The sequence below is a fragment of the Apodemus sylvaticus genome, chromosome 20 (assembly GCF_947179515.1).
Source record: "Apodemus sylvaticus chromosome 20, mApoSyl1.1, whole genome shotgun sequence".
Lineage (NCBI taxonomy): Eukaryota > Metazoa > Chordata > Mammalia > Rodentia > Muridae > Apodemus > Apodemus sylvaticus.
The window spans coordinates 2,129,774-2,265,352 of NC_067491.1; the positions used below are offsets into that span (position 1 = coordinate 2,129,774).

The following is a 135,579-nucleotide window of genomic DNA, read 5'->3' on the forward strand; positions in this document are numbered from 1 at the left end:
AGGTTCACGCCAAGTTCCTAGACGAATTCCAGGATTGGGCCTGTCGCGGTCTCGTCACTATGGAAACCCGGCCCGCCCTGCGCAGGCGCTCAGCCTGAGGACCCTAAAGCTTTCCAGCTGCCTACAGGTTATAACCTACCCCAGGTTGCCAAAGAGACATCCCGGCCCCCACGAAGGCCCCGTCCCACCCAGGTTACCAAGATGAGTCTCGTCCTCCGCGTAGCCCCTCCGCTCGCTGGTCCCCCCCCATCTCTGACTTGACTTCTCCTGCATCCATGTCTGACTTCACCTCCTAAAGTCGTCGTCAAGGCGACCCGCCTTCGCTCTGTCCCAGAACTTCCGCACTCTTCAAGCGTGACTCCGCCCCCCATCGCCTCTAGGCCCCGCCCACACCAGAGAGGTCACGCCCCCAAGATGCTCTGCAGTCTTGACCTCACCGCCCATCCCGGTTACTAAGGAGACTAGGTTCCGCCGCCTCGCCCCCAGGCTCCGCCCCACACACTCGAGTCTCTGGCTTCCGGCAATGCTTACTTTGTCCTAGTGCGGCCACCGTTCTCCCCAAGACAGCCCCCAGCAGCGCGTTGCCCGCGTTCCTCCGCGAGCCCCACGCCTGCCGTGCGTGCCGTGCGTGCCATGCGTGAGCGTGCGCGGGCGCGTCGGCCGGCGAGGGAGCAGCAAACGGCCGGCGGCAGGCGCCGCGCGGGGGGCGGGCGGCGCGGAGGCGGCGGTGGCCATGGCCGAGGCGTCGCCGCAGCCGGGACGGTACTTCTGCCACTGCTGCTCGGTGGAGATCGTGCCGCGCCTGCCGGTGAGACCCGGACGGGAGGGCAGTGGAGCTGTGCGCGCGAGGCTGGCTAGAGGGAAAATTGAGACCCGGCGGGGTGCGAGCGGCGTGGCGGGCAGGTCCGAGAACCTGGGGCGGCGGCGGGGTCGCTCGGGGAGGGGTTGGGGGGACGCGGCGTTGGTCGGACCCGGTGGGGATCGGGAGCTGAGCTCCGCGCTGGGGACGGCCGCCGAGCGCGTGGCCAGGACGCGGATGCGCGCAGCGCGGCCTCGAGCGCCGCCCCGGGCCTCGGTGCTGCGCCCACAGGAGCTGCGAATCCGATGGCGAAGCTTGAGGGTCTGGGCAGGTCGTACCTGCAGCTACCTGCTTGTTACAGGCCTTGTGCTAAGGCTTCACTGTGGCTTTGACCGCTTGCAACCCCAGGGGCTCCACCTGGGTGTCTCCTGGTCTCCTGCTTCTTCCTTGAAGCATTGGACATGCATATCCTGAGGACCCTGCCTGGGTGTCCTGCCTGCATCTTCTCCACTTCAAGGTGGTTTTGGCCAGGTGCATGCCAGGGATCCTGCAAGTTTCTTGAGAGTGACTTTGACTAGCCTGGTATCCCCAGACCTCCTCCTTTTCCCAGATCGCTTTGGCCAGCCCAATACCTGACGGGCAGCTCTTAGGATCCCAGAACAGAATCCTCCCACCTTCCAGGCATCCCATGTTTCATACCCAGGTTTAAGGCGCAATCTTGGAAAGGTTCATCTCTCTGGACTGGCCTCCCACCGTGGCCTTTCCAGGCCATGCATGAAGCCTGCTCCTGCCTGCTCTGCCAGGTGGAAGACTGGGTGTGTCCTTTAAGAAGTGGTAGCTAGTCTGATGGAAGCCACACTGCGGAAAAAGGTGGCAGAGTGATATCTGAATCCGTCAGAGTCTGTCAGTGACAGGATGGGTGAGGAGAGGTTACTTCTGGTCTCTGCACACTCCCCCCAGATGGTGACACTGTGACATTCTTCAGGGCGATTAACTCCAAGAATTAGTTAAAAGGTGTGGTGGCACACACCTTTTATTTCAGAACTCGGGAGGCAGAGGCAGGCCCATGTCTGAGTTTGAGTCCAGCCAGGAACCCTGTCTAGGTAGTGAGTGGGGGCAGCTTGGAGAGAGCGGAATCTGGGGTGCCAGGTGAACCTGGAACGTGGGGTCTCTTTCTTATTTCTACTTCTGTTTCCTGTGCCTCAGCCTTGTCTCCCCAGATCTGCCTTGACCCCCTTTCCCATCATATCAGGGATTACCCTGGACCTGGGACTGTGCTGCCTCTTGGAACCATTGTGAGCTCTGGGAACTGGTCTCTGTGGGGAGATGGCCTGACCCACGTGTGCACCTAGCTGTCACCAGGTTCTGGCCCTGACCTCTCAACTGCCACTGTGCCTGGCAGGAGCCCCTGGAAGGCCCAGTGACCCACATGGTCTTTGTTGTGACGCAGTTTGTATAGGCCAGCCACTCAGGGAGTGACAGGTGTTTAAACAGCATGGGGGATGTTTTGTTTTGTTTCTCCAGACAGGGTTTCTCTGCGTCTTGGAACTCACTGTAGACCAGGCTGGCCTTGAACTCACAGAGATCTGCTTGCCTCTGCCTCCCAAGTGCTGAGATTAAAGGTGTGCTCTACCACCACCTGGCCAGCTCGTGTGGGTAGAGGAGCAGGGGCAGGTCTGTGCGTTCAGTGAGACTTGGCACAGCCCACAATCCAGAACAGGCCACCCTGTGCGGTTGTAGTGACAGCTGCTACTCAGACACCTAAGGTCATTGCCAGAGACACCCACTTCCGGGGGCATCTCCCACAGGCCCTGTGCTACCCTCTTGCTCTTGAGGTGTAGGATCAGAAGGTCTCAGCACAGGGCTGCTTGTCAGCTGGAGCCCTGAGGGAGCACACCCGCAGTGCTCCAGCTGCCCATGCTGCTGCTCACCCAGACAAGCGAGCAGCTCTAGTGTGGTGGCTCTCAGCTCTGTGACAACCGAACACAGTCCTGTGGTGACCCCCTCCGTAGTTACTGACTGCTACACCGTAACTGTGGTTATGCTTCTGTTATAAATTGTAATGTAAATGTATCTTGCTGGCAGACCATCTGATGTGGGGCCCCTGTGAAAGACCCTTCATCCTGAGAGGGGTTGTGACCCACGGACTGTGAACAGCTGTTCTAATAGGTAGCTTGTGTCAGGCAGTGGCAGAGCATCAAGGTGTTGGGAAGATGGCTTGTCTGGGAATGTGTCAGCAGATGAGTCGGCGAGAGGTGTGGGCCCTGCGAGCCTGGACTTGATCCTCTCTCTGCTGGTGTGTCTGTTGGTGGAGGCCATGTGACATACAGGTGTAGACTGGGGCATCGCTGCAGGGGACTGCAGCCTGGCTCGCTCCTCGGGTTACCAATCACGGGTCCAGGGAAGCAGGTAAGGGCCACCGGTGCCTGCTGCTGGTGTGAGCACAGTGCCTGGCATGGGCTTGAGCACACGGGCGGGGACCTGGCCTGGCCCTGGGCAGAGGCCCCTGCGGACAGGGTCCAGGCCTTCATAGTGGAAGGGTTCAGCCTTCCTACGGAGACCAGAGGGCAAGGCCATGTGCCGCACAAGGTGCTGCACGGACTGGCGACACAGGTAGTGGCTGGCTTCTGGGGATGTGTCACACACACATGAGCAAGGATGACGGTTTTACACTAGGAGCCTTGGGCAGGGAGCTGGGTCTGTGGCTTCCCATGTCTCACACGCCATCAGTTCCAGAAGCTGCTAGTCCCTTGCAGACTCGGTCCTGGGAATGAGTCCTCCAGCCCCCTCAGCCCCCTGCCTGTCCTGTAAGCACTCAGAACGGCCCTCCAGTGTGTGTTACAGGGTCAGCTGAGTGTAGGGCGCCCTGTGTCCGTGATGTCGTACCGTCTCAGGTCTGAGATTGTAGGGGTGGGAGTGAGGGGTCTTCTCTGGAAGATGTCACTGGGCCCATCGAGATAGCTGCTCCCGGAAGCAGAGTCACTCTTGTAGTGGCCTTTGCTGGTGACCCTTGGCATTGATGCAGGGAGTGCGAGCAGTAGACAGACATTCGGCAGCTGACACAAGCTGACCCCAGCCATGTCCTGGGGTCATGTGAAGCCAGTGAAGGGCTGGGTGTGGGGTTGAGGCACAGTATGCCCAGCCATTGATGTCTTCCTGTGCCAGAGACGGTGGTTCTGGCCTGACCAGCCCCACCTATGGTGGGACCACCCAGTTCTCCTGAGGCCGGCCCTGGGCCTGCTTGCTGCCTCAGGCCAACTCAATCACTCTAGCCTTGCCCTGGTGACTAGTGACCTGCCCCTTGCCCTGTTCACGGCAGCCAGCTGTGGAGGTGTGCCTGCAGGCCTCAGTCAGATTATCCTGTGGGCTGCCCTCCCTGCCTGCTCTATGGCTTACAGGCTGCCTTTGGTGGGAGCAGGGCAGAGTGTGGCATGTGCTGTGTGTGGCCTGGGGGTCAGGCCCACAGCCACTCTTGGTTTAGGATCCATTGTGTCGATAAGAGGCCGGTGGTCACGGCTGCTTGTCTGCACCATTGCCTTAATACTCGACATTGGTGGTCTTGTGGGAAGCATGCTCTGCTCTTGCTGGGACTTCCTGTGTGTGGTGGTGTCCCCAGAGGTGACTCATCCCCTGAGGCTGTGGGCTCTGCCCCAGAAGCACACATGTGGCAGGTGATTGGTCTCAGGAAGGTAGTGCCTGGGTTTTAGGCTTTTCCTCTTGCTGTCCCTACCTGGGTTCCTTCCTAGTTGTCCATGACCTACCATTGTGTGTCTAAAGAAGGGACTGCAGGTCCTGTCATTGGGGGATGCACGCTAGGTCTTGTCTAAGTCTGGATTGGGAAGTCACTGGAACAACCCAGGTTATGGGAGGAGGCCATCCCTGTCCGCGCTGCCCTGGGGCCTTAGGCCCCGACTACACAGAAGTGCCACGCGTGACCTGGAACAGGTGGCCAGCCTGACCCTGCCATCCTTACCCCCATAGGATTACATCTGCCCACGGTGCGAGTCTGGCTTTATCGAGGAGCTCCCAGAAGAGACCAGGTAGGGCTGGGGCTGGGGCTGCACTCACTGTCCTGAGGGCCCGGGAGGGGCATCAGCAGCAGTCGACAGGCTCTGTCTTCCTGTGCAGGAACACAGAAAATGGCTCAGCCCCCTCCACAGCCCCTACTGACCAGAACCGGCAGCCATTTGAGGTGAGTCAGGGTCCCTGGTCCCAGGCCCACCCTCCTGGCCTGGCCTGCAGGTGGGTGGTGGTCTTACTGGTTCCACGTCCTCTTCCGTCTGTGGGATGCTTAAGGACTCTGCCTTTACTATCTGGGACTGGCAGGCTCACTGCATCCTCTCCACAGAATGTGGACCAGCACCTGTTCACGCTGCCACAGGGATACAGCCAGTTTGCTTTTGGCATCTTCGACGATAGCTTTGAGATTCCCACGTTCCCTCCTGGGGCCCAGGCCGATGATGGCAGGGACCCCGAGAGCCGACGGGAGAGAGAGCACCCGTCTCGGCATCGGTACGGGGCCCGGCAACCCCGGGCCCGCCTCACTGCCCGGCGGGCCACTGGCCGGCATGAAGGCGTCCCCACGCTGGAAGGGTAAGTGGCCTGCGGTAGCTGGTGAGGGCTTCACTACCACGGTGGGACACACAGACATGGAGGCAAGCACACTCTACTGACCCTGAGTCTCCGTGCTCCCCTGGCTGCCCATGGGAGCCATCTGGCCACCTCTCCCGGGAAGCCTGGGTCACCCACAGGAACTGACAGTAACACTCCCAATTCCGAGTGCAAGTGGGATAGCCTAGGCTCTGCACCCTAGGAATCCCTGTGAAACAAACAGTTGCATCACCCAGGGGCCTCCTCCCATCGGTAGGAGAGCACATGCCAGGATCCCAGCACCAGGGTGGTGGGGACAAAGGTCATTGCCAGTCGAAGCTGGCTTGGTCTGGGTAGGGGGTTGGAGGCCCTCGTGACACTGTCTCCCCCACAGGATCATCCAGCAGCTTGTGAACGGTATTATATCTCCGGCCGCTGTACCTAGCCTGGGCCTTGGTCCCTGGTGAGTAGGGAACGGGTGCCCGGCCCCCCCTGCCCTGCGCCCCCTGACCCGGCCTCTCCCCTCAGGGGCGTCCTGCACTCGAACCCAATGGACTACGCCTGGGGGGCCAACGGCCTGGACGCCATCATCACGCAGGTACAGATGGCCCCTCAGCATCTGTCGGGGGCCAAGAGGCCATCCTAGTGAGGCAGAGCGGTGCTCTGTTCTCTGGTGTGAGACAGCACTGGGCAGAGCTGTACACCTCAAGCATCCCTGAAGTAATGGCCTGGGCTTGCTGGTTTGCAACTCTGCGGAGCTGGGCAGGTGGAGACTCCCCAGCCCGCCCACCCCACCCCATTGGGAACCGTGCCCTCCCACCTCAGGGTGCTCTCCCTTCTTGTCTTTCAGCTCCTCAATCAGTTTGAGAACACAGGCCCCCCACCTGCAGACAAGGAGAAGATTCAGGCTCTGCCCACAGTCCCGGTCACAGAGGAGCACGTGGGTATGCTCACCGTGGTGGGTGGACAGGCCCGGGCCCCCCCTTCGGCTTGCCTCTCACTGACCCGCCTGCCCGCCCGCCCGCCCGCTGCCTCTGCAGGCTCAGGGCTGGAGTGCCCCGTGTGCAAAGAAGACTACGCGCTGGGCGAGAGCGTGCGGCAGCTGCCCTGTAACCACCTGTTCCACGACAGCTGCATTGTGCCCTGGCTAGAGCAGGTGACTGTCCCTCAGCCTGCGTGCGTGGGTCTGCAGCTCTGGCGCAGACGTCCTGCATGCATGCCAAGCTCCATCTGACCCTGAGCCTGACAGACACAACTCCCACCCTACCCTAACCCGCCTGGCTGCCCATCAGAAACTCAACTGAGAACCTAACGCTGGCCACAACTCCCGAGCGAGCGGAGCGTCCTCCCCTAGCTGTGCTCCTGCTCACCTTTCCGAACCTGTCTCTGGCCTTGCCCTCGACCACACCCGAAGCCTAAGGCTGACCTCATCCACTCTGCCCTGGCTTCTCTCTGACCCTGCCCTTGCTAATGTGCCCACCCCCTGCTACCCTGAGCAGCTGCCATGCAGCCATCTTACTCGGGTCCTCAGCCCCAACCACGCTGACCGAACCGCAATCACGGTGGACTGTAATCCAAGCTCTGCCCCTGAGCCAGACTGCCCTGACCCTTGCTTGACCCTCACCCTGACTCAGAACCTAATTGTATCCTTGGCCTGCTCTCTGCCCCTAACTCTCCCTATCTCCTCTCAAGCATGACAGCTGCCCGGTCTGCCGTAAGAGCCTCACGGGACAGAACACAGCCACCAACCCCCCGGGCCTGACCGGGGTGGGTTTCTCCTCGTCCTCCTCGTCCTCCTCCTCCAGCTCACCCAGCAATGAGAACGCCACAAGCAACTCCTGAGTCCCACCTGGCCATCCCCCCGGGGTTTGGTCATCCTACCCACCCCAGGTGCCCCAGCACCGCCCGCCATGGCCGTGGACTAGAGGTGCTGCCCATGGCGGCCGGCAGCACCTGGCGGGCCCCAGGCTGCGGGCAGGCTCGGACTTGGCCGTGGCCGCTCCTGTTTGGAGGTGTGCACGTGGGTCCCAAGTCCCCACAGGCGCCTTCAGTCCGTCTTTAACCTCACCCTCCAAATGTTCAACGGCAGAAGGGTTTTTATGATTTTAAATTATTACTGCTTTGAAATAAATGGACGTTGGAGCCACGTGCGGCCGTGCATGATCTGTGGAGAGTCAGCAGAACTGTCGCCAGGCCCAGCCCGCACACGCCCTGGGAGGCCGGGCCAGCACCCAGCCAGCGCCGGCCTCGGGACCACGAGGGTGACCAGCAGACCCAGGAACAAACTGCTCCAGCAGACTTTTTTTTTTTTAAGGGAAATGTGTGTTATCTGGAAAGCTATTTAAAATACACCTACTCAAAAAAGCAGAGCCCATGGCTTAGCGTCTTCCTTCAGCCAGGGTGTCCATGACTGCATGGTGGGCGGTGCACAGGGTGGGTGTGCGCTTCCGCAGAGACCTGGTGGAACCCCGCCCCCTGCACCTGTTGGTGCTCGGGTGGGAAGCTGCCTGGTCCGAGCCCTGCAGGTGGGTGAGCAGCCCATGGGCCTGTGGTCTCATACCACGCACTGGTCTCTGGTCGGAGTAATGGACTTGTAACACATCTGAGAGCGAGCACGCCGACACACGCTACGCCAAAACTACTGTGGCTGAGCAAGTCCCAACCCTCCTCTCCCAAGCTTACACGGAGAAGACCCAGAACTCCCAAGGCCCAAAGCGGTCACTGCTTCCGGCGATGCTGTGACCTGCCCATCCTGTCCTCACGTTTAGGACGTGAAGAGCCTACACGATCACGTTACCTCAGCCCCGCGCCGGAGCTGTTGTCATCTTCCGCTCTGTCAGTCTGGGGCACAAGTCCTGGCTTTGCAGGTCTGAGGCACTCAAAAGTGGCCTGCCAGCCGCCTCCCACCCTGACAGCCTGCAGCAGAAAGGACGCGGCCCACAGGCGCTCTGCAGACTGCCAGTCCCCGGAGATGCTGGACATAGCCTTGGCCTTCCCAACGAGGACCAGAGCACCCATTCTGAAAACTCTGAGCACAGTGTCCTGCCACTGACAGCCATGCACACCGAGGCTCGGAACATTTATTTTTGATGGCCACCTGACACTGGTCTCCTCACGCTGTGACGTGTGAGATCAGACTGCCCCTCCCAGTGACTCCAGGGAACTCAGGCATTGAACACACAGTGTCCAGAGGCCTCACATCAGCCTGGGATGGTGGTGCAGGAGGCAGAGACAGGCAGATCTCTCGAGTTCCAGGCCAGCATAGTCTACATAGTGAATTCCATGACATGACAGCAGGGTTATGTAGAGACCTTGTCTCAAAAAAACAAATTGTTTTTTTTTTTTTTTGTGAATGGGTGCAGGGTATATGCACATGCAGTGCCTGCAGAGAACAGGGAGTCAGACCCTCTGCAGGGGCGGGGAGGGGAGGGGAGGTACGGTGGTTATGAGCGGCCTGCTGTGGGAGAACTAAACTCAGGCCCCTTGGAAGAACGAGAGTGCCCTTAACCCCAGTCCCATACTCTGGCCACATGGGCTAATAGGTCTGTGTTCCCACTGACCCGGGTCCCGCCCTCTGCGACATGTCCACCCTCCCTGGTCCACCCCGTCTACTTTCCTCATCTACCTGGTACGTCCCCACCTCCAAGCCTCTCCGTGCTGTGCCCAGAGTGTTCTCACCTCCAAACTAGGCGGATGGAAGCCTCCAGTTCTGGGTATCCCCTGAGCACTGCCCTCACTCGCAGGGGCCCTGCTATGGCTCCACACCTGGCAGCCGGTGGGCACCCAGCTTGTGACATAAAGACCTGTGAGGGCCCAGGGTCTCTGGCCTGGCCCTTTGCCGCCGCTCAGCTCCAGATCTTCCAGGCCCCGTGCACTGCCCATGCCTCCTGAACCACCGGCCGGCCCTTCAGGACGATACGAGGACTGGCAGGAAGTGTGTGGACAGCTGGTGCCGTTGCGTCCGTCTGCCTTGCCTGGGAATGCCCTGGCTGTCAAGCGCCAAGAACATGGGTCGGCCGTGGTGCCTCCAACGCCGCGAGGCGTACGTGTTGTAGCCGTTCTCCTCGATGCGCTCCCGGAACCTACAGTCCACAGAGTAGACCCGCTGCAGGGCGGGTGCGTGAGCCTGGCTATCGGCACCGTTGGCTGTTACCACCCAGCAGCTGCCCACGGCTGCGCACTCACCGACCCATAGAGGTGACCCCTGCGATTCATGGCCACATAGAAGCCTGAGTACACGGCTTTGATCACCACGGTGCCCACACGGACAGAACGGATCTCAACGATACCTGAGTGGGGACAGGAGTGGATGGTCAGGGAGCAGCCGCACTGGGCTTTCCCTTCCCATAACCACTGCGTCTCCAGCCCCAGCTGGCATGGGCCCTGGAGACTGAGGGACAGGCTGGGGAGCCAGGCCTGGGTTAAGCACTGGTGTGTGCCCTCTGCTTCTGCCTGGGCGCTAACTACGGAGCGTACACCACCCTGGGGGCTGGGTGCCCACTGTACCTACTTCCAGAAGGGAAACTGAGGCCCAGGATTGGAAGAGCCAGCTTTGGACTTCATCTGTCTGTTCAACCCTCTGTGACCATCCCCGGGAAGCCCTAGCTGGCTCTGAGTCTCAGCTTTCCTCCAGGAAAGGTGTTCAGGGGAGGGTTGAATCCCACCGCAGGCCTCTAGGCCCTTGACGTCCCCGTCAGCCACACCATCCTTCCACTACACCTCCCTGCTCTGAAAGGAGTGCGTTTGCTTCACCCAGGGGAGGCGGTGACACCGGGCCATCTTGGTTCAGAGCATGATGCATGCTCTTGGCCACCACACTGGGATTACCAAGAGAAGGAGGGAAGAGCCCCTTCCACCCAGAACCTGTCCCCTGTCACCCCTATCCCTATCTAGGAGGGATCTAAGGCTCAGACATACTGAAGGGCCAGGTCACTCAGCTGGGCCTCTTCCTCAGCCCGGGGCCACCCCACCTGCCTGTGCTTCCAGGATGGACCTGCCCAGCCAGTCCCCTGTCATAGCCCTCGTCCTGTGTGGCCTAATGAGGGCTTTGGAACCCAGATGAAAGCCACTGGGATGGGCAGTGCCCTGTCACCTGCCCAGGACTGAGCTCAAACCCTCCCAGGAACTCCGCCACAGTTTAGCACCAGAGAAGCTTGCTGTGGCCTCCCCTTCACCCCCAGCTTCCTCCTCATGGTGGCCTCTCCTTTCGCCCCATTGGTGCCAGAACCACTTATGGCAGGCCTCTGTATGCAAAGCAGGACTTCCGCCCTTCCTGGTGGATTAGCAGGACCTTGAGATCAGGGCACCCCCCCTCTTACCTCAATAAGGATGTCTGGGAGCAGAGGGAACCCCAATTCAGGCAGGTCGCCATCCCAGGAGAAGGAATCGCCCTTCATTAGTTTGCCCTGTAAGGAGGCCCCTGAGCCCACCCAGGAGCCCAGACAAGTGTGCCCATCTCTCCCTGCCGCCCCAGCACTCACTGTCTTGGCCGTGCCGCCAACGCGTCCCCTGCACCCGACCACCAGGGTCTACACGAAGGAAAAAGTGGGTGGAGGAGAAGAGGCGGCGCCAGCGCACGTCGCCCTCCAGATGCGGGTACCCGCCCGGGGCGCCCGGTGCCCGCGCCAGCAGCAGCCAGGCCAGGCCCAGCCAGAGTCGGCGGCGCATCCCGACCTGTGCCCGGCGGCGCGCGGTGCTCCAGCTGCAGGGGCGGGGGCGGGGCAAGGGCTGCTGCCGTCCAATGGGCGCGTGGGGGCGGGGCCCTGTTTGTCCCTGAGCCAGCGGCTGTCACCCCGGGTACAGGTGCAGGGCTGGAGAGAGATACAGAGGAGAGGCAGAAGAACGAGATTGCAGAGGATCGATGACTGAAGACAGAGAGCCAGAGATGGGGAGACCAGAACCAGAAGACAGAGTAAATAGAGAAGGAACAGAGGTGGAAGAAAAACAGACCCGAGACAGACTGAGACCAGAGAGACAGAAGAAAGGGAAAACAAAGAAACAGACACAAAAGACAAAGATAGGAGACAGAGATGGACAGACAGACAGGCGGCAATGAGGTATGCTAGATTTCAAAAGGTGTCAATTGTAGTGACAATTTTGGAATTTTGGTTTCTTTTAAAAACACAGAAAGCCAGGCGGTGGTGGCACATGCCTTTAATCCCAGCACTTGGGAGGCAGAGGCAGGTAGATTTCCGAGTTCAAGGCCAACCTGGTCTACAGAGTAAGTTCCAGGACAGCCAGGGCTACACAGAGAAACCCTATCTTGAAAAACCAGCTAAATAATAAATAAATAAATAATAAATAAATAAATAAATAAATAAATAAATAAATAAATAAATAAAAGCTAGAGTCTGAATAGGTTGATGGTCGGTTGTTTATGGGAGTTTGCTTGCAGTTTGTTAGAAGGTGTGGTCAGCCGGGCAGTGGTGGCGCACGCCTTTAATGCCAGCGCTGGGGAGGCAGAGGCAGGCAGATTTGTAAAGTTGAGGCCAGCCTGGTCTATAGACTAAGTTCCAGGACATCCAGGGCTACACAGAGAAACCCTGTCTCGGAGGAAAAGAAGAAGAAGAAGGAGAAGGAGAAGGAGAAGGAGAAGGAGAAGGAGAAGGAGAAGGAGGAGGAGGAGGAGGAGGAGGAGGAGGAGAAGAAGAAGAAGAAGAAGAAGAAGAAGAAGAAGAAGAAGAAGTAGTTGTGGTCAAAGAAGAAACAAGAAGAAAGAAATTAGATTCAAGGATCTCTCCTCCCCCCCCCTCCTTCTCTCTTATCTAGTGGGGGGGGAGCCTGGGGGAGTCATAAGGGGTGGGGGGGAAACCCACAAAATAGCAAAGGCAGGCTACTCGTGGTACCTCAACACGGGGCTCGGAAGTTAAGGATAAAAATGGGACATTTGATTTCCATTGAGGAAATGGCAGGAGATGAAGGAATGGATTTTTTTTCCAAGACACCGGCAAAAATTTATTCGTGCTGTTACTACTGAAATATCTCCTGATTTGCTCCCAGAAGGGATTTTCTGTTTTTTTCCTTGTACTCTTCACATGTTCTGTTTCCAAAAAAAAGGGGGGAGGGGGGTGGAAGAACAGCTGAGCAGTTGGAAAAATTGCAGGTGGAAATGGAGAAGCCCGAAAAACAGCAGCAGCAACAACAACAAAAATGGCTGAAACAGAAAAACAAAAGGGGTCGCTCTACTCTGTTTCCTGAAAGAGTTGCAGAGTCTGCAGGTGCAACTGGAGAAGGTGAGGGTGGAGATGGAGGTGCTTGGGAAGTGAGGAGAAAAGAAAAAAAGAGAGGAGGGAAGAAGAACAGCAAGGCTCAGTGTGGGTGACAGAAAGAGAGTGGGCAGGCTTTTCCTGCAGGCGAAGAGGGGAAAAACTTCTCCAGAGGAAGGTCAGGTCAGAGAAAACACTGGGAAAGCAGGGACACAGGTTGACGGAACAGCCCATTTGGAAAGATAGGGTTAATCTGGAACGATTTGCCAGAGTTAGGGAAGGGGTGGGGCAGTCTGGGGTTAGGAGACCACCATCAAGTTTCCCAGTACATATACAGCATAAGTCTGCTAATGGTGGGACAAGGTGGCGAGACGAGATAGCACGGGATCCTATAGAAACGATAGATCCAAGGCCTTTTAAAGATGCCGTGATCTCATAGGGGATGCATTTGCCTTACTAAATAACTAAATTCCTAATAACTGGGTTACTCAAAATAGAATTCTTCCGCTAGGCGGTGGCGGCGCACGCCTGTAATCCCAGCACTCTGGGAGGCAGAGGCAGGAGGATTTCTGAGTTCAAGGCCAGTCTGGTCTACAGAGTGAGTTCCAGGACAGCCAGGGCTACACAGAGAAACCCTGTCTCGAAAAACCAAATCCAGAAAACAAAAAAACAAAAAAAAACAAAAAAAAACAAAAAAAAAACAAAAAAAAAAGAATTCTTCCCAAGACTGGAAGAGATTGGCGACAGCTGTACTTGAGGCTGGTCTGAAGTTGCAGTGGTTACGGTGCTGGAGGGGAGACCTGTGACTACTGACCAGTGGACTAGAGTGAGGGGAATGATCACAGTAAAAGACCAGTCGCTGGGTCTCTGTTGAAGGGCGGTGCTCTGACAGACAGGGGCAGATTCAGTCTAGCGATGCTATGAGAGAACAATGCCGCTTAGGCTCTGTAAGAGCTTGGGACAACGTCGAGGAGCTTGGGGAAAAGTCGCTTACAACGATTATACGAGGCTCTGGAGAAGCCTTCTCTGATTGTTACAAAGATCGGTCTCAACTATGCATCAGAGCCTGACTCGAGGCAGGGCTGATAGAGACCGTGGAGTCTGAAAACGTGAGCACAGAATGTAAAAGCTATTAGACCGTTAAAGGCGCCAGCAGCCCCTACAGACAGAGGATAAGGGATCCAGCAGGAGCCGGTTGTAATGTGTGCCACGCTAAGACAATAGATCAAGCTGTAGCTACAGGTCTCCAATATCAAAATGCTTGGTGCTTCAGTGACAGGAAATACAGTCATTTGCAAAAAGACTGTGACCAAACAGCTAAAGGCGTCAGATCTCAAAAGGCCCAGTGCTTTTATTGTGGGAAATATTGTCATTTGTAACAAAATTGTGAACAGGGCACCTCTGAGGACAATGATTTTTCTAAATATAAACCAGAAAGAAGGTCCAGGCTTCCAGGGTGTGTGCAGGGTGTTTGTTACAGCCTTGGGGGGGAGGGCTAGGTTGAGTCCCTGCAGCAAAAAGCATGAGCTGTTTCAACCGAGGGGTGACATGCACACTGAAAAACCGGTCACTTGCAGCTGGAGGTTTACGGCCTGCTGCAGCGGCCACTCAACTCTAGACTTAGCCACAGGTAAACATGTGACTTTATCCCCAGAAACTCAGTGTTACGGTCAACCTGGCCAGCCGGGTGGAGCGTGCACAGAACAGCGTGACTTCTTCATCTTGGGGACTCTAAGGTTTCCCCCGGGGAGGGGCTCTGCTACGGAAGAACAGTCGGGGAAGAGTGGGGTGGACAGTGGGCACAGTGACCAATACGAGAACCTGTGTTTGGGCAGGAAGGGCAGACATATGTCACCACAGGGTTATGGGGCACTGAGGACATGGGGATAGCGTCTGCGCCGCAGAACTGGGGCAGTGTGTCCACCCAGACACCTGTTTCTCATTGCAGACACACCCATCCCCAGGAGACACCCACGGCAGCCATGGGCACCTGCCCAGCAGCCTGTGGCTCTGAGGCTGGGCACAACAATCTTCAGATGCAGTCTGGAGTCACTGGTGCCTGGGGAACATTGATGTCAGTCCCCTCTCCCTGGCCCCAGGTGACACCTTTAAATAGGGTGAGGTTTGCCGGCAAGTTTACCTTTTGGGGAGCCCTCTGGAAAGACAACTAGTCTTTCAGGACACCAGGATTCCTTCCTGGTGGCTCAGTAGATCCTGTCTCTTCCTGTGCCTGGGCAGGTCACAGAAGGGGGTGGTGCCCAGGGTAAGAAAGTCCCCATGCCTGGGTCCATCTGGAGCTCACAGCACACACATAGCACAGGCCCTGCGGCTCTTCCTGGCCATCCATCCACACCGCGTGCTTCCTCTGTGAGGAAGGCTGACAAGGGGACGCCTGTCCGGAGGGGTGCTGAGGAAGTCTAGGCAGGGTGCTGGGAGATAATGTGGCGTATAGCACCCAGTGCCACCCGGCCACTTTTGTCCCATGGCCAGAACTCAAAGTTCCTCTTCTAGGATGAACCCCTTGTAGCCCTGGCCATGCCCCTGGCCATCTTTGGATTCCCTGTAATGAGATGCCAGGGCGCACACCTGGGAGGTGTCTGAGTTGGTTTAATTTAATAACAGCTCATTGAAATATAATTTACATACCACATAAATCACTCATTTAGTGTATAAACTCGGTTATTAGTGCATAAGCATTGGGCAACTCTTGTCGGTCAAACTCCAGAATGTTCCATCATCCCAAAGGAAGCTCCGTCCCCATGAGCAGTCACCTTCCCTTCTTACCAGCTCCCAGCGCCCTCCAGTCCACACTATGCCTCTGGATTCTCCTGTCCCAGGCATTTCCAGTCATGGAGACGCCCACTGGATGTCTGTTGGGGCTGGTTCTCTCACTGAGCACCATGTCCTTAAGGGCATGCATGTGGGAGTCTCACTCCTGTTCATGGCTGAGTAATATTCCAAAATAGGGATAGACCATACTATGTACCTGTCATGCAGGTGTGTGGAAACTGGGCTGTCTCCACCTTCTGGGTGCTGTTGTTATTTTAAGTTTTGGTGTGGATGTGGGTTTTCATTTCTTCCGGGCTCATACATCGGAGGGGGAAATTGCTGGGTCACGTGGTGACTCTGTTCAGAGCTTCTGCTTCAGACTCCTGAATGCTGGGATGGCTAAGCAAGGCTCTTCTTAGTTTTGGATTGAGCTCAAAGAGAGACGTCAGAAGATCATCTGCTGGACTGTCTACTACTATACGGGGCCTGAGGATGGAACTCAGGTCTTTTTTTTTTTTTTTTTTTTTTGGTTTTTGGTTTTTGTTTTTTCAAGACAGGGTTTCTCTGTGTAGCCCTGGCTGTCGTGGAACTCACTCTGTAGACCAGGCTGGCCTGGAACTCAGAAATCCTCCAGCCTCTGCCTCCCAAGTGCTGGGATTAAAGGCGTGCGTTACCACCGCCCGGCGGAACTCAGGTCTTAAGTCTCGGTGACAAGCACCTTTAGTTGCTCTTGCTGGCTGGCCCGATTTTTTTTTTTTTAATCTACAGCAAGGCCTCACTCTATAGACTAGCTTAAGCTGGCCTGGACTCAGCATCCTGAGTACTGGTCTGGCATGACGGGCGTGAGCCTACACTACTCTTGGCAAGAAACTAGTAGGGATCTTTTTTGCTGGGTACTAAGAATCGAACCCAGGCCTTTGCACCTGCTAGGCTCTACCCCTGAACCACGCCCCCAGCTGCCTCATTGTGGCTTGCTAGGTAGAGCTCTAAGCCCCTGACACTCCGCAGCTCCTCCTCGAGGGGTGGGATGGGGGTGGGGTCTAGGTGGGGATCCTAGGGGTGGGATCCACACTCACCACGCCCCCACCCCCTTACTGGGGGGGAGTCTAGGCAGGGGTTCTACCTATGAGCCCTGCCCGCAGACCTGTTTCTAGTGTCTGTATTGACACAGGGTCTCAAGCAGTAGAGGTTTTCCCCTACTCTCCATCCTCCTGAATATGTGAGACCACAACCATCGACCAGGCCAGGCGTCAAAATTCTTTGTTTCATAAGGAAACCTGACCTCACCTTCAGAACAGTTGTAACCCCGCTCTCTATTGACAAGGTGACTATAATTGACTATTGATTATAGTCGAAAAAGAGTGGGACGACCTATCACAGGCTGGGAGCTGAGGTAAACACAAAGGACTGCGGCTATGACTCAGGGATGAAGCCTCTGCCTGGAATTCTCCAGCGAGGAGCTGGGGCGTGGTCAGGGTGGAGCTCCGCCTAGAATCCCCCCAGTGAGGAGCTGGGGCGTGGTCAGGGTGGAGCTCCGCCTAGAATCCCCCCAGTGAGGAGCTGGGGCGTGGTCAGGGTGGAGCTCCGCCTAGAATCCCCCAGTGAGGAGCTGGGGCGTGGCCAGGGTGGAGCTCCGCCTAGAATCCCCCAGTGAGGAGCTGGGGCGTGGTCAGGGTGGAGCTCCGCCTAGAATCCCCCAGTGAGGAGCTGGGGCGTGGTCAGGGTGGAGCTCCGCCTAGAATCCCCCAGTGAGGAGCTGGGGCGTGGCCAGGGGAAACAGACTTGTCTAGGATCTTTAGACTGAGACTCAGCAAAGTATGGAGACCCTTACTGTGGAAAGTCTGGTGCTCCCGCAAATCACAGCGGAACCTGAATAAATTCACGGGGAAGAACTCGAGTCCCTGATTCTCCTGGCCCACAGACACGTGAGCTGTTTGTCTTGGGGTCACAGGTCCTGCTGCTTCATCCCCGGGGGAAGTCAGGGTTGAGGTCACTCTGCCTCGGGTACCTGGGGAATGATCTGAGCTGGCTGCAGAGGGCAGTGCCCGGGGGCTGAAATCATTCCCAGCCGGTGACATCAGTAGGCCCCGCCTGCTTGGGCGGCTTGAGCTGTGTAATGGAGGGGCCACGGGTCTGGTCCTCGGCAAGAGTGAAGGTGGCAGCTCCAGTTGAATCAGAGGAAGTCCCATGAGCCCTGCCCTGGAGGCTTCTCCGGAACCTAGGCAATTCTTCTCATGCCCCAGGGCCTTTGCACAGGCTGGCATTTCTCCCCGCCTCTGTCCCTGTTGTCACCCGAGTCCCCGGGGCTGTCCTCCCTGCGCCCCACGGGGGCACGATCTGACTGTCTACACCTAAGCACACCACCCGACAGCATGCCTCTGTCTGGCTCACGCTTCTTGCCCTGTTCCTGTCTGCCTGTCCCGTGGAGGCCAGCATGACTGGAACCATGAATTGAGCTGTAGCTCGGATTTTCCACGGATGTTTAAGGAGGCGGGGCTTCCCACTTCTTTCTAACACGCCCTGTGCGCTTGGACCACTTGTTAGCGCACTCTGAACCTTCACAGTTGAAGTGTAAACACTGAGAACAGGAATTAACCACCTCGCTCGCTCTCAGTCCTCCCCTCTCCTCCTTCTTCCCTGTCCATATCTTCCCCTCCCTCCCTCTCCTCCCCCTCTCTGTCTCTGTCTCTCTCTCTCTTTTTGGTTTTTTGGATTTGTTTTTTTAAGACAGGGTTTTTCTGTCTCTCTCTTAATGATTTATTTATTTATTTATTTTGTTTGTTTGTTTGTGTGTTTGTTTTTCAAGACAGGGATTACAGCCTTATGCCACGACTGCCCGGCTTTTTCTTTCTTTATTTATATTTCTTTATTTCTTTATATTTTATGTGCATACGTAGTTTGTCTGCATATATGTTTCTGTGAAGGTGTTGGATCTCCTAGAACTGGAGTCACAGTTCTGAGCTGCTGTGTGGGTGCTGGGAATTGACGAGGTCCTCTGGAAGCACAGCTCCAAAGCGACTTTAGATATTTATTTAGTTATTTATTTTAGTTTTTTCTCCCTGGTTGACCAGGCTGGCCTTTAACTCGGAGACCTCACCTCCCAAATGCTGGGATTAAAGGATGTGTGCTACCACACCCAGCTCTGAGTGTGTGTGTGTGTGTGTGTCTGCCTGCCTGCCGGCCTGATTGAGACAAGGTTTTATGTGCATTTTATGTGCTTGCATTTGAATCCTCCTGCCTTCACCTCCAAAGGGTTGGGATTATCCACAGCTGGGATAAATCCACAGCTCTCACTGACGTGCTCCGGACAGTAGAAGCCCTAGGACTGAGAAAATCAGCCATTTCTGGTGGCCCAGGCCCTGTCATCTCAGGAGGGTACTGTCTAGGCTACAGAATTAGCCTGGAAATTTTAGTGAGATTCTGTCTCAAATATTAAATGCTGGGGCATGAGAGTGCGTATCTGTCATCCCAGCACCTCCTGAGTTAGGAGGCAGGAGGAACAGGAATTCACTGTTGTCTTTGGCTGTATAAGAAATTTGAAACCAGCCAGGCAGTGGTGGTGCAGGCCTCTAATTCCAGAACTGGGTGGGAGAGTAGGATATCTACTGAGTCCGAGAGCATCCCGTTCTAGCAAGTTCCAGGACAATCATGGTTACATAGTGAGACTTTGTGCCAAAAATGTGCATATAATACATAATATATACACATATATAAACAAATAAAATAAAGCAGAAACCACGCAATCAAAGAACAAAAAAATTGGGCTGGAGAGATGGCTCAGTGGTTAAGAGTGCAGACTGCTCTTCTGAAAGAACTAAGTTCAAATCCCATAACCACATGGTGGTTGACAATCATCCGTAACGAGATCTGACGCCCTCTTCTGGAGTGTCTGAAGACAGCTACAGTGTACTTACTTACATACAATAAATAAATAAATCTTATTTATTTATTTAAAATAAATAAATCTTTAAAAAAATTCTAAAAACCAGAGAGGGAACTTAGATATGGAAAGAGCGAATCAGAAGAGTATTTATGCGCATGCTCTCTTGCCACGCTGCCCGCTTCGTCTTGGGAGTTGTAGTTCTCTTTTGGCTCCTCTCTTGAGGCCGACCCTATGCGCGGTTCCGGCAATCGCAGAACTACAACTCCCTACAGGCGGTGCGTGCGCGTGCGCGTGCGCGCTGCGGGCGGCAGGCGGCATGTCGGCGCTCCGGTGGACCCGAGGCGCAGCGGGACTTGGCCGGGTTCTGCGCTCCCCTGGACCCCACCGCCCGGCTTCGGAGGAAGGTAAACGAGTGTCGGACCCAGGACTGTAATCTTCCCTTCCTTGGGATCCCGATTACCTCCAACCTTTGTTCTTTGACCTATGGAGGAGTTTCTGAGAACCCGTTTAGCTGGGCACTAGTTGACAACATCTCTCGAGGTTATTCCGCAGGACGCTTTGACTTTGGATTGTTGCTCGCTTTTGCAGCCCCCTGACCCACTGTTGGCGACCTACGGATTTTGACAGTGACCTTTAGCTACTTTTAGGAGTTCTTGCTGGATCCTGCCCCACGACTCTTGTCGCTTTGGCCTGCTCTGTCCTTCAACTTGGTCTTTTTCTGGGTCTTGATTTACTTGGGGGCGGGGCGTGTTATTTTTTTGAGCCTTGGTGTTTCCATGTGGCTCATGCTGGATGCTGCATTTGAACTCCTGCCCTACTGCTTCAACCTCCGGAGTGCTGGGATCCCAGACCTGTATGTGCTACCATGCCCGGCTGTCCTTGTCTTTTGATGCCGTTTCTTTCTGGGCATGATGTAAGTGTGAGGCAGGACCTCACACTAGCTTAACCTAGAACTCCCTTTGTAGCCCAGGCTGGAATCCAGCTGGAGACCCTCCTACCTCAGCCTCTAAAGTCCCGGGATAATACATGTGCACGCCCCTGTGCCACTTGATAGATAAGGAGACTTGTGTATTCTTATTCTTCGTATCTCTTTCCAGGGATTCTCGGTGGCCTCTGCAGTTCACGAAGGAGCTCTGCGGCCAGTCCCCGTGAGCGAGATGTCCAGAGGGAGTGGGGCCATGCTGAACTGCTGGAAGGTCAGTTGGTGTCCTACACCCTTCTACACAGTGAGGCCTTGAGCAAGTGGGCTCTGTGCTGTACCGACCACTCCAGGGCAGTCTGTAAGATGTGCTTGAGGGTCCACTGAGCAGGCAGTGTCGTCTGACTGTCCTGCCTGTGCTTCCGTGGGTCCTCCTGGGCTGGTTCTGGGAGCTGCTGTAATTCCATCCTCCAAGTTCCAGATTCCCAAGTGGGACTCTCACTGCCGGGAAGACAATTGAGGCCCCAATTTATACCAGAACAGGTATCTGAGATGCATTGTTGGAATGGTCTCTGCTGAGGTAGGGAAGTTTCCACTTATAGTCCTGCAGAGTCAAGGTGCAGTTGGAATCCAGTCTGCCTGCCTGCCTGCCTACCTGTCTTTCTTTCTTTCCTTTCTCCCTTTTCCTCTCTCTTTTCTTTTTTTGGTTTTTTCAAGACAGGGTTTCTCTGTGTAGCCCTGGCTGTCCTGGAACTCACTCTGTAGACCAGGCTGGCCTTGAACTCAGAAATCTGCCTGCCTCTGCCTTCTAAGTGCTGGGATTACAGGTGTGCACCACCACCGCCCGGCCCTTTCTTTTTTTTCCTTGTTTCTTCGAGACAGGGTTTCTCTGTGTAGGTAGTCCTGGCTGCTTTGTAGACCAGGCTGGCTTTGAACTCAGGTCTGCTCCTGGAATGCTGGGATTTGAGCTGTGTATGACTGTTGACTTTGGAACCCAATTTTAATTGTTATGCTACCAAGTCTAGTAGGCAGGACATCCCAGCCACCATCCAGATTTCCCTCCTGATCCTATGTCAGGTCTGCACGGCAGCTGCAGAAGGTGGACACAGAGGTGGAGACAGAGGTGGAGACAGAGGTGGAGACAGGTCTAACTGTGGCTCCTCTCTGCCCTCAGCGGCCACGGGTTCTTGACTCACGCTCCAGGGTGACTTAGGCTGGAATCTGTCGGGCTTCTACAGACTTAGTGCATGTTTCCTCTCAGGAAGCTTCTTTCTGTCATGAACAGAAGCCAGTGCTTTGTGGTCCGTGGAGCTTATAGGAGCCATGTGACTCTTCTACTCCTGACCACCCATTTCTGCCCCAGGGCCTTTGTACCTTCTTGTCTCTAGGGTCCCTTCAGGAAGAAGTCAGTGACCCTGCCTGCCACCTGTTTGCTTTGCAGGTGGCCTCACACAGATGTGTCCTCTGCCTCTGATGTGACGCTGGGTACCACGAGATGCTCACTGAGGCGGGGTCTCCCCCAGAACTCCGATCCTCTTGCATCCACCGCACTCCTCCCAACTTTCCTTTTGTACCAATGGGAGCCAGGCCCCTGCCTCACACTGACCTCGGGCCAGGGACTGGAGTTCTGGGAGGGAAAGACAAACAGCTGGGTCTTGGCAGCACCTGAGTTGTGTCTTTGTGGGTTAGCCTGCCCTGTTTCCGCCCTCACTGCTAACCATGGCCGTGTGCATGCCATGGTCCTGGCCAGGCTTTGGCCTTTTTATATGCAAGCTTTGTTGCTTCCACAAGCTACGTAGCAGGGCCTGTGTGGAACTCAGGGCACTGAGCCAGGGGTGTTTGCAGTCTCCACAGAGCTGTATCCAGCATTCGCCTGTATCGAACAGCAGGTGGCTACATGTCAGGTTGCTACACGTCGGCCGAGCCTGCGTGTGCCAAAGCCCTGAGGTTGGAGTCCTTAAGGCTGGCAGAATAAAGGAGGCAGAAGCAGGCCAGCCCAGCGGGCAGGAGGTGATGGGAGGGGCAGCAGGCAGAGCCAGAGCGCGGTGACCGCCAGGAGAAGGCTTTTGGGATGGCCCCGGGGTCGACTCAGCCGGAGTGCTCAGTGCCCCTCTCTGCTCTTTGCAGTGCTGGAGGCGCGGGTGCGGCAGCTCCGGGCGGAGGGCACGCCTGCGGTGCGGGTGAAGGTGAAGGAGGCGCAGGCGGACCGGCCTTCCCAGGGCCGCAGCAGCCGCTGGGCGCAGAAGCTGGAGGCTGAGAAAAAGGTGATGCAGAGGCGCCAAAAGGAAGCCAACTATCAGAGGCAATCCCACTCGCCGGAGTTCTGGACCCTTCGCAAGGAGCCCAAGATCTGGAGCCGGAAGCTGGCCGGCTGCCTGCAGCACGGCCGGAAGGGGGCGCCCGAGAGCTCGGAAGAACAGCTGGCCAGGGTCCTTCAGGCTGCAATGGCGAAGCTCAGCTCCCGGGAGGCAGGGACCCTGTCCAGGACCAAAGCCAAGGCGGTGGAGACGCAGACCCTGGTCCTCCAGCAGAAGTTTCAGACTTTCTTTGAGTGCTGTGTTTGCACCGGCCAAGTGCCGCTCGCTCACCACGTGCTGGTCACCCACCACAACAATCGAGACAAGCAGCGAGTGCTCACCCTGGACATGTACAACACCGTGATGCTTGGCTGGGCCCGTGAGGTGAGGACAGCTCGGGCTCTGCCCTCCGCTGGGTACATTCTGTGAGGTTTTCAGGGAGAAAACACTCTTTCCCTAAAAACAGACAGACAAGCAAAACAAAACAAGACAACCTGAAGACCCAGGCATGGCAGCTCACGCCTTTAATCCCAGCGCTCGGGATGCAGAGGCAGGTGGATCTCTGTGAGTTAGAGGCCAGCCTGGTCAACAAACACATTAAAACTCTGCTACTCCCTAAAATGGAGGAAGAGCTTGGGGAGGCCTGCGTGTAGTTATATGCAGGACTTCTGAGTCTCCCAGCAGGGCCGTCCCTGCTGTCCTAGTGGCTGCTAAACCTTGCAGGACACATTGCACACTCCAGGATGGGGGAGCTTGGTTTTTTGTCTGTGTATCCCTTTGGTGGAAACTTGGGGTGCTGTGAGAGGTGTGCGCCCTCAGTTTCTTCCCTAGCTTCTTAGCAGGGTAGGAGGATGTCAGTGCAGGAGTTCAAAGAGAGAAAGATGAATTGGAAACAAGGACAGAACGGGACAGCAGACAGGAGGCAGGGCTGCGAGTTCAAGGCCAGCCTGACCTACTTAGTGATTTTCAGGCCAGCAGGGACTACACAGTGAAACATTGTCTCAACCAACACAAACGGAGCCAGCTGTCAAACACACAAGTGCTGAAGCTGTAACCTGCGGTAGTGCCCGGCCTGCCAGAGGCAAGGCGCTAGGGCAATCCCCAGTGACGCACTGCTGTCACCCACTGCCAGAGCCCCTCCCAAGTCACTGATGGTTTTAGGGGACACATTGTTCCAGGTCCAGGTGTTGTCCTTGACCCTTACCCGCACCCGACCTTGTCCCCAGGGCTCCTTCAGAGAGCTGGTCTATGTGTTTATCATGCTGAAGGACGCTGGCCTCTCCCCAGACCTGTGCTCCTACGCAGCCGCACTCCAGTGCATGGGACGCAGGGACCAGGACATTCACACCATCCAGAGGTGGGTCAGGACTGTGCTGGGACCGCCCCCCTCCCCCAGTGCTGAGTCCATGCCCCGCTCCTGCCCCCCAGGCACACCCCCAGTGCTGAGTCCATGCCACACCCTCTGCCCCCCAGGCACACCCCCCAGTGCTGAGTCCATGCCCCGCCCCCCAGGCACACCCCCCAGTGCTGAGTCCATGCCCCGCCCCCCAGGCACACCCCCAGTGCTGAGCCCATGCCCCGCCCCCCAGGCACACTCCCAGTGCTGAGTCCATGCCCCGCCCCCTGTACTGTCTCAGGTGTCTGAAGCAGATGACTGAAGAAGGCTTCCAGCCCCAGCTGCTCTTCACCGACCTGGTCCTGGAAGAGGACGACCGGGCCGCGCTCCTGAGAGCAGTGGTCAAGGCTGAGCCCACCTTCCGTCCACCGCCACGGGTCCCGAACCCAGTCAACACGTCCGTGCTGCTCAAGGACGTCTATAGCAAGGTGAGTCCAGGCAGGAGGCCGTACCACCCGCTCCGTTCCTTCCTTGCGTAGGGAAGGCTGAACCGCGGGCATCTGGGTCATTAACTGCTGTGCCCTCAAGGTCCCTTCGCACTGTGGTGCGTGTTGGGGGCTCAGTCGCATTCCAGAGTGGGCGGGGCCTCCTGCGTGTCCATCACCTGTTCAGGAGCACTGGGGCTGCTTGTACGGGTGTCTGTGCTACTCTCAGTGCTCTAGGTTTTTACTCTGAGTGGACACATGTTTGGCAGGGGACTTCTTGACAGGGTGTGGTGGTCTGTCTCTGTGCCCAGCAGGAGGGCCCCGTGTCCTACCCAAAGCTGCACCTGCCCCTGGACACCCTCCAGGACCTGTTCCACCAGCAGCTGCATGTGGAGCTGAGCTCCAGCGTCTGTGTCCAGTCGGTGGACAAGGCCCCAGTGATGACCAAGGAGGTCATTGAGGCGGTAAGGGGCCCATCCTGAGGCCGCCCTGCCGGTCATAGCCAGTAGGGGTTGGAGCCGTGACACACACACACACACACACACACACACACACACACACACACGGGAGGTCTCGGCAGGGGGCTTTGAGCTCAGGCGGTGACAGCTGCCTCCCACAGCGGAAGACCCTGAAGGCCCTGCGGGCGCAGTGGGAGGTGGAGCTGCTGCGTGCGCTGCGGGAGACCAAGGCCACGATGGGCCGCCAGGCCTACGACGGCCAGCCCACCCTCTACCCGTTCCTGTGCCTGCTCAGCGAAGGGGAGTTTGTGAGCATCCTGATGCAGGTGGGCCGGGTCTGGGGGCGCGGGGCGTGGGCATGGGGCAGGCAGTGTGTTCAGGCGTCACAGCTTGGCTCCTTGTGCCCGCCGCCGCAGGTTCTGCAGGTGCTGCCCGCGCAGGGCGAGCCCCTTATCCAGGTGGCCCAGAACCTGGGCCTCCGCGTGTTAAATCGGCATCTGGTGAAACAGAAGCAGGTCACCAACCATGTGCAGAAGCTGGGGCAGCGGTACGCACGGTACCTCCGGCTCCTGGCTTCCGACACCCAGGTACTGTGGGCTGGACTTCCGGTGACTGGGAGGCTCCCTTGGAGACACCCCTCCCTGTTTTGTTCACTTCACCCCACTTGCTCCAGGCTCCAGCACGTCCCTCCCCATCGCACCCCTCGGGCACCCCCTCCCCAGCTACATCAGTCCATTGGAGCCTCAGTTCGCCCCCCTGGGGAATGCGGGCAGCCCCAGCTCTCCTGACCTGCTCCCCTTACAGGCGGCCCCCTGCCTTCCTCGGGAGTACTGGGACTCGCTGGGCCCTCTGGAGGCGCCCCCGCAGCAGCCCTGGGCCGTGGCCCAGGTGCTTCAGCTGGGCAAGCAACTGGCCGAGCTGCTGGTGCAGGCGGTGCAGATGCCGCGCAGCCTGGCGGCCCGGCCCGGCGCTCAGCACTCCATCCCGGTGCTCTACCACGTCTACTCCTTCCGAAGCTACCGCCAGGTGAGACTCCACAGGGCCGTCCCGGCCGGGCCCCTCTAATGAGGACCAGTGCGGGCCTCAAGGACACAGGCAGCCGCCCGTGCCGTTCTGTGGGCCTCTGCCATCCCCGTCTGTGTTCCTGTTCTCCCTGCGCAGTCGCAGAGAGGCGCTGGCACCCGGCCGCTCACCGTCGTGTCTGCTTCTCTGCAGGTGGGCATCCTCAAGCCCCACCCTGCCTTCACGCAGCTCCTAGAGACGGCAGCAGAGCCCACGCTGACCTTCGAGACCACGGAAGTGCCCATGCTGTGCCCGCCGCTGCCCTGGACCTCGCTGCACTCCGGTGCCTACTTGCTGAGCTCCACCAAACTAATGCGTGCCACGGAGGGCACCACCCAGCACCAGCGCCTCCTGGAGCACTGCGCTCCCGCCCAGCTGCACGGTGCCCTGGATGCGCTCACGCAGTTGGGGAACTGCGCCTGGCGTGTAAACGGGCGCCTGCTGGACTTGGTGCTGCACATCTTCAGGGACAAGGGCTGTATGCGCCTGGGCGTGCCTCCGCCGCGCTCTGAAGCGCCCCGGCCGGCCCAGCACCAGCTGCCGCCCGGCTGCACACCCGTGCACAAGTCTGAGCTGCGGAAGGAGCTGGCGCGCTGCCTCAAGGTGGCCCGGGAGATGCACAGTCTGCGCAGCGAGGCCCTGTATCGCCTGTCGCTGGCACAGCACCTGCGCCACCGTGTCTTCTGGTTGCCGCACAACATGGACTTCCGCGGCCGCACCTACCCCTGCCCGCCGCACTTCAACCACCTGGGCAGTGACTTGGCGCGTGCGCTCTTGGAGTTCGCGGAGGGCCGGCCGCTGGGGCCACACGGCCTGGACTGGCTTAAGATCCACCTGATCAACCTGACTGGCCTCAAGAAGCGCGAGTCGCTGCGCATGCGCCTGGCCTTCGCGGACGAGGTCATGGAGGAGATCTTGGACTCTGCTGATAACCCCTTGACGGTACGAGTCCCGAGCGCCTCCCTCCCTCCCGCTGGCAGCCCCGCTCTCTGGATCTCTCGTCCTGTCCTTCTCTGTCCCTGCCAGCCTGCCGTCCACTCAGGCTCGGGCCGCCTCCTCACACGCTGCCCGCAGCCTTCCCTCCCACCGTGTCCCCTCTCAGTGCCACTGTCACCCAGCGGCCTCCTCATCCCCCACGTCACACGTGCTTGCCTGGTGTCCCTGTGTCCTCCCGAGCTGCCCAGGCCGGCCCATGCTCACTGAGCCCCGCGGATCCTCCCCTCCAAAGGGCCGGAAGTGGTGGATGGACTCTGATGAGCCCTGGCAGACGCTGGCCTGCTGCATGGAGGTGGCACAAGCAGTCCGCTCCCCAGACCCCGCGGCCTACGTTTCCCACCTGCCGGTTCACCAGGTGGGCGCGCAAGCGGACCGCCCGTGGGCTGGACTGGGACCGCCCTGTGGGACTAGTCTCCTGACGGCGAGGCTTTGTGTATGAGGTTGGGAGGCCAGGCGGTGACATAGGTTCCCGGGGGACCTGTGTGTGGCCTCGGCTCACGGGCACCCCCCTGTGGTCAGGACGGTTCCTGCAATGGCTTACAGCATTACGCCGCCCTGGGCCGAGACAGTGTGGGTGCCGCCTCGGTCAACCTGAAGCCCTCGGATCTGCCCCAAGATGTGTACAGGGAAGTGGCGACACAGGTGCGTGCCGGGGAACCGTCCTGTCCCCACTCGGGGCTGCGTCTCTACAAGCGCCTGGACGGGGTCCCTAGTGGGGAGGGAGGGGACCTGACGGCTTCCCGGCCCCCAATCCATGCAGGTGGAGGAGTTCCGCCAGCAGGACGCCGAGCAGGGCGTGCAGGTGGCTCAGGTGCTGGAGGGCTTCATCAGCCGCAAGGTGGTGAAGCAGACGGTGATGACGGTGGTCTATGGCGTCACGCGCTACGGCGGGCGCCTGCAGATAGAGAAGCGCCTGCGTGAGCTCAGCGACTTCCCCCAGGTGCGCAGCCTGTGCAGGGACCGAGTGTGGCTCCCTGCAGCACAGGGACCCGAGCCTGGTTCCTCTGAACATCTCTAGTCCTATAAAGCCTGGGTTCTGGCTGTGCGGCCAGGAGGGGCAACCTTCCTGCCCTGCCCAGCTGTCGTCCCTATGTCGCCATGTCCCCTCAGGAGTTCGTCTGGGAAGCCTCCCACTACCTCGTGCGCCAGGTCTTCAAAAGTCTACAGGAGATGTTCTCCAGCACCCGAGCCATTCAGGTGCGTCCCGCAGCCCTCTCCCAACTCGGGGTCCTCCACCCCGCAGTTCGCCCGTCCAACCCGGGTACTGTCGCACCCACAGCACTGGCTGACCGAGAGCGCCCACCTCATCGCTCACGCGGGCTGGCCTGTGGAGTGGGTGACGCCCCTGGGTATCCCCGTCATACAGCCATATCACCGCGAGTCCAAGGTCCAGGTACTCGGCAAGTGCCCTCCCCTCCTCCCCCATCTCCCCTCCTCCCTGCCCAGGCCGGGACTCACCTCTGCCCCAACCCCGGCCTGCAGATAAAAGGAGGCATCCAGAGCATCACCCTCACCAGCTCGGTGGATGAGAACCAGTGAGTGCCGCGCTGCGGGCGGGGACGGGCGAGGATGGAGGGGTGGGCAGGAAGGGCTCGGGGCCGAGCGGGTCCCAGCCTAGAACTTCCGGGTCCGCAGGAAGCCCAACACTCTGAAGCAGAAAAATGGCTTCCCACCCAACTTCATCCACTCCCTGGACTCCTCCCACATGATGCTGACGGCCCTTCATTGCTACAGGTGGGTCCCAGGCTGCGGCGTGGGCGGTGGGGCGGGCGCGCAGGCACTGCTACAGGAGAACGCTGGGGCAGCGAAGGGCCTCGGCTTTGTTTTGTGGGCACTCACTCGTCTGGAATATTTAGCTGCCTGAGGCGTGCCAGCCTTGTCTTGCTTTCTGGGGACAAGGTCAAGTATCAGGTGGACACTTACCACAAGGGGCAGGACAGGATGGAGGTTCTGGTGGGGCTGCGGGGGTCCTTGGCACACAGCTGCCAGTGGACCGAGCTGGGATTCAGACAGGGGCCCCCTCCCTCCACCGCTCCACCGCCGGCCGCTGGTGAGGGACTGTAAGCTATCTTCTTGAACATCTACTGCCTAGAGCAACGGGGAACCAGAGGTGTCCGGGGAACCCTGGCAGGGTGCCCAGTGCTAGGGCAGACAGACAGGGCGTCTGTCAGGAGATTCAGGGCAGGAGCTGAGCCAGCGGCTACCTCACCTGGGGTTTCCCTGCCCAGGAAGGGTCTGACTTTCGTCTCTGTGCACGACTGCTTCTGGACGCACGCCGCTGACATCGCCGTGATGAACAAGGTGTGTCCGAGCCCCACCCCCAGGGGGGCCCCACAAGTAGAAGACGGGGGGGGGGGGGACCTTGATCCCAGGAATTTGTGCCCTGGCTGACTCAGAGCCTGCAACCCCTCAGGTATGCCGCGAACAGTTCGTGCGCCTGCACAGCCAGCCCATCCTGGAAGACCTGGCTACGTTCCTGAGGAAGCGCTTCTGCTCCGTCTCCAGGTGAGCCACCCCTCTTCTTGTGGCCCGGTGCCCTGCCTGCCACCTGCTGCCCCACTGATGTCTACCCTGACTTGTTTGCAGCACCAAGTCCCTAAAGCCCTCAGAGCGCGCCCTGGTCACCAAGCTGCAAGAGACGCTACAGTCCTTGCCAGAGACAGGTAAGGGTTTTACAAGCGGCAGGCGCTCTGGCGCTCGCGGGCGGGCGGGCGGGCGAGCCTGTGGCCGAGCCTGACTCTGCACTCTTTTGGCTTCACAGGCACCTTCGAGCTGGGCCAGGTGATAAGATCCACCTACTTTTTCAGCTGACCCACGCCGTGCTGTCCCTCAACCTATGCATAATGTAAATAAATGAAAGTCTGTGTCTACCTGTACCAGCCGCCACTTTCTGGCGACGCGCAAAGCCACCAAAGCAATGAGACGCTGCGCTGGGCGCCAATGCTGTCGTTTATTGCGCGGAATGGGGTTGTGGGTTAATGGGGCGTGGGGGCCACTGCTGCCTCGGCTCGTCAGTACATTCATGGCGACGGCGGGGACCCAGCCTCACCCCCACGCCGGCTTGGCCGTGAAGCCCGCCCCTGGGTGCCCGAGGGAGGTCACCACGGAAGCATGGGCAGGGGCGGGCTGGTTATTGCGTGAGCTTGCCAGGGGCAGCGGGAAGCCGGCGGGCCGAGTATTGCACTTGATCCATTTCTTCCTTGACGGCCACCGCACATGCGGGGCACAGCCAGGTCCTCGGCCAGGGCCGCCCCGTCCCCGTCCCAGGTTGGGGCTGAGGCACCGAGGTGATCGCACCCCTCGCTCTCCCGTGCGGCCGCCGCTGGGGCAGGGGCGATGGGGGTGGGCGCAGGGCGATGGGGGGGACAGCCGGGCGCAGGGCCGCCCACCTCCTAAGCTACCTACGTCCCTCTATGGCTTCTGCACGGGCACGGGCGGGCGGCGCGAGGCATGGCTTTGGTGTGGATGACTGCCCCGCCCGGCCCGCGGGGCGGCGCTCAAGGGTCACAAGTTGGAAGAGAGGCGCGAGCGCGCAGAGTCCAGTGGGTCGAGGCCACTGGCAGTGCCCGGCGAGGCTGAGTCCCTGCGGTCCGGACTGGGCGCGGCGGTCCGGGCGGTGGGTGCGGGTCCCAGGCGCGGCGTGGAGCTGCTGGCCGGGCGCGCAGAGGCCGCGGGACTGGGCGCGGGCGCGCCGTGGGGCAGCGAGGGCTGCGAGGCGGACAGTGGGCGCGAGGCGCGGCTCAGGCGACGTGCGGGCAATGCGGGCCCCACACGCGTTGCCGGAGAGCCAGGCACCCCGTAGGGTGAGGTCCGCGGTGCCCGAGGGCTCGAGGGTGCAGCAGGGGGACTTGCTGCCGGTGGCCCTGGCGAGGCTGCAGGAGGCAGTGGCCCTGGGGGCGCGCGGCGCACGAGGCGTGGGGAGCCTAGCGCCAGGGGCCCCACGAGCGGGCGGGCCACCTGCGGGCAGAAGCTCATGGCCACAGCCTGCTGCAGGGTGGCGATGGCCGACGTGACCTGCGGTGGTGGCGGTGGTGGGAAGAGCCCCACACGCTGGCCAAGCTCTGCCTGCTGCACCATCTCACGGTCGTATTTGACAATCTCCTGGATGATGGCATTCTCCTGGTTGTTAAACACACCCGAGCTGAGATCATGCTGGACCTTGTGCAGCAAGATGGAGTTCTTCTTGCCTGCGGGGAAGGGGGTTAGGGAGACCGTCAGCGCTAGCCCAGCGCCTGTCTACCTAGTAAGCACTGGTGCAGCACCTACTGTGTACAGGCAGCTCACACTGCGTGCAGCAGGCCCGTTCTCGTGCCTGCTGTATACACTGTATACATCTGTAAGTGGAGCCCCTGCCCTGTGCAGGAATATGCCCTCCGACCCAACCTGCCCCACTGGATTTGAGCCAGAGTCTTCACATCTGCTCTCTCCGTCCTGTCATTAGCAAGGCCCCCCACTCCCTGCCCCACAGGCCTCACACAGGCCTCCCGTCTCCTTTCAGACGTTACCCCATAAACCTAGACTAGTCCACGCCCTGGTCTATTGAGCCTGAGCTGTTCTCACCAGGCCCCGGGATCCGGCCCTCCTCACCTCTGCCCTCCAGACCTTCCTTCTCACCCCAGGCTATGCATGCCGCGCTCACTCCGAGAAGACACCTCCCCCTGTGTCCTCTGGACACACGCTATGCCACGCCTCCAGCCCGCCTGCCATCCCTCTGGGACAGCCCGGCCGCAGCTCACCAATGCGGTCCAGGCGGTCAATGGCCACCGTCTCAAAGGCACGCCGCATCATGGGGTACTCCTCCAGCACCTCGTTGAAATTGTCCACACTCAGTGAGTAGAGGCGACAGTAGGTGTCGGCCCGCACACTAGCCGTGCGCCGGCCCCTCGTGAGCAGGCAGATTTCTGAAAATAAGGGTGAGGCCTCAGCAGCCAAATCAAACCACCGCCTGCCCAGCAGGCGCTCAAAGCTCACCCTCCCGGGACCTCCTCCCCACCCTCATCCCGGCCACCGCCCTGTCCCATTCAGATCTCAGCCTCGCCGCAGGACGCTCACCCCCAAAATAGGAGCCGTCCGACAGCTTCATCTCCTTGTTACCCTTGGTGAGCACGCTCACCACGCCGTGCTGGATGAAGTACATCTTCTTCCCGATGGTCCCCTCTCGGATGATGTAATCCCCAGGCTGGAAGACCTCAAACTTGAGCTTTGTCAGCATGGCTGTGACGAAGTTGGGGTCTGCGTTGGCAAACAGTGGCATGGAAGCCACCAGCTTCCGGCAGTTGAAGTTCACAATCTCCTGTGGGGGAAGGGAGGAGGCTAAGCGCCCGGCTTGCTCAGTCAGCCTCACTCCTCTGGGCTGCTCGGTGCCCCGGCCCCTGTCTAACTTCTGGAGGCAGGAGATGAGCTTAAGGAATACAGGAAGGTCCCTTCGTCCCCATGCCACCATAGGGTGAGTGACACTGGACTGGAGAAAGCCGTTATAGCTAAAGAGAAAGTGACAGGACCACAAAGAAATACTCCCATGCAAAACTCATCAGCAGGAGGATCAGGCGTTCAAGGTCACCCTCACCACCTATACAGTGACAGTCTAGGACATCCTGAGCTACATGAGCTCCTGTCTCATCACAAAACACTTCTAAAGAGAAAGAAGGCCGCTCTGCACACTTCCTCGGGCTCCGGGGTATCCTTTCTCTCTTTGCTACATTTACCCAAAGTCATTCCCAGCTGCCATGCATCCTGCTTGTGTTTTCTGAACAGCTGCATCTAGTCAAGGTCACCGCCAAGAGCACAGGCAAAACCCAACAGGAAACCTGTGGAGAATGTGGCCAGCCTCCCTGACTCACTACAGGGCTGTGAGCTCAGGCCCTCCCAAGGAGGAGGGAGTGGTAAGGATGGACACACCAAAAAATCATCATCCAAGCCGGGCCAGGGGGCTGAGAGGCTGAGGCAGGAGAGCTGCCATGATTCTGAGGTCACCCTGTACTGTAGTGTGAAATTTGTCTCAAAAATGGGAAAGAATGGTTGGAGAGAGGGTTCCTCTTCCAGAGGAACTGGTTTCACTTCCCAGCAGCTGCACGGCTGATTTCAGCTGGAGTCTGCCAACTCCAATCCCAGGGAATCCGATGCCCTCTTCTGGCCGCTGCTGGCACTGCATGCACGTCGGGCACAGACAAACAGGCAAAAAATTTGAAATTGTTTTAAAAAGAAATGTTTCCTTTGGGCTGGTGATAAAGTTACAGAGTTGGAGAGGTATGCCTCTCCTACAAACCTGTGTACTTCATGTATTGAAGGCCCGTGGGCTATGTTCTCTACAGAGGGACATCGAATTCTTGAGTATCTCCAAGGCCATTAACCAAAGGCTGCCAACTGGGATGTCCCCACACAGCCCTGGGCCCCAAGCCCTGAGCCCCCAAGGCCCTGCACAGGTGCCTGGGCCCATGGCCTGGGACCGAGACACCACGCCCTGGGCTTGAGCCCACCTGTGCCCCACTCAGCCCTGAGCACCAGCCACACCTCCTCGGCAAGACTGGGGCCAAGGGGGAGCCCCAGAACCTGTGAATGGGACTGTGGTTGGAAACGAATTACACAGATGCACTTTGTGAGGCACGCAAGCATCCTCAAGGCATGTTAAAAAGCCAACACACACACACACACATATGCATACACATACATATGTATACACATGCACACATGTGCACACGCATGCACGCACACACACATGCATATACGTGCATGCACATACACATGCATGCACATACACATACACATGTATACACACGCACACACATGCACATATGCATGTACACACAGGTATATACATGCACACGCACATGCACACACACGCACACATGTGCATGCACACACATATACAGACATACATGCACACACACACACGCATGCACACATACAAACATGCACACACATGTACACACACACACACAAACACACACGTCAAGTGAAATCTTAAAGGGAGGCTGGAAAGACAATTCAGTAGAGCTTTGGCTGTTCATCCAGAGGATCTAAGTTCAATTCCCCGCACCCACATAGGGGTTCACAACAGTCTGTGACTCCAGATTCGGGGGGGGGGGGGATGTCCAATATTCTCTTCTGGCCTATACAGGTACCATGTTCATGTATGGTACACAGACACACATGCACGCAAAGCATCCACACACATGAAATCAGTAAGGGCCCTCTCCAAGGGTCTTCTTGGGGGGAGCATGGCCGCACAGATGTGTGTCTCGTGACCTGCACTCAGGAGACTGCAGCCTCACGTCGGAAGCTGGCAGGGGAGCAGGTGACAGCCAGGGAGACACGCCCTGGAGCACCCACAGCTGGGTTAGACCCGTGGGCCAGACCTCATGCCATGGGTCCCACACGCCCCACCCGCTTGTCCACAGACCCTGCTGCAGTTGCCTGTGCAGCATGCCGGGGTGGGGCTGAGACTCCCCGGTCCTGTGGCCACCTCACCTCACGCAGTGGCCCGTTGAGTTCCCCAAGGATGCTGTCTTCGTCAAACATCTTCCCCTGGTACCGGTGCTCATAGTAATCGTGGATCTTCTGGCGGAAGTCAGCGGGCAGTTTGTGGAAGGACATGTACTGCTCTACTTGCTTGTACTGCAGGGGGAGGAATGGATCAGGGTTCAGCCCAGAGACGGGCCCCGCCCGATGCCACCCCGCCCGGGGACACACTCCTCTGCACGGCCTGGCCCAGAAAGACGCCAAGCCCCGCCACGCTAAGGACAAATGGTATGCTTTGTTTTGAGACATGGTTTCATGTAGCCCTGGCTGGCTTCAAATTAGCCAAGGATAGCCTTAAACTTCTGATCTTGCCTCTCTGCCTCTCAGGTGCTGGATGACAGACATGTGCCACCACAAAAGGTTTGTGATGCTAGACTGAAATCCGGGTCTTCAATCCCAGCACTTGGGAGGCAGAGGCAGGCGGATTTCTGAGTTTGAGGCCAGCCTGGTCTACAGAGTGAGTTCCAGGACAGCCAGGGCTACACAGAGAAACCCTGTCTCAAAAAAAAAAAAAAAAATCCAGGTCTTCATGGCCAGCACTGCAGTCACTCAGCCCCCAGCACTGCAGTCACTCAGCCCCCAGCACTGCAGTCACTCAGCTCCCAGCACTGCAGTCACTCAGCCCCCAGCACTGCAGCCACTCAGCCCCCAGCACTGCAGTCACTCACTCAGCCCCCAGCACTGCAGTCACTCAGCCCCCAGCACTGCAGTCACTCAGTCCCCAGCACTGCAGCCACTCAGCCCCCAGCACTGCAGTCACTCAGCCCCTAGCACTGCAGCCACTCAGCCCCCAGCACTGCAGTCACTCAGCCCCCAGCACTGCAGTCACTCAGCCCCCAGCACTGCAGCCACTCAGCCCCCAGCACTGCAGTCACTCAGCCCCCAGCACTGCAGTCACTCAGTCCCCAGCACTGCAGTCACTCAGCCCCCAGCACTGTAGCCACTCAGCCCCCTCCCCAGTCCTCATGTTTTGTTTTATTGGGTGTGGTAGGGTCTCACTCTAGCTCAGGCTGACCTGGTATTGGAACTCAGCTTTCCAAGTGCCTGACACACCATGCCCAGCTGACAGAACATATTTATGTTTAAACCTGAGTCTAGGTTAGATAAAGCCGTGCACACCTTGAACCCCATCACTAAACAGGAGCATTGGGAGTTCAAGGTCAGCCTCTGTTGTAGAATGAGTTAGAGGCCATTCTAGGCTATGCAATACCACGTCTATTAAAACGTGTATCATGAGTCAGGCTGAGGCGGCGCACGCCTTTAATCCCAGCACTCAGGAGGCAGAGGCAGGTGGATCTTTCTGAGTTCAAAGACAGCCTGGTTTACAGAGTGTGTTCCAGGACAGCCAGGGCTACACAGAGAAACCCTGTCTTGAAAAGAAAAAGTGTCTTCTGTGAGCGCCTTGGGTGTCCGGCTCATGTTTCTGAGACTCGGCTATATTTAGTGCCAGCATCACTGTGTACATTGACTTTCATCCACAGCCCTGCCCCTGGGACCTGGGGACCGACACCGAGCCAGCCCCTCCCCATCCCATCGGGGCGTGGGTGCCAGGCGGTCCCCAGCACAGTACCCCAGGGCTGCCCCAGCCCCAGCTGCCCTTATCTCAGCGGACCCCGTGACGGCGGGTGGGTGGCAGCACCAGCTCATGTTTGGGTGAGACGGAGGCTTCCGGACGGGGGCCTGGCGCAGAGCCCGGCTGACCGGGCTGGCACTGATGGGGGCGGGGAACTGAGCCCCGCTGCAGAGAGCCAGGGGCAGGCGCCGAAGCCAAGGTTCCTGCCCTTTCGGCTGCCGCGTGGCCCGGAGCAGCTGCCTTTGTCCCGAGTCCCGAGGATGGACTCCTTGTGCCGAAGACAATGGAAATGGCTGCCAGCTCTGCCCTCTCCAGAGGGTCACCCTGCCTCCCAACCACCCCACGACACTGACGCCCGAGAACACTCAGAGCTGCACCCCAGACACTGCCCACAGGTTCCTCCCCTCCTGGGTCCTCCCTTTGACTCCGTCCCGAGCTCTCACGGGAGCCCTCAGAGCCAGGGGCCGCCTCCCCCTCTGACCTTCTCCTGGTACTGTCGCCGTGACGAGTCGAGCGACTGGATGAGCGCCGTGGCGTGCCCGATGAACATGGCGTAGCAGGTGGCGCCGACGATCATGCTGAGCATGGTGAGCCAGATGTCCGTCATGCTCTCGGGCGCCTGGCGGCCGTAGCCGATGCACAGCATGTGGCTCATGGCCTTGAAGAGCGCGAACGAGTAGAGCTCGCTCCACGAGTGGTTCTGCAACGTCAACCGAGATGGTGGGGGGCCGAGGGGTCCCTTGAACCTACCTGCCCGCCCTCCCGCGAGCGAGCACCTGACGGGGGTTAGCGCCCCACCCCATAGTTAGAAGTACCCAAGACCCAAGGCGGCCTCCTGCAAAGGGCACGGGCATTCAGAGGAGGGCAACATCAGGGACGAGCGTGACGCCACCACCCGGAGGGCAGCATTCTGGCCAAGGCAGCGTCGAGGTCAAGAGTGTCCGTTCCAGAGTCCTGGGACACTGGAATAACACCCAAAGGGCAGAGCGGGAGGCCCATCCCTAGACGTCCTCACTTGACCCAGTCAGGAGGGGGATGGGGCACTGGGCCCATGCAGGAAATGGAACCGCTTGTGCGGGCAGTGACTGGACAATGGGCTCCTCAGCCGGGGCAGCTGTGCCAGGCTCCTGGGAAGGGCGCTTTGTGGGTTCTCCCTACCCCGCTTCTGACTCCATTGATGCCTTCCTGCTGTGTCTTGACTGGCACACACCACGTTTCAGTTTGTCCCTGGCCTGGGCGGTGACTCTCCGTGCAGACTGACCCCCACGCTCTCACAGTCCTGACCTCAGGGATGCTAGGCAGGTGCTCGTCCCTGAGCATGTCTTTGCCCCTATTGGGGGACTCTAGTCAGGGACTCTACACCTGAGTCTTGGCCCTGCTCTTTATGGGGGATTCTAGGCAGGGGCCTCATCTCTGACCACGCCCCCAGCCCCTCACTGGGGCAGAGGCTCTATAGCCTCTTTAATTAATTGTCTGTCTTATAGACAAGGGGACAAACAGGTACTTGGAGTTGTTACTGCTTCGGGCTTGTGGAAACAACTGTAACATTTGAAGGTTGTTTTATCTCAAATGTATTTGTATAAAGACAGAAAGGGAAGCTGGTGTGGAGGTGTGCACTTGCCGTCCCAGCACTCTGGAGATGGAGGCAAGATGATCGTGAGTTCAAGGTCATCCTCAGCTACCAAGTGAATGTGAGGCCAGCCTGGGCTACATATGAGGACTACAAACATGAGAGTGACTAACGACGAGATGGCAGAAGACCTGAGTCAGGTTCCCAGAACTCACAGGGTCGTTCACAGCCACCCGGAACTCCGGCTTCAGGGGACCTGATGCCCTCTTGTGGCCTCTGAGGGCACTGCACTCATGTGCACATACCCACACGGACACACATTTAAAAATGACAGCAAATAAACCTAATATGAAATCTTTTAAACACACAAAGGGGGCTGGAGAGAAAGCTCAGTGCTTGTTGCTGTCGGAGAAGACCCCAGTTCAGTTCTCAGCACCCCACATCTATCACTCTAATTCCAGGGGATCGGGCCTCCTGACCACCATGGTGCACACACAAACAAACACATGCGAAAATGAAATAAGTCTAAAATAAAACTTCTTTCTTTCCTTCCTTCCTTTCTTTTTTTCTTCCTCTTCCTCTTTTCCTCCTCTTCTTTCTTCTTCTTTTGGTTTGGTTTTTCAAGACAAGATTTCTTTGTGTAGCCCTGGCTGCCCTGCAACTAGCTCTGTAAACCAGGCTGGCCTAAAATGCAGAGATCTGCCTGCCTCTACTTCCCGAATGCTGGACTTAAAGGCGTATACCACCATGCCCAGGTTTAAAATAAAAAATTTTAAAGTAAAACATTTTGATAGTAATAAGATTGCTGAGTATTATATCTGTGAGCATGGAAAAGTAGCTGCCGAGCTGCCCCAGAAGGCCCGGGGTATGCTGGCCGAGCTGCCCCAGAAGGCCCGGGGTATGCTGGCCGGGCTGCCCCAGAAGGCCCGGGGTATGCTGGCCGGGCTGCCCCAGAAGGCCCGGGGTATGCTGGCCGGGCTGCCCCAGAAGGCCCGGGGTATGCTGGCCGGGCTGCCCCAGAAGGCCCGGGGTATGGTGGCCGGGCTGCCCCAGAAGGCCCGGGGTATGCTGGCAGGCATCGGATACCAAGGCATGTGGACTGAAGGACACCAAGGGGCACTGGCAAATATTGGGCACGGGGCAAGTGCTCACAAGGCGCACTGCCTCTGGGGGTGACTAGGGGGCGCTCGTGGGTCTTTGCGGCCCTTAGAGCCCCTTAGGCAGCACAAGCAGCTACAGGGCACAAGGGCGGATGGGAGCTGCGCTACCCCTGGAGGCCTGCAGGGGGCGCGTGCGAGCGTGCGCTCTGCCAGGGAGCACTCACCACCATGTTGTTGATGGACACCCAGCAGTCGCTGGGGAAGTCTTGCAGCATGGGCACCAGGAACTGCAGGCAGCCGTCCCAGTGGCAGAGCAGTAGCATCATGCTGATCAGGTTACAGATGCGCATCACTGCACTTGCCAGGTCGTAGGTCATGTGGAAAATCTGAGAGGGTGTGTGACCATGAGAGTCCCAGGCCCTCCCCAGCCTCTATCCCAGATCCCAACCGGGCCTGCTGAGTCCTGTGCCCCTGTCTCCAAGGTTAGGGGATGTCTCTGTGACCTTCCTGGATACTTCTGTGTCACCCGTGACCCGTCCGAACGACCTTCCCCATCCTGCCCAAGTCCTGTCCCCACATGCCAGCCCCTCTAAGTTCCTCCCAATGGTTACAGAAGCAGTCAGATTCAGGGATGAGACCCCCCCAAACCCCATAGGAAGAAGTCTGGTAACACTTGGTGAGATTGTCTAAAGGTCTCCCCAAATTCGAGGTTGTTTGTTTTTTCGAGACAGGGTTTCTCTGTGTAGCCCTGGCTGTCCTGGAACTCACTCAGGCTGGCCTTGAACTCAGAAATCTGCCTGCCTCTGCCTGCCAAGTGCTGGGATTACGGGCGTGCGCCACCCCCACCACCACCCCGTATTCCAGTTTAGTTCCTGATGGAGGCCTTAGCCCTGGCTCCTCTCATGGTCCTCAGCCTTGGCCACACCCACAGCCCTAAGCCCCGCCTTGACAGGATCCGCATCCTTGTGGGCCCCACACCAGGGCGCTGTCCCTGTCCCAGCGTCAGCTTTTCTCCCTGTAACTTTGACCCAGCTCCCCCGCAAAGCCCTAGACCTACAGCTCCAGACTGTTTCTTGTGAGGAAGCCCCACGCCCAGAGCTGTGGTGTCCGAGTCTCTCGCGGGCACTCCAAGTCAAAGCTCTGCTCCTAAAGCCATGGCCACACCCACACCGAGGCCCCACCCTCCGATCATTGGCTCCTCCCACAGGATAACTTTGGTCCTACCCAAGCATGAGGTTTCGCGCCCATACCCAAGGCCTCATCTCCAGTCTCCAACATCTCGTGACCATGCTCCTGCCCTGTCCACAGTCAAGGCCCCGCCAACACCCCAAGCCTGGCATTCTCGGACTCTACACCTCTGGTGGCCCTGGCTTCAATTATAGCCCTGATCCTGCCCCATGTAAGGTACCCACGACCACACTGCTGGGGCTCCGCCCACGCTGGGCCCTCTCCCCGCCCCCTCACCTCCTCCCACTGGTGGATGTATCGGATGAGCCGAGACAGCCGCAGCAGCCGCAGCAGACTGAGAATCTTGGTGAAGCGCACGATGCGCAGTGCGCGCGCCGTCTTGTAGACCTCGGAGTCGATCCCCTTTTCCACGATGAGGAAGATGTAGTCCACTGGGATGGAGGACACGAAGTCTACCACGAACCACGTCCGCAGGTACTTTTTCTTTATCTTCTCGGGGTCCAGTATGATCTCCGTGTTGTCCTCAATAACAATGCCGGTGCGGAAGTTTAGCACCAGGTCCATGAGGAAGAAAGTGTCCGAGACCACGTTGAAGACGATCCAGGGCGCCGTGGTCTCGTCCTTGAAGAAGGTGATGCCCACGGGGATGATGATGAGGTTCCCCACCATGAACAACAGCATGGTGAAGTCCCAGTAGAACCTGCAGAGGGCAGGAGACTCAGAGCTCTTGGCTTTGCCATCAGCCGGGCCCTCTTCCTCGCCCCAGGGTGGGTTCTCTATGGGACCCCCTACCTAAGGTGATCTCTTTCTGGGGTCCCAACCCTAAGGTAGGTCTCCAGTACCCCTATGCAGGATGGTCTCTCTGAGACCTCAACCCAAGGTGGTCTCTCTCTCTCTGGGACCCCAGCCCTAAGGGGTCTCTTTCTGGGGCCCCAACCCTAAGGGGTCTTCAGCCTCTGAGACCCCAGATTTTGCTACATGACAAGGACAAGACTTCCTTAAAGCAGCCTCCTGACCCCAGGCAGCCAGGGTCGCTCTCTGACCCACTGCGACCTTGCCTTGAAGGAATTTCCAGACCGCAGAGAAGGCTCAAAATAGACCAAACACTTCACATGACCAAAGAGGGACAGTGTGCCTGGCACACAAGTCTGGCTTTCAGAAAGGATGAAGGGCCTGGGAGATGCGAGGTGGCACCTGCTGGGCACCAGGGGGAGGCTGAGAGCCGGGTGCGGGTACCGGGTCTGGGGTCTGGCTTCTGCCAGCCACGAGCTACAGGGCTCACACCATGGTGAGGCCGCAGCTGGTCACCTCGAGAAACACTTTGGAGAACTAGGTATGATGGAAACAGATGTCATCCCAGCACTTGAGAGGAGGAGGAGGAGGCAGATAGCTCTCTGTGAGTTCAAGGCCAGCCTGGTCTACAGGGAGAATTCCAGGACAGCCAGTGAGAGAGACCCTGTCTCAAATCAAGCAAACAAAGAAAACTGGAGAGGTGTCTCTGCACACCTACACGGTATCAGCCCCCCTTATGTCTCTTGAGATCTGTCACCATGCCCCTGAAATCTGGGGCTTCCCACAGGCACAGGGCCCACTGTTTCTAGAGCATGAAACCTGGGGCACTGGCCGGAACCAGCTCAAAGGAGTGACGTGTCTGCAGCCGGCGCCCCAACGCCTGCCTGTGAGCTGGCTCCTTCTGCTGGCCTGCGCTTCACGGGCACAGTTATAAACACCGTGCCCAGCAGGCAACCAGCACTTCAGAGAACTGAGCTCAAGGAAACAGTCCAAAGAAGAGAGAAAAAAAAATTAAAAAGTGATTTGTACTGGGGAGTTTACAGCAGCTCAGACGGAGAGCCAACGGCTGGCAGCACCCAGTGCCTCTTAGCACAGCTTTGTGCTGGCACCTGCCACACACGAGTGACCGTGGGCAGGCCCTCTGTCTTCAGCCTATACGGGGTGAAGCCCTTTAGTGGGAAGACGCTGGGAATCTATCGCTGTGCAATGCCCCACTCTCGGTGGGGACGAGACCTCCAGAGCTCAGGATAACATCACCTAACCTCGGGAGCAAAATCAAATAACAGATTTAAAGTTTGTGTTTTCTTTTTCAATTATGGATGTGTTTGTTATGTCTGGGAGGTCCTACGCATGTGCAAGGAGTCAGAAGAGGGGGGTCTGATTTCCCCAGGAGCCGGAGGTACAGGAGGGTGGGAGCCAGCTCACCGAGGAGAAAGCTAACCCCACTTCTCTTTGGCAGCATCTCGGCCTCTCCCAGGCTAAATGACCACTTAAGGCCTGGGCATGGATCGAGACAGCGTCAGTGCCTCAGACTGTGACGAGAGGTCCTGTTTGTCAACAGGCCCTCCGAACGGCCGTCTCCAGAATCCGCCGTGGAGTCGAGGCCAACCTTTTCCTGTCTGGACTGAGGACGCCCTCCTTCTCGGTGGAGAAAGAGCCATTGAGCAAAACAATCAAGAAAGAGAAACCAGAGCCGGGTGGTGGCGGCGCACGCCAGTAATCCCAGCACTCGGGAGGCAGACGCAGGCAGATCTCTGAGTTCAAGGCCAGCCTGGTCTACAGAGTGAGTTCCAGGGCAGCCAGGGCTACACAGAGAAACCCTGTCTCGAAAAACCAAAAAAAAAAAAAAAAAAAGAAAGAAAGAAAGAAAGAAAGAAAGAAAGAAAGAAAGAAAGAAAGAAAGAAAGAAAGAAAGAAAAGAAAGAAAAAGAAGGAGCAACCAGGACTGGAGAGATGGCTCAGTGGCTAAGAGCACCAGCTGCTCTTCCAAAGGTCCTGAGTTCAAATCCCAGCAACCACACGGTGGCTCACAACCATCTGTAATGGGATCGGACACCGTCTTCTGGTGTGTCTGAAGACAGCTACAGTGTACTCACATATAATGAATAAATAAATCTTAAAAAAAAAAAAAAAGAAAGAGCAAGCAAAGGTCAACAGAGACTAGAAACCGCCATTGGTGGAGACAGCAGCCACCTATGGCGGTAGGGAGCTAGAAATTATTAAGGGGGATCTAGAAACCACTGGGGGACCTAGAAACCACTGGGGGTGGGGCTTTCAATGGCGATGGGAAGGAGGCTTAGAAAGGATCTGAGAGACCTAGAATCAACTGAAGACCTCCAGCAGGCCTCTCTTTCTAGGCCGCAGCCTTCCCTGAGCTTCTCTTCCCTTCCTGGGGTAGTCGGGGCCAGGCAGACTTCCCACTGAGGCCCTGGACTTGCCCAGAGGGAAGTGGAGCCCAGGACTCAGCCTGGCCTGTTCTCTGCCCACAGCCACCCTGTCGGGGAACCTCCCTTAGTGGCAAGTTTGAGGTGAGCACAGGCTATGTGAGGCATCCTTAGCTACATAGTGAGTTCGAGGCCAACATAGGCTACCTGCGCCTCTGTCTCAAACACAACAAATAAATTCCCCAATAAACAACAATGAGTCCTGATGACTGCCTAATTCTGTGAGGTCTCTCGGCACCATGCTGTGGACCCAGCTCAGGGGTCAGAGGGCAGATTCGCTGGGAGACAAGAGAAGAAATCTCCCTTGCTGACTCTCAGTCTGAGCCCCCTCCCACCCGTAGGTGGGTTCTGGATAGCTCTCACCAAAAGAACCTTGCTCCCGTTCAGCTGTGCGGCTGTTGTCAGCTCTGAGGCCCACGGATAACACAGAAAATGGCCCCACCATTCTTAGCTGGACTCCTCTGGGATGGGTCACAGCCCCCCCCCCAACTCAGAGCAGCTGGGACCCTAGGAGCCAACAGTTGAACTCTCAAAGCCACAGTCAGGCCTCGACAGACCGACAAGGGCAGCCGCATCTTCCAAGCAGATCCGAGATGTGGCCCAAAGCCTTCTGGGGTCAAGGCCGGGTGGATTAGAGGCCGGAGGTCAGAGGTTACAGGCCAGGCTCAGACAGAGGACCAGGGCCTGAGCCCACTGAGTCCTCACAGCAGGTGTCAGCGTTAGGGTTGCAAACCCTGGTGTGAAGACAACTGCTGTCCCAGGTGCAGACCTGTGTAAAGGTTCACTGTACACCAAGCACCAGGGACATGCAGTGACCAGGAAATGCAGATGGCCACACACGTACTGCCCCCAGTGCCCAACTCCTATGGGAGTTGGTTGAGGACAAAATGTCCATCACGTGGGGTGGGGTTTGTGCTGGACGGCGGGGTGAGGGAGACGGGCCTGGGTGCAGTGTTCGCGGACGCTGCTTGGAGGAGGTGGTATTCAAGAGCTGATGGTGTCGGGGAGAGGCGGGGCATCTGACACTGTACTTGAGTGTACATCGAAGGCAGAATAGTCCAGGCCAAGGAAAGGGGTCCCACGGGAAACCCTGAAGTGATGGCCTTGGGGTGCAGGTCCTAAGAAATGGGGGGCTCTGCCCATCCTGCTCTCAAGCCCTCCCCAGAGACTGCTTTCATGGCGTTGAGAGCCTCAGGTCCCAACACTCCCACCGGAGAAGCAGATGCATGCCCAAAGTCCACATTCTCCCTGATAATGTGATTTATTCTAGGGCCTTGATATAGGGCACATTTACATGCAGGACCCAATATCCTGACCTCACACTGACCCCTGGCCAGATATCGAGTGGGGGTGGAGGAGGAGGCGGCAGGCTCAGGACCAGCATGCACAGGTCTGGGCTGGGTCTGTCGGCTCCTGAGGCCGTTAGGTTCTCTCCTCTCTCTTCCCCGGAGATCACTGCTTCCCAGGACACTTTCCCCCAACAACCCTCAAACCTGCTTCTGCATGAAGGCCTATAGAACCTTCTCAGGACCAGGGCTGATGCTCAGAAGAAGCAGGGAAAACTGGGTGAGGCGGTGACTGTCTGTGATCCTAGCACTTGGGAGGATGAAGCAGGAGGATTGTCTTAAGTGGGAGAGGTCAGCCTGGGCTACAGAATGAGGTCCCAAGTTGGGACGTCAGCGGGTAGCACACTCCCCTAACAGGGGCAAAAGCTGGGTCACGATCCCAGCATCACAGAAACCGCGCTTGGTGGGTCATTCCTGTTGCCCTAGCACTCAGGAGGATCAGGAGTCCAAGGCCCTCAACCCCCACTATAGTGAGTTTAGGACAAACCTGAGTTTGGAGACCCACGATCACCCCCCATTTTTTAAAGGAAAAATAAAAACAACTTGGGAACAATGAGATATCTGACTGAATAAAAATGTCCGCTAGTGAACCCGACGACTCCTAGGACCCAGGAGGTAGGGGAGAGCTGACTCTGTGCCCTGAGACATAGACGCTGTGGTGCCCCCAGACACAACCCGTAAACGGAATAAAGACTGAAATGCTGATCATTCTTAGCTGTCTGAGCACCACTGGAACAGAGTTCTAACAATCAAGCAAGAGGGTAGGAGATCCTTCCAGACACATCAGACACCTGTCCCTGTCCCCCACACCACAACCTCCTCGAATCCTGAGAAGTTGAGGCAGAGAGCCTAAAGCGCTCCCCAGGCCCCCTGAGTCCTAGGGGACCGACCTTAGGACAGAATTCTGCTAAGAACCTGGCTCCTCTAGGTCCCTGCGGACTGCATGCTGCAGGCAACCGATCCCCAAGGGCCCTGACATCCCACAGCCCTGCCTCCCTTGGTGCCAATGGCTCCTCCCCCTCCTGCTAGGCAGGGAGGGCCAGTACCTAGTCACCAACCAACAAAGTCCCATCCGGATGTCAGGCATGCCAGCCAAGTCACAGGACTGAGCCACGGGGAACCAAGTGAGAGCCAACTCAGGGAGCTGCTCAGGCCCTGGTGGGGACGAAAGGTCCCTGCCCACTACTCTGTATAAAGAATTTAAAGATGTACATATTACGTACATATATATTGCCCACCTGAGGCATAATAACGTCTGAATGGCTTTTCCCACCCTCAGGATAGGATCTTCTTCCTCTTTTTCTGTTCAGCTCAGGTGGAGCACACCTGTTAGCCCAGCTACTCAGGAAACTGAGGCAGGAGGATGCTCAGTTTGAGGCCACTGAGCAACTTAGCGAAACCCTGTCTCAGAACAGAAAGTAGGAAACGTGCTGAGGGTGTGCGGGGCTCATCAGAAGAGGGCTAGCCTGGGACGAAGCCCAGGCTAGCCCAAACCAGTCGATCCATGTCTCAGTCAACACACTCTGTGTTTCCAACCACCCCTAGGAGGCTCTGGAGACCATCTTGGTCCACATTTAATCAGAAAGTTCTCGAAGGGGCACAAGTCCCCAGACATGAGAGAGGAATGGCCTCACTGTCTCGAACTCCAGGTACACCCTGGCTCCCCTTCTGTTTGCTCTGGTTTTCCAGGCAAGACTCTCAGCCTGTGAGCCCCTCCACAGTGCAGGGTCTAAGAAGCCACGGCATGCACAGGGTCCCCCCGGACATCTGCACCCACAAGGCCCCAAGGAGCTCAATTTCTTCTCAAAGCCTCCCAGTCCTGTGCACGTTCAAACCAGTCACACATCGCCACTGTAGGCAAGAACCCGAACTTAAATGTGGCCTTATGCCCCCCACCTGTCACCTGGGCATAAGGGTGACACTGCGTAGGAGGGTAGCCAGCAGCCCCACAGCCTGCCCCACCCTAGATGCCTTTCTCTGGCTGGCTGGCACTTGGCTCCATTCACGTAGGTCAGCTAGGACGTCTTGGCAAGCCCGCCTCTCTTCCTGGGTCATTCACAGGTGGGAACAGAGCAGGGTCCAAGTTCCCAAGCCTGGAAGTCTGTAGGGCAATGCTGAGCCTGGCACTCAGACGAAGGTGTGAGAGAACAACTCCTGTTGGTCCTAACCCCTGGGCATCTTCCCCACACCTAGGTTCTTGGAGGTGGCATTCTGGTCTCAGGGGGGTTGTTCATGGGCCCCTGTTTGCTCAATTATCAAGCACTGGAGAAGGGACAAGCAGGAGCCGCCCCAGGGGCTGTAGCTGTCCGTGGTCCTGAAACTTCAAGCTTCAGATTTCCGGAATAGGGGAGCATCCTGTCTTCAAATCTGCACCCTGTCACCGCAGATAGGGACATTAGCCCGCATCCCCTGCACGCAGCTCTCCCTACGGCCCGCGAGTGTACACCCACCCGGGACATACGCGCGCACGCAGCCAGCATCCCAACAGGTACTTCTAGAGACCCACCAGCCACACCCCTACGGACACGCCTCCCCTTGATCCGCGGACACACGTCCGCCCAGGACCCTCTCTGGCTTCACATCACAAGCTCGCCCGGAAAGGAGAGACAGACGCAAACACTCGGGTCATGGCCCTACGCCAGCTCCTATCGCTGCACGCAGCAGCCAACTCAGGCCATGTCCATAGCCACACACCCGGGATGTGTGGGGACTCGGAACGCGCCCGCCTCGGGCGCAAGCGGAGACCGTGGGAACGCGCGGCGCCCGCTTAATAACCCCCTCCCCGAGGCCTCCCATGCGCCCTTCCTTCTTCCTTCCTTCCTTCCCTTCTTTTCCTTCCTCCTTTTTCTTCCTTTCTCCTATCCATCCTTCCACCCTCATTTCTGCTCCGCGGCCTACGGGCGCCCACGTTCCCCTCTATTCGTCCTCTCCATCCCTATGCGCTCAGACCCTGGCTCTGAGGCCGCGGCTCTCGCCCACTGAAACCAGGGCGCGCAAGAGGGGGAGCGCCAGGGACCCCCTCACTCCAGGCCTCCAACAGGGCGGAGCCTCTGCACACCAGGGTCCCTCGGGGGCGGGTCCGGGTCGCGCCCGAGGTCACCGCGAGAGTACTACCCCCCATCCTCGGCCGGGTGCCTCGAACTGCCACCACCCCGAGGTCACCATCCGGGACGTGGCGCCCCGCCCTCTCCCGGGCGCGCCAAGGACGGGCCCCTCCCGGAGGCGGCACCTGAAGTCGCTGTAGGGGTGGATGATCCAGGCCCCCGCCGACTTCACGCGTTCCTGCTCGCGCTCTACGGCCTTCTGGCTGCCGAACATCCGCAGGGAGAACTTGTTGACGCCGGGCTGCAGGAGCGCCCCGAATTGGCGCTGCAGGAAGCTAGCCTGGCTGCCGCGCGGCTCACCCGCCGGGCCCGCCTCCTCGCTGCCCGCCTCCTCGGCCGCCGCGGGCCCCGAGGCCGCCCCGCGGCATGAGAACGAAACCTTGGGCCCGCGCGCGGGGCCCTCGGGGCTGCACTGCGGCTCCCCGCGCCCGCACTCGCCATTCGCGCCGCCCTTGGCCGCGCCAGGGGTGCAGGAGCTGTCGCGGCTGCAGAGCCGGGCGCGCGGGCCGGGCTCGTCCGCCGACTCCGGGTGCGAGGGGGTCGTGGGGTTCGGGGGTGGCGCGGGTGGTGGCTGAGGCTGAGGGGGCGCGGGCGGCGGCGGCGGTGGCGGCGGCCCCGGCGCTGGGGTCGCGCCCGGACTATCGCCGGGCCGCCCGCCGCCCCCGCGCGCATCCATGGCGAGGCGGCGCTGGGCAGTGCGGAGCGGAGCGGCCGCCGCCGCCGCCGGCCGAGCCCGAGGGAGGGCGGAGCCGGGGGTGGAGCCTCTGCTCGCGGGGGAGGGGCGGGGGCGGGAGCCCCGCCTCCACCTGAGCCACCCCCACCCCACACAGGGATGGATGGGGAAACTGAGGCTCCAGCCAGCAGGCAGGCTCAAGGTCAGTCAGCCCCTCGAGACCTTGGAGATGCGCTCAGGCTTGGTTCCCCAGGGGAAACTGAGGCCAAGGACGAACCCAAGGTCACAGCAAAGCAGCCGGCGGGCCCCTGCTTTGGCGCACGATGCAGACCATGCCCTGGTCTGCTCTGTGGTTCCTCCGCGGTCTCGAGGACACCGCGGGAGGGGGAACCGCCGACGTTCACCCCGCGGGTGCCAACCCCTTTCCCGGTTCAAGGTGGCAGATTCCATAATAAATTCCGAAGGCCACCATATCTCTGTCTCTTTCACTGCCTTCAAGGCAGAAACCTACGAATATTTGTGGAGAGGGCTGAGATCATTCTGGGTTCTTATCTCAGCCCATCTCCAAGTCCCGCTTGTGGGGAAACTGAGGCACGGTCAGGCAACAAAAACAGTAGATAGAACCTCCTGTGGCTTCTGGCGACTTCAACCTCCAAAGGTGCCTTTCAACATAGTGAGGATCCCAGGTTTGGTAGTCCTTAGAGGTCTCCAGGAGCCCCTGGTGCAACTTCTGCCCCTGTACACACACCCGCCCCCTACCCCCTTGCCCCTTTGACTCCAGCATCAGTGGCATTCCACACTTCACCCCAGTTCCTGGGAGACATTGGCTCCTGGAGGTCCTAAGGCTGTGGCCTAAGGTTATGTGGTGAGACTGGAGCCAGGTGACATTAGCTCTGCCTCTAGATGCCAACTCTTCTTCACCAAAGAGTGGAGAGGACTTTATGGAAGGCAGTTAGGGGGAAGGGAGGTAATACAGGGGAAGGATAGCTGGGAACTGGTGGGAAGACAATTCTCATGCAGGGGACTCTTGGGACGTTCTTCTGTCCCTTCTGGGCATCCTTAGATGTTCCTGACACACAGAACACATGCGCCCTTATTCCCTTGGACTAACCTAAGTCACCCTTAAATCCTTCTGACTCTCCTGGTTGCTCCTGGATCCCCTGTAGACCCCTTTAGATCTTCCGGGCCCCTCTTAACTTCTCTTGGACTCTTCTGGCCCTTTATGGGTCATCAAGGTCCCTACCGCCTTCACAGTTTCTGGCCTGACCGTATATTGAATTAGCTATACCAAATTGGTTAGTGTCACAAGAATGGGCTCTGACTCCTGCCTGCTTACAGATGTCCCCTGGAGTCGGACGTGCCATGCCAGCTGCGCGTCCTTGTCTGACACAGATGGGCTGCCCCGACCCTGGGGAACTCCGGAGCTGCCCCTGGCACCCCCCTGGCCTCCGCTTTTGAACATCGCAGTTGACAGTGCCAGACTGTGCTCTGCCCCAGGGCACATGCCTGTTCCAGATGAAGGGGGATCTTTTATGTTCACCCCGGGAGGATGTCAGCTGGGCAGGTCGCCAGAGCCCCAGGACTTGTAGTTGAGTGCAGAGGAGAAGGAGGCAGCATGGCGACTGGCTGTCAGAGGACCGCCATGCCAGGAGACCTCTCTGCCAGTCCAGGGGTCACAAAGGATGCTAGAACACAGAGATCTTGACCGGTGTCTGCAGCTGGGGATCTTGTGGTGCTACTGTGAGCCAGGTGTTTTCCAGGACTATAAACTCCGTGGCTGCCTGGTCCCCCTATGCCCATGCCGATGCCTGCCCCAGAGTTTGTTGTTTTTGGTATTCAGTTAAGTATCAACAGTAGCTCAGGGCTGCTGTCTCGGATGTGTGTGTGTGTGTGTGTGTGTGCGCGTGCGCGCGTGTGCAGAAGCCAGAGGTCAGTCTTGGGTATCATCCCGCAGAAGCTGTTCTTTTTTTTTTTTTTTTTTTTTGAAGCTGTTCTTATTTACCTATTTAGCTACTTTTTTTTGTCTTTTAGATGTATTTATCTCTTTCTTTTTCTTTTTTTTGAAACAGTTCTGCAACTTTGACATTCATCAGGCTAGATTCCACCCACATTGACCATCTGTAGATTTTTGAATGTGGTCACAGGCACATACATTACGAATGTGTTGAGGTAGAGATCCGCCTGCCTCTGCCTCCCAAGTGCTGGGATTAAAAGTGTGAGCCACCACCGCATGCTTCTTCTTCTTCTTCTTTTCTTCTTCTTCGTTGTTGTTTCTTAGTTTTTTGAGACAGGGTTTCTCTGTGTAGCCCTGGCTGTTCTGGAACTCACTCTGTAGACCAGGCTGGCCTCGAACTCAGAAATCTGCCTGCCTCTGCCTCCCAGGTGCTGGGATTACAGGCGTGCGCCACCGTCGCCCGGCAGGAGCAAGCTTCTTGAAGCCCACTCTGCGGATGCGCTTGTGAGTGTGGATAGTGTGTTCTGGGGCCACCGCCTCACTGATGGCAGCGGGGCCCCTCTCCCCACCCTTCTTTGTGGGAGCTATTCTGCCAGACCCAAGTTCGAACAAACCAGACGGGGTGTTGGCTTCCCCTGGAGCTGGATTATTTGGAGCTATGGATGATTGTTTGACACCATGTGGATTCTGGGAACGGAGCCCATGTCCCCTGCAGGAGCCATCAGTGCTCTTAAACCGCCAAGCCCTCTCCTCCCCAGTTTCAAGCCCAGCCTTTGGGAGGCGGAGACGAGTAGATCTCAAGTCTGAGGCCAGCCTGATCCTCACAGTGAATTGCAGACTAGTGCTACTTGATGAGACCCTGACAGTCAGTTAATCAACGGCTGAGTGTGGTTGTGCACACCTTTCAGCTCCATCGCCCCCCCACCCCCAGATACACAACCTCATCATGACCTTTGGAAAAACAAGCCAACAAGCCAATAACCCTAGGGATCAAATCATTTGCTCAAGGGTCTCCTTCAGACTCTTCCCTGACCTCCCTCTCCCCGCCTCCCAACACTAACCAGTCATTTCCTATTCAAGATTCTGGGGTATTTTGAATGGAGTCAGAACCAGCCCAGGTCAGGGAAGGGATAGATCAGTCGGGGAAGCTGTCCCAGCAGCAGTCAGCAAGCCAAAGTCGGACTCCGTGGCTGGCAGGAGCTGTGCTGTGGGTTTCCTGGTCTGTAGGAAGAGTTTCTCAGGTTCTGACCTACACAACCGGGTGTCCTCTGCACATCTCCCTGGGGTCTCGATTTCTGTGGCACATGCACATCCAGGGAGGGTGGCTGTATTTTTAGTCTTTTGGAGACGACGGCTCATATGACATAGGCTGTAGAAGTATGTGTTGAGGGTGACCTTGAACTGATCCTTCTAAATCCATTTTGCAGAGTGCCAACAGGTGTGTAGCACCTCACCAGACCATCGTTACGCAAGGTTTGCCAAGGTGCTTCTCCCCCAGGCCCTGATTCTGGTGTGGAGAAGCTGGCTCATGGTGAGCCCCCATCTGTGATAGATTTCACAGCGATGGCCTTTTCAAACCTCAGCGCTATCTCCTTTCTGGCCCTCCTGCCCACTTGCACTCCGCCTTATGCACTAGGACTGCACAGCAGGTGGACCGAGGGCTGGAGAGGGTCTGACAGGCATCTGCTTGGAGCAGAAGGGACTAGAGGGTCGCTGAGTCCATGTGGAGTCCTGCCCCATCAATGAGTCTTTGTTTTACAAAGGCCCGGGCCTTTGTCTCTTCCTGTCAGCTGGGGGCTGGATCTCAAAAGGCCCCGTGGTTTCCAGACACTATTTCCAGGCTGTTCTGACAAGAGTTGATCCTGCACCCATCTCAGCTTATGAACTGAGAAGCCTGTGGGGACACGGGCGAGCGTTTGCTTCTGTGCCGTTTTGGGCTGAGGGGCACACGGCCGGCATTTGTGTTTTGGTTGTACGGACAGGACAGCCTGAACGATGTTATGTCCCTTTGCTTCTCAGAGGGGACTTTTGCTCTGGAGGTGAGCCCTAAATAGAACCACTTTCTAAACCCCTCACTGTGTTTCTAAACCCCTCTCCTGGATGTTAAGACCTACAGGCTTAAAGCCACAATGGCCACCTTGAGACCCCAGGGGAAGGACGTGAGGACCTGCAGTTGTGTTTGTGTCCTTATTTGCTGGACAGACCCTTTACACCATAGATGGCCAGTGCTGAAGTGGATGCCTTAGACGTCACTCTATACAGGCCCAGGCGGACATTTGTGAAGTTAGGGCTGACTCTGAGCCTTAAGCAGGTTCTCCTAAGAGTGTCACAAGGTGAGGTGCCAGGCACATGCAATTACATGTGTACTAAAGATAAGCCAGCCATCGGGCCGGGGCCAGGGCACAGGTTTCCTCAGTGGACCAAAGCGCAGCACCCTCTAGTGGTTGGAAGGTCTAAAGCAGACGGCCTGCTCTGGACCCTACTTTACTTCAGTGGTCCTCAGAAAGGCCTGCCAGTCCTCCAGAGACCTTCCCTCCCCTAAGCACCAGCACCCTGGGACTCAGCTGCCTTCAGGGCCCCACCCCTCCGGAGCCAGGCTATACAATAACACCTGCCACAAACAGCTCTCCTCACCCCTGCCCAAAACTTTAGTTAAAACCTGCCAGCAAGTCCCTTCACACTGTCCACCTCCCACAACCAAGCACATAGATGGGCGCCCACGAGCCGGCCGGACCGGGACCAGGCCTGCAGAGGACAGCAGTGGTGCTCAATGTTCTTATGAAGACAGCTTTTTTTTTTTTTTTTTGGTGGGGGGGACTGACACCCATGAAGACGTGAGCTGTATCTGCAGTTCAACTTGTAAGTCAGGACCCCCGGGGAGGTGCTGTTGAACAAACTTTTTTTTTTTGGCTTTTCGAGACAGGGTTTCTCTGTGTAGCCCTGGCTGTCCTAGAACTGGTAGACCAGACTGGCCTCAAACTCAGAAATCTGCCTGCCTCTGCCTCCCAAGTGCTGGGACTAAAGGTGTGCACCACCACTGCCTGGCAAGCTTTTCTTTTTAAAAAGATATATATATATATATATATATATATATAGAGAGAGAGAGAGAGAGAGAGAGAGAATGTAGTAACTGTCTTCAGACACACTAGAAGGTGGTGTCAGACCTCATTACAGATGGTTGTGAGCCACCATGTGGGTGGTGGGAACAGAACTCAGGGCCTCTGGAAGAACAGGCAGTGCTCTTCACCACTGAGGCGTCTCCAGCTCTGAACAAGCTTTTCAAAGGGGTCACATCAGACAGCTTTTTGTTGTTTTTTGATTTGGTTTTTTGAGACAGGGTTTCTCTGTGTAGCCCTGGCTGCCCTGGAACTCACTCTGTAGACCAGGCTGGCCTGGAACTCAGAAATCCGCCTGCCTCTGCCTCCCTGAGTGCTGGGATTCTGCCCGGCCACATCAGATACCTTATACCCCAGCATCAGGAAGGCCGAGAGCCACTGGTGTAGGGACCACACATTGCTGTCTGTGCCAAGCCCTGCTGATCAACAACCCCTCCTGTAAGTGACCACAACACTCATTCTCCCTCTACGATGGAGTCCTGGAGTCTAAAGCAGTGACATACACATGGTGGGGTAGGTCTTTATTTGGGGGGGTCCCAGCAGGCCCAGCCCCCTCCAACAGTAAGTCAGAGCGTGCCCCGGCCTTTCCCTCGTGACCAAGAACAAGGCCCCATTCCCCCACTGACAGGGCTGTAGTGACACATTTCAGAAGGGAAGGAAAAATAAAAACATAACCCCTAAGGAATGGATTGTCTGCATAGAAACCTCATTTAGTTTAAACTAGAATCGGGGGCCGCCAGTGGCTTCCTTCTTCCCGTCGGCTCTCGGTAAGGTAAGGCCCTGTCCTCACTTGGGTCGGGATGGGTCGGGTTGGGTGGGCTCAGGTCGGGACAGGGTGGGTCACAGGAGTGGGGTCAGGCGCCCCGGCACCTCCCCTCCCCCGCCTGCCCCACCACTCAGGTGGCGTTCCTCTGGCGCACGCTCTTGTCCTTGTCGTTCACATGAGTTCCGCTGCCCTTCCTGAGGACACAAGCATGGGCTCATCACCCTGACAGGCACAGGTGCCTCGACCCACCGACATTCCAACAGCAGCCACCCACTGAGGCCTGGAGCCTCCCCCACCTCTACAGAACACACAGCTAGCTCCCCAGAGCCCACAGCGGCTGGACTTACAGCGGGGCGGCGCCAGGGTCATCCTCTGCAATCAGGAGCAGCCACATGAAAGAGAGAGGACTGTGTCAGCGCTTGTGTGAACCGTGCCCCACACTGCCTCCCTCATGGTGGTGTGCACTGCGTGGTCGGCACACCCACCCCAGGCTCGCCATGCAGCTGCAGCTGGAGGCCCCCACAGCCCCAAGCCCTCACGGCAGCTGCCTGAGCTACAGGGGCAGCTCCCCAGAGGACAGCAGCTTATGGCCAAGTGACGGAGGAAGGAAGGGGGAGAGCTAGGAGCAGACCTCACTCTTCCAGGCCGACGCTGAAGGCGCCCCTCCCACTCACCCAGACCCAGGGCTGCTCACCGTCCAGGGTCTGGTCCGGCTTCCGCCTCTTCTCATAGATAAAGATGATGGTAACCAAAACCAGGACCTCAGCCACGATGCCCAGGAAGGGCCAGAGGGCTGCCAGCCGGCTCCGTACACGCAGTGAGATGGTCTCCCGGGTACTGCCCTGGGAGTTGGTGGCGTTGCACACGTAGGTGCCAGGGTCGACGTTCATGTCCAGGTTGCTGATGGTCAGCTCCGTGCTCTCTGGCGTGGATATCACGATGTACTTGCTGTTGGCTTCAGTGCCGTTGGTGATGATCTGGGAAGAGGGGCTGATCTGTCACGCCAGAGCCTGCCCTCCTGTCCCAGGAGCCCACAGCACTGTCCACTCCTGTCCCAGATGCCCACACCAAAGCAGCCCTCTTGTGTCCCCTCTGATGCTCTCTCTCATCCCTGCCCCTTCGGCCACCCTCCCGTGTCCAGAGCCCCATGTTCCCACCGCCCTGGCCCTGGCCCAGTCTCCACATCCTTGGCCCCACGGTTCTCACCTGGTCTCCAGCGTCAGAGGACTTAAACCAGTACCACCCATCGACAGGGGGGTGAGACCCGTCGGACTTGCAGACCAGTTTCACTAACTCTCCCTCACTGGAATGCTCGGATTTCTTTCCAACCTTGATCCTGGGAGGCCCTGTGAGGAGAAGAAGCCTGATGCCCAAGCGTAGACTGCCCTCAGCCCCAACCCCAGGCCCTGACCCTCGCCACAGCCACCTCTTCCCCCTGCACACCCCCAAGGTTACCCTCCACATTGATGTCGCCTCTGCCCACAGGCTCGGGAAGGAAGATGCAGGAGTACTCCCCAGAGCGGTCATCTACGTCCACCCTGCAGGGACAGAGGGCTGAGGTAAGGAGCTTGCCAGGCACGGCGTGAGGCCGTCTGCTCTTCACCCGGGCTCTCTGTGCAGACCCGCTCTCCTGCAATACAGGCCGGCCACGCAGCCAGTCCAGAGCTGTGTGGAGTCTGGCACAGCGACACGTCAGGACGGAGGCCGTCTCCCACGGGCTGCACTGTGCACAGATGGCGTCATGACAGTCCCGAGCGCCATGGACTCACATGTACTGCATCTGCAGGTCGGGCAGCGTGTCCTCCTGCAGCACCTTGCCCCCTCTCATCCAGCGGTGGCCAACGATGGCAACGCCACTGCTGTTCAAAGAGCACGTGAGCTGTGTCTTGGAGCCGACTTCCTGGACAGAGGTCAGGATGGTGCCCGCTGCAGCCACAGGAGAGAGAGTCAGCTCAGCGGAGCAGCCCCACACCCCAGGAGGGCCACCTCTGCAATCACAGTGGCCGACAGTCTACAACCCCAGACTTCTAAGGCAAGCCGATGTCCCACTAGAAGTCCACTTCCAAGGTGACAGCCAGCTGCCCAAGCCCCGCCTGCTGCTCTTACAGCTTCGTGGTTCCGGGGCAGCATCCCCAGCTCCCACAAAACAAAACCACGTGGATGTCTCAAGTTCCCTTCACTGACATTTGACTGCCACGCAGAACTGGAAACTTAACCCCCCAGGAGGCTCTGAAGAGTCTGGCTGGAATTTTCAGGTTTGCAGGAGACAGTCAGAGCGAACGCTTGGGCAGCAGACCCCACCCCTACCAGACAAACACACAGGGGAGGTCATGAGCCGGGAGAGCAGGTGCACAGAGCAGAACGGGATGGGAGGTTGGGGCCAGCAGACTGAGGGCTTGGGGTGCGAGCCAAGGAACCACCTGGAAGAAGGCATGGCCGACGAGTGTCCCCAGTGAGCCTGGATGAGTGGTAGGGAGGGCAGAGCAGCATCTGGTTCTACTAAGTGGGAGCCAGGATTGGGTGGCACAAGAGGTAAACAGAGGCGGGTGCCTGGCCACTCACGTTCAAGGACCACCACGCTCGCCTGGGCACGGACCCACTTGACCCTGGGTGGCCGGGTCAGGTGGTTGCGGTCAGGGTCACTGCTGGCCCGGCACTCGTAAGTGCCTGTGTCCTCTGCGGCGAGCCCATCAACAGACAGCGAGCTGGCTGCATGCTGGCGGTAGGTGGCATGGATGTGGACACGGTCCAGCCGGGCGCCATCCCAGAGCTGGGAGCAGCTGTCGTTTGGACCGTTCCCCTCAAACCACCACTGGATCTCGGGGACGGGGCTGCCCACAGCCTCACAGTGCAGGACCACGCTGCCCCCCGCCCACCGCTCCTGCGACAGTGGTGCCTTAAGGAAGCCAGCTATGGGAAAGGGTTAGTAACTGTTACAAAGGAGAAACAGGCAGAAAGGACAACCACAGGGCCCACCACAGGGGCTGATATAACACAACGAACTCCATTTCTTTTTTGTTCGCAGGGCGCATGAATCTGGGTAGAAGTGGGGACCACCCAGCCTAGAATCCCAGTTCACCCCATGACCTATGCGGTGACAGGCCTGTGGGCAACTAACGTACACACACTAAACATAATTACAAACAAAAACACAGAAGGAGCCAGGTGTCGTGGCCCGCCTCTAATTCCACCACTCAGGAGGTCTATGCAGGATTACCAGGAGTTCCAGGCCAGAAGGGTTTAAAGTTGTGTCCAAAACAAAGAGTTAAGATAGGGCCTCTCAAACCCGGGCATGGTGGCGCACGCCTTTAATGCCAGCACTTGGGAGGCAGAGGCAGGCAGATTTCTGAGTTCGAGGCCAGCCTGGTCTACAGAGTGAGTTCCAGGACAGCCAGGGCTACACAGAGAAACCCTGTCTCAAAACACGTGCCAGGCCAGTAGGACCAACTAGATGACCCATGATCTAGTCTCAGGAATGCAAGGTGCCCTGTGGTCCCTTGGTGTCTGTCACCGACCTTCCCACACAGCCTAGCTAGCACTGCTTAGGGTGACCACTAACTGTGATCCCAACCTCAGGGCCCCATGGCCCACAGCCTGCAGCCTGTTCCCTCAGTCTAAAAACAGCTCCCTCCTTCCCGCCTGCTATCAGCCACGCACCACAGGGCAGCTACACCCAGTCTCCTGCTACCCAGTGCTGTTGGCTTGTTACCCCTCCCACCGGCATTCAGAAGAGAGGAATTAGGGTTAAATCAGATCTGGGTAAGCACCGGGCGACACCCTGCAGTGAGTGTCTGAGCAGGCTCTATGACATTCTTAGATCAGCCTGAAGAGACCCTAGGATCAAATTCCAGCCTCAGGCAACCAGGAAACCTTAAGTGCAGGTGCCACAGGGTAGCCCTCTGAGCAGATGCCCCTCCCTGCCACTGCACTGTGGAAAACACATCACAGGTTGACCTGGGCCCTGCCCAGGCTGTAGGCTGTGGGTCTGTTCTCAGGAAAGGCTAGGACCTGCCCGTAAGCTACACTTTGTGCTTGGCCGCTGGGCACTGCAAAGGTCTGCTTATCCCCAGGCAGAAAGCCTCTGGGCCTGTGCCCAGCCAGGCTCCTTACCCAGGACCAAATAAATCAGCCGCATCCATCTTGCCCGGGGATAGCTATCTGCACCCAAGAGTCAGCCTCATGAGCACCTCAAGATGTTCTGATAGTGAGGAAGAGGGCCTGGAAAAAGTGGGTCAGGATTCACCCCGGCCACGGCTGCCAGGCACAGCCCCTCCTGTACCCACTGCTCATGGGGGCAGCAGTCATGTGGCCTGCTTCTCCTGCAGTGGAGCGCCGGTTCTGCCCTTTGCCTGCTGTCTGGAGCAGACAGGAGAGCAGGCCATGTGTTCTGGGCCCACACAAGGCCTTTCCATGTTCAACCTTGCCATGACCTTCAATCCCTGTCTTCCCTACCTGGGCCTCAGTTGCCCTTTTGAGCCTCCATCAGGCAAGAACCTAAGACCAGAGTGGGCCAGACTCCAGGGTGGGAGCAGGCGGAGTATGCTGAGCCCTGGCCACCAGAAATCCCAGCAAGAATGATAATCCACAGGTCCAGCGCCATTCCCAGGGGAGTCCCAGATCAGATGAGCACCACAGAGCCTCAAGCCCTGGCTCCAGCCCAGAGAGGACCCCCTTCTCCTTCCTTTGCTAGGGGCAAGGACCAGTGGCCATTGCCAGGGATGACTGACACAGCCCCTGTGCACTAGGGAGAACCTGCGAGCTCACCCCAGGAGGCAGGGACAGCTGGGGTCAGCTGATTGGGACGCCTCCAAACCTCAGGACAGGATCTGTGACTTAGGAACCCCTCATGCAACCTCCACATGTGACCCCAGGGCTACGGCTCCCCCTCCCCCCCCCCCCCGCTCCAAGCCTAGCATACACCACCCCCAAGCACTTCTGTACCCCAGGAACCCACAGGGTCACCTCTCATCCCCTTCCCAATCCACATAATTGAAGACCTGAGGACATTACTAACAGACAATGCTACACGCCCCCACCCCCGCACGTTCATCTTCTTTCAGATCCCCCAAGCAGCGCTGTTCTCCTTCACTGAGGCTGCCTCTCAGTCCTTCCTCCATCATCCTCACAGCACTGAATGTCAAGGAACTCCTCCAAATTCCTAGTCACCTCATTTCCACCCACATGCCCAAACTTGTGGACCTCTTCCCGGGCGCTTCAGTATCCCAAACCTTCTGAATCATCTCCCTGCACGGTCCCCCACGTAGGGACACCCTGACATGGTAGCTCCGCCCCCTGAAGCCCCCCTGGTAGCCCCAAACCTTGGAGAGAGCCCTTGCAAGAAAGGGGTTCACATCCTCCCCCTCCCCAGGTCGTAACCCTAAAGTGACAGACCTCTCTAACTCCATGCCCTCCTAAATTAGGGACTGTGACTCCCACTCTGTCCCCCAAGTGGGCACACCAAGATTGAAGTTCCTTCTACCTCCAGGTCTTCCAAATTTGGGATCTCCCCAAGGTGGCAGCTTCCTCAGCCCCCAGATCTCTCCAAACCTGGAGGACGCCACCTGCAACACTGCCGTCCCCCACCCCAGGTCCCACAAACCTCTCCCAGATGTCCCTCCTGCCCATGAGTACTTTGCAGACCTGTCTCTCAGATGGGGAACCCTCACGTGGTGAGGTCTCTTATCTTAGGCTCCCAGGCCCCAACTCAATCTCCAGGGTTACGTCCCAGCCCGGTTACCCGGGTGGAGACACCAAGGTGGTCAAGATAGGAGCTCTACAACCACCGACGCCCCGACTCAACCTTGGAGATGTTGCCCCAGAGCCTGTCTTCCAACCTCAGGGTCCCCTCCTCCCACACCTTCCCCAACTCCCCAAACCTAGGCCAATTATAATCATTGTTGTATCCCCAAGCCTCCAGGGTCACCTCCCAGCCCTGTTCCGAGCTGGGACAGTTAAGGAAGCGGCTCCCTCCATCCCTTGCTGTCTAAAATCTGGGGCCATTCTAATCGCTTCCGTGCTCCAAATCCTCTAGGATTGATCACCTTCCAGCCCATGTCCAGGTGGGGACCACCGCAAGGTGGCGGCTCCTTCCGCCCCCGTTCCCACAACCTTAGGATGTGTCCCCCAGACTCCTAACCTTCGTCCCTCCAGAGCTTCATCTCTAAGATCAGCCCCTCCACCTCGACCGGGCGTCGAGGTCTAGGGTCCACTCGAGGGTCACCACTGTTACCTCCAGCCCCGAGCCCGAGGAGGGAACCAAGTCCCCGAAATCCGCGGCTCACCTCAGGTCCGCGACCCCAGCCCGGTCCCAGCACCCCACTCTTACCCGCCGCGCAGGCGCCTTGGCCGCTCAGGAGCGTGAAGGCCAGCGCCAGCAGCAGCGCCGCCGCCATGTCGCCTCGTCCAAGAGCTGCCCCGCTGCGGCTCTATAAGAAGGGCGGGGCGCGCGCACGCACGCACGCAGACAGGCGCGCACGTACGCACGCGGCGTCGCAGGGCGGGGCGCCAGGCGCACAGCCAGAGCAAGCACGTACCCGAGACGCGGAGCGGGTGGAGAAGCGTTGGCACGTGACCGTACAGACCACACCCTCGCAGGGGTGGGGCCTGCAGCTGGACTGCCCCTGCGCTCGCGCACGCGCGCTCGCCCTGTCTCCTTTCTCCCCTGTCCCCCTTCTATGTCTCTGTTTCTTTTTGAGACAAGGTTTCTCTGTGTAGCCCTGGCTGTCCTGGAACTCACTCTGTAGACCAGGCTGGCCTCGAACTCAGAGATCCGCCTGCCTCTGCCTCCCAGAGTGCTGGGATTAAAGGCGTGGGCCGCCACCGCCTGGCGCCTTTTTGTTGTTTTAAGCTTATCTTGTAGCATGGACATTTTATCCCAATTTTCGGGTTTTGCTTGTTTGAGAAAGGTGCTCACTGGGTAGACTTGGCTGTCTTCGAGTTTACTATATAGACATAGCTAGCTTCTGGCCCCTTTGCTGAAATTAAAGCCCTTAATCCCAACATTTGGGAGGCAGAGGCAGGTGGATCTCTGTGAGTTCAAGGAGTTCAAGGCCAGCCTAGTTTATAGAGTGAATTCTGGGACAGCCAGGGCTAGCTGGTGGTGGCACACACCTGTAATCCCAGCACTTGGGAGGCAGAGGCAGGCAGATTTCTGAGTTCGAGGCCAGCCTGGTCTACAGAGTGAGTTCCAGGACAGCCAGGGCTACACAGAGAAACTCTGTCTCGAAAATCCAAATAGATAAATAAAAATAAAAGCAGTGGGAGATGGTAGCGAGCCGGGCTCTGGGAACAGCTTCAGAGGTCAGCAGCTCCTGTGATGGGGTGCACACCATGCCAGGGGTGTGTCCTGTAATGCACGGGAATGACCTGGAAGGACCTGGAAGGACAGAGCCACGGGCAGGGCTGAGCGGCGAGGCCAGGAGCAGGACTCGGTAGTCAGTCGCCATGAGCCTGGTGACCCACTTAGGCTCAGCGGCAGCTGCCTCTCAGAGGCTTCGGGGCCTCAGAACTAACTACCTCAGAATCCTAAGGCCTCCGTGGAGAGGCCTTTCCAGGCTACAGGCTACGTGCAGAAATGAGGGTGAGGGCGGGGGAGCTGCCAGCTGGCGTCAAAGGCCCTTAGGGTCAAAACAAACAAGGCTGGACTGAGTGGAATTCCTAACCCCCTGCATGTTTGGGCCTCTGGGAAATTTCAGGTTGGCCAGGAAACCCTGCCCTGTGTTTGCACACGAAGCCCCGCCCCCTCCCAGGCCTGGCTGTGTAGAGTCTTCCCTGACCCTACGTGGCCCGCAGCCTTCTGAAGTCCTCTGGTCCTACTCCATCTCACCCACCTGACCTCCCGTGACCTGCCGGACCAGCAGATAAAGATGTGGAAGGCCTAGGATGGTGGTGCATACCGATCCTTCTAGAACTTGGCAGCCGGAGGCCAGGAGTTCAGCGTCCTTTGGCAAAGAATCAGTTTGAAGCCCCCCTAGGCTACGGGAGACCCTGTCAAAACCAAACTAAAGCAACAGCACCCAGGAGCGATTCAGCCGTTTGAGATTGCCGACCGCTCTTGCAGAGCAGCCAGCTTATCCCCAGCACCCACAGGACAGCCTACAGACATCTGTGACTCCAGTTCCCCGGGAATCTGATCCCCGCTTCTGCTTCCTCAGACGACACCAGGCACAGCAAGAAAGCGGTGCGCCCACATGCCACAGGCCCAACATCCATACAGGACCATACGCCTTTCTCCACCCTCAGAATGAGACAACTCCAGCCAAATTAAAGTATATAAAGGCAGGTTTATTGGAAAGCCGCTCTCGGGGGCGTTCACTGGTCCCAAAGGACAGAGGCAGCGGGGACGACAGGGAAGAGAAGGAGAGAAAGTGCGGAGAGGAGAGACCAAAATACCACGGGGTTACCCAGCTGGGCTGGAAAGGGCGGGGCGGGGCAGAGAGCGGGGCATGCTAACCAAGCCCAGCACTGCCCTGGGGACACAAGGTGAACCTGGAGGAGGCCTGGTTCGCTTTGGTATGCTAAATATGCACCCAGGCCCTAGTCCAGGCTCTGAAACCCAACCCACATAAAATGAAATTAAATTAGAAAAGAAAATAGCTAGCCTGGTGGCAGTGCACGCCTTTAATCCCAGCAGAGGCAGGCAGATTTCTGTGAGGCCAGCCTACTGCTAATGCTGCAACTGCTGTTGCTGCTACTACTATTACAGAGTGAGTTCCAGGATAGCCAGAGAAACCCTGTATCAAAAAAACAAAAAACAAAAAACAAAACAAACAAAACTTAACAAGGACAAGACAACAACAACAACAACAAAAACATCAAGGAAGAAAAAAAGAAGATAACTAAACACAAATCAACTCATAAATTTGAGCCTCATAATTTTAAAACTTACATTCCTTGTTTAGGGCTTTTCCACACAGTGTTTGCAACACAGATACTGAAATTCAGGATGGTTTGTGATTGATGCTTTGTGTTTTTGTTTTGTTTTGTTTTGTTTTCAAGACAGGGTTTCTCTGTGTAGCCCTGGCTGTCCAGGAACTCACTCTGTAGACCAGGCTGGCCTCAAACTCAGAAATCTGCCTGCCTCTGCCTTCCAAGTACTGGGATTAAAGGTGTGCACTGCCACCACTGGACTAAAATTTGGGGTTTTTACTTTGATTTTTGCTTGTTTGTGTTTCGCTGTGTTGGAGACACAGAATCCGCAGCTTCACAAACACCCTACCAAGGGCGGAGCCCCCCGGACCGGACCCTCCCTGGGGATTCTAGGAAGGCATCCACCACCCCACCACCCCAACCACTCGGTCCCTACCCCTGATTAAGTCTCTGCAAGTGACAAAGTGCAGAATACAAGTAAAGAAGAGGCTGGAATGGCCAGGCCTCGAACCCTGGAGAGCCAGAATCCCTGGCTCTGGAGAGGAAGGGCGGGCCCTGGCGGGCTCCTCCTGTTCAGAGCAGGCTCTGGAACTTTGGCTGCAGATGAGAGCGCACAGCTGGCACTTTTTGTCTGAAGCTTTGTGTGGACTTTTGACTGGCCCCCCTGGAGAGGGCTCTCCTGGGAGCGGATGGGCAGGATCCTACAGAAGAAACACAGCAGCCCAGCCAGCCCACAGGAAGGCGGTTCGCCTGCACGCACGGCCGCGGTAGCTCTCCCGCTCTCCCGCTCTCCCAGGGCCCGCATTCTCTTGCTCTACTGAGATAATAGCTGAAAAATATACGTGTTGTTTGGGCTGGTTTTGTTTTATTTTATTTTTTATTTTTTTAAAGACTTATTTATTATTATATGTAAGGTACACAGTAGCTCTCTTCAGACACACCAGAAGAGGCCGTCAGATCTCATTACGGATGGTTGTGAGCCACCATGTGGTTGCTGGGATTTGAACTCAGGACCTTCGGAAGAGCAGTTGGTGCTCTTACCTGCTGAGCCATCTCACCAGGTCTTTATTTATTTTCATCATTATTATATTTTTGAAACTAGGTTCTTTGTGTCATCCTGGCTATCCTGGAACTCACTCTGTAGACCAGGCTGGCCTTGAACTCAGCGATGCACCTGCCACTCTGCCTCCTGAGCTACAGTGGTACCTAGATATAATAAATAAATCAGCCGGGCGGTGGTGGCGCACGCCTTTAATCCCAGCACTCTGGGAGGCAGAGGCAGGCGGATTTCTGAGTTCGAGGCCAGCCTGGTCTACAGAGTGAGTTCCAGGACAGCCAGGGCTACACAGAGAAACCCTGTCTCGAAAAAAACAAATCCAAAAACAAAACAAAAAATTATTTATATGAGTGTGTATATCCATGTATAAATGAGTTCTATTTAATTTTATGTGTGTGTTTGCCTACATATCTGTGTGCCCCATGTGAGTGAGTTCCCATGGAGGCCAGAAGAGGGCGCTGGATCCCCTGGAACTGCAGTTACTGAGGGCTGTGAGCCACCTCTCTACCCCTCTTTTCTTTTTTCTTCTTTTCTTTTCCTTTGGCTCGGGTTTCTTTCTGTCTTCATGCTGGCCTAAACTCAGGGTCCTCCCATCTCACCCTCTCAGATGCAGGTCGAGCACGCTGCGGTTTGAAGGAGCTGTCCCGGCAATCTCAATCTCCGGTAGGTGAGTGCTTGGTCCTTGGTGGGTGGGTCTGGTTTGAGAGGTTTAAGAGGCGTGACCTTACTGGTGGAGGTATGTCACCATGGGTGGGTGTGGAGGGAGATTCAGCTCACTCTCCCAGCTTTGTGACCTCTCAGCTGACCTCCCAGACCTCTCTCCTGGCTACGCTTGGCACCTGTTGCCATGGTAACCCACCATGATGGACTCTAACCCTCTGAAACTGCAAGCTCAAATAAACAGTTTTCCCCTTAAGCTGACTTGGTCTTGGTGTTTTACCACAGCAACAGAAAAGCAGCCGCCACAGCCCGCCTGCACACCATGCCCACGGTGTACGGGTTCTGAATCCTGAGGGCCAGGCCTCCTGTGTCCTGTGCTTGCAGTTCACTGTTCAGTGCCCGAGGCTCCAGGGCATCACGAGCTGTCCCATGGCCGTCTGCCACTTGGCTCCCCGCAGTGAGCTGTTTCTCGAGCCCTGTCCTTCCTCCCAGGCCCTGGCCCAGCCTCCTCAGGCGCTCAGCCTGCGGTACATAGGGATCGGCAGCCGAGGGACCAATCAGGGCTGTCCTGGGGAGAAACACGGGGTGCGGGTACATGTCTGCCATCCTGACACTCAGGAAGTTGAAGCAGGGGAATTACTGCCACTGTAAGCTCAAGGACAGACTAGGCAATGAGAGAGAAAGAGAGAGACAGACAGACAGACAGTGACAGACAGAGACAGAGAGACAGAGAGGAGAGAAAAACCCCCATGGGCTCTGCATTGCCAGTTGGAGCAAGAACTCCGGACTCCATATTGCTGCTTATCTGCCAAGGTAGGCCCTGTGTGGCTCCTCCGTGGTAGGCCTTTGGACTCCTGCTCCTCATGGGATGGGTGGGGCTGCTTCTAGACGGAAGCGACAACTGAAGAGGCTTAGACAGCAGCAGTAAAACAACTTGCCTGCCTCACAGGCCGGGCACCTCTGATCTGTATCCAGTTGGAGCCGCCCCAGAACCCTGGTGGGGGACTGCGAGCTGAGAGGAAGTCCAGCCGGCCTTGTGTGCTCGGCCCTGTGGCTGAGGCCCAGCTGGACACTTCCTTCTGCACGTTAGGCGTTTACCAATCTTGCTAGAAACACTCAGAGAGAGAGGCTACCACACCTCTCTCTAAGCTGAGAAGGGACCATGGATGAGTGTTTCAGGGTTTACCGATAAACCTCAACTATTTGTTTGTTTGTTTGTTTGTTTTTATTTTTTTTAAACTAGGTCTCTCTGTGTAGCCATGGCTGTCCTGGGACTTGCTCTGTAGACCAGGCTGGCCCCAAACTCACAGAGTTCTGTCTGCCTCCACCTCCCGACCAGAGAATTAAAGGGAGTGTGCCACCACCTTCTGGCTCAGCCTCAAGGAATATAGTGTCTGTTGCACAGACTTAAGGATTTAAGCTCAATTCTGCAGAGAGAGCCTGTACTGGAGTCAAGGGTTTGAACCGGGGCAGGGACTAGGGGGCTGGTGGGGCAGGGGAGACGGGCAGACCCCTGGGAGTCGCCAGATAGTTGGGCTAGCTAATTCAGTGAGTTCCGGGTCCTAGTAAGAGACCCTGTCTCAAAAAACCCAGCTGAATCTGATGGCGTGGGCCTTTAACCCCAGCACTCAGGAGGCAGAGGCAGTCTGAGGCCAGCCTGGTCTACAGAGTGAGTTCCAGGACAGCCAGGGCTACACAGAGAAACCCTGTCTTGGAACAAACAAACAAAAGCAGAACAAGAAAATTAAAACGACTTTCCATGATGCCCAAGGTTAACTCGCACATACAACCTGGGTGTTGGGGACTGTTTGTGAAGGCCCAGAGGGGAAGAGCTCAAAAGTCACCATGTCACCGAAGGTGAAGGGAGGCTCACTTAGTGACTCACTCACGCTTCCAATGCCCTCCCTCTGAAGGTGGGAGAACAAAAGCTTCTGAGGCCAGCCTGGGCTAGAGAGAGACTTCATTTCAAAAAGGAAAAAGAATGGAGTGTGGTGGCGCACGCCTGTAGTCCCAGTACTGGGGAGGCAGAGGCAGGCGAATTTCTGTGAGTTTTAGGCCAGCCTGGTCTATATAGAGGAGTTACAGGACGTCCAGGGATTCAGAGACCCTGTCTCAAAAAAAAAAAAAAAATCAAAGAAGAATAAGAAAACAAAATAAGAAGAAAAATAAATGAAAAGAGAAAGGGCTAGCCTGGGACTCGCTTGGTAGGAGTGCTAGCCTATCCTGGGCTTCCATATATGCCTGTGATGCAAAAGCATGTGATATATGCCTGTCACTGGGGAAGGGGAGGCAGGGTGATAGGCTCAAGTAGTCCAGGCTAGCCTCCCTTCTGTAAGTAGTAGAGGATGGCCTTGAACTTCTGAATCTTATGCCTCCACTCCCTCTTTTAAGATTTATTCCTGTTGGGTGGGAGGTTGCCTCAGAGGCTGGCCAAGAAGAAGGTATCTGACCCCCTTGAACCCAAGTCACAAGTGGTCCTGAGTTGCCATCTGTCCCCTCCCAGAGCAGCAATATGGAGTCCGGAGTTTCTGCTCCAACTGGCAATGCAGAGCCCATGGGGTTTTTCTCTCATGAGCAGCCTGTCCAGCTCTGAAGCTCAGGCTGGCCTGGAATTCTTGCCCCGCCCACCCGAGCCTCCTGAGGCCTCGGATCCCTCCGTACCCACCGCTCCGGGGCTGTTGCTGGCAGGCACGCCCCTGGACTGTCTATAAAGCCGAGTGAGTTAATCCGCTGACACCTAGAAAGCCAATTTTATGGAACCAGGGCCACCCAGAGTCCAGAAGGTGGGTGAGGCAGGGTGGGATCCGGGTCATGGCTGAGAGCAGGGCTGAGCCAATGCAGAATTCTGGGGCAAAGTGCAGGCTGGAAAACAAGCCATCCGCGGCGTTCAAGCCTCAGTGCTGTAATTCCGCCCTCCGACTTCTGGCCGGCCTTTCCCAGACTTCCTGTTCTCACAAAGCTGTTTTTGTGCAAGAAAGAAGGGTTAGCTCGGTGGAGCATGCCCCCTAGCACGAGGGTCAAGAGGGCTTGTGGGGCGTGCCTGTCACCCCAGCATCGAGGAGGGGGCAGCTGCACACCAGGATTTTTAAGGTCATCCTCAGCTACGTTAGATCCAGGGTGTTTGAGGCTAGCCTGGGCTTCGTGGGACCCTACCTCAAAGGAAGAAAAGAATATTCTGGGAGAAGGCTGTAGAGATAGGTACCCCCACCTGGAGACGGGCCGTCTCGCAGCCCAGGTTGACGTTGAAATGGAGGCAGGCCTACCTCAGCCTCCCAGCAGCAGAGCTGACAGGACTGGGCTGAGCGCCATGTTTTCCAGGCACCCTTGGCACTGACTTCTCTCGTAGACTTGTGATGGCTTCTTTCCTGCCAATGCATCTTCTGTCGAGTTAATTTAGAGCCCAAGGAAACCAGGTAGAGGAGGGAGAGTCTCCCACCTGCCAACATATGTAGGGACCTGGAAGACAACAAGCTCACTGTAGACCTTGACACAAAGGTCATGCAGGGTGAGAGCACACAGCAGGCAGGGGAGTCCAGGGTGGTCTGTGCAGACCAGGGCGGGGATGGGGCTGCATTTGAGGTGGGTGCACAGTGATGGAATGTTCTGGTACCCACTGGAGTGACACTTTAGCTCTTCCTGTTGAGATATTGGTAAAACAGAAGTTGGGGTGTGTGTGTGTACTGTGGGGAGCCTCCCGCCTCGCCTCCTCCCGCCTCCTGTGATAGACATGAGGGTAGCTTGCACCCCCTGCTGGTCACACTGTTGTAATTACTCTTACTTTGCCTCCCAGCAGGCCTGTGTCCAGGGACTCTCCTGACAGCCATCCGGAAGGGTCACTTTCGTCATTATAGAGGGAATGGAGGTTTGCAGAGGCCAGAGGCAGACAGAGGTGGACTCAAGAGATATATCAGGATTTATTGGTTCCCCAGAGGCACACCTAGTCCCTTCCCAGCCCCAGCCGTCGAGAATGGTGTCCCAGATCATCTGGGACATCAGGCCAGAGGCTGGGGTGACCAGCGACCAATGACCTTCCTGATCCAGGTGATGTAGGGAGCTACAGCAGTGGCCACAGGGGGCTTGAAGATGTCGGTGCAGTTTTTGGAGCTAAAAGACAGGATCCCATCCACCTGGCCTTTGCCACACACCAGGGGCCCTCCAGAGTCACCCTGCAAGAGGTAAAGGACACACAAGTCAACCTTTGGGTCTGCAGTTGGGGACAAGGGGCCTGGCAGGTGCTGGAGGGATCTTGTAAGCTCTATCTACACCTGTGCCTTCCTGTCTCTTTCCCTTCTCTCTCCTCTACTTTGTACCCCAGGGCCTTTGCATGGCCCAGATGACTAATCTGTACTGTAGTTTGAACCACAATTCTCTGGCTTCCTGACTTCCCACCTAGACGCCGGTGTTTTACCCTCCCAGGGCCTTAGTCTTCCTGTCTGAGAAATGAGGTGAATGGTAGTCCCACCCTCCTCCACTCTCCGAGGTGTCAGAGGCTGATTCCGGCTACTGCCCAGGCCGGGCCTACAGGTCACCCCTTCCACCTTGCAGGGGCCTTGGCTCTTGGTCCCAGCCTTTAAGCACAGCATGCTGTCCAGGAGGACACCGTTCCAGAAGCGGCTGTTGTTGCACATTCGGGTGTCCAGCACACGCAGATCCAACTCCTGCAGGGCCCTGGCCAGGTGCCCGCCTTGGCTGGTCATACCCCAGCCAGCTGTGCTGCACCGGGTGCCTTCAGCCGGCCTGGATCGGGGCCTTCGTGGCAGAGACAGTGGTTTGACAGTCTTGCTGGGCTGCACCCGCCCGTCCAGCTGCGGGGACGGGGAGACCAGTAAGTGGCCGACAGACGGAAGCCAGGCTCCCGTGGTAGGCCCTCAGCTGCCCCATCCCATCCTGTCCGCACCTTAAGCAGTGCTAGGTCGTTCTCGTATCTGTGGTTGTAGCCAGGGTGTTTAATGGCTTCCCTGATGTAGAAGGTGAGGCCAGGCTCCTGGGGGTCGTGGAGGTTATGCAGACCGAGCACCAGCTTCAGTTTCTGCAGCCTGCAATGCAAAGCTTGCTTGCCCGCAGCTCCCACAGCGCCCACAGCCTGAGAGCCGCCCTTCCCCACGGCCGCAGCCTCCCCAGCCCACTCCTGGCTGCTCCCCTCTTCCCAGTCTGCCTCTCCGAGGAGGAGGAGGAGGAGGAGGAGGAGGAGGAGGAGGAGGAGGAGGAGGAGCAGAGACTTCCTGCTCTGGCTCCCACCCAGTGCCAGATTGGGGGATTTAATCCCTTCCCCTAGCCGCAGCCTCTCTTCTGCGATTAGGCTTGAGGTCACTTGGCTTGAGTTGACTTCCTGCATTCGTCTGAACTACAGAGAAATAACCTCTTTCCACAGGACTCCCGCATCACACTTGCAAGCCACGTGAGAGACCCTCAGGTAAACACCTGGGTGGAGCCCTACCCTGAGCCTCGGCTTCTGAAAGGCGGGAGAGCTAACAATCCTTCTGATTTAAGATAAGCTCTTACTTTGTGGCCTGGAATTGTGCAGGTCAGATAGAGATCTAGGAGCCTCGGTCTCCTGGAGAGCTGGGACTAAGGGCGAATGCTGCCACACCCAAGGGCTGCCTCCTTTGCTCTGGGCTCACCGCTTTCTTTAGAGGATGAGAGAGAGACCTGGATCGGCTATGTCGTGTTTCCTGATGGCAGCTCTGGCCAGGCTGGCTCTGTCTTACTGGCCGGCTGGCTTTCAACACATTACTGGTGTCACAGAAAGGGTCGGAAGGAGGTGTCCTTTCCTGAACCACGTGACCCATCCAACCCGAACACAGCATGGCGAGGATTGGCCTAAGTCCTTCAGCGCCTGAAGCCGCGGCGGGCAGGACTTGCAGAGGGATACTCACGGCTCAGACAGGCAGTGGGCAGCGGTCAGCACCCACTTCCGATTCACAAGGACTCCCCCGCACACGTGGGACTTGGCCTTCTGTAGAGAGGCCATGTATGGGCGGGAGTGCGGGACCGCCTCTCGACCCCCAATGATCTGGGTCTCAAATCTGTTGCCTGCTGAGACAGGAGGGAGAGAGGGTTGTTTGGAGGTGCTGCGTCCCAGTCCCAGTCCTTGGCTGAGCCTGGAAGCCCTGAATCTGGCAGCTCGACTGCCTGACGTCCCAGATCCCACCAGGCCCCAGGGCTCAGACATTATTCAACTGTCGGAGGCCAGGCTCGAACTGTGAGTGAGGAGCTCAAGTGAGGACTCAGGCTAGAGAGCTGGCTGCCCCGGCAGAGACCTGGGCTCACTTCCACCACCCACAGCTATCGGGAACTCACAGCTATGGGAACTCACAGCTATGGGGAACTCACAGCTATCGGGAACTCACAGCTATGGGGAACTCACAGCTATCGGGAACTCACAGCTATCGGGAACTCACAGCTATGGGGAACTCACAGCTATGGGGAACTCACAGCTATGGGAACTCACAGCTATGGGGAACTCACAGCTATGGGGAACTCACAGCTATGGGGAACTCACAGCTATCGGGAACTCACAGCTATGGGGAACTCACAGCTATGGGGAACTCACAGCTATGGGAACTCACAGCTATGGGGAACTCACAGCTATGGGGAACTCACAGCTATGGGGAACTCACAGCTATCGGGAACTCACAGCTATCGGGAACTCACAGCTATGGGGAACTCACAGCTATGGGGAACTCACAGCTATCGGGAACTCACAGCTATGGGGAACTCACAGCTATGGGGAACTCACAGCTATGGGAACTCACAGCTATGGGGAACTCACAGCTATGGGGAACTCACAGCTATGGGGAACTCACAGCTATGGGGAACTCACAGCTATGGGGAACTCACAGCTATGGGGAACTCACAGCTATCGGGAACTCACAGCTATCGGGAACTCACAGCTATCGGGAACTCACAGCTATGGGAACTCACAGCTATGGGAACTCACAGCTATGGGGAACTCACAGCTATGGGGAACTCACAGCTATCGGGAACTCACAGCTATCGGGAACTCACAGCTATCGGGAACTCACAGCTATCGGGAACTCACAGCTATCGGGAACTCCAGCTCCAGAGGACCAGGTGCCTCTTCAGACACTGCACTCACCCTTCCAATACACACACACACACACACACACACACACACACACACACTGATCCACGCTATGCTCGCACACTGGACTATCACAGAGCCACAGACAGGAGTGGGGTTCTGACACTTGGCAGGGCCTTGAGAATATGATGCTCAGGGGGAGAATCAGTCACAAAAAGTCACAGTGTGAAACTCTGACAGGATGTGGATTTGTGGGTGTTGGGGTGTGGGGGTGAGGGTTCCTGGGGGATGTGCCTCAGTCCTTGTGTGGCTTCTGAATTTCAGTGAGTTGTGCATTGTGTGAATTGTTTCTCTGCAAACTTCTTTGAAGGGTTGATCCAGAACACCAGGCTGGCTGGCTCAGTGGGTAGAGCGCTCGCCTATCATACACAAAGCTCTGGGTTCCGGCCCCCCAGCCCCCAACCACAGAATCCAGGTCTAGGGGTGCATACCTCATCTCAGTCCTGGGGAGGTAGAAATAGAATCAGATTAAAAATTTTAAATAAGTTGGGCTTTGATCTCAGTCTGGAGGCAGAGGCAGGCAGATCTGAGAGCAGCCTGTTCTACTGAGAGAGTTCCAGGACAGCCAGGGCTACACAGAGAAAACTGTCTCAAACAGAACAGAACCAACAGAATTTAAAATAAATACTGATAAGAATTTGTGCCCCAACTCAAAAGTCTCCTTGCTGTCCATCACACGTTAGAGACCCCGCCTTGCTCGGAGCCACCGGCCGTCCACAGCCACTGGAGGCGGCTTTAAGGGCCCATCAATACTTCGAAGGGTCTGCTGTCCATCCCAGGGCCTTTACCCATAGAAGAGAGTAGGGTTCTCTGTTCTATATGATTTTTGAAGCTTTATTTTATTTTAGAGACAGGGTTTCTCTATGTAGCTCAATGTAGCTCCAGCTTGCTGTCTGTACACCAGGCTGGCCAAGAATTCAAAAATCTGCCTGCCTCTGCTTCCCCAGTGCTGGGATTAAAGGCATGCACCACCACTGCCCAGCACTTCTGGGAGAAAAAGAAGATAAAAAAAGATGAAGAAACTCAAGCCAAGTCTAAAGAGAAACCGAATGTTCTCCGGGAAAGTGTCGCCTCTGCCACTAGGTGGGGGCCGTTCACACTCTGGCAGGCTGACCTCTGTCTACAGATTGCGGCCACCACCTGCAACTGAATAGCTTTCTTTTCACTACCCAAGGAAGTCTCCCACTCACGAGTGCTTTCTTTTCTTTCCGCTTAAAAGAACAAAACTTTTCTTTTGAGACAATGTCTCAAGTAGCCCAGGCTAGCCAGGAACTAATGTAGCCGAGGAGGACCTTGAACTCCCAGTCCTGTTTCTACCTCCCCAGGTAGGCATGTGCTACTGTGCTTGGTGGAACCCTGGACCTCTCGCATGTTGACAAGAACTTGCTCTGTCCAGGGAGGTGCATGTCCAGCCTCTCTTCATACTTTAAAATCCCATTGTAAAGGCAGGCCTGGGGAGGTTGACAGATTGCTAGGAATTTGAGATCAGTTGTAGCTGCACTGTGCCAGGGTCTCCACACTATTTTTGTGTGTGTGTGGGGCAGGGTTTCTTTGTGTAGCCCTGGTTCTCCTGGAACTCATTTTGTAGATCCGCCTGCCTCTGCCTCCCAAGCACTGGGATTACAGGCGTGCACCACCACTGCCAGGGTCCTCAGGCTTAGGACAAAAAGTGTTGTTTGAGAGACCCGTGGATAGACCATAAGTTGTTTACTTGAAAAGCCAACCTCCTCTCTCCCTCCTCAGTCTTTGGAAAGGTTCTAGAAGATTTCAAGCTAATATAAGGATCAAAAATTGGGAGGTGGTGCTTCTGCACTCTGATCCCAGAGCTCAGGAGGCAGAGGCAAACAGATTCTGTGAGTTCCAGATCTGCCAGGACTACAATAGTGAGATCTTGTCTCAAAAGGACAGATGTAGCCGGGCGGTGGTGGCCCACGCCTTTAATCCCAGCTCTTGGGAGGCAGAGGCAGGTGGATTTCTGAGTTGGAGGCCAGCCTGGAGCTCAGATTCAGAAGTTTCCACAGCCCCGGGAAACTTGTTGCTCCCTCCCTAGAGCTGGGGTTACAGGTGTGAGACACAATCGTATGGTGAGCTTGAGGTTCCTTTAAGGATAGGGAAAGTGCCTCAGCAGGGTAGCACATGCCTTTAGTTGTAGAAACTCAAGAGGCACCATTGTAAACTCCAGGCCAGCCAGGGCTGAGGGGTGACCCCCGCCCCCCCTTGCACCCTAAGGTCAGTAATCAGGAGGCTCCGCAGCCAGCATGGCCTCAGACGCCCTGCAGAGCTGAGGAAGGCTTTGGATTCCTGATCCTGTCTCCTCTCCAGTGCCCGGCGCGGTCCGCCACCCCTGCTCTAAAGAAGTACCATGCCCAGGCTCTGCGGAGGCCTTGCATTATATGCCCCCAACTTAAGCTATATCCCTAACCCCGTTTGTTTTTTCAGATAGATCCCCCGGGTTTTTTTTTTTTTCAGATACGGTCTCACTCTAACTGAACTCACAGCAATCCTCCTGCTTCAGACCCCTCAAATACCGAGTTCAGCGGCCTTTCACCAGGCTGTGCTGTTACTCAGAATATGCTCTTTTGTAGATGCGGCTCCTCCGCCACAAAGCCTCTCCCCTTCATACCCTCTGCAGACCTGGCATTAGGCCTCAGTTTCCCCCATAAGCTCACCTGCCCACAGCGTTTTCAGGGCCAGCAGGAGCAGCAGGGACCGGCAGACCTCCATCCTGGCACAGGAGTAGTGGTCCTGGGGGAAGGGGCTCCCCACTTTCTCTTCCTGTGGGGACAGGTGGCCTTCCAAGTACCACCCACCTTGCACAAGTGTCAGCTCCTCCTTCACACCCTGCTGTGTGGTTTTAGAAACCTGCTGTCAAGGCGGCCCTGTGCCTGGGGGCAGCAACCACAGCTAAGCCCCCTCATTCTCCTGGTGCAGCTTCTTTCAGTGCTGGGGTGAACCCCAGTCTGTCTCAACTGACCTCCGTCCCCAGAGGGTGACCCAGAGGCCATGTAGGTCCTGTGCTAGGCTTGGTGGCAGACCCCTACCTACTGAGCCTTATTGCTGGCCCTGCAACTTAGTACATCAGGCTGGCTGCAAAGTGTACAATAGAAGACGGCCTGTCTGGAGACTGGACTGTGGGTTAGCAGGCCCACACGATGGCAAGTGACGCTTTTCTTTCTGTCCATGCACATGCAGGTGGCAGAGCATTGCTGTCTCAACACAAGGTCACTGTAGGTCCCCGCATGGCATGGAGTGGTCACTCAGTCTGCCCCTCCCATGGGGCGTCACCAGGCTGCCACAGGGACTCCTCAGGCAGCCTGGCTTTCAGGCTCCAGAACGCAAGGGCTGCTGGGAACACTAGTCCTCCGAAGGCCGCAGGACCCAGGCCTCCGGACTGCAGGCCTGAGGTGGACGCAGCTGCAGTGCGAGATGCAGGCAGCAGCTGCTTCTGGGCCCGGGGCCCCTGTACCCACTGAGCCCCAGCAAACGTGCCACTGCCGCTGGCTTCCCACGGCCCTGGCCAGGCTGCCCAGCGGCCCTCAGTGCCCAGTGCCACCGGCGTCCTGGCTGATTCTCTCAGCTTCTCAGAAAGCTATTTTATTTGGATTTCACACACACCAAAAGCAGAGAGGAGGAGCTGTGGGCTGGCCCTCCTCGGGAGGCGGGAGTCTCCGGCTCCCCACCAGGCAGTCGGCCCCCCATCTCCCAGGCTTGTCAACATCTGACAGCTGAGTGGGGTGTCTGCCCTGCACCACAGCTCTTCTCTAAAGCCGAGGAGAACCCATGGGGAACGGGGTAGGAGGACCTAAGGATCATGGGATGGGAGCCCACATGGAACCTCGGTGAGGTAGTCTGTCGCCTGAGGCCCACACGGGTCCTGCTGAGGTAAAATTTGTAAGTTTATTTCAGGGACGTGGGTCAGGACTCCTCGGTGCCAGAGTCATCCTCTTCATCCCCAAAGCAGCTGTCGGCCTCCTCCACTTCGCCGTCCTCATAGTAGTCGTCATAGAAGAGGTCCGAGCCCTCGTCGGGCGCCGGCGCCTTGGTCTTCACGCAGTACTCGGCCAGCGTGGTGGGCACCTTCACGCCATCGCGCTCTGCGTCCACCTTGGTCCCCAGGACCTGCTTCCTGGGGAGACAGGGTGGGTGAGGCCACGGTCCAGGACAATGGGATTACAAAAGACGACACTAAGTGGGGGGCAGGCAACAAGGGGACGCTCAGTGACCAACTCCCAGCAGGAAGGTAACCACAGCGGGCTGTGGGAAACAGGTCTGCCACTCAGTGCTTGGAGGCGGAGGCAGGTGACCTGCGTGAGTCTCAGGCTGGTCTCAGCTCTTAACAGGACCTGTCTTACACAACAGGGGTGGAGACAATGCAATCAGAGTGCTGTGGTGTAAGCACAAGGACCCAAGTCCAGCTCCCAGCAGCACGGAAACAGCTGGGCACACCAGGATCCGTGCTGTAATCCCAGCACTGTGGGGGCCACTACGCTAGTTCAGGTTAGATAGCACACCACCCACATACCACACCGACATCAAACTCCCCCAAAGTGCACCCTGACCCAGGGGCACTGTGATGAAGGGCAGTCCCAGAGGAACTGACGTTCCTGGCACCACAGGCCACAGGCAAAGTGAGAGAGACATGGGTGAAGCAACACACAAGAGCTTCCTTGCCCAGTGGGCAGCATTTAACTAAAGAAATCGGGGCCTGGGACAGAGCCTCAGGTCAGGCCATCCTCAGGACCAAGTGGCAGTGCATAGGTCCTAATGCAAAAGGCAAGGAGATCGGACACTGGTCTTAGCTTCCCAGAGGGAATAGGGTACAACACAATGTTGGAGGGGAAGCTGTGACAGCAGCACATCATAGCGGCCTAGCCCCATCCGCAAGGTCCTTCTCCTAGGCGCCCAACTCTCCTGTCCTTGTGCCCAGACACTGGCTCACAGGTTGAGTCCCAGGCGTAGTACGGGTCTCATGGTCATACCCAAGGGCTCCTGCCCTGGAACAGGGATACAGTGAGGATGCAGCCAGGAGAGCAGGAGAGCTGCAGTGACAGGGCCAGACCCAGGCTCTCCTGGTTCCAGGACACCCAGAGCTACAGAGTACAACTTTACGTAAGGGAAGAAAGTGCGCAGGGCAGGCGCCTCGCCTGCTCCCGGACGGCCGGGAAAAGCAGAAGGTAGACCGTTACAGGCCAGCCTGCATACAGCATAGGGGCACGTCTGCAGGGCTCGCCTGCCCACTGTGAGGCGACTCCACGGTGCAGCGCGGACCTTCCCCACGGACTAACACCTCCATACAGGACCATGGTGGCTGTGTGCATCTTCCTCTAAGGCCAGAGACTAACCCAGCGGCTTCCACATGCTGGATCAGCAGACTATCGTCACAGTCTGGACAGATTCTGAGAAGGCAGGCTTGCCTTCTGCAGGACAAGGCCACAGGGCTCCAGCCGAGCACGTGCTTGCCCCGTGGCTCCAGGCATGCATGTGGCTAGCTCGGCATGCCTGTAGCTGGGCCTGGGCCGCTGCCAGCAGGGGAACGTTACAGGCTTCATGTGTTTGGGCCGATGTGTCACTTAAGAGGTGGCGTGTACTGCCATCCTGACATCAGAAGGGAACATGACGAGATATGGAGTTTTATAAAAGCCTGTCTCAGAAATCACAGAGGCTAGGTGACAAAGACTGACCCTCAGCATGACTAGACAGAGGCAGGGTGTCACATGCCTAGAATCCCTCAGGAGGAGCTTCATACCCAGCCTGAGGAGTATGGGGGAGACTGCCTGACCCCACAACAGGCCAGGAGCTGCTGCTGAGAAGTAATGACGGGTGTGGACGCCACCATTCAGACACCACAGGCCGCAGCCTGGGTCTCTCAGGACAGGCTCACAGTGGGCTCAGTGACATCCCTACTTTGCAAAACCACTTTAAGTTTCAGAAGCACAGATGCAGGTGACGCTCAGGCAGACAATGAGGACGTGGCAGTCAGGCACGGACACTGGCTAAGCGAGCGACAACAAGGCAGAGAGGACCCTGGCCATCCTAGGTGCTCTGGGGGCCACAGAGCTCTCCACACAAACAGCTGGGGATGCAAGAATGGGAACATGCGACAGTTCCCACCCTACCACACCCAGGAAACACACATCACTCTTCACAGCAGGCAGCGTCCAATGTAGGTCTCTCCCTACAGCTGCGCTGTCCAGGCTGAGAGCAGCACTCGTGCGCACGCGCGCTCGCTCGCTCACCGGATGATGTCCGTGTACTCGCGGTCCTTCCCCTTGCTCTCCTTCCATTTTCTGTACATCACCGAGGCGTCCACATTGGCAGGCGAGAAGGTGTTGGGCTCATTCAGCAGGGAGATCACACTCAGGAGGATGGTTCTGTAGGGCCACGGGTGCAAGCTCAGACTCTGAGGACCCCAGACTGGAGCGAGGAAGGAGGGACCTTAGGGTGCAGGGTGTGGGGCGCCCCTGGTGCCCTTCTCACCTGACATTCTGCGTGGGGTTCCACCGCTCTGAGGGCAGCTCCCCACTCTGTGGGTCGTCAACTGGGGGATGGAGGATGGAGATGCACACGTCCCCTGTCTGTGAGAGTGACAGGGTCAGACGAGGGGTGGGCCACGTGCAAGGGAGGCAGGAGGTGTGTGTAGGGGAGTGTGCCTGAGGCAGGCAGGCAGGCATCTAGTGTCTTACCTCATAGATGTTTGGGTGCCACATCTTGGTGAGGAACCGGAAGGCTGGTGGGGAATACGGGTAGTCGATGGGGAACTTGAGGCGAGCCTACAAATGGCAGAAGTGGGGGGCTGAATGGCAGCTCCCTCAGCACTGGAGTTAGGGGCTATGACCAAAAAGCAGCGGCTGCCTCTGGTGTTCAGGCCCTGAAGCTAACCCCAGTCTCTGTACGTTCGAACACACAAAGCACCTCTATGACCTGACATCCAGGCTGGGAGAGGCGAGGCAGGATCGCTCGGTGTGTGCTAACTAGAGAGTGAGTCAGCAGGTCTCCTGGCCCGCCTCGGGCTGCAACCCAACACCACCCAAGCTCAGGGCCCAGGCAGCAGTAGTCACCAGACAGGCTGGAACCATCTGCCAGGCCACAGCAGTTGCCCGTGGCTGGAGTTCACCCGGTCAACTGCCCCCAGACTTTGGACAGGTAGAGAAGGCCTGAGGTTTGCCCAAGGGCAGTCCCAAGTGTTCCCTAGACAGAAGAACCTTTAGAGACTGGAATGTGACCGCAGAGCTAGTCAGTCCTTCCTGCCTGACACCCAGAAGCCTGGTGTGGAGTTCCAACCCTGACCATCTCAGGAGAGCAGAGGCATTGCTGAAACTGCACCCCACATGTCTGTGGCTCTACATGCTTTTTAAGAACAAGCAAACTGAGACTCAGTAACAGGAAGGATGCTCCCAACCCCTGCCTGGACAGCCCCAGAGTGAGCCGGGCTGGGCTGACCAGAGGAAGCTCCTCACAGCTCCCCTCTTAGTCTCCCCATGTCTCAGCCACCCACACCACACTGGCAGACTTCACTGACATCTTGCAGGGCCTCCCCCTAAGCTATCTCAAGAATAATGTGGGTCTAGGAGGCTCTACCCACAATCCTTTACAGGTGAGGAACAGTTCAGGTGAGCCTGCTCTGAGCACAAGTCCAGTCCACCTGGCCGCTCTTAGCAAACAAGGGAGAAAGGTGCTAAGAGCACCGGGATAGCCTGGGGTTTAATTCGGAGCACTGCCAGGTGGGATGCGAGGGAGTCACCTGGATAAGCAGACGGGCTTTCCTAAGCACTGACCACGAAGGCTGAGGACATCAACACAAGGAAGACACAGAACAAACATCTGCCGTGGCCCTACACCCGGGGCCCGACTGGCTGGGATCTGTGCACCCACACAAATCCTGGGCCTCATCTTGTCCTTTTTGGCCCTAGCATGAGATCTTGTGGTTCTGCAAGCATGATGATCTAGCTGTGCGGATGTGGCTGCACATACCCAGTGTTGGAGGCTGCCTGGGCTCCCTGCTCCCAACCAGAAAAACACCTGGTGCACTGAGCCTGAAGCCACCAGAGGGCAGACGACACTGCCTAGAAGGAAAAGCCAGGCCCCTAAGAAGCCACCTGTTCAGTGGAACCTGAGAAAGGCTGTCAGGGCGGGGCAGATAGCTCGAGGGTCCAGGGCTCCTAGAGTGGCAGGATCCCAGGGTGTGGCTCCAAGATTCAGGGTGGGCCTCCACTGCACCCATGGAATGCATTACATAAAGCCTGGCTATGGCTAAAGGTGGCTGTTGTCCAGGCAGACACGGCTGCCATGGCCCCGTCAGGGCCTCTACGGGAACTGGAGCAGGTGGCTGTCCAGGCTCCACGTCCCTTCCCTGGGGACACATTGTCGAGCGGCTGCGCTGGTTCTGTGTTCCAGCGTGGGGGACAGGCCTGGGGGATGCCGAGCAGCAGCTGCTCGTAGTCCTTTACGTCTTGGGAATAAGGACAACCTAAGAAGAACCTGCCCAGGTCTCAGCTCTGGCTGGGGGGGTGAGACAACCTTGGGAACATGCTTGCCAGCAGGGGGCTCCAGAGCCTTCCGTGTATGTGGGGGATGGGGGGACTACCCGGGGACAAGCAGCTAAGCAACAGGTCGTGGGGAGACCCCTTCATGCTGGAAGGGTGGGGACAACACGGAAGGATCCCTTCCCAGGCCCATGTTTAGCCCGGTGCAGGGCAGCCTGGGCACACCCCGACCAGCAGCAGGCTTTAGAGGCCCCTGTGTCTTGTGGCGGGGGGCTGCCTGGACATGCGGCAAACATCAGCTGTCCTTGCCTCTGTAACCTGCCGGAGGACAGTCCAGGGAGACCAGTCCCCGGGGTGAGGTCAGCACGTGCCCAACAAAAAAGGGAGGAGCCGCTTGCACGAGGGGCCTGAGCCAGCCCGGGAGAGGGGCAGCCACAACGTGGAAACTGAGGCTCCGCTCACCTTGAAGTAGCCGCCTTCATAGTAGGTGTTGGGGGGCCCGAAGATGGCCACCTCCCAGTTGTACAGGTCGCCCTCGTCCACCAGCGTCACCCGGAAGCCCTCCACCGGCTCCTCCTGCAGCCCCTTCAGCTCCAGCAGCAGCGCCTTCTGCGAGCTGGGCACCAGCGGCCGGGCCATGGCGGTGGCGGCGGCGGCGGAGGGGCCCGGGGCCGGGCCGGGCCGCGGGACCGGCGCGAGCTCGCGGGACGGACCGGGTCGCGCGCCGGCAGGGGGAGAGCCGCCGCCTTCCTCCTCTGCACCGCCGCCGCCGCCACCCGGGGACCCCGAAGGCTCCACTCGCTCTGGCGCCGCTGCCTGCCCGGCGCTCGCTTCGGCCCGGCCCGGCCTGCGCCTAACGCGCCTGCGCGCCGCAGCCGCCGGGCCTCGAATGCGCCTGCGCACCGGCTCCTGGCCCCTAATGCGCCTGCGTGCCTCCTTCGGGCCCCGAATACGCCTGCGTGCCACACCCGGGCCTCGAATGCGGCTGCGTGCCGCTGCTGCCGGGCCGGAAATGCACCTGCGCGCCACTGCCGGGTCTAGAATGCGCCTGTGCGACGCCTCCACCGGGTACGGAATGTGTCTGCGCGCCCGCCCGCGGGGCACGCTGGGAAGTGTAGTCGTATTCCCCCGCCCTGCCGCGCAGGCGCCTTGCGTTTCCGAAGCCCCGGAGGCCGCCGTCGCCTCCGGCCGGAAGAGCTCCGCGGATGCCTGTGTGCGGAGTGGCGGGCAGGGCAGGGCTGCGCTCTGCGGACTGGCAGCTGCGGCTTTGGGGGCCTTTCTTGTGACGTCCGGGGGCGTGGTTATGGGTGGGGAATTGGGCGTGGCTTGTGCGGGAGCGGAGCAGGATCCGCCCTTGCTTCCCACCCTGAAGCTTTGGATGTCTCCATTTGGTGTCTATGGGCTCAGGGAGAAGGAGGGCCCACAGAATCGACGACTTGGGGTTTGCAGACCTGGCTTCCAGGAGGTGGAGTCTTAACCTCTTCTCTGGGAGGATCCTCCTGTCAGGCTGACTTTTGACCACACCTTAGTCCTGCTTAAATAAGCCAGAAAGCAGTGGTGAGGCATCCCGGAAGGTTTTCAGGAGCCGGAACAGACTCGCAAAGTCCCTGAGCTTGTTCGGCACAGACACCCACACACCTCTCTTGGACATTTGGTCACGAGTATTGGGGGTGGCAGCATATTCAAACTTTGCAGAAGGGTGTGTAGGGTGTACCCGTGACCTCTAGGGGTGGGTGGTTCTGGCCCTAGGCTGTGCTGGCCACTCGTCCTGACTGTGGGCGTTCTGGAGGACAGACGGCAGCTGCATCAACACTTGGGGCTGGGAAAGGGCCGCTCCCCACCACAGGTGCTCCTACATCCTGTCCTGGCTGGGGTTAGCAGGTAGACCTGTTTGGGCACAGCGAAACGGCGTTAAAGATGGGGCCGGTTGATGTGACCAGGGAAGAACCTAGGGTCCAATGCCATTTCACGTGTGGCACTATCTTGGCTGTCCTCCCCGTGGGGGACCCGGTCCCTTGGGCTAGAAGGCTTTCTGGTCAAGCTCCTTTTCCAAAGGCTTCCAGTTGTCCATGTCAGACTGCCCATCTTACACTGTCACCTAGTTGTCAGCACATAGCAAGTAGCCCAGGCTTTCCTGTGTCTGAGATGACCACTCCCACACTTGGGAAGCCCTTGACATAGAGATGGACAGGGTTCCCCTCTCTTCAGTTAGAACATCCATCTCCCTACTCCCAGACGAGCCTGCATTTGGGCTCCATAGACGTCCTGAATGGGTGTTGGGAAGTGGGCCGGCCTGGCTGCTGGGGATGGGTCACCTACCTTGGCATGTTAGGACATGGATGTCATGACCCGAGTCCCCAGCCACAGAGACCAGTCATCTGATGAGGATAATCCAGGTCTCCTCAAAGCAAGCGGCCATCCAATCAGAATGTTCATGATAAAGCCTTGGTCTTGGGCACATCCTAGGAACAGCACTAGGAGGTCTGGGCAGGGATTATGGGACCATTCCTTCCCATAAGACTGGGAACAACCGTGACATTCTGGAAGGCAGAGACCTCTCAGGAGATAGAAGATGCTGAGGAGCCGGGCCGTGGTGGTGCACGACTGTAATCCCAGCACTTGGGAAGCAGAGGCAGGCAGATTTCTGAGTTCGAGGCCAGCCTGGTCTACAGAGTGAGTTCCAGGACAGCCAGGGCTATGCAGAAAAACCCTGTCTTGAAAAAACAAAACAAAACAAAAACAAAAAAGAAGATGCTGAGGAATGTGCTTCCAGTTGAGACAGGGTTTTATTTATCACGCAGCACTGGATGGCCTGGAAATTGCTGTGTAGTCCAGGGTGTGTGGTTAAATTCCTTGTCCTGTCTGCTTCTGCTCTTATGTGCTGAGACTGAAGGAATGTGCAGCCATAACTGGGCTTGTTTACTTTTGAGAGAGTCTCTCAGGGCTGGCCTTGAGCTCACGGTGGAGTCTAGATTAGTTTAGAATGTGGGATTCTTCTGCCCCAGGCCCCATTTATGTTAGTGTTCCTTGATTCACTCACACCTGACTTCCCGTAGACAAGAGGTTGTGAGGTTTTTGTTTTCTTTAGTTTTTTGAGACAGGGTTTCTCTATGTAGTCTTGGCAGTCCTGGGACTCGCTCTGTAGATCAGGCTAGCCTCAAACTCAAAGATCCATCTGTCTCTGCCTCCCGAGTGCTGGGACCACAGGAGTGCATCATTTGAGTCTGGCCTTTTGCCACCTGCCAAGGAACAACTTTATGTTCTAGTTTATGTTCGTGGTGACCTTGTGTAGCCCTCCAAAACCAGGTCTGCATCTGTAAAAAGCGTAGTATGAAATGGTATGGAAAATTCTTGCTGGGGCTGAGCAGGGTCTGGGCAGGGGGCTAGGGAAGGCTGGATCAAGGCTGGGGTTGGGGTTGAGGCTAGACTGGCTGTGAGCTGGATCTGAGGCTGGGGTGAGTCTGGACTGGGTCTAGGCTGGGTCGGGTGTGACTAGGTTGGAGTGGGGTTGGACTGGGCTGGGGTTGGGCAGAGCACCACATACATCAGGCATGGTGACTCATACCTGACATCTTGGCACCTGGGAGGTAGAGGCGAGAGGATCCAAACTGTGCTACACAAGACTGTCTTACTAAACAAGAAACCATCCGGTGTCACCCAGTGATGTCACAGGAAGGCCCACGATGGCTGGAGGCAATGGCTAAGCGTGCAGCTCTGGTCCTTTGGAGAGCAGGGAGAGGAGGCTGCTGGGCTCCTTGCTTTGCAGGGACAAGTTTGCCCAAAGGAGAATGTTGTAAATCTCTGTCCGGTCCCCAGGACATGTAGACCTGTCCCCTCTGTGGACATGCTGGAGGAAGCGGCTTAGGTGGCCCGAGTGTAGTGTCTGGAATTAGAGACTGTCCTAGGATCCTCCGAGGGAGGCCGGAGGGTGAGAGGCCGAGAGACCTGGAGACGATGGACGTAGGTGCTGAAGAGGGAGGAAGGAGCCAGGATGTTCTGGTTTCTTTGGAAACCCAGTTGCCATATAATGCTTTTCTGGGGCAGACAGGTGAGAGGATGTGTGGTGTTTAGAAAGAATGTATCAGCCCGCAGGCAGTGGGAGTGGAAACATTGGTTTGCTGTTTGCTGACATGCTGGATTGGTTCACCTTCCATTGTGTTGCTGGGTTTGTGGTGACTTTGTAGAAACAAACCAAAGGACTTCTTGTAAAGTTCCTGCAGCTTCTTGCTGCTTCTTCAGACTTGGGCCGGTTGGTGAGCCTTGTGGTTTCTTGTGGACTGAACAGTCCTTGCTGGTTCATGTGTGGTGTCTGCTAAGTGGACTGGACTGCAGCTGCTGATTCTTGTTTGGTGTTTGCTAGCAGACTGGCCTGAGAACAGTGAAGATTGAAATTGCTCCAAAGAACTATTTCTAAACAGGTGCACCTCCCCATATCCTCATAACCTTTCTTTCCCAGTTGAATTCTTATTAAAGTAGGTTGTGAAGAAAACATCCAACAAGTACAATCCCTGTACCTAGGGCCAAAGGGAGTGCAGCAGAGAAACACCCTACATGGATAAAACAAGCATGCGTGGTGGTGGTGGTGGTGGTGGTGGTGGTGGTGCATGCCTTTAATCCCAGTACTCCGAAGACAGAGGCAGGTATATCTCTGGGTTCTAGGATAGCTAGGGCTACAAAGAGAAACCCTGTCTCAAAAAACAAAAATGGGCTGGAGAGATGGCTCAGCAGTTAAGAACACTGGCTGCTCTTTCAGAGTTCAGTTCCCAGCAACCACATGGTGACTCACAACCATCTGTAATGGGATCCGATGCCCTCTTCTGGCGTGTCTATAGCAGATGGCTATAGTGTACACATATATAAATAAATAAGTCTTTTTTTTTTTTTTTGAGACAGGGTTTCTCTGTGTAGCCCTGGCTGTCCTGGAACTCACTCTGTAGACCAGGCTGGCCTCGAACTCAGAAATCCGCCTGCCTCACCTCCTGAGTGCTGGGATTAATAAATCTTAAAAAAAAAAATTAATTAATTAAAATAAATACACCATCTGTGCTAATTAATTCCTGTGAGAAAAAAAACCTTGCTAGGGGTGAGAGACCAGGATGTCAGGTTGGTACAGAGACAGCTGTGGACAGGGAGCTACCTCTTTGGGCTGCAGCTCGATGGATGACTGCTGGGGCACCAAGAGAAGCAGGAATGGTAGTCACACAGGGACGAGTCCCCGATGGAGGAGAGAGTGAACACCTGCAGAAGTGTTTCCATCCAGAAGGCTGAGGATTCTGTTAAGGACCTAGTGACTTTTTTGCTATCTGTGGAAGCAGACTCACCCAAATTTCCCAGAATGATTAGCCCAGAGTCTTCCGGCCCTTACTGTCCTTAGGTCCTTAGGGGAGATGCCACATGGGCTCTGTGGCCGCTGACCTCTGCTCTCGGTCAAGAGACTACTCTAGGTTCGAGGCCTTTTAGCTATAAAGCCCACCCTCACAATCATGTGGAGAGCTCTTGGGGCTGCTTCTAGAAACGTGGCAGAAATCTGACATTGGTCCAGGACTGGGAAGCAGGCTCAGATGAGAATATTTACATTTGGGCTAATACAAAGCTCAAATGAGGAATGTGTTCTTTCTATTTTGATGGGTCTTCTCTTTTTTTCTTTTTTCTTTTGGTTTTTTGAGACAGGGTTTCTCTGTGTAGCCCTGACTGTCCTGGATTTCTGTAGAGCAGGCTGGCCTCGAACTCAGAAATGCCCCTGCCTCTGCCTCCCGAGTGCTGGGATCCATGGCTTGGTGGGTCTTGCTAAGACTCTGAATACAGTCATGGAGGGACCGTGTTTATGCCTTAGGACTGCCTTATTCTTCGCTTGTCCTCAGAATGGCATAAAAGCAGGCTGGAGAAAAGCCCGCCTGAGCCCAGGACAGGCTGGGGTCATGCTCCTGCCCTGGAGCCTGGGTGACTGGGCTTGGTCATGGTCACGTGCATTTCGTAGGAGTTTCCTGTAGTCACACCTTCAGCTCTACTGTGCACCAGGAATTGGACTGAGGGTTGCTTGGAAGTCTGATCCTGGTTGGTGAAGTCAACCTGTGCCAGGTTTTCATTATTATTTCTTCCGGCGGCTCAATTCCCTGTTTGACACCTGCAGAGACTCCCTCTGATAGCTGGGGTCATGGGGTGTCAAGGAGATGAGGGTGGCTGGCGGTGGTGTCGCACGCCTGTAATCCCAGCACTCTGGGAGGCAGAGGCAGGCGGATTTCTGAGTTCCAGGCCTGCCTGGTCTACAGAGTGAGTTCCAGGACAGCCAGGGCTACACAGAGAAACCCTGTCTTGAAAAATCAAATCCAAAAAAAAAAAAAAAAAAAAATTGGTGGTGGCGCACGCCTGTAATCCCAGCACTTGGGAGGCAGAGGCAGGCGGATTTCTGAGTTCGAGGCTAGCCTGGTCTACAGAGTGAGTTCCAGGACAGCCATGGCCACACAGAGGAACCCTGTCTTGAAACAAACACAAAACAACAACAACAAGGAGACCAGGGTGGTCTGTGAGCAGTGCAGTGGAGGTGGGGGATGGGAAGAGTCCTTCCTCAGGAAGCTATGGGCCGCGATGGCGCCAGGCTCTGCTCATGGCCACGCCCACCCATCCAGGCTCTGACCACACCCCTCCCCTCCCCCAGCCCCGGGCCTTCATGACTACAGATAGCTAAGTCCTGCAGGATAGCCTGGGCTAGCAAGGCAGAATCCTTGTGGCCTCACTCTGGTGTCCGGGTCTATAGGTCGCTTCTCCATGGAGGGGGCACTAATTCTCCCTGTTACCTGCCTGGTGAGCTCCCAGGCAAGTGGAGTTTCTAGAAATCTCTTTTCTGGTGTTGATTGGTTCATATCTCAGGGCTGAGAGATGGGACAGGTCCAGCTTGTCTAGGATCGAACATGGGATTTAGGACAGAGGGAAGCAGCCGGGCATAGGAGCTCCCACTGTCACTGTCGCTGATGGAAACCTGAGGTAGAAGGGTCAGGACTCCAAGCCCAGTCTACTGAGATCTGGTCTCAGAGTAACAAGGGTGGGTGAGGTGGCTCAGGTGGCAAAGATACTTGCTACCAAAACTGTAGTTAGCGGAGGGTCAGATCTGATTTCTCCAAGCTGTCCTCGGCCATCACAGAATCAAGGTCTCATAAACACTAAGGAAGGCTGAGAGCTTGGCTAAGGAACAGAGCCCCTGTCTCGAATTCCCCAGTAAGGGGCTGGGGGCGTGGTCGGGGTAGAGCCCCAGCCTAGAATCCCCCCATGAGGCGTTTAGGGGTGCAGTCGTGGGGTCAGTAGAGACGTGCTCTACTTGGAAATGTCCCGGTCTCCCCTCATCTTTGGTGATTCCAAGGGATCTTGGGGGAACTGAAGTGCGTGGCCAGGGCGCTGCACACAGGTGACCAGCAAGGCCGGTTCTTTTTAGATTTTATTTCTGTGAGTGGGGTAGGCAGGCCAGTACAGAGGGGATTGAGCTGCAGGTGTTGGTCCTTCAAGGGTCCAAGCAGGTCCCCTTTCTTGGTGATGACGATGACCTTGTGCAGAATGCCGGGACACCAGTTTGCAGGTCCCAAGTCCACACCTTCCTGGGCAGGTGGTGGGGTGTGGGTGCGTCATGGGCTTAGCCCACCGGCTTGACCTTGGCGATGAAGAGGGCAGCAGCCTTCTCCAGGAACTCCTCTCGGGCCATGGGCGCGCTGGGTCGCCGCCCACTTGCCGCCCTATCCAGGGCCCGCGCCAGGCTGTCGGGGCCCAGGCGGGAACCGGCCTCCAGGTAGTGCGTGGGCGCCGTGGCCATGTCTCCTGCGCTCAGCGCGCCCTCGAGCGTGTCCAGCACGGCCTGGCCCACGCGCCGATCGGCCACCGCCAGGCCAGGGTCCTCCAGCAGCTGGAAGAGGGCGCCGGCGCGGGCCACGAACTCCAGCAGCACGAAGCAGGACAGCATGCCGGTTCGGAAGATGCCCAGAGGCACAGCCTCGTGGTCCCGGCACTGGATCTTGCGCAGCAGCGGCGCCACTACTTCCTCAGGCGCCCCGCCGTCCCTGCACACCCGCTTCAGCAGCTCGCTGTACGTGCGCCCGTCCAGCCCCGGCTTCTTCTTGCGGCCGCTGGCACTCAGGCACTCGTAGGCCACGCTCACGTTGTTGTTGAAGGCAGTCCTGCGGGGATAGTGGGGTGTCAGCAGCCCCTCGGCTGGCTGGCCCCCTGCGCCTTCCCTTTAGAGCACCAGGCACCCCAAGTGTTTGCTTTCTTAAAATTTAAGAGGGGCTGGAGAGGTGGCTCAGCGGTTAAGAGCACTGACTGCTCTTCCAGAGGTCCTGAGTTCAATTCCCAGCAACCACATGGTGGCTCACCACCATCCGTAATGAGAGCTGATGCCCTCTTCTGGGGTGTCTGAAGACAGCTACAGTGTGCTCACATATAATAAATAAATCTTTTGGGTTTTGGGGTTTGGTTTTTTTGAGACAGGGTTTCTCTGTGTAGCCCTGGCTGTCCTGGAACTCACTCTGTAGACCAGGCTGGCCTTGAATTCAGAAATCCCCCTGCCTCTGCCTCCCAAGTGCTGGGATTACAGGCGTGCGCCACCACCGCCCGGCCTATTTTTTTTTTCAGGACAGGGTTCCTCTGTGTAATCCTGGTACTTTGCTTTGCACACCAGCCTGGCCTCAAAATCGGAGCTCCGCCCACTCTGCCTCTGGAGAACTGGATTACAGGTGTGCGTCAACGCACCTGGCTAGGAGGACAACGCGGAGTTGGGTCCCTTTTATCTCTACATGGAATCCAGGAACTGAACTCGGGTTGCAGAGTCCAGCAAGCGCCTTTACCGGACGAGCCGTTGTGAGGTTCTGTCTGAGACGCGGTCTCATGTAGCTGAGACATCTTGAACTCTGAATCGCTGAGCCTCCTGCCTCTACCCCCTAAGTACCACCATGATCAGTTTATATGGTGCTGGAACCAGGCCTTTGTGCACGCTACCAACGGAGCCCTGCCCGAGGTCAGTTGGCTCTCGACTAAGTGCTCATTCAGCTGACTGGCATCTATGAAGGGGTCGTTCACTGTGCTCCCAGCATAAGGCGCGAGGGGCAAGACCAGTCCTCACACAGAGCAGCGCTGTGGTGTCTTCGTGCGGCCGCCTGTGGCAAGCTAGCTCTTTATTTTGAAGCAGGGGCTCTCAGTAGCTGAGTCTTGAGCCCATGATCTTCCTGCCTTAGCCACTGTGGCTGGCTTGTAAATAAAGTTTTATTGACAGAGTGGCACCGGGCGGCGGTGGTGGCGCACACCTGTAATCCCAGCACTTGGGAGGCAGAGGCAGGCGGATTTCTGAGTTCGAGGCCAGACTGGTCTACAGAGTGAGTTCCAGGACAGCCAGGACTACACAGAGAAACCCTGTCTTGAAAAACAAACAAACACAAACCAAACCCGAGTGGCCAGTTCTGACAGGAACCTGTGGCTAAGTCACATTCTCAGCGCTAGTGTGCATAGGGAGATCGTGCTGGGTCAGGCGGCTCCTTCTCTGGCCCCAGGATGGGGTTCTTCCTATGGGATCACGGATGTGACCATGAACACAGCCTTGCAGAAAAGTAGGACTCTGAGCAGGACCCAGATAGTAACTGTGACAGTGGCCCCTACTCCGGTTTTTCTGTGGCTTAGCTTCACAGTGAGGGTGGTTTGCTCTACCTTGACCTCTGGGGGCCTCCTTGGATGCTTCACCATCTAGAGCTGCAGGGTGGCAGGTGTTGAACAGATGCTCCCCAGCTGTGGCAGGCGCCCAGGGGATAGCCTGTGTGTCACTCAGCAGGGGTCCAGCTGTGCTAAGAGCCAAGGAGCTGCCGGGGCTCTTTGTTATAGCAGCAGACATAGCTCTCCCTGACTGATACACCTGCTTGCACACAGCCATCAGCTGTCTCGGCCTGATCCTGCCTTCTCTGACACTGAAGGCCTGGGCCCTTGATGGGTTCTGTCCCAGATCCAGATCTGCCTCCCAGGGTCACTGGCTTTCTGGGTCTACTCACCTATGCATGCAAACCCATTCGGCACCTCCGGATTCTTGGAAGGATGGAGGAAGTGTTTGATCTTGTGCTGGCACAGGGGGAGGGCCACCCACCTTGCCTGTGACTGTTTACAGCCACAAGATGGATGACTATGGCCTGGGATAAGGACATCCACTTCTCAGGGGGCTCACACCCGCTCCTGGGGGAGGTCACCATTGAGTCACTGACAAGTGATGAGGTAGAGACAAGATGGTGGGCTCCATCTCTGGGAGAGCCTGGGCTGGGCTCCACTTAGATTAGCGCACTCCTTTCTGCCTGAATGCTGGGCCCTGTGCACACACAGCGGGAGCCCCTCCCCCACCCTTTCTTTTGAGACAGGGTTTCTCTGTGTAGCCTGGGCTGTCCTGGAACTTGCTCTGTAGACCAGGCTGGCCTTGAACTCACAACATCTGCTTGCCTCTGCCTTCACAGTGCTGGGACTAAAGGTGTGTGCCACCACTGCCAGGTTTCCGTCCCTCCTCCTGCCAGTGGCTTTCTCTGTGGCAGGGCTGGGACGATCTGTGGGAGCATGTACCGTACCCTGTTCCAGGTCTTTACATTCCGGGAGCTCCTGGCAAGGATGCTGACAGCGCCCTGCAGGGCCGGGGGATGGGAGGCTCACAGGAATGGCCTGTGGCCGACCGGTGCCTAGGCTGACTAATCTTTCAATGCGACCAGCCAGGAACTCAGCTCTTTTAAGTCACATAGTTTGCTTGGTCAAAAGAGCCCTAAGAGAGTCATGAAAATGACTCCCTACCAGCTTCAGGCCAGGAGGGTCAGGGTCTCTCCCGCCATCAGCAGCACGCCAGGAAGGTCTGCAGGGGCTGCAGCCCATGGGTGTGACTCCTGACTTGGCTGCAGGTGGCCAAGGCTTCAGCCATCTTCTGGTTGAACAATGAGCCTAAGCGGGTCGGTGTCACAGGTTGGCAGGGAGGGGACTGAGTCGCCATGGCCTCTAGAGACCTGGGAGGGGACCTCTCCCAGATCTGACGCTCTGGTGGCCTCACTCAGCCCCTCAGGAACTGGCCTAGTTTCTGCTGACAGGCCTCAGGGGTGGGGCTGCCACGTGTGCAGGCTCAGGTCGAGCGCCGCCAGGACCCGCTCCCCGTAGGCATCGCTCACAGGGTCTTGGGTGGGGAACAGTGGTTTTCCCTGAGGAAGACAGAGCCTAGCTCTGTGAGCCGTCAGACATGGCTGCAGCTTCCAGGGTCACCTCTGGATGCATCTCTAAGGATCCCTTGCCCCTTACCCTGCTGTGCGCTGACAGTGGTGTGACCCTGGGTCCCGGGCATGGATCCAGTGACTGTCAGGGTTAGGAGAGTGGCGCGGAGGCCAGGGGGTGAATGACACAGGGACCCGGTGACATGGGCACAAACTCTGCCCCATAGACTCAGGTGAGGCTGTGACTTCAACTCACAGAGAACACTTCTATCTTAAATCCCTAAGTTGACCACTATTCTCCCCTGGGAGAATCTTCCTGATGCCCCCAGGAAGACGTTTGTTCCCTGTCCCTCCTCCCCTGGGCACCTCAGGGTGTGGTCCTGAGTGTGTACTTCTCTGATGATGCTTTCAGTCTCCCACTCAGATTCTCCAATGCTGTCCCGCCTTCTCCCTGGTCTCCTGCCATGCCCCACCCTTCCCTTCTTGGATACCATCTTGGACACTGAGTCCCTTCCCCTGGTGCAGAGATGTCTGGTCTGCTCAGCTGGAAATGTATGATCTCTGGACTTCCACTTCCCTAGGGAAAGCCAGAGCTACTGTTGCCCAACATCTCCCGCCATGCGTCTTCCCCCGCCCCTTCCCCCCCAGTCTTCCTCCAAGAACCCTTCGTAAAGCGACTTCCATGCTGAGACCTCAGGCATCTGGTGATCCCCTGGTTGATGATGCCTACTGATCAGCTTCCCTCATCCACTATGCAATGAAAAAGTGTTCTCAGTCATCTTCTACACTGGAACTGTTCCCACTGCGGAGCTCCCTGCAAGCTCGTCCGGCTCTAGACCAGCCTGTGCTCTGCGGTGCATCTCAGAGACTTCTGTCTGTGGGCTGGGGCCTCAGCACACAGGCTGTCCATCTCCTGGACAAGCACCACAGCTATTTATGCTACCTCGCTGGGCTTCTTGACCTCCAAAACCCTGGGCTGCGAGGACAAAATGGACACGGGTTCAAAAGCAACCCCCCCCCTCCAGGCTCTAATCATCTGGAAGCTCATGGACTACAACTCCCAACACTTTCTACCAGGACCACAATATTCACTACACCCCGCGCTCACTGCGGCCGAAATCGAGGCGTGCCGAGTGCCTTAACCTGGCCTCACACGGCCTCAAGCCGACAAGACAGGGGGTGGGGGGGGGGAAGAGGACGGACCACTACTCCCGGAAACACCCCGCGCCGGCGGCGAGTTGTGCCCGCGCGGGGCCTGTCGGGAGTTGTAGTCCTGGCACCCCCGCCCGCCATCGGTCCGCACCTCTGCGAGTGGTGAGCCAGGCGAAGGTGCCACAGCGCGCGGCCCAGGCGCTGTTGCTGCAGGAGGAGCTGGCCCGGGGGCTCCCCGGCGCCTCCGTTGGCCGGCGAGCGCAGACCCATGTTCTCGAAGTAGTGCGCCAAGAAGGCGATAGGCTCCTCGGGCCGGGTCTCCAGCACCTTTAGGAGGGCTGCGCGCAGCATCTCCGTCACGCCGACCTGCCGGAGGAAGTCCTCCTCGCTTTCAGCCGCCGCCACTGCCTGAGAAACCGACGTCCGGCCACTGTCCGGGAAATTGGCCGCTGGTGCTACTGCCGGCCGCCGTTTCTCCACTGCCGCCATCTTTGCTGGGGGCAGCGGGACCGGAAGCGCCGCCATAATTCACGGAGCGATGAGGCGCCCTCCCTCGACGGCCATTTTTGTTAAGGGCAGAGGCAGCTCCTCCTCCGCCCCACCCCCCAAGAGTCAAGTTAGTGACCAGCGCAGGCTACTTTTCCCCCTGTGCCATGACTGGCTTTATCTGTTTGCGTCTCTCCTTCTACTCCATGGCTGTATCTTCTTGCTTCGGTCTCGAATCGTGAGCTTGCCAGGCTTTAAAATGGTGCACCCCCCCTCCCAGGAAGGGCTTGGTTTCTGGCTTGAAGCGCGATACGATGCCATCTTGGTAGTGGGCAAGTCTTCAAGCACGGTCTCCTAGCAACCAGGCACTGGGTACCAGAGAAACCCCCACAAAGCTCACCAGGAATCCAGGGCTGAAAGTGGAGTCCAGAACGTTTTCTGCGTTTGCTCTCAGACTCGGCCTGGGCTCTCCCGGGTTTTTGGCCTCACTCCGTCTCCTTTCTGAGCGTTTAGCGTGCCTGAGCGGAGTCTTTACCCGAGTCCTCTTCCTTTTCCAGACTGTTACCCTTCCTGACCACCAGAGGGGGATGCTCTCGTAACTGTAAAGTGCCGAGGCTCTCCAGTAATCTCTCATGTCTCTCTTCTGTGTGATCTTTGCCTGTTTATCTACTGTCATCGGTACACACACACACACACACACACCACACATACCACACACACACACACCACACATAACACACACACACCACACATACCACACACACACACCACACATATCACATACACACCACACACATATACACACACACCACATACACACCACACATAGTACACATACACACCACACGCACACACCACACATGCCACACACACACAGGACACACACACACCACACATATCACATATACACACATACCCACCACACACACATACACACACACTACATACACACCACACATAGTACACACATACACACCACACATGCCACACACACACAGGACACACACACACACACCACATATACCACACACATACACTACATACACACACACACACCACATATACCACACACATACACAGGACACACACACACACTGTACTGGCTGGCTCTGTGTGTCAACTTGACACAGGCTGGAGTTATCACAGAGAAAGAAACTTCAGTTGGGGAGGTGCCTCCATGAGATCCAGCTGTGGGGCATTTTCTCAATTAGTGATCAAGGAGGGAGGGCCCCTTGTGGGTGGGGCCATCCCTGGGCTGGTGCTCTTGGGTTCTATGAGAGAGCAGGCTGAGCAAGCCAGGGGAAGCAAGCCAGTAAGAAACATCCCTCCATGGCCTCTGCATCAGCTCCTGCTTCCTGACCTGCTTGAGCTCCAGTCCTGACTTCCTTTAGTGATGAACAGCAGTGTGGAAGTGTAAGCTGAATAAACCCTTTCCTCCCCAACTTGCTTCTTGGTCTTGATGTTTGTGCAGGAATAGAAACCCTGACTAAGACAAATTGGTACCAGCATAGTGGGGTATTCCTGTGACAACCTGACCATGTTTTGGGGAGGATTGTGGAAGGACTTTGGAACTTTGAGCTAGAAAATCCATTAGAATATTAAGAGCTCGGTGGAAAGTTCTGTAGGAGCTTGGAAGCCAACTTTAAGAACAGTGCAAAAGATGGAGGCCTGACTTCTGAAATTTCAGAGGGAAGATTAAAGACTCTTACAGTGGCCATGTTTTGATTGTGAAGATTCTGTGGTTTTGGTTAGCTGGGGCTGAAGAATCAGCTGTGAGTAACAAGATATCAGAACCACTAAAGCAAACCTTTGTGTTACTGGGACTATTGATGCTGGTTAGCTGGAGCTAAGAAGTTAGCACTGATTAAGAAGAGACCAGCATCACTGAGATGAAATCTTCTTGGAAGTGTTTTCTGAGAGCACAGAGAGTGTATTCCAGAGATAGCCACAGTAGTATTTTGTGCTGTGGCTGGACTTGGTATTGTGTAAGAGTCACCCAGATGGTACTGGTTTTGAAGGCATGAAGGGGTCATGAAGAGCAGCTGAGGCTCTTGGCACAGTGAGAGGCCACGGAAGGCCATTGGTGAAGGTGCAGCCTCAGTTGTAATTGATGGCCCAGGATTTGAAGGGGTCATGCATAGGAGCAGAGGCTTGTCACCATGAAGAGAGCCTATGAGAGGATATTGGTGAAGCCTAGTTACAGTATAAGTCAGCAGTGTTTTGGAGATGCCAGTACCATGTGATGACCACCGAGAACAGCAGCAGCAGTGGGGTACAGGCCACTGGAGCCTAGAAGACAAGCTGTGTGCTACAAAGGGCAGAGCTGGAGAAGTGACCCAAGTCCTTGGAGGAACCCGGAAGATTGAGTTGAGTTAGATCCCAGACATTGAATCATTGGAGTTTGAGTTTTGCTTTTGGTTGTGACTGTGCCCTGATATGTTTCCCTCTTGAAGGAAGAAAGCATTTTAGTGGAGCCCACAGTTGAGAGACTTTGAATTTTTAAAAGACTTGAATTTTAAAGATATTGGACATTTTGAAGTGATTGAACTTTAAATGTGTAAAAGACTGTGGGACCTTTAAAGTAATTTAGATCTTGGGGATGAATAAGAAAGTAAGGGTTGAGGCTTAATAGTGATGTGTTTGTGTGTAGTTGACAAGGGGTCAATTGTACTGGCTGGTTTTGTGTGTCAACCTGAAACAGGCTGGAGTTATCACAGAGAAAGGAGCTTCAGTTGGGGAAGTGCCTCCATGAGATCCAGCTGTGGGGCATTTTCTCAATTAGTGATCAAGGGGGGAGGGCCCCTTGTGGGTGGTGCCATCCCTGGGCTGGTGGTCTTGGGTTCTATAAGAGAGCAGGCTGAGCGAGCAGGGGAAGCAAGCCAGTAAGAAACATCCCTCCATGGCCTCTGCATCAGCTCCTGCTTCCTGACCTGCTTGAGCTCCAGTCCTGACTTCCTTTAGTGATCAACAGCAATGTGGAAGTGTAAGCTGAATAAACCCTTTCCTCCCCAACTTGCTTCCTGGTCATGATGTTTGTGCAGGAATAGAAACCCTGACTAAGACACACACACACACACACACACACACAAACACTACACACACTACATACACACACACCACACATACCACACACATACACAGGACACACACACACACACACACACACACACACACGTGTGCGCACAAACACACCTGTTAATTTTAAAGTGCCTTGGCTTCCTCCAAGGGTGGGCGCTCCTGAGCCTTCCCCTGCTTCCCCAGGTCCAGTTGGGAAGTGGCCAGCGGCCACCCACGAATTCTCACTCGCTGGTTGGCTCTCTCTCCTGCCCATCCTCTGTCTGTCTCCCACGCTCATCCTAGCCAGAGCAACCCTAAGGGTCCCGCCCACCGCCCTCCGCCCCGCCCACCTCCCTCCGCCCCGCCCACCTCCCTCTGCCCAGTCATTAGCGCTGGCATCTTTATTGATCGATCAAAGCCCAGCTGGGGACAAGGACCTTCAGCGTGTGGACAATAGATTCCTGATGGAATCCAAGCATTATGACCAATGTCCAACAATATGCCGCTCCCCATCAGGCTGCAGGACTAGACGCCCCAAGGGTTCTTGCTTTCTTGAGGTCTTTGACCTGAGGAACCCCCCACTGTCTTGAGGAAGGAAGAAGAGTCTCCAGTAATCTCTCATGTCCCTCTTCTGTGTGATCTTTGCCTGTTTATCTACTGTAATCGGTTTTATTCCCTTGTCCGGCATCCCACACCGGTCTCCGTGATTTCTCAGGTTACCCCCCAAGCACTTTTCCCAGGGGTAAAAAACGTGGGTACCTCCTTAGTTATGCTACTTAAATGCAGGTATTTCCCGGTCCGGTCCAGTACCCTCCTGCCAGTTGCTCCGGCCTACCAAGGTAGACTGGGATGTGCGCCTGTCTCCGGGGACTCTGGGTGCGGGGATACGTGATGTGATGTGTAGAGCCTCCCTGTCCACAGCATGAATGGGCACGCCAGTGGCTAGACACGGGGCCTTTATTTAGCTCTGGGCCAGCAGGCAGGAGGGCCCAGTTGCCTGGGAGGAGCTTCTAGATGTGCGGACCACCAAGGAAAGGGGCCACACTGTCATGTTGATGTCCCAAATCCTGTAGTTGGTCACCTTCTGCCTCCTTTATTTAGTCTGGCATAATTGAGACTTCATAGGAGCGTGCACGAGCTGGTGTCTGGGCGAGGACCTGGCCGGTAGCGTCTCCACAGGTGGTAGGCAAGGAAGGCCAGTGCAAGCAGCCCCAGCACCAAGCTTCCCATCCACAGGGCCATGACGGAGGCTGAAAGCGCAGGAAGAAAGGCTGTCATCAGCCCCAGCGCCTGTGGGCTCCTCAGAGGGAACTGTACACGGGCCCACACAGTTTAAAAGTGGACTTCTACTTTTTTTTTTTTTTTTTTTTTTTTTTTGGTTTTTTGAGTCAGGGTTTCTCTGTGTAGCCCTGGCTGTCCTGGAACTCACTCTGTAGACCAGGCTGGCCTCGAACTCAGAAATCCGCCTGCCTCTGCCTCCCAAGTGCTGGGATTATAGGCGTGCGCCACCACGCCTGGCTTTTTTTTTTTTTTTTTGACTTCTACTTTTTTGTTGTTTTTTTTTTTATGTTTTTGTTTTTGTTTTTTGAGACAGGGTTTTTCTGTATAGCCCTGGCTATCCTGGAACTCACTCTGTAGACCAGGCTGGCCTCGAACTCAGAAATCCACCTGCCTCTGCCTCCCAAGTGCTGGGATTACAGGTGTGTACCACCACTGCCTGGCTAGTTTTTGTTTTTAAATTAGGGTCTCACTCTGTAGCTTAGGCTGATCCTTCTGCTTCTACTGCCCAGGTACAGTTAAAGCTGTGTGTCACCATGCCCAGCTTAGTTCTGGTGTGTGTGTGTGTGGTTTTGCTTTGCTTTGCTGAGACAAGAGTCTTCTATGTAATCCTGGCTGGCTGTCCTGGAACTTGCTCTGTAGACCAGGCTGTCCTTGAACTCAGAGATCCACCTGCCTCTGGGATTAAATGTGTGTGTCACCAACACCACCTGGTTTAAGGTTTTTTTTTTTTTTAATGTTTTTTTGTTGTTGTTTATAAGTGTGTGTGTGTGTGTCTGTGTGTATGCCACATATAGGTACCCTTGCAAGTCAGAGGAGGGCTTCAAGTCTCTGGGTCCTGGAGTTACAAGTGACTGTTTCTTGTATCTGCCTCCTGAGAGCTGGGATTAAAGACACGCCCCAACACTCCCGGCTGTCTTCTCTGGGTGTGCAGGAGTTCTTAGTGTGCATGTATGTATGTGTGCCACATGCACGTGGTGCTCTTGGAGGCCAAAAGTATGGGTTGTGCCCCCGGATCCGGAGTTACTGGTGTTTGTGAGCCATCCTATGGGAAGTGGGCCCAGGTCCTCTGGAAGACCAGTAAGTTCTCGTAACTTCTGAGCTGTCTATTGCTCCAGACCCAGTTCACATATTTTAAAAAATTGACCATTAAGACACGAGTCACAGTGGTGCGCAGCTGTTACCTCAGCACCGAGGGGGCCGAGACAAGAAGATCATGGTCACGTTCAGCTCTGAGGCAAGTTTGAAGCCTGCCTCGGGCATTTGAAAACAACCTTAAAAACTTATTCCGGGCGGTGGTGATGCACACCTGTAATCCCAGCACTTGGGAGGCAGAGGCAGGCCGATTTCTGAGTTCGAGGCCAGCCTGGTCTACAGAGTGAGTTCCAGGACAGCCAGCACTACACAGAGAAACCCTGTCTAGAAAAAACAAAACAAAACAAATAAAAACCAAAAAAAACCCCCCAAAAACCAAAAACGTATTCCATCTGTTTCACTGGATCTCCCTGTCTCTGGAAGTCTACAAGGTGCTTCAAGTTCTAAGTGGTCTCACAGACAGGAAAGCATATTGAATATGGGGAAACTGAGGCTAGGCATGGCACAGACCCCTACTAGTGTTTTAGTCCCATTTGTCCCTCCCTCCCAGTCCCCAGCACTCACAGGGATTTGGGATCACATGGCCAGGAACATACAGGCTGGTCACTTGCCCTCCAGGGTCCAGGCGGCACTGGAACCAGCCCTCTGGAAAGGGACCTGGGGGCAGAGTGCTTAGCCGTGCCTGGGCCCCGATCTCCTCCTTGTGGTAGGCTGCCAGGTCACCAGGAGCCAAGGTCCAGTGCACGGTCACACCGGGTCCGCAGGATGCTTCGCAGAGCAATTCCCAGCCCGCCTCCAGGCCCTGGTGGATTTGGGGGTGGCAAGGTCCCTCGGAACTCAGAGTCCTGGGGTTAAGCTTGGGGTGTCGAGGGGTGGAAGGCAGGGCTGTGATGTTGAGCCCAGTGGAGACTGCCTCAGCAGTACTTGATGAAGTCAGGATATAGGGCTCAGCAGAGGTCGTGTTGGGGGGCTCAGGTGAGGTCTGGCTCTGTAGTACTACAAACAGAATGAATATCTTCCTGTAGCCTCAGTTTTCCCCATCTGCAGCCCAATATTGGTCCAGAACCTCTCCAACACCTCTTTCCCATCACGAGACACAGGGCATCATAGTAGCTTGGGCCAGCAACAATGACACAGAATAGTTAGTAGGTCCCAGCTCCTGTGCACGTCTACCAGGCTACTGTTTATCTTATTTACTTTGGATTTTCTTTTCTTTTTTTCTTTTTTTCTTTTTTTTTTACCCTGAGACAGGGTTTCTCTGTGTAGCCCTGGCTGTCCTGGAACTCACTTTGTAGACCAGGCTGGTCTCGAACTCAGAAATTCGCCTGCCTCTGCCTCCCGAGTACTGGGATTAATGGTGTGCACCACCACCGCCCGGCTAGATATTGAATTTGTGGACCTACAGGACAACCAATCACAGGCCCCAGAGCTGAGCCTAGAGGCAAATAGGACCCTGTGGTCTTACCTGGGATCTCCCTTCTATGGGTCAGCACCAGTTTGGGCAGCTGCATGGTGACCTGACAGTACAGGGCCGGAGGGGCGGGGAACCCCAGGGAGGGTAGCACCCAGTGTTGTGTCACCCGGAACATCGGTGTGCCCTCAGCCTCTTGCATCTCCTCCTCTTGCTCTGGTTCCAGGGCCTGGGCACCCTCCAGCCTCTGCTCTCCCAGCATCAGGGCAAAGGAGAGACTGTCCGGGCCTGCAGGCCAGACGCTGTGGGCCGTGCAGGACACTAACTGGTCCTGTCCAGGTACAAGGAACTCCGGGGACACCGCCAGCTGGTCCGGGAAGGCTGTGAATCGATATCGGGGGCCTGGGGCTGAGCTTGCAGGTCAGGTCTGGGCCAGGCAGAGGTGAGTTTGGAGAGACAGTGCAGCTATGGCCTTGGGTGGTTGGGACAGGAAGGGTAGAGATGTCAGAAGGTCTACAGTGTGTGGGGGGCCGTGGACTGTGGGGACCTGGTTGGCGATGGCATTGGTGTAGTGCAAGGTCCGGATTCCCCAGGGGTGGGTGGCACCTAGAAAGGCAGGGTGCGCCTCACCATACACAAGGATCTTCACGGAATGCTGGAAGCTTCGACTCCCACAGGAGGCCACGCACACACGAGTGCCGGCGTCCGACATCATGCCGCGGACAGAGAGGATGCTGCTGCCTGGCAGGGTCTGCACACTTCCCAGGTTGGTGTCCAGGCCGTGCCAATGCACCCGGGCTATGCCCTCACCGCAGGACATGCTGCAGGTGATCTGGAGGGATGTGCCCATCGCCACAGCTACCTCAGGCTCAGGCGGATTCACCTGGAAGGACTGGCCTGCGGAGCGAGAGCGTTAAAGCCGTGTTGGGGCAACCAGGTCCCGGATCCCAGCCCTGACCCCAGCTGGCCTGCGACCCCGGGGCGGGGCTCGAGACCTCTGCCCTAGGTTCCTTGATTAGAGAACACAGAGCCGCCTTCCCCAGACCAGCCTCAGAGTGTGGGCTTTCATAGCACTCCCAAGATCTCCTCCCGTGGACCCACTCTCTCTCTCTCTCTCTCTCTCTCTCTCTCTCTCTCTCTCTCTCGGCCTGCCTCCCTCCCCACATGCCTGATTACCTCTGCTGAGCTGGAAGGGTAAGGCGGCCAGGGCCAGCAGGAGGGCCAGGATGGACTCCATGCCTGCCTCTCTGTCTTGTGACCGCCAGGGGAAGCGGCTTAAATAAGAGTGGGCAGGCAGCTTCCTACCGTCTGAGACCCTGCCTCTCCTCCCCCTTCTGCCTGCTCTGTGGGAATTTCCCAGGGGGCTTTCCCAGCCCGACCCCCCACTTTGTAGGAGGCAGAGAGGCGGAGGCTAGAGGTGAGGCAGGGACCCGGGAACACAGCCATTACAGATGGGCAGGGATTGTCCGGGAAGGTTCCAGGCGCCAGTTCTATGGATGGGAAGGCCGAAGCTAAAAGGAGGTGGGTCACCATGGTGGGTCAAGTGCATGGACATCGGCCAGTCCTCGGTGGCTCCGCCCACCCAGCTGCTAGAGCGGTGCCTTCACTTCCACAGGCGGCCACAGGAGGGCGGCAGAGGGGCCTGGCCTGGCTCTGGATGGTGAGGGTCCCCTGGCCAAGCGCCAGGGTGGGAGTTGTTCTGGGACCTGAGTTCTATGTGACATGTGTCTGGCATAAGTCACCAGTTGTCCCCTAAGTCTTTGTCCTTTCACTGCAGGCCTGGCAGAGCCCGGGGTGTGGGGCAGGCTCACTTGGTCCTGCAATGCGGAGACTTAGGTTGGTGGATCCTTGTGGGGCCGTGGACCTTGCCAGGAAACCTGGTACGGTTAAGCAGGATCAGAGTCCCTGGCACCCAGGCACCCACCCGAGACCGTAGGCGGCTCCCTGCTCCCTCCCAGGTTCCTGTCCTGGGACACGTGCCCACTCCCCACATCGGAAACATGACCTGTGCTCATGTAGGCCAGAAAAGAGTTCTCCATCACTAATGCAGTATCTAGAGGCCCTGACGGTATAGCCAATGAGCTACCCTTCCCAGACATTCCTTCCTGCAATTATTTAATCTCCGGTCCACCCTGAGGAGGTGGTGTGCACTCATTTTTCACGATGGAACATCAATAGACAGTTTGGAACCAAGGACTGTCTCTCTCATCAGGAATGCAGTGGGGAGCACGGGGAGCCTTCCATGCAGAGCCACAGCCTACGTCTCCCACAGAAGGCCCCTCCGTGTTCCCAGGCAACGGCTGCTAAGCTAAGGACAAACAAACACCAACAAACGTCGATGGATGAGCTTCCCGGGCTCACGGCTGGCCTCCGCTGGAAGGCCCCCAATTCTGTTCCTCCCTCCCCAAGACACAGTGCTGTCGGGATGTCCAGGAGTTTGGGAGCCCCGGCCCCCTGGCTCCTCACTGCAGTGCCCAGTGCCGGGGACACGTGTGGCCTCCAATTCTGACCACTCTGTGTGGTTTTCCAGCGGTGACTGACTGCCCGGGAGTCCCAAATCTTAGACCAAATGTTTCCACCCCCTCAGCTGTGTTTTGTCGCATCCCTCAAGGCCAGCCCAGGGTAGATGCAGTCTAGTCCTCATTTTGTCTGCCCAAGTGTCCGTTCCCACACTCCAGCGTGGCCAAACATGGCTCCATCGATCCTGGGCCTCACTGTGGAGCTCTGAGGCGATCGTACATTCTGTGAGCTCGCCCCCACTTCCCGCCCAGCCCAGTCCTTACTGCAGAACTTCTGTCGTGGCTTACTAACACACCGAGGCCTGAGGGGCTTGCAGAGAAAGCGGGCTAGTTTCCTCTGTTCTCGCCGCAGGCAGCCCCGTCACTCTGCCATCTCTAAGATCTTCCCACCTCCCTTTCCAACCTCCTCTGCCTTCCTAGGGCAGCCGTGGACAGTGAAGCCTGTCTCCACGCTAGCGAGCACATGGAGTGCACTTGTCTAGGGGCTGACGGCTTGACACTAGCCCCTGGGAAGAGGGAACTTCAGTTGATAAAAATGCTCCCGCCAGACTGGTCTGGAGACAGGCCTGTGGGGTGTTCTCCTTTTTTAAAGATTGATGTGGGAGGGCCCAGCCCTCTGTGGGTGACACCATTCCTGGGCTGGCGGTCCTATGCTACAGAAAAGCAGGAGCAGCAACTCCTCCATGGCCTCTGCATCAGCTCCTGCCTCCAGGTTCCTGACTTGGTTTCCCTTCCCGAAGAGCTATGGTCAGGATGTGTAAGTTGAAATAAACCTTTTCCTCCCCAAGTTGCTTTGGGGCACGGTGTTTTACCTCAGCAACAGAAACCTTAACTATACAGGGTGAGATCTTGTCTGCTCTGGCCCTGCACCCTGCTAATGATGCCAACTGTGGGGATCTTCTTAGAAGTAGAAACTGAGGCACCAGTGGTGGTGTGGCAGGTAGAGGCTGGTATCACAGTGGGAAGCCTGAGGGGTACAAACAGCAGTGGACATCAGACTCAGGTGTGTGCGTGTGCGTGTGCGTGTGCGTGTGCGTGTGCGTGTGTGTGTGTGTGTGTGTGTGTGTGTGTGTGTGGTCAGGGCTGTGGCTGCCTGGGGCCCCATGCCCCGCCCCTTGCCCCAGCATGCACCAGTGCCGGAAGCTGTGCAGGAAGGTGACTCCGAGACAGGGGCCCTTCCCGGGAAGCTGGGCTCTTAACCCTGGTAGGGGGCAGCAAACCTGGTAAATGGGCCACTTCCCCACCCTGACCCAGCTTCCTGCTATACCAGGGCCAGGTGGGGAGGGGTCAGCAGGAGCCTGGCAGGGCTGAAGGCGGGGGTTCCTGCTTTCCTTGAAGGTCTTAAGGGATTTTCTTTTCAGTCCTGACTCCACCTGCAAGACGGTGGAGTTCATGGTGGGGAAGAGAGGATGGGAGCTAGAGCCACAGTACAGAGGGGACAAGCTGTGGGAAGGCCAGAGCTGGAGGAATGGGGGGGGAGACAGAGAGGGAGAGAGACAGACACAGAGAGACAGAGAGACAGGGAGGAACAGAGAGGGAAAGAGAGAGACAGAGAGATTCAGAGAGAGACAGAGAGGGAGACAGAGACGGAGAGGGAGACAGAGACAGAGAGAGAGACAGACAGAGAGAGACAGAGAGGGAGACAGAGACGGAGAGGGAGACAGAGAGACAGAGAGAGAGACAGAGAGGGAGACAGAGAGGGAGAGAGGGACAGAGAGAGGAGGACAGAGAGGGACAGAGAGGGACAGAGAGGGAAAGAGAGACAGAGGAGGACAGAGAGGGACAGGGGCGGAGAGAGAGAGAGACAGAAACAGCCATGGATCAGAGAGACGGAGAGAGTGGAGAGAGTTACAAAGGCGGAGACATGCAGAGAGACAGAAACAGAGACCAAGACAGGGTCAGAGACACAGAGACAGTGAAGGCCGTGGGCTGGAGTGCTGTGGCCTAGGGGCCATCTGTCCCCACCCAGCAGGGTCAAGAGCCAGCAGGACTCTGTCGCATTCTCTGAGGCAACTCCTGTCCTCGCCCCCCTTCCCACCATTGTCTTGCATGGAGGAAGTCCTCCCCGCTCCACAGGAAGCCCCCCTCCCCACAGAGGTCCAACCTCCTCAGGAGACCTGACACCCTGACCTCTGCTCCTCACAGCACGAGGAAGGTTCCAGAAGGCAGCTCTGCCCCAGCACTGGTCTTTCCGCTCGCCGTCACTCAGCGGTCAGTTTTGCACGCTCACGGCTCCTGGGAGTGCGGTTCCCAGAGGCCACGGCGGCAGTCTGAGAATCCTGGTCTGGTGTGGCTTGGGGCGTGGGGTGGGTCTAGGTGGAGGGGGACAGTGTGGGGGGCAGGTGGAGAGACTGCTCAGTGGTTAAGGGGACTGGCTGCTCTTCAGGGGACCTGGACCCTATCGTGTGGGTTGGGGAACTCACAATCGCCTGTAAATCCAGTTCCAGGGAGATCCAATGCTCTTCTGGCCCGTGAGGTCATTTGCATTTACACAGAATGTGTGATGCATAGACACATACAAACACACAATTAAAAAAAAAAAAAAGGTTGGCTGGGCGTGGTTGCAGTTGCACACGCCTGTAATCCCAGCACTTGGGAGGCAGATGCAGGCAGATTTCTGAGTTCAAGGCCAGCCTGGTCTACAGAGTGAGTTCCAGGACAGCCAGGGCTATGTAGAGGCCATGGCTGAAAAACCATAAATAAATAAATATGGGGGAAAAAAAGCTGTCTTTTCTCTCTTTGTCTCTGTCATCCCCTTCCCCCACAATAAACCTCTGTCGCATGGAAAAACAAAACAAAACAAAAGTAGGGTCTAGAGAGAGGGACTTAAGAGTACTTATGGCTCCCAGCACCCACAGGATGGTGGACCCCTACTGTAATTCCAGTTGCAAGGGGTCAGATGCCCTCTTCTGGCCGTCATGGGCACTGCATGCATGTTGATCAAAAAAACAAAAACAAAAACAATCAAACAAAAGAACTGTAAATGCAGGCAAAATACACACCCAGGATCCCTGGAAGCAATGGGACAAACAGCGGAGCAGAGACTGGGAAAGGCCACCCAGAGACTGCCCATCGGGGGTCCCTCCCATCTGCAGACACCAAACCCAAACACGATTGCTGATGCCCAAAAGTGCTGGCTGACAGGAGCCTGATACAGCTGTCTCCTGGGAGGCTCTGCCAGTGCCTGACAAATACAGAGGCAGATGCTCACAGTCAACCATTGGACTGAGCGCTCAGACCCCAATGGAGGAGTTAGAGAAAGGACTAAAGGAGCTGAAGGGGCTTGCAACCCCATAGGAAGAACAACAGTATCAAGCAACCAGACCCCCCACCCCCACCCCAGAGCTCCCAGGGACTAAACCACCAGCCAAAGAATCCACATGGGGGAATGCATGGCTTCAGCTGCACGTGTAGCAGAGGATGGCCTTGTAGGGCGTCACTGGGAGAGGAGCCCCTTGGTCCTGTGGCGGCTGGATGACCCAGGGTAGAGGAATGCTAGGGCGCTGAGGCAGGAGTGAGTGGGTGGGTGGGTGAACACCCTCATAGAGGCAGGGAGGAGGGAGAGGGGATGGGGGTTTGTGGAGGGGAAACTGGGAAGGGGAATGTCTTAGTCAGGGTTTCTATTCCTGCACAAACATCATGACCAAGAAACAAGTTGGGGAGGAAAGGGTTTATTCAGCTTACACTTCCACACTGCTGTTCATCACCAAAGGAAGTCAGGACTGGAACTCAAGCAGGTCAGGAAGCAGGAGCTGATGCAGAGGCCATGGAGGGATGTTTCTTACTGGCTTGCTTCCCCTGACTTGCTCAGCCTGCTCTCACCCAAGACTACCAGCCCAGGGATGGCACCACCCACAAGGGCCCTCCCCCCTTGATCACTAATTGAGAAAATGCCCACAGCTGGATCTCATGGAGGCACTTCCCCAACTGAAGCTCCCTTCTCTGTGATAACTCCAGCCTGTGTCAAGTGGACACACAAAACCAGCCAGTACAGGGAATAATATTTGAAATGTAAATAAATAAAATAACCAATAAAAATGAATAAACAAATACTTTAAAAATGACAACCCCCTTGTTCTGCTGGGATTCACAAACACACTCCCTCCCACGCAGACCACTCACAGAGGTAGGGCTAGACCTGGTTACCTATTGTCCGTGGTGGGACAGTCAACTTCAATCCTCGTGGCCTTTGTGCTCCTGAAATCATCTGTTTTAAGTTGTGCTGGGCCTGGTGGGAGGCCCTATGTCAATTGTGGAGAGCCTTTGGGGGGACGCTCGGCAGGAATCTGACATTGGCCAAGGACAAGGAAATGGGCTCCAGGCAGGAATCTGACTTTAGGCCATGACCAGCAAGTAAACTCAGGCAGGAATCTAATTTTAGGCTAGAACAGGGAAGTAAGTTGAGGCAGGAAGCTTACTTAGTTTTAGGGTGGAAGAAAAGCAGTGGCTACAGACAAGAGCCTGATTTGGGGCTTGGACGAGGAAGTGGGCTTGGATATTTCGGTCATTCTGACAAGTGCTTAGAAGTCGCTCTCCGGGGAGTAATCACGGGGCTTTGCTGATCGCCTTGCTTGTTCCTTGTTGACCTGCTCGGTCTGATTACTTGCATGTAATTAAGATGGTGTAAAAGCGGAGTGGGCGAAAATGAAGCTGCCTCGAGTCTCAGAGCTGGTCAGGCCGCAGTATTGTCTCCTCCTATCCTTCTCAATCCTCACAGAAGCTGCTGACTGACAAAGCTGTCTTGGTCAGCCATTAAACTACAAGCAATGGCTGGGCAGTGGTGGCGCACGCCTGTAATCCCAGCACTTGGGAGGCAGAGGCAGGCAGATTTCTGAGTTCGAGGCCAGCCTGGTCTACAGAGTGAGTTCCAGGACAGCCAGGGCTACACAGAGAAACCCTGTCTCGAAAAACCAAACCAAACCAAACCAAACAACCCCCCCAAGCCCCCCAACCCCCGCCCCCAAACAAAAACAAAAAAAAACAAACAAAACAAACAGACAAACAAACAAACAAACAAAACCCCTACAAGCAATGAAGAGAGGTCTGCTCGGGCTGGCTGGCTCACCGAGATGGCTCAGCAGTTAAAAGCACTGGCTGCTCTTTCAAGAGGACCTGGGTTCAATTCCTGACATCCACACAGCAGTTCATGGCTGAGTTACTGAGTCACAGTCTGTGACTCCTGTTTCAGGGGACCCAACACTCTCACACAGATACACACGCAGGTGAAACACCAATCAATGTACGAAACGTAAAAACAAATGACAGGAAAGAGAAAAGAGGCCTGCGCTGCCTGTCTTAGGCCAGTCAGCCGGAGGAACTTCAGGCTGCCTGCTGCCTTCTGTCTGGAGGAGGCAGGAGACAGCCAACTGCTTGGCCCTGGATTGCCCGAACTTGGAGGTGTCAGGGATCACAGAGGCTCCAGGAGGCAGGAATTCTGGCTTTGAGGATGTCACTGATGGGCCTGCTGTGCTGGAGCTGGGCAGCTGAGGGTGTCACAGATTCGTGGTCAGGCTCATAGCGACCCCTGCTGGCCTGGGACAGGGTGGTTTGGCTGCAGGTCCCCTATGCAGATCACAAGACTCCCCTCACCTGTCCGCATGGCAGATGGTGTGGTTCTGAGAGCCCCCCCTCCCCAAGGCAGCTGGGTGTCCGAGACAGAAAGCATCCCACGTGGGGACATTGGTCTCTGAGGAGAAAGCTGGACAGAGAGGCTGGGGGACTAGGGGCATTTCTGATGGTCCCTCACACTCTGGAGAACCAGAGTGCTGTGTTACAGTCATAACAGGAGCTTGGTGGCTCCTGCCTCTGCTCTCCGGAGAGAGGCCAGCTGCAGCGGGCAGGCTGGTTGTGGGGGTGGGGGTCACGGGTGTACTGGGGCCCACGAGGGGGGGGCCGGTTTCCAGAACTGCCCTCCACCTTGATTGCACAACCTGAAGCCGACCTCGGCTCTCCTGTTGATTGGGAAGCTGGTGGTCTACGTGCTGACGCCTCACTTGAGGTCAGCCTCCAGCAGAGGCCCTAGCAGGTCCGCTACTGTGGGGGACTTGTAGGCTTAGATTTTTCAAACCCTGCTTTTAACACGGATTCTTAAATGCTTTAACCTAGGGCTGGAGAGATGGCTCAGCAGTTAAGAGCACAGACTGCCCTTCCAGAGGTCATGAGTTCAATTCCCAGCAACCCCATGGTGGCTCACAACCATCTGTCATGGGATCTGATTCCCTCTTCCGGTGTGTCTGAAGGCAGCGACGGTGTACTTACATATAGCTGCATTTATCGGGACTCTGTGGACTCAGGATGACTGGATGCATGTGCTGAGGCAGACACGTGAGCTTTGGAGGGTGTAAATAGGACTGGATGGAGAGAGAGCTTTGCACCGCTTGGGGTCTCGCGTCTTGGCTGATCTTTGCTTCCCTGAGAGAGGTGCAGCTGAGCGTGTCTCCTGGTGTCCCTCCGGGTCCCTCCTGCTGGTTTGAGTTGAGGCTGAGGCCTGGCTGTCTCTGTTAGGTTGTGTCACCTCTGTTGCTAACCTGACTCTACCGAAATGGACTGCTGCTGTATCTGAGGTGTTTGCCAGTGACCTGCTGACCTGTCAACCGAGCTGCTGATTTCCAGACAACAGATGGGAGTTGCTCCGAAGAACCTTTCTAAACAGATCTATTTCCCCGTATCCTTTCTTCCCCACTGTCTCCGGTGGGTGGTGGGCTATAAGGGAGATTAAAGCGTTTAAAAGCCGTCATTAAAAATAGATTTTGAGCCGGGCACCGGTGGTGCACACCTGTAATCCCAGCGCTCTGGGAGGCAGAGGCAGGCGGATTTCTGAGTTCGAGGCCATCCTGGTCTACAGAGTGAGTTCCAGGACAGCCAGGGCTACACAGAGAAACCCTATCTCGGAAAAACCAAAATCCAAAACGCCAAAAAAAAAAAAAAAAAAGGTTTTGATTTTTTGTTTTGTTTTGGTTTTTTTCGAGACAGGGTTTCTCTGTGTAGCCCTGGCTGTCCTGGAACTCACTCTGTAGACCAGACTGGCCTCGAACTTAGAAATCCGCCTGCTTCAACCTCCCAGAATGCTGGGATTAAAGGTGTGTGCCACCACCCTCCGACTTTTAAGGGCTGTTGTCTTTTTTCTTTTTTCTTTCTTTCTTTCTTTTTTTTTGGTTTTGAAAAAAAATAAAGTTACAATTTCCACTTCAGGGACCTCTTAGAACTCATGCAGCTGACGGTTAGACACAGGAATGAGGAGGCTTATCAGGATCTGGGAGCACAAAGTGGAGAACATGAGGAATTTAACCCTGATGCGATCCTAACCTTCCACCTCAGCCCCAAACCCACAGTAACTCCACTCCAGCCTCAGCCCTACAGAGAAGGAGCAGATCCTGGTTTCCAGCAGCACCTGGCCACCAACTCTGAGCCCTCCCCTCTATGCCCCACTGTAGGCTACATTTTTTTGGAAACTACTTTTAAAAAAAGATTTATTTATTATATGTGAGTACACCGTAGCTGTTCTCAGACCCGCCAGGAGAGGGCGTCAGATCTCATTACAGTTTCTTGCTCTGGCCCCTCTCGGAGGTTTTATTTATTTAACGTAAGTACACTCGCTGTGGTCAGACACACCAGAGGAGGGCGTCAGATCTCACCATGGATGGCTGTGAGCCACCATGTGGTTCCTGGGATTTGAACTCAGGACCTCCAGAAGAGCAGTCAGTGCTCTTAACCGCTGAGCCATCTCTTTAGCCCTGAAAACTACTTTTAACAGGGGTTCAACCTCTTTGCCCACACCCAGCGGAGGTAGTGGAAGAGAAATGTTATTAGGCTGGGGAAGTGGACCTATTCGGAATAGATCTCTGCGGTGAGCTCGGTCTTCTCGGCAGCAAATACCAAATACGGCTCAGCAGCTGCAGAGCAGGCCAGGCAGGCAGACACCTGCAGTTCAACCCTGAAGAAAGCTCAAGGCTCACCGACTGGCCCGACCCGAGGCTGCGGGAGCGGCAAGCTGCCCCCGGAACCTCACAGCCAGTTCTTGGGCGAGACGTGGGTCCTCAGCGAAGAATAGCGAGGCGGAGCAAACCAAAGCGAGGCTCGGTGCTCCTCCTCCACGTCCGTGCTTCTTCATCCGAGAGCTCTCCGCATGTCTGCTACAGCTGACACCCTTCTCCAGTGTCTGCCCTGGGAAAACAGTCTTCCTAAAGCGTGTTCGCTTTAGCAAGGCTCCTTTCCCGTGTGCCCAGCAAAACTTCATCTGACAAGGCTAACTTTCCGAAGAACCCCGAGTTCCCACTTCACCCTACCCACCAGAGCTTGGCCTTTCCGGTGGCTTTCTACCTACCTCTCCAAGGCCACACTGTGGCCTCCACACCCTGCCTCAGAGACAGCCTTTCTCTAGCTCTCTCACCCACCAAGGACATCCTATGGGCTCAGCACCCTCCCTTCCACATCTCCATGCTCGGCCCCACCCTCCTGCTTCATCTGCATGCTCGTCCCCACCCTACTGCTTCATCTGCATGCTCGGCCCCACCCTCCAGCTCTCATCTGCATGCTTGGCTCCACCCTCCTGCTCTCATCTGCATGCTTGGCTCCACCCACCCGCTCTCATCTGCATGCTCGGCCCCACCCTCCTGCTCTCATCTGCATGCTCGGCCCCACCCTCCTGTTCTCATCTGCATGCTCGGCCCCACCCTCCTACTTCATCTGCATGCTCGGACCCACCCTCCTGCTCTCAGCTCAGCCGGAGTTCTCTGGAGTCCTTCGTCACTTCCACAGAGGAACGAACGCCAGTTCCCATCATGCAGCAGGCTGTGGCCCACCAAGCTATGGAAGCCGGGCACCTGAACATTCCGACCTTAGCACTCTCAGATGGGGATGCTTGGGCTGTAGGGGCTTTGGAGCTGAGGAAAGTGTGATTCTCATTTCCCTGTGGATCACAAATCTCACCTTTGGGGCTTTGGCCAGTGCGAGGGTGGAGGCCCTAGGGATGCACCCATGGTCTCCCTGTGCAGGGATATATGTTATCACTGCAGGATTTGGCTCTGTCGGCGCCATTGGCGGAGACTATGTTGCTAGGGGCAGGAAGGGATGCTGTTGTTAGGTTAGGCTAGGATCCTGTTGCTAGGGGCTGAGACTGGGTTGCTAGGCTAGAGTTCTGTTGCTAAGGTCTGGGACCATGTTACCAAGATTTGGGATCCTGTTGCTGGGGGCAGGGGTCATGTTGCCAAGGGTGGAGACCTGCCACTCAGCCTAAGGTCTTGTTGCTAGGGGCTGGCTGCATGTTGCTAGGTCTGGGGTTCTGTTGCTAGGCGATGGGTTCAATTTCCTGTGTCTGGGCTCTGTTACCAAGGTTATGATCCTGTTACTAGGAGCTGAGATAATGATGACAAGGTTGCTAAGCAGCGGGTCCTGTTGCCAGGATGGAGTCAAGTGCCTCACTTTCTTGCTTGGGATGAAGATGTGGGGGAGATCTGTGCTTCATTTACTGAATCTTTATAACCCAGGCTGGCCAGGAACTCACTTCGTAGCCCAGACTGTTCTCTCTCTCTCTCTCTCTCTCTCCTTCTTTTTCTTTTTTCTTTTTTTCTTTTTTCTTTTTTGTTTTGTTTTTTCGAGACAGGGTTTCTCTGTGTAGCCCTGGCTGTCCTGGAACTCACTCTGTAGACCAGGCTGGCCTCGAACTCAGAAATCCGCCTGCCTCTGCCTTCCAGAGTGCTGGGATTACAAGCGTGCGCCACCACCCAGCTCAGACTGTTCTCAAACTCAGTTCTTCTCTTGCCTTCACCTCCTGATTCCTCCGATGCGTGTGTAGACCACCGTATGCAAAGGCAGTGTTTTGTTTAAGGTTTGCCGGGTGTGTCTGGAGACAGACATGATGGTACTGGACGCTGGGGTCCTGTTTAATACAATGACTTGTGCCAGAGCCCTGAGGTCCTTGAATGAGAGTAGTTGCTAGGGTAAGAAACCGTCAGTAGCTCAGTATGATACTATACATGTGTTGCTGTGTGTGCTACAGGGACTCCTGGCCCAGGGAACTGAGAGAGGGCTCTGGGGGTTAATTGAGGGCATCATGTGACACACTCCATTATCCGTCCACACCCCACCCCTCACTGGGGGATTCTAGATGGGTCTCCATCCCTGACCATGCCCGCATGTCCTCACTGGGGGATTCTAGGTGGGGCTCCACCCCGACCACGCCTCCATGTCCTCACTGGGGGAATTCTAGGCAGGGCTCCACCCTTGGCCACTCCCCCATGTTCCTCACTGGGGGAATTCTAGGCAGGGCTCCACCCTTGGCCACTCCCCCATGTTCCTCACTGGGGGAATTCTAGGCAGGGCTCCACCCTGGCCACGCCCCCATGTCCTCACTGGGGGATTCTAGGCGGGGCTCCCCCCCTGAGCCATGCACCCAGCTCCTCATTGGAGGATTCTAGGTAGAGGTTCTACCCTGAGTCACACCCTTTGTCTTGGAGCTTCAGTTCCAGGGAGAGGAGGCTGAGCTGGGAGGAGTCCATTGTCTATTACTGTCACACCTGGGATATGGCTTATTTTGACTCACAGTTTTGGGAGTTCAGATCATGACCAATGAATCTGAGGTGGAGCAGGATGTGTGTAGGGGAGCATCCTATTCACCTTTCAGCCAAGAAACAAAGAGAGAGAGGGCTGGGAATAGTGCTGTGCACTGGTCATCCCAGCGCTCAGCCGTCATCCCAGAGCTCAGCTATCATCCCAGCGCTCAGCCGTCATCCCAGTGCTCAGCTGTCATCCCGGCGCTCATCTGTCATCCCAGTGCTCAGCTGTCATCCCGGCGCTCATCTGTTATCCCGGTGCTTAGCTGGTTGAGGCAGGAGAATTGAAGTTGGGCCTAACCTGGGCTTCATCACAAGACACTGTCAGCAGGGCATGGAAGCTCATGATTTGATCTCCGCACTTGGGAGGCAGTGGAAGGAGGAGAGTGTCTGAGTTTGAGGCCAGCTTGGTCTACAAAATGAGTTCTAGGACAAGGAAGCCCTGTTGCAAACTGCCTTCCCCAGAAAACCAGCCAACCAGCCAGCCAACCAACAAAACAAACCAAATAAACAACACACAAAAAGCAAAAACATAGAACCTTATCTAAAAAACAAAACAAGACCAAAATGGACAGAGAGCGAGGAGGAGACAGGAGTCCCACAAGCCATTTTAGGGCACAACATCAGTGACCTTTGGGCCTCTGCCCAAGCCTGGTCCTTACAGTGTCCACCACCTCCCCATGCTGCAGCTCAGGGGTCTTGGGGGACACTCCAGGCGTAAGCCACAGCTCGACTCCAGCCTGGAACACAGGGGCTGTGAACAGGCAAGTGCTTGGTTAGACTCTAGTGCTACAGCTGGGGTGAATCAACATGAGCTGAGCTGTAAGGTAGAGTGCGGTCAGGAAGGGTCTTCATACGGGAACAGACAAGTAGAGGCTTGTGGGACGGGAGAGGAGGCGGGCCAGGAAGCAGGCAAGGCTAGGACCAAGGTTCTGCTGGCTGGATTTCTGGTGTGTCTGGAAGAGCAGGGAAACAGGGGGCTGCCGGAGAGGGAAAGAAAGATCTTTACGGACACAAATGAATCTACCGGAACTCCTCTTCAGACGCCACAGGTTCTTAGCACGTGAGCCTTTTGTTTATCCAAAGGTTTGTGTCCTGTTCTGTTGAAACAGGGTGTTCTGAACCTGAGGCCGGATCCCCCAGCGAAGCACTAGAACCAGTTCTGACCTGCATGAATGGCAGCTCTTTCTGGAGGGAAGGGACAGGTGCCCAGCTGGGGCGGACAGGTCTCCTTTGTTAGAGTTCCCGTGGGATAAAGCTAGACGGGCACTGCCCAGCGGTGTGAGTCCGCGCCAGTGGGACTGAGGACGAGATGAACAGTACTGGGCAGGTAAGGGGCAGCTCAAGGTGTCCCGGAGGGAGGGCAGGCTGTGAGCTGTTGTTGTCCTCACAGGGCGGGGCACAGAAACAACAGATCTGAAGACACGCAGCCACGCGAGTCTGTATGGCGGACATCATCCTGCCAGTCAGCCAGAGTCTGCAGAAGCGGCAAGAAGCTTCCACCATACCCACCAGAGGATTTTGGTGCTTTTCTCTCTACGGAGTCACAACCAATGGAGCTTAACGATGCATGTCAGGGGAGCTAACACATGCGTGTTGTCAACACATGCGTGTTGTCAGCGAAGACTCCTTCCTCACGCGTCCTTTCACGCGCTTGCTTTAGCAGGACATCCTCTCTCCCGTGTCTGCTTCAGGGAAACACTTCTTCACGAGTTTGCCCCAGCAAAGCACCATCTGGCACAACTGACTTTCCAGAGAAACCAGAAGTTTCTACTTCAGTTTGGGCTAAACCAGCCCACCTTCTTGAATTACATTCCCATAATGTGTGTGTGTGTGTGTGTGTGTGTGTGTGTGTGTGTGGACAGGTTGCAGGGTTGGCTGGGTGGGGTCTCACCCCGAGGGCACCACTCCCTTTATTCCGCGTGGCAGGCTTGCGGTCAACGTCACACTTTCTGAGGTTCTTTTTCTCCTCAGCCGCCTGCTCCTTTTCACAGCAGATCTAAGAGTGATCACCGCAACCCACCAATCCCAGTCAATACCCGGCGGTCTCGAAACCTCTCCTCTACCAACAACTCGGATCCGAAAACTCTTCCATTCAGCCTCAGGTAGGTTTTTAGGACAAGGCCAGAAAGCAGCCACATTCTTGCTAAATATCAAAACAATGGCCTCTGACTTAGCCACTGATATTGTTCCCCTCGGGCACCTCTGAGGGTGTGTGTGTGTGTGTGTGTGCGTGCTCTTAGGACTCCTGTTGTCCAGGCACGTACTCACAGTGCTCAACTGGACACTCGTCACTGTCCCAAAGTTCACACCCTACCAAAAAACAGCAGGGTCAGGCTTGACATGGTAACACCCCACTTCTGGTACCAACTCTGTCTTGGCTCACTGTTCTGTTGCTGTGAAGAGACAGCATGACCAAAGCTACTTATAAGACAAAGCGTTAACTGGGGCCGTGCTCACAGGGTGGTGACCATCTTGGCCACGAGCTCGGCAGCCGGGAGGCAGCCATGGTACTGGAGAAGGAGCGGAGAGCCTATGTCTGATTCACAAGTTGGAGACGGAGAAAGACTGGATCTGGTGTGGGCTTTTTAAACCTCCAAGCCCCCCAGTGACACACCTCCTCCAGCAAGGCCACACCTCTTAATCATCGCCAAACAGTTGCATGAACCAGGGACAAAGCCTTTGAATAGATGAATCTATGGGGGCCGTCCGCATCGAGACCAACAGACTTCCCGCAGCTGCTCTCAGTCACGGTGCTGATCGCAGCCGTAGAAACCCTGACTAGGACCCGGTACCTCCTGGAGGGGTGCAGGTGAGCACTCACACAGGAGCTGTCTGGACTCAGATTGGAACTCTCTCTCTCACACACACACACACCATACACACACACACACACCATACACACACACACACACACACACACACACACACACTACATACACCCCCACACCCCCCACATCCCCCATATACACACCATACACCACACACACCACACACACCACACACACACCATACACACACACACACACACTACATACACCCCCCACACCCCCCACATCCCCCACACATCACACACCACACACACATACCACATATACACACCATACACCACACACACCACACACACACCATACACACACACACACACACTACATACACCTCCCCACACCCCCCACATCCCCCACACATCACACACCACACACACATACCACATATACATACCATACATCACACACACCACACACACACCATATACACACACACACCACATACACACCCCCACACCCCCACATCCCCCCCCACACACCACACACACCCCCACACCACACATATATACCACACACACATACCCCATACACCATACACACACTGCACAGACCACACACACAACATATATACAACATACATATCACACACACATACCACACACACACAACACACACACATACCACACACACCACATACACACATATCACACACACACCACACACACATACCACACATACCACACACACACCACATACACACCACACATATCACACACACACACACACACACCACACACACATACACACACACCACACACACCACATGCACACCACACATAGTACACATACACACCACATGCACACACCACACATACCACACACACACAGGACACACACACACACATACAACACATATACCACACACATACAAACACTACACACACTACATACACACACATACCACACACACACAGGACACACACACACACACACCACATATACCACACACATACAAACACTACACACACTACATACACACACACACCACATATACCACACACATACACTACATACACACACACACCACATATACCACACACATACACAGGACACACACACACACTGTACTGGCGGGTTTTGTGTGTCAACTTGACACAGGCTGGAGTTATCACAGAGAAGGGAGCTTCAGTTGGGGAAGTGCCTCCATGAGATCCAGCTGTGGGGCATTTTCTCAATTAGTGATCAAGTGGTGATGGCCCCTTGTGGGTGGTGCCATCCCTGGGCTGGTGTTCTTGGGTTCTATAAGAGAGCAAGCTGAGCAAGCCAGGGGAAGCAAGCCAGTAAGGAACATCCCTCCATGGCCTCTGCATCAGCTCCTGCTTCCTGACCTGCTTGAGCTCCAGTCCTGACTTCCTTTGGTGATCAACAGCTGTGTGGAAGTGTAAGCTGAATAAACCCTTTCCTCGCCAACTTGCTTCTTGGTCATGATGTTTGTGCAGGAATAGAACCCCTGACTAAGACACACACACACACACACACACACACACACACACACACACACAAACACAAATACTACACACACTACATACACACACACCACACATACCACACACATACACAGGACACACACACACACACACAAACACACACACACACACACACACTCACACACACACACACACACAAATACTACACACACTACATACACACACCACACATACCACACACATACACAGGACACACACACACATACACAGGACACACACACACACACACACACACACACCTGTGCGCACAAACACACCTGTTAATTTTAAAGTGCCTTGGCTTCCTCCTAGGGTGGGCGCTCCTGAGCCTTCCCCTGCTTCCCAGGTCCAGTTGGGAAGTGGCCAGCGGCCACCCACGAATTCTCACTCGCTGGTTGGCTCTCTCTCCTGCCCATCCTGTCTGTCTCCCACGCTCATCCTCGCCAGAGCAACCCTAAGGGTCCCGCCCACCTCCCTCCGCCCCGCCCACCTCCCTCCGCCCCGCCCACCTCCCTCCGCCCCGCCCACCTCCCTCTGCCCAGTCATTAGCGCTGGCATCTTTATTGATTGATCAAAGCCCAGCTGGGGACAAGGACCTTCAGCATGTGGACAATAGATTCCTGATGGAATCCAAGCATTAGGACCAATGTCCAACAATATGCCGCCCCCCATCAGGCTGCAGGACTAGACGCCCCAAGGGTTCTTGCTTCCTTGAGGTCTTTGACCTGAGGAACCCCCCACTGTCTTGAGGAAGGAAGAAGAGTCGGACGGAGTCCGGGCTCAGGGACGAGAGGCAAGTAGAGGAGACACGGACGGACTGTCTACAGAGCTGAGGGGACCCGGTCGGTCCCGGCTGCTCCTCTGCACGCCGGACACAGCGAGACCGAGGAAACAACTGTGGTCTGAAGTCATTGAGTCACAGCTGCTGTGGCAGAAACGTAGCTTAAGGAAAGGCCTCTGAGGGGAGACATGTTTAAGGGATTCGACAAGACCAGTAAAGCCTGTAAGAGCCAGAGAGAGGGGAGCTCTGACGACGTCGTCAAGCACGGGATGAGTCCATCGAGAGTTCTCTGAGTGGCCACCACACTCCCATGATCCCCCACCTCTTCATACCATCCCCACCACCCTTCCCCATCCCCACCATCCCCCACCATCCTCCCCATCCCCCACTATTCCCCACCATCCCCCTCCCCCCTTCCCCCACCATCCCCATTATCCTCCTCCATCCCCATCATCCTCCCCATCCACCATCCTCCCCATCCCCCACCATCCTCCCCATCCTCCACCATCCCCCACCATCCTCCACTGCCCTCTCCTCATCCCCTACCATCCCCTCCATTCTCCACCATTCTCCCTATCCCCCACCATTCCCCCATTCCCCACCATCCTCCCCTCCCATCCCCCACCGTTCCCCACCATCCCCCCATTCCCCACCATCCCCCCATTCCCCACCATCCCCCATTCCCCACCATCCCCCATTCCTCCCCATCCCTCCCCATCCTCCCCCATCCCACACCATCCCCCACCATCCTCCACCATCCCCCCATCCCACCATCCCCCACCATCCCACCATCCCCCACCGTCCTCCACCATCTTCTCCTTATCTGTTCCCTCTCATCTGATTTTATCTGTTTTTACCTCATGTTGTCATCTTTCCTTACTATCCTCTCTTCCCAGGTGGATTCCAGAGCCCACGGCACAGAACTCACTCTGGTGCCCTCTGGTGGATGAAATGGTAACAGGCCCTAGCAAGTTTGCAGCAGGGGGTATATCTTCCTGCCTTTTCTACGGGTTTTCGCCAATGCAGGGCTTTGGCTGTAGGAAGGTGGACTGGATGTAGGATGGTGGGGACGGTGGGGGGGGGACGGTGGGGGGATGGTGGGGGAAGTCCAGGCTGTGCTCTAGCCTAAGTTACTCCAGTTGTATAAGACAGTAAAATTTCCAAAAGACCGTGTTAGGGGTTGGTCTTGTGCACTGAATTTTCAGATGCTGAATGTTCTCTCTCTCTCTCTCTCTCTCTCTCTCTCTCTCTCTCTCTCTCTCTCTCTCTCTCTCTCTGGCAGAAGTTTTCAGTGTAACCAGCCCTCCTGACTGTCCTGGCCTCGCTTTGTAGACCAGGCTGGCCTTGAACTCAGAGATCCGCCTGCCTCTGCCTCCTGAGTTCTGGGATTAAAGCTGTGCACCATGGCCCTGTTCAGCTCAGATGCTGATTTCTGTGCCCAGAGATCTGGTTATAGTCTGGACATTAGTGTTGTCATGATCACTGAAGCATCTCCTGTGTCTGTATTGTGTAAAGAATGCTTTCCAATGATCTCTGATTGGTTGATAAAGAGCTGATCAGCCCATGATTGGGCAGAAGGGATAGGAAAGCTGGACTCTGATCCCAGCCGGGGGTCCCGGGTAGAGAGGAAGGGAGAAGAGGACCCTGGAGGAGGAGGAGGAGAGGGCCCAGGAGCAGCAGTGAGGAGCAGGTTGCCAGGGATTCTCCATGGTCACAATGAGAGACACCCACGAGAACACCCGTGGATAGAGCAAGGCAGGGCAAGGCCAGATGGCTGGTAACCGTGGGCATTTATCTGGGTGTTAGCTGTCTTAGAGGGTTAGAATAACTCAGAACTTGCCCAGTCCAGGCTCGTAGCTTATCAATAAAAATACAGGTCCTGGGCTGGAGAGATGGCTCAGAAGTTGACAGCACTGGCTGCTCTTCCAAAGGTCCTGAGTTCAATTCCCAGGAACCACATGGTGGCTCATAAGTATCTCTAATAGGATCTGGTGCCCTCTTCTGGCTGTGCAGGCATACATGCAGGCAGAACATTGTACACACGATAAATAAATCCAAACAAACAAACAAACAAACAAACAAACAGAGATCCAGGTCTCTGCCTCAGTTCTTTTGGAGCTAGAACGGGAACAGACCAGGCTACCTGCACACATCACAGCCTTCAGACTGTGCGCCGCTCTAGGTGACTCCGCCTTCATCTAGCCTTGACTGAATCCCGAGAGTTATTTATTTATTTTTTTTTGGATTTGGTTTTTTTGAGGCAGGGTTTCTCTGTGTAGCCCTGGCTGTCCTGTAACTCACTCTGTAGACCAGGCTGGCCTCGAATTCAGAAATCTGCCTGCCTCTGCCTCCCAGAGTGCTGGGATTACAGGCGTGCGTCACCACAGTTCACAAGTGCTTCTAGCGCGACACCCACCAGAGGTGGTGTCTCTGTGGAGTCCTGACAAATGGAGCTCTGCTATGCAATGCAAGGCAGACTGATACGTGTGTGTGTGTGTGTGTGTGTGTGTGTGTGTGTGTGTGTGTGTGTGATTAGCAAGGAATCCTTCATCACGGGTCCTTTCATGCGCTCACTTTAGAAGAACAACCCTTCACCCGTGTCTGGTTCAGGGAAACACTCCTTCACGCGTTTGCCCCAGCAAAGCACCATCTGGCACAACTGAGTTTCCAGAGAAACCAAAAGTCTCCACTTCACTGGTCTTTCACCTTGAGGCAGAAGGCGGCAGCTTCACCCGCCAACCTGACCCCAGCAGGACCTTTGCAGAGCTGGCCTCCTACCCTGACACCTGGTCACCCTTCTCAGGCTGGTTCATACCGGAACAATCTATTAAATTGCTCATTTAGCTTTCCTCCCCACCTGAAGCACACCGCCCTTTACCAGTCTGTTCCTGTTCTGTTCACACGCTCGGAACAGAGTCGGGAACAGAGTCGGGGATACATCAGGGGTTCAGTACACGCTTGCTGATGAAGGAAAGCAGGTGCCCAGAGCGCTCGACTGACTTGGGGACACGGCATCCAACCCTGGGCTGTGGAAATGAGGCTCTGCTCCCCTCATCCACGCTTCTCGGGGCGTCCTGTTTGCCGTCCTGGATCCCTGGGGCCTGCTCTGGCCCCGTGGCCCAGCTCAGCCGACTCCCTGGGGGACCTGTTCGGCTGACACTGGAGTCTTTCCTGGACCATCCAGCCACCTGGCTGACACTTGATCTCGGCTCCACTTCCAGGCCAGCGTCCGGCCAACCAGCCTGGCTCTGGCCAGGCCCTGAGATCCTTGCTTAGGGACAAGGGGCCGTCTGTGTGGTGGGGAGGGTGTGGTAAGGCCAGGCTTCTGCCAACACCGGCTGAGCTGTGAGGATTGGGGACAGTGCCTGGCTTGTGGCACCAGAGCGGCAGGACACAGGAGCTCACACGAGGCCCTGTTCGTCATGGGGACCCTCGGCTGCGACCCAGCGACTAAACTGGCCACAGTGCCCCTGGCCCGGCGGGTGGCAGATGGACACATCCCAGAGACCGGGCTGAGGAAGTCCTGTGGAATGACCACCCTGGAGAATGGTTTGTGCTGGCCGTGTTGGGGAGGGCTCTTCCTGTCTCCCTACGGGGTCTCCTGGGATGTTCAGTAGAGGCAGTATCTGCCGGCCCATATGTCTTCCCCCGTGGGATCTGCAGGCCCTGCACACTTGTCCTGTAGGGCGACAGGTTGAACACAGTGGAGCAGAACCTGTGGGAGAAAGTTGGAGGGAGGGTGCATGTGGGGGACTGCGGAGCTCTGGGGTGTGTGAAGGGGCCAGAGGCTGAGGCCGGGTGCTGCAGGGAGGGGCGGGTGTTTGTGATGCTGCAGCCTCAGTTTCCCATTCTACAGTGAACAGTGGGATCTATACCAGGATCCATCTCCCCACCTCTGAGGTGGTGTTTCTCTGTGACTGGCCTCAGTTTCCCTTCTAGGACAATCTCTCTGTCCTGGGTTCACTTTCCCCATTTACCCACACAACATTCTGGGTTCAGTTTCCCTCCCTCAATGGTGTCTACGTCTCCAGCCTCAGTTTCTCTAGTTGCAGCGGTCTCTATACTCTGGCCCTGGTTTCCTCTCTTGCGATGGTCTCTTTTCTGGCCTGTTTTCCACTCACGATAGCTTCTCTGTTCCGGTCTCAGTTTCCCTGCCAGTGGTGGTCCTTGCTCCCAGCCTCTTTCCGTTCTGTGTTAGCCTGTCTTCCTGGGTCTCTACAGACAGAGTGATTCGTGATTAGCTCACAAAGCGGGTGTCACCCAGTCCTGCAGACATTTTCTCTACTCAGACATGAAGGTGGATGGGGTCCAGGGTGGGACTCTACCTGGCCCTCTGGGTTCTGAGCACCACCCCTGATCTGGTCTTTGGGTCTCAGGCTCCGGACCTGGCTTGTATGTTCTTCCGTCCACTGTTGGCTATGTCAATCATGATTGCACCAAGGCAGCCAGTCCGGCCTACTCACTCGCTCGGAGGCCCAGTGAAGGTAAGAGCAGCTGAGGGGTTCGGGGTACCTCCCCAAGCCTCCAGAGTCTCTCTGAAGTAAGCCCCAGGGCGAGCAAGACAAGGCAGGTGGGGTCACGTCTGGCAAGTGGTTGCCTTCTCGTGCAGCTCAGGCTGACTTTGAACTCCTGACCCTCCTGCCGCCACCCCCTCCCCCCCAAATTTTGGGACCCTGAATGTATATTACTACCTCTGGCCAGATACCAAGCTGTGTCAGCCAGTACTGGGCGGCTCGGCTGCAGGATGCGCCTGGTGGGTATAGCCTACAATGCGTAAAGCCTTGGGCTTGATTTAAATGAAGAAAGCCGCGGTCCTGCTTGGTGTCTGAGCGTACTGGATAAAATGCGTGAGCACACTTGCTATCCTGAGCATAGGGTGGTCTTTAGTGGCGGCAGAGGTGCTGGTGAGCAGGCCCTGGGGCCTCTCTCAGCCTGTTCTCTGACATTCTACAGTGTAGGACATGTAAGGCCCACAGCCAGCTTGAGTTCTCAGGGATGCTGGCTGAATATACCAGCCAACATCTCAGCACTTGGTCCCAAAGCTGCTCTAAGTCCCCATTGGGCTGGGCGGAGGCTGTCTGGGGAAGGGGCTGCTGCAGACACTTAGAGGCCATGAGACAGGAGGCTGGAGGATCTACGGAGCCTCTCAGCAGGCTGGGTCAGGTAAGGGTCCAGAGCAGGCAGTGGGATCTGGGCACAATAAGGTAGGAAAGACTGTGGTGGGATAGGGCTGGGTGGGAGGTTCAGCTTGTAAGAGCTCTTACTGCTCTTGCACAGTGGGGCTCCCCCCCCCCCCCCCCGGGAAATCTGAAGCTGGCTTCTGGCTTCTGTGGGTCCTGCACTCACGGTACATACATAAAACCTCCCTTACAGACACATATAATTAAAAAAAAAGTCACTGGGCAGTGGTGGCACACGCCTTTAATCCCAGCACTTGGGAGGTAGAGGCAGGTAGATTTCTGAGTTCGAGGCCAGCCTGGTCTATAGAGCGAGTTCCAGGAAACCCTGTCTCACCAAAAAAAAAAAAAAAAAAAAAGTCTTTTCTGGCAGTGAACACCTTTTACTATTTAGTACCAGCAGGAGAGAGGCAGGTAGACCTCTGAGTTCAAGGCCAACCTGGTCTACATAGTGAATCAGCCAGAGACACAAGATAGAGAGACCCTGCCCATCCCCCTAAACAAAATAAAACAAAAAAAAAATTTAAAAAATGTTTGGTAAAGAAGGCCCCCAGGGGAGCGGATACCAGGTGCGGCCTGCAGGTTGGGTGGGACGCATGCTGAGGGGCATGCTGGGCTTTCTTACCACAGGGCTGTGCAGGAAATTGGGTAGTTTGTCCGTGCAAACTGAGATGCTGAGGGACATCTTCTTGTGTGGCCCAGCACATACTGGTGACTGTGGCCCAACCCCCTCCTATCCTGGGAGTCGTTTAGATTAGCTCTGAGCTAGAGAAGGGCTGGACACAAATTCTTGTCAGTCAAATGGAGGTGTGCGGTGTTTCCGAGGGCCATTGCTTAACGTTAGTGACCACCATTGAGTTGGCGGGGAGGCGCCTGTGTGTGTGAACCCTGCTTGTGGGTCTTTGCACGGACGTCCACACCTAGGTGGTACCTAGGCATATGCTGGGGCTCGCTGAGGCCTTGAGAAAGTCTCAGCATGGACCCATCAATGCTCCCCACGCCTACTGAAGGTGTGTTTGCCGTTAGCATGCTAGTGTGCCTAATGTTTGACAATCAGTAATTGGGCCAGACACGGTGGGCTGGAAGCAAAGTCAGGGTCAGAGCTGAAGTGATTTGCGAGGACCTGGGTGGGTTCCATTTCCCACAGACATCTGTAATAATGGTGACCAGCTGTGGCATCAGTGACCCCTTCCTTCCATGGTGATGTGAAAATGTGGGGCAAGCAGGCTGATCCACCTCAAGGGTGACTGAAGGTGACTCCCTGTGAGCAGAGGTCCTGCTGGGACTGGCGTGCCCCACCACAGTCCCCCTGCGTGATCAGCACTTCCAAGGCTGTGGCTCCCAGGTTGAGATGCTTCAGTCTCTCGGGAGGCTCTGGCCTTTTGGGTCAGGTCTGGGAGGCCTTATGTCAGGGCGCCTTTGGGACTCTGGTTCCTTTTCCCAGCACCTCTCCAGGATTCCAGTCCAGGACCTGTCTACTTCTTGGACCCGAAAGTCACTCGCTTTGGCCGCAGCTGTCCCCCTGCCTACTCCATTCAGGGACGGGGCAAGGTTAGAGGTGAGTATGTAATGTGTGCGGTGGGAAATGGCCTCTTAGGAGCTTGGGGACACCCCTGCCCTGCACCACTGGAGCTCTGAGAACTAATGTGTTTGCAGTGATAAGATCATTGGATTTTCGGATGAACGGTCATCACTCCTATCCTCAGGCCTTGAGCTGAGGTGGCAGTGTGGTGACGCCCCCAGCCTAAAGGCAGGGAGGCCTGGTTCCTGACCCCTTCGCTAACAACCCCCTCACATGGTTCCAGGAGGATTTTTCAGATACTTGATCTAATTCTCTGCCCATGTTATCAAACCTATCCACCTAATCCATACACACACTTACCAATTCATATACTCATCCATCCATCTAGCAATCCATCCACAGTCTATATATGAAGCCATTCATTTACCCACCTACCCATCCATCCATCCATCCACACATCCATCCATCCATCCACACATCCATCCATCCATCCATCCACACATCCATCCATCCATCCATCCATCCACACATCCATCCATCCATCCATCCACACATCCATCCACACATCCATCCATCCATCCATCCATCCATCCATCCACCCATCCATCCATCCACCCACCCATCCATCCATCCATCCACCCATCCATCCATCCACTCATCCATCCACACATCCATCCATCCATCCATCCATCCACCCATCCATCCATCCACACATCCATCCATCCATCCATCCATCCATCCATCCACACATCCATCCACACATCCATCCATCCATCCATCCATCCATCCATCCATCCATCCACCCATCCATCCATCCACCCACCCATCCATCCATCCATCCACCCATCCATCCATCCACTCATCCATCCACACATCCATCCATCCATCCATCCATCCATCCATCCACCCATCCATCCATCCACCCATCCATCCATCCACCCACCCATCCATCCATCCATCCACCCATCCACCCATCCACCCACCCATCCACCCATCCACCCATCCATCCATCCACCCATCCATCCACATATCCACCCATCCATCCATCCACCCATCCACCCACCCATCCACCCATCCATCCATCCACCCACCCACCCATCCATCCATCCATCCATCCATCCATCCATCCACCCATCCATCCATCCACCCACCCATCCATCCATCCATCCACCCATCCACCCACCCATCCACCCACCCACCCATCCACCCATCCATCCACATATCCATCCATCCACCCACCCATCCATCTACCCATCCATCCATCCATCCATCCATCCATCCACCCATCCATCCACCCATCCATCCACACATCCATCTATCCATCCATCCACCCATCCATCCATCCACCCATCCATCCACACAACTACCAACTCCTATTCTTACACATCCACTCATTCATAAGTCCATCTACCTGTCCACACATTCATCTGTCCGTAAGTCTATCTTCCCATTCTCTCAGCCATCCATCCATTCTGCATCCATCTACCCATCCTTCCCTCCATTTCCCCTCCAGAACTCCCATCACCTTCCCACTCACCCTCTCACCTTCTCCCTGGGCCTCACGGCTCTGTTCAGCCTTCTCTCACTGCCCCGCCCCGCCCCGCTCTTTAATCACACCAGTGCAGATTCAAATGCAGGGAAGAAGCAGCTTAGATATCTTTGCTTTCTTGAATTTCCTGGTGGACTCAGGTCCACCTAGGGGGTCCATCTCAGGGTGTCCGGGGCTTCAGAGAGGATAATTCATGGGGCTGTGGGGCGCTGGAGTGAGTGTGGGAAGCAGGAGGAGGATGGCTGGGCTGTGGTGTGGTTGGAGAAAGGGTGGACGTTGGAGCGTGAGCTTGGGAGTATCAGGAAAAGGACGCATGTGTGAAGAACGCTGCTGGCTGGGGGTCCGGCTCTGCACGGCCTCTGGTGCAGGTCCTTGGCCAGCTGAGGCCTCCATCTTGTGCCTATGCCCATTTGCCCTCCAGGTCTGGAGGTGACACCAGGACCTGGGGCCTACAGCCCAGAGAAGGCACCCCCGGCCCGCCAGCGGACCGCCCCGGCTTTCACGCTGGGCTTTCGCCTTCGACAGAAGCCCCCAGACACCTCTGCTCCTGCCCCCAATGCCTACACCATGCCTCCCCTCTGGGGATCACAGATCTTTATCAAACCTAGCAGTCCCAGCTACACCGTGGTGGGCCGCACAGCCCCTGCACGCCCCCCTCAGGGTCCTTCTGAGACTCCAGGCCCCGGGCAGTATGAGAGTCCTGACCTCAACACCTACCGGCAGCGCAGGCCGGCCTTCAGCATACTGGGGAGACCCCGGACACCACGCCCCCTGGAGGACACACCTGGTCCTGGTACCCACAACCCGGAACAGGTCACTGTTAACAGGGCCCGGGCCCCGGCATATACCATGGGCATCCGTCACTCAAAACGGGCATCAACCATGGTAGGGGACCTCAAATGATGACAGCGGTAGGGCACAGGCAGCTGGGGCCCTTCCTGGGCCTCGCTTCCTCAGAGTGGAACAGAGAAGGCGCCTCCCTCCCCTTCTGTAGTCCGAGGTCCTTTGAGGCCACTTGATCTTTCTGTCCCTGGGGCCCTTGACCCAAGACTCCATACAGGCTGAGGTTGAACCTCCTTCCAGGCCCCAGTTTCTTTTCCCAGGTCAGACCAGGCCAGGGAGAAGTGTCCCTTTCCCTGGCTGGACAGGAAACTGTGTGTGTCCTAGAATTCAGTGTCCAGGTCACTTGGGTTTCTGCAGATGAGGCCGGAGAACTCTCCTGGAGGTGGCCCTGATGCCTCTGCCCTCCCCGCACCCTCTAGAGTTGCTTGCCAATAAATTATTCCTCCATCAACAGCTGTTAGCGTTGTGTGCATTGGTTTATTTAGCACTTCTATCCACGCCACAAAGCAAACCCTGAACAACTCTGCAAACCTCATTCAGTTCCAGTGGGGCAAATGGGGGACCCTGGCAGCAGGAGGCCAGAGACAGAGTCTGGGTTTGGATCATGGGACTAGTTAGGTTCTTGGGCAAGGATACTGTGAAGCTGGGCTTTGGGGGGATGTGTAGGAGTTTATTAGAGTTGTTTACTGTCATATCTGCCGCAGATTAAAGAGTAGAGCCAGCCCTACAACCTCCCCACTCACTCGAGGAGCACACATGGTGGTGAATGCGCACGCAGACCGGGAGTGCCGTGCTGGTCCACACTTAACACAGCTAGATCCTACAGATTCTTAGACTTCGGCCCAGCGGCGCTCCTCCTTCCGCGGACACCACCACAGGCCACCTGGCTCTGCTCCTTGTGTGCCAGTGTTGAGGCTGCTGAGAGCCCCGGCGCGCGCCCCTGCCCCCTCCGCCGGCAGTGATCTAGTTTTTCTCCTCATCGATCTTGCCGGCCGCGCCCCACCTCCGCACCCTACCCCGCCCAGCGTTCTTCTCTTTGTTTCCCGGCAAGGCCGTCCTGGATAGGGAGGGGAGGGGTGGGGTGGGGTGGGGTGGGGGACGAGACGACAGAGGCAGGGTGATGGTGACCCCTTGGGGTCTGAGTCGGCGTCCCCGAGGTCTCTTGAGCCTGGGCTGGGGCTGGTGGTTCTGATCCTCGGGTTCCAATAGGATCCCAAAGAACCGATGTCGTCTGCTTACAGCCTAGGAAACAGGCCTGGAGCCAGCAGAGGAGGCCTATGGTCACCTTTAGACCTCTCCAGACGCAGCCCCTCCCGCAGTGTCCTGGGCACTGGCTTCACTTCCCGGCCTCAGTTTCCCTTTAAACCTTGGCTTTGCTCCAGGACTCAAGTTTTCCCACTAACCAGTAAAGTAGGTTCAGTTGGAGGGCGTTGGGGGGGGGGGAACCCTCAGAGTTTGAAGTTCTCTTGTTCTGGACCCCAGGCTGTGCACTGGTCCTGGCCCTATTTGGACTCTATTTAGAAGTACAGTTGGGCAGGGTAGGACTGAAAGTGTCAAGGGCCCGGACAGTCGCATCGTGCCTCAACCACCCTAGCCCTCGGTTTCCTCATTGCCCTGCCTCTGATAAAGCAAACACGGTGGCTTAAGGGACTTAGGGGCCGTAGGATAGCTCTACAAAGCCAGGCCTCAGTTTCCCAATTTAGAAGATTTAGAAGATGTCGCTGAAACGGTGGTGAAGGGTGACCTCGGGGTTAGAGGATCACTCCCTGCACCTGTGACTTCAGGCCTCGGGTTCTCCATTTAGAAGGAAAGAAGAGAGGAGAGGATGCTGCTGGAGCAGAGGCAGAGACTTGGAAGTTGAAGAATTGCTCCCCGCCCCGTGTAAGCGACCCCTGGCCTCAGTTTCCCCATCGGTCAGAGCCTGACTGGACAGCCCCTGGGGAGCCCCGGCAGGCTGAGCCAGGTCGAGGGCGGCGCTGCCAAAACAGGGCCGGGGTCCCAGGAGCGTAGCCCCCCGCGGCTGCGCGCTGCGCGGAGCGGTGACATCACTCGGCGGGGAGGAGCGCACCGCTCCGGACCAGGCTCAGCCGGGGCTCCTCAGCGGCCGCGGCCATGACGCAGGGCCCGGGTGGCCGCGCGGCCCCCGAGCCCGAGGCGCCCACCACCTTCTGCGCACTGCTGCCGCGGATGCCGCAGTGGAAGTTCGCGGCGCCGGGTAGCTTCCTGGGCCGCGGACCCGCGGCGGCGCGCGTGGCGGGGGCGGCAGAGGCGCAGCCGGAGCCCGGGGTCCCCGCGCTGGCCGCTGTGCTGGGCGCCTGCGAACCGCGCTGCGCCGCGCCCTGTCCGCTGCCCGCGCTCGGCCGCTGCCGGGGCTCGGGGACACGGGGCGCGCGGGTGACGCCGGATGTTGCCGACGAGTGGGTGCGCAAGGGCGGCTTCATTCACAAGCCGGCGCACGGCTGGCTGCACCCCGATGCCAGGGTCCTGGGGCCCGGGGTCTCTTACATCGTTCGGGTGAGTGCGCCCAGCCTTTTTCCCCGGCGCGCCGGGATCGGGGACCGCCCACATCACCAGTTTGGTTTCTCGGACCCCCAGAGCCAAGTGAGCTCTCCCCACCACCCAGGAACCCCATCTCCAGTACGCGCGCTTCCCGGCCGCCCCCACTCGCAGGCGCTGGGGTCTGGATTCCCAGGGCGTCACGTGGGGAGGGGCGGGGTGAGGGTGCAGGTGGGGAGGGGACACACGCATGCGCAGGCTAGCGTCCTCCCCCCCCCCGCCCCATTTCTGTTGGGTGGGAGAGTCCTTAAGGTGAGGATAGGAGCGGAGGGTTCCCTTAACCCCAAGAAACTTGGCAGGGATATAGTGGGGACTCAAGTTCAGGGCTCAGGGTTCCAGATTCCACACCAGAATGGATGAAGCGAAGGGCCTGGCTGTGTTTATCCCTTTATTTTGGCAGAGGTGGGAGGGGGTAGGGATTTGGCGAGAGGATTGTGATCTCCAGCTGCAGGCCATCATTCTGCCTTATCAACTTCCCCAGACACTGGGATGTTAGATCTGTGTCACCACTTCCAGACCTTTATTCTTTGTTTTGTTTTTGAAACAGGGTCTCATGTGGCTCAGGCTGGCCAGGAAATCACTATGTAGCTGAGGATAGCCTTGCATTCCTGATCCTCCTGCCTCCACTTTGCAAGAGCCAGGGTGACAGTCATGCACCCCCACACCCTGTCTATATGACACTGGGGATGGAGCTCAGTCCTAGTGATGTTAGGCGAGCTTAGCGCCAGCCCCAGCCTTGGCGAGGGATGAGGTGTGGGGGATGGTGCACCACGTGTCCTCAAGTCACGGGGGACATTTTATCTTCCCTGCTCCAAGCATCTACCCCTGTGCACGCAGTGTAATCAGTCACTTGAAAGTGAGCCGCCGTGTGATGCTCACCGCAGGCCCTCTAGCCTGGCGTCCTGACCACCGCTGTTTATGAGATGATACGGGATCTCAGAATGCCATTGTTGCCGGGTGGTGGTGGCGCACACCTTTAGTCCCAGCACTTGGGAGGCAGAGACAGGCGGATTTCTGAGTTGGAGGCCAGTCTGGTCTACAAAGTAAGTTCCAGGACAGCCAGGGCTACACAGAGAAACCCTGTCTCGGGGGAAAAAAAAAAGAGTGCCATTTGTTGGCCATCCTGGACCAGGAGGCTGAGAGGACTGGCGATCTCTCTCAGTGTCCTTGTTTTCCCCACCAGCATCCGCCATGTTACTTCTCCCTTCCCTGAGCTCCGCTGAGTCTCCAGTATCCTTTGTCTTGGGGCAGACCTTATTTGGAAGTGAATTTAGTGGGACACACCTGTGGTCCCAGCATTCTGGAGGCTGGAGCAGGAGGAACACTTATAGTTTAGGCCAGCCTGGGCTACATAGCCAGACCCATCTCAAAAGATAAAGAAGGAAGACATGGTGGTGTACTTAGAAAGCCACGGATGGAGGATCTGTGTGAGTTTGAGTCCAACCTGGTCTACATAGCAAGATTCAGATCCATCTATAAACAATCAAACACACAAAAAGAAAGACAGAAACAAATAAAAAAAAAGGAAATATGTATTGTGACATTTTTGGAATTTTGGTTTCTTTAAAAAAATACAGAAAAATTAGAATGTGCTTTTGTTTTGATGCCGGCTGTTGGGATGTGGGCTGCATCGGACTGCAGCAGCTGATGGTGATTCGCCTCGTGCTCTAGCAGAGCCGTGGTTTTGCCAGTTGTAGATAGTTTCTGTGACTGTGCAATGTTTGGAATTCTGGGAACTTTTCAGAGGGTACATACATGCTGGGCCCCGAGAGGCGGGGCTGGTGGTTGGTGTTTGTTGTGCTCAAAACAAACAAAAGCAAAGAAGTTAGATTCGGGGATCTCTCTCTCTCACACACACACTCTCTCTCTCCTCTCTTTCTTTCTCTTCTATCTTGTTATAGGGGATGAAATGGGGGTGGGGTGGGGATAAAGGGTGGGAGAAAGAAGAACCCACAAAGCAGTGAAGAGCGTCTACAAGTAGGTTTGTTATAGGTGTGATGGATTCAGACGAGGTTGTGCTGGAGCAGAGTGGGTCCTCTTGCAATGACTGAGACATAAAAGCCAAAGAGGGGCAGGAATGGTGGCACACATCCATCGCCACAGTACTGGGAAGGTGGAAGTAGGGTTAGGAATCAAAGGTTGTTCTTGGCTAGAGGTGAGTTTGAGGCTAGCCTGGGCTATGTGAGACCTTGTCACAAGATGAAACAGAACAGCTAAGAGTAGGGGTAGAAGCTGGGTGGTGGTGGCGCACGCCTGTAATCCCAGCACTCTGGGAGGCAGAGGCAGGCGGATTTCTAAGTTCAAGGTCAGCTTGGGTCCCAGCAGACCTGGGTCCTGATCATTGGCCCCTGGAGTGAGCTCCAGGACAGCCAGGGCTACACAGAGAAACCCTGTCTCTAGAAAAACAAAACAAAACAAAAAAAAAAAAAAAAAAGAAAAAGAAAAAAAAAAAAGAAAAAACAAAGGGAAGTCCTGTTTGTTCTGTCTGTCAATCTGTGTACTTTGTTGCAGTTGTCCTGATAACTGATAGAACCCTCGGTACTGCTGCCTTGACACGGAATCCTCTGGGTGATTGCCCGGGTCGTGACTCTAGGCAATGTTCGCCTGTTAGATCTTCCTCTAGCATCTTGTTCCATGCACATGCAGGGTCTGGGTGTCCTCTGTCGACAACGCTCACATTCTGGGTCTGGCTTATGTCCTCTTTCTCCGGCGCGTCCTTTTGGTTTGGCTTTTCTGGGTTCTGGTGTCACGCTGTGTGAGAGGACCCCCTGATGCTGCAAGCTGGCCGCCACACACCCTCCAGGTCCCAGTCCTGTGTGGTGGATACACATTGAGAATCCAGAAACTGCCATTGTGGGGCTCCAGATGTTGTTGTGCGGCTCCAGATGTTGCGGGATAAGCAGTGTGGTGTTTGGACCAGCCACTGTGGAGTGCATGGAAAATCTCTGGTCCCTGCCTGCCAAGGCTTCATTGTAGTGGGAGAAACAGACAGTAAATATACAAGAAGACAGCCCATGGGAAGACTGCGGGTCCTGACAGGTCGGGGATGCTGAGATAGTGAGACATAGCGGGCGTCTGTGTGGGGGGCGAGAGGGCTCCTGCCAAATTCGTGCCTGCGTGGGACTCCAGAGCCAGAGCATAGCCACACGGGGTCTCCGCAGTTGTAGTCAGTGGAGATGGGCGTGGCCTAGGAAAGGCGAGGTTCCACGTCTGTAGGAGCCGGGCGGGTGGGAGGCAGAGGCAGGCTGATTTCTGAGTTCGAGGCCAGCCTGGTGTACAGAGAGTTCCAGGACAGCCAGGACTACGCAGAGAAACCCTGTCTCGAAAAAAAACAAAAAACAAAAACAAAAAACAAAAAAAAAGAAACCCCATAGGAAGACAAGGAGGGAGGCTGCAGCAGTTCAGCAGAGTGAGCGGTGTAGCCACAAGGCGAAGGACTCAGCGGCCTGTGGCCACCGGATGCCTGGGAGGGGGAGGGGGAGGGGCGGGGCGCCATGACGCCTCCAGAGGTGGCCCAGTCCCAGCAGACCTGGGTCCTGGTCATTGGCCACTAGAAAGTGGATGGAAGTATTTCTGGTATTCTAAGTCCTATCCTCGTGGGAACTGCAGTGTCCCTGGAGACCCACTCTTTGGCGGTCCTCTGCTGGTGGCTGTGGTTCTGGAGAAAGGGCTTCATTTCCTGTGGGCCGTTGCACATCTGTGTCCTGAGGCGTGGCAGCCGACGGTGGCTGTGTGATGTGGGTGCTTGCTCTGTCCCCTGTAGCACAGTGCTCTTCCCCTTAGTGTGTGTGTGTGTGTGTACCCTCAACTGGCCAGGACCTCACCAACTGGGCGAGGCTAGCCAGCAAGCAAGTCCCAGGAATGCCTCTGTCTCCGTGTCTCCGACGGTGGGATCATCAGAGTGTACTGCAGTGCCCCACTTTTTATGTGGGTGCTGGGGATCTGAACTCATGACCTCACGTGTGCATGGCCTATGTCTCCCTATGTCCCCCAGCACTGGCCTCCTCACGGTGACACTGTGGGCCGTCATGGAGCTGCAGTTGCAACACCAGGCATTGTTTGTGTGCCCAGCTCCTCAGGCCCGAGAGAAGACCCCTCCTTCCCAGGGCTTCGCCACCGTCTGTCAGAGGTTCCACGCCCGTCTCTTGCCATGGGTGGTGGAGAAACTCCTTTCAAACTCTTAATGAGCAGAGTGTGACCTGAAGTCCCCACAACACATCCCACTCTGTCTACCTGGGGGACCGTCACTGACAGAGACAGAGGCTAGGAGCGAGGGAGATGGGAGCAACTGGGCTCTTTCAAAGCAGGGAACCTGGCTAATGCTCTCTGATGTACCACATGGTGAGACATGCAAGACGGAGTCCATGTTGCTCTATTCACCTGTTCCTCTTCTTCATCTGTGGACAAGCTCGCCATCATCCACCCACCCAGCTAGCTACCCACCCGCCCATCCACCTTATGATCATCCATCCATCTACTCATCATCTACCTGTCTGCCCATCCATTCACCCATCCATCCATCTACCCACCCACCCATCTATCCATCCACTCATCAATCCATCCATCCACCCATTCACCCGCCCATCAATCCATCCATCCATCAATCCACCCATCAATCCATCCATCCATCAATCCACCCAAGCATCCATCTACCCACCCACCCATCTATCCATCCACCCATCAATCCATCCATCCACCCATCCATCCTCCCATCAATCCATCCATCCATCAATCCACCCATCAATCCATGCACCCACCCACCCACCCACCCATCCATCCACCCACCCACCCATCATCCATCCATCCCCCCATCATCCATCCATCCCCCCATCCATCCACCCATCAATCCACCCATCCATACACCCATCCATCACCCATCATCCATCCATCCCTCCCATCCCCCCACCCACCCACCCACCCCATAGGTGAGGCTCAGCTCACTTCTGTCCGTAGCTCTCCCTTACCTCTTCTGTTCAGAGTGAAGGAGCTCTGTGACACTGTGATAGCAGGGTTGGGTGGCCTTGGCCTCCTAGCCTTCCTTTGTCTTGTGTCTTCCACTCGGTCTCTGTCCCAGCCACCCTCCGACTACCACTTCTGCCCTGGCACTGCTGCTCTGTCTGCGTGTCTCCTCTTACTGTTTCCTTCCCTTGGTCACTGCCCCATGGATCCAGGGACACGAAGCATAGACTGTCCTTCCTGGTGGCTCTGAGCTGGGCTTGGCTCAGCCTTTACGTGGTGAGCAACCTGTCTTGGGGCTTAGGTCCTTCCTCCAGCCCCTGACCCTGCACCCCGGACAGTCACATCACCTTAGATCACTACCAGGGACACATCCAAGGCCTACATGCTTCTGAGACCGCACTCCCTTTGCCGATATCATACTGGCAAAGTCCTCGCATGGGAGATGTGTCACAGGGGGTGACGTATTATCGCCCCCACCCGCCTGTCGAGTCCATGGAGCTGCAGTTTCGAGTTGCAGATGGGCATGCATCACGTGTTCCTGCGTGTTGAGTCACTAGGGTGATCTCGTGACGACTCCCTCTTCCCACGTGTTACCCGGCAGCGTTTGGAAATCATTTCATATAAATTCATAAAAATAACTCGTTTCTTCACAACAGCTGGCCGCACTCACTCACCCACGTACCAGGTCTGTTCAGCTTCACCAAGCTGAGGGCAGCTGGCGCTAACATAAACTTCCAGAGAGCACGGGCAGATCTTAGTGTCCACGCGCGTCCTGCAAAGGGCATCTACTGGGGCTGCGGAGCTATTTGTTTGCGGCTAGAGGAGCCCCCCCCCCCACTCCAAGCTCCACCCCCATACCCCCATATCCCTTCCCCCCCTGCTTGTTCTTGCTGGGAGGAGGGGGTCCTCTACCGTCAGGGCTGTTACCTCTTCGGAGAAACTGAGGCAGGAGTTGCAAGAGCTGAGCAGAGGTGGTGGGTGTTGTGCTGGGGGGGAGCACGGTAGAAGGAGCCTCAGCCAGGGCCCTCTCCCCCACCCAGGG

The 135,579-nt window shown here is 56.4% G+C and overlaps 11 protein-coding genes across 15 annotated transcripts in view; 4 read left to right on the forward strand and 7 right to left on the reverse strand.

The window, feature by feature from the left end:
- Positions 1-611: 611 nt before the first annotated feature.
- On the forward strand, positions 612-7,758 carry Rnf126 (ring finger protein 126). Its single transcript, XM_052165438.1, has 9 exons — positions 612-808; positions 4,781-4,839; positions 4,928-4,991; positions 5,148-5,392; positions 5,784-5,852; positions 5,918-5,987; positions 6,240-6,333; positions 6,430-6,545; positions 7,082-7,758. The coding sequence occupies exons 1-9, from the start codon at positions 734-736 to the stop codon at positions 7,229-7,231; spliced, it is 942 nt and encodes a 313-aa protein (XP_052021398.1). The 5' UTR covers positions 612-733; the 3' UTR covers positions 7,232-7,758.
- Positions 7,759-8,427: 669 nt separating this feature from the next.
- Positions 8,428-11,073, reverse strand: Fgf22 (fibroblast growth factor 22). The gene is made up of 3 exons (XM_052165439.1): positions 10,870-11,073; positions 9,575-9,678; positions 8,428-9,494 (listed from the first exon to the last, which is right to left on the reverse strand). The coding sequence occupies exons 1-3, from the start codon at positions 11,054-11,056 to the stop codon at positions 9,297-9,299; spliced, it is 489 nt and encodes a 162-aa protein (XP_052021399.1). The 5' UTR covers positions 11,057-11,073; the 3' UTR covers positions 8,428-9,296.
- An 8,467-nt stretch (positions 11,074-19,540) lies between these two features.
- On the forward strand, positions 19,541-29,669 carry Polrmt (RNA polymerase mitochondrial). 2 transcript variants are annotated; one of them, XM_052165322.1, is made up of 21 exons: positions 19,541-19,650; positions 20,344-20,442; positions 22,293-22,846; positions 23,689-23,819; positions 24,100-24,286; positions 24,595-24,747; positions 24,903-25,067; positions 25,158-25,328; positions 25,546-25,767; positions 25,957-26,745; positions 27,032-27,154; positions 27,319-27,441; positions 27,560-27,739; positions 27,910-27,996; positions 28,079-28,192; positions 28,282-28,334; positions 28,435-28,533; positions 29,028-29,100; positions 29,213-29,304; positions 29,386-29,462; positions 29,561-29,669. In XM_052165322.1, the coding sequence occupies exons 1-21, from the start codon at positions 19,563-19,565 to the stop codon at positions 29,608-29,610; spliced, it is 3,630 nt and encodes a 1,209-aa protein (XP_052021282.1). In that variant the 5' UTR covers positions 19,541-19,562; the 3' UTR covers positions 29,611-29,669. The 2 variants fall into 2 exon arrangements, with proteins under 2 accessions (XP_052021282.1, XP_052021283.1); XM_052165323.1 differs by having other exon boundaries at positions 24,598-24,747.
- A 44-nt stretch (positions 29,670-29,713) lies between these two features.
- Hcn2 (hyperpolarization activated cyclic nucleotide gated potassium and sodium channel 2) lies at positions 29,714-48,145 on the reverse strand. The gene is made up of 8 exons (XM_052165324.1): positions 47,560-48,145; positions 40,025-40,448; positions 38,785-38,946; positions 36,372-36,590; positions 34,267-34,413; positions 31,852-32,092; positions 31,536-31,700; positions 29,714-30,986 (listed from the first exon to the last, which is right to left on the reverse strand). The coding sequence occupies exons 1-8, from the start codon at positions 48,108-48,110 to the stop codon at positions 30,304-30,306; spliced, it is 2,592 nt and encodes an 863-aa protein (XP_052021284.1). The 5' UTR covers positions 48,111-48,145; the 3' UTR covers positions 29,714-30,303.
- A 5,538-nt stretch (positions 48,146-53,683) lies between these two features.
- Bsg (basigin (Ok blood group)) lies at positions 53,684-60,386 on the reverse strand. The gene is made up of 7 exons (XM_052165142.1): positions 60,269-60,386; positions 55,713-55,869; positions 55,399-55,481; positions 55,150-55,289; positions 54,638-54,920; positions 54,291-54,315; positions 53,684-54,137 (listed from the first exon to the last, which is right to left on the reverse strand). Exons 1-7 carry the CDS (start codon positions 60,333-60,335, stop codon positions 54,074-54,076), a joined length of 819 nt encoding a protein of 272 aa, XP_052021102.1. The 5' UTR covers positions 60,336-60,386; the 3' UTR covers positions 53,684-54,073.
- Positions 60,387-68,423: 8,037 nt separating this feature from the next.
- On the reverse strand, positions 68,424-75,139 carry Gzmm (granzyme M). Of its 3 annotated transcripts, none has more exons than XM_052164874.1 (5): positions 74,303-75,139; positions 70,405-70,561; positions 69,426-69,564; positions 69,067-69,333; positions 68,424-68,694 (listed from the first exon to the last, which is right to left on the reverse strand). In XM_052164874.1, the coding sequence occupies exons 1-5, from the start codon at positions 74,355-74,357 to the stop codon at positions 68,521-68,523; spliced, it is 792 nt and encodes a 263-aa protein (XP_052020834.1). In that variant the 5' UTR covers positions 74,358-75,139; the 3' UTR covers positions 68,424-68,520. The 3 variants fall into 3 exon arrangements, with proteins under 3 accessions (XP_052020834.1, XP_052020833.1, XP_052020835.1); XM_052164873.1 differs by having other exon boundaries at positions 70,405-70,564; XM_052164875.1 differs by having other exon boundaries at positions 68,607-68,694; positions 68,991-69,333; positions 70,405-70,564.
- Positions 75,140-75,211: 72 nt separating this feature from the next.
- Cdc34 (cell division cycle 34, ubiqiutin conjugating enzyme) lies at positions 75,212-81,365 on the reverse strand. Of its 2 annotated transcripts, none has more exons than XM_052164877.1 (5): positions 80,579-81,364; positions 78,317-78,403; positions 78,111-78,208; positions 77,870-78,004; positions 75,212-75,759 (listed from the first exon to the last, which is right to left on the reverse strand). In XM_052164877.1, exons 1-5 carry the CDS (start codon positions 80,753-80,755, stop codon positions 75,549-75,551), a joined length of 708 nt encoding a protein of 235 aa, XP_052020837.1. In that variant the 5' UTR covers positions 80,756-81,364; the 3' UTR covers positions 75,212-75,548. The 2 variants fall into 2 exon arrangements, with proteins under 2 accessions (XP_052020837.1, XP_052020838.1); XM_052164878.1 differs by having other exon boundaries at positions 75,619-75,755; positions 80,579-81,365.
- A 6,167-nt stretch (positions 81,366-87,532) lies between these two features.
- On the reverse strand, positions 87,533-92,978 carry Tpgs1 (tubulin polyglutamylase complex subunit 1). Its single transcript, XM_052165580.1, has 2 exons — positions 92,612-92,978; positions 87,533-88,275 (listed from the first exon to the last, which is right to left on the reverse strand). Exons 1-2 carry the CDS (start codon positions 92,947-92,949, stop codon positions 87,738-87,740), a joined length of 876 nt encoding a protein of 291 aa, XP_052021540.1. The 5' UTR covers positions 92,950-92,978; the 3' UTR covers positions 87,533-87,737.
- A 3,964-nt stretch (positions 92,979-96,942) lies between these two features.
- On the reverse strand, positions 96,943-101,210 carry Madcam1 (mucosal vascular addressin cell adhesion molecule 1). Its single transcript, XM_052165700.1, has 5 exons — positions 100,964-101,210; positions 100,418-100,684; positions 99,842-100,168; positions 98,941-99,372; positions 96,943-97,253 (listed from the first exon to the last, which is right to left on the reverse strand). The coding sequence occupies exons 1-5, from the start codon at positions 101,022-101,024 to the stop codon at positions 97,123-97,125; spliced, it is 1,218 nt and encodes a 405-aa protein (XP_052021660.1). The 5' UTR covers positions 101,025-101,210; the 3' UTR covers positions 96,943-97,122.
- A 20,143-nt stretch (positions 101,211-121,353) lies between these two features.
- Positions 121,354-127,082, forward strand: Odf3l2 (outer dense fiber of sperm tails 3 like 2). The gene is made up of 4 exons (XM_052166002.1): positions 121,354-121,480; positions 122,308-122,415; positions 124,553-124,666; positions 126,601-127,082. Exons 1-4 carry the CDS (start codon positions 121,354-121,356, stop codon positions 127,080-127,082), a joined length of 831 nt encoding a protein of 276 aa, XP_052021962.1.
- A 2,027-nt stretch (positions 127,083-129,109) lies between these two features.
- Shc2 (SHC adaptor protein 2) overlaps positions 129,110-135,579 on the forward strand; it is a 21,180-nt gene continuing 14,710 nt past the window's right edge. The window contains exon 1 of the mRNA XM_052165694.1: positions 129,110-129,536. Within this exon, the coding sequence (XP_052021654.1) occupies positions 129,135-129,536 (402 nt within the window). The 5' untranslated portion in view covers positions 129,110-129,134. The remainder of the gene's footprint in view (positions 129,537-135,579) is intronic.

Bases quoted from the DNA above. Each gene is read 5' to 3' on its own strand.
- Odf3l2 (XM_052166002.1), top strand. From the start codon at position 121,354: ATGGGGACCCTCGGCTGCGACCCAGCGACTAAACTGGCCACAGTGCCC. The intron at 121,481-122,307 runs GTTTGTGCTGGC...TTTGGGTCTCAG, and splicing joins AATGACCACCCTGGAGAATG to GCTCCGGACCTGGCTTGTAT. The intron at 124,667-126,600 runs GTGAGTATGTAA...TTTGCCCTCCAG, and splicing joins GGGACGGGGCAAGGTTAGAG to GTCTGGAGGTGACACCAGGA.
- Gzmm (XM_052164873.1), bottom strand. From the start codon at position 74,357: ATGGAGGTCTGCCGGTCCCTGCTGCTCCTGCTGGCCCTGAAAACGCTG. The intron at 69,565-70,404 runs GTGAGTATCCCT...TTTGCATTGCAG, and splicing joins GCCCACTGCCTGTCTGAGCC to GCTGCAGAAACTGAAGCTGG. The intron at 68,695-69,066 runs GTGGAAGGGGTG...TACCTCTTGCAG, and splicing joins AGAGCCAAGGCCCCTGCAAG to GGTGACTCTGGAGGGCCCCT.
- Madcam1 (XM_052165700.1), bottom strand. From the start codon at position 101,024: ATGGAGTCCATCCTGGCCCTCCTGCTGGCCCTGGCCGCCTTACCCTTC. The intron at 99,373-99,841 runs GTAAGACCACAG...TTCTGTTTGTAG, and splicing joins CCATAGAAGGGAGATCCCAG to TACTACAGAGCCAGACCTCA. The intron at 97,254-98,940 runs GTGAGTGCTGGG...CTGCGCTTTCAG, and splicing joins CCATGTGATCCCAAATCCCT to CCTCCGTCATGGCCCTGTGG.
- Cdc34 (XM_052164877.1), bottom strand. From the start codon at position 80,755: ATGGCCCGGCCGCTGGTGCCCAGCTCGCAGAAGGCGCTGCTGCTGGAG. The intron at 78,404-80,578 runs GTGAGCGGAGCC...TGCCATTTGTAG, and splicing joins ATGAAGGCGGCTACTTCAAG to GCTCGCCTCAAGTTCCCCAT. The intron at 75,760-77,869 runs GTGAGCGAGCGA...CTGTCTCCCCAG, and splicing joins GAGTACACGGACATCATCCG to GAAGCAGGTCCTGGGGACCA.
- Rnf126 (XM_052165438.1), top strand. From the start codon at position 734: ATGGCCGAGGCGTCGCCGCAGCCGGGACGGTACTTCTGCCACTGCTGC. The intron at 5,853-5,917 runs GTGAGTAGGGAA...CTCTCCCCTCAG, and splicing joins AGCCTGGGCCTTGGTCCCTG to GGGCGTCCTGCACTCGAACC. The intron at 6,334-6,429 runs GTATGCTCACCG...CTGCCTCTGCAG, and splicing joins GGTCACAGAGGAGCACGTGG to GCTCAGGGCTGGAGTGCCCC.
- Fgf22 (XM_052165439.1), bottom strand. From the start codon at position 11,056: ATGCGCCGCCGACTCTGGCTGGGCCTGGCCTGGCTGCTGCTGGCGCGG. The intron at 9,679-10,869 runs GTGAGTGCTGGG...GTCCCCACTCAG, and splicing joins TTGGCGGCACGGCCAAGACA to GTATCGTTGAGATCCGTTCT. The intron at 9,495-9,574 runs GTGAGTGCGCAG...CCCGCCCTGCAG, and splicing joins GGGGTCACCTCTATGGGTCG to CGGGTCTACTCTGTGGACTG.
- Tpgs1 (XM_052165580.1), bottom strand. From the start codon at position 92,949: ATGGCGGCAGTGGAGAAACGGCGGCCGGCAGTAGCACCAGCGGCCAAT. The intron at 88,276-92,611 runs GTGCGGACCGAT...CTATCCCCGCAG, and splicing joins CTGGCTCACCACTCGCAGAG to GACTGCCTTCAACAACAACG.
- Bsg (XM_052165142.1), bottom strand. From the start codon at position 60,335: ATGGCGGCGGCGCTGCTGCTGGCGCTGGCCTTCACGCTCCTGAGCGGC. The intron at 55,870-60,268 runs GTAAGAGTGGGG...CTGTGGCTGCAG, and splicing joins CCAAGGCGCCTGCGCGGCGG to CGGGCACCATCCTGACCTCT. The intron at 54,138-54,290 runs GTAAGTCCAGCC...TTGTGTCCTCAG, and splicing joins GACCCTGGCGCCGCCCCGCT to GAAGGGCAGCGGAACTCATG.
- Hcn2 (XM_052165324.1), bottom strand. From the start codon at position 48,110: ATGGATGCGCGCGGGGGCGGCGGGCGGCCCGGCGATAGTCCGGGCGCG. The intron at 36,591-38,784 runs GTGAGTGCTCCC...TTGACGTTGCAG, and splicing joins TGTCCATCAACAACATGGTG to AACCACTCGTGGAGCGAGCT. The intron at 32,093-34,266 runs GTGAGGTGGCCA...CTTCCCCCACAG, and splicing joins TCAACGGGCCACTGCGTGAG to GAGATTGTGAACTTCAACTG.
- Polrmt (XM_052165322.1), top strand. From the start codon at position 19,563: ATGTCGGCGCTCCGGTGGACCCGAGGCGCAGCGGGACTTGGCCGGGTT. The intron at 27,155-27,318 runs GTGGGCGCGCAA...CCCTGTGGTCAG, and splicing joins CCCACCTGCCGGTTCACCAG to GACGGTTCCTGCAATGGCTT. The intron at 27,997-28,078 runs GTGCGTCCCGCA...TCGCACCCACAG, and splicing joins CCAGCACCCGAGCCATTCAG to CACTGGCTGACCGAGAGCGC.